This window comes from Stegostoma tigrinum, chromosome 29, assembly GCF_030684315.1.
Source record: "Stegostoma tigrinum isolate sSteTig4 chromosome 29, sSteTig4.hap1, whole genome shotgun sequence".
NCBI classification, from domain to species: domain Eukaryota; kingdom Metazoa; phylum Chordata; class Chondrichthyes; order Orectolobiformes; family Stegostomatidae; genus Stegostoma; species Stegostoma tigrinum.
The window spans coordinates 18399687-18543865 of NC_081382.1; the positions used below are offsets into that span (position 1 = coordinate 18399687).

The window sequence follows — 144179 nt, forward strand, 5'->3', positions numbered from 1 at the left end:
TCAACTCATACTTATTATGTGCACAACCATACTGGTGTCTTATCAGACTCTTCTGTTACAAGATGATCAACAGAAGACAATTAAATTATTTACAGGAACAAAAACAAAGTTGCTGGAAAAGCACAGCGGGTCTGGCAGCATCTGTAAAGGAGAAAATGGAGTTAATATTTTGGGTCCGGTGACCCTTCCTCAGTTTTGTTGGCAGTTCTTGTTTCTGAGTTCTTCTCTTGTGAAGGTATATTGCATACTGACTGTAACACAAGACTTGCTAATATAATTCTTATATGATAACAATGAGAGGTATACCCTCTCCTCCTCCGCAGTGAGATGTTGAATACAGCAAATTAGTGCTATGTCCATTGGCTTCACTGTGTTAATCCATCTTGCAGCACAGCACCCCCAACTGAGATCTTAGCGATCTTTATGATCCCACAGTGCACGAAGAACTGTGTTTGTAATTTATAATGCAACATTTATAAATAGATAGAAAAATATTATACTAAATATGCTTAACACTGTGCAACTAATATTTATTAGCTGTTGTCAAAAAATTACAAATGTTGTCAAGAAATTACAAATCAAACATTAAACTGGATTTTTATAGTCTGTTAATAGGCAGTTAAATGTCTCTTGTTGCTGTATTTGAAACCCCAAACTCTAAAGTTTTCCTTCATAAATGACTTGCAGCTTTTGATACTCATTTACCATTTACACGTTTCACTGACCAAAAATTCACCTTGGATTGTCATACAGCTGGATGAAATGAAGACAGACTACTGCCACCCCTTGGGCTAATCACAAGCACAGATACTGGCTGCATTATTGCAAAGCATTTCAACATAAAAGTCTTCCTTAACACGCTCAGTGTTATGCATCATTTTCAAAGCTCGATTACTTGCTTTGTTTTCAATCTTTCAATCCATTTTCCCATCATAAATGCTTTGATTGTCTCTGAACACAAAGACATCTTTATTGCGTAAAATAAGTCGTTATAATTAAGTGGTTTCCTGTTGACTGCTTATGGAGTTGCAAGGCCCACCTAGTTGGGTGTTGTTCAGCCATGGATCACAGACCAGAAAAATCTATGGCATATTTTATCAGTAATTTCAATATCTCTGCATTTCTCTCCATCGCATTTCTAATGAAGAGTACAAAAGGGAGGATAGGGTTGGTGGGAGGTGTGGGAGAATTGGGTTACTTATTTCAAATTTGACTACGAAAATAAGCTTTAGGTTAATCTGTTGAGCTGATTTGCATAAAATTAAACATTTAATTCCACATATTCAATCAGCCATAATGCTTTATCCTGAAATTCATTTCTGCTGGTACATTATGTTCTAGAAATATTGCACAATATTTGTCAAGGCTGAAGCAACATGGAAATGTTAAAAGCTTACATTCATATGAAAATCCTTGATTGAGCAATGTAGGGATATTGCTTTCAGCTACTTACACTACATTATTTCTATGAGGATATGTATTTCTGTATGTTACACAGACAGGGCTTGCAACATATATTTCAACAGTGTGGATAAAACTTGATAATTTCATGCCCAGTGTTATTTTTGTGTCTGCATTGTTACATTTTGGTTCAAGTTTGTCTAATTGGTTGTACTGCATTCAAAAGCTGCTCTCAAATGCACAACAACCACATTTAAAGTTACATACCCAATGAATGGTTATCTTTATGATGGACCTCATTATTGGCAATATTGAAATTCAGTGTAAGGCAAGAATGAAGGAATGACTTGTCATTTTCTTATCATTACCTTCTGGTGATAATGTAATTATGTAATCACAAATACAGGAAACTTACATTTAATCGTAGTGTATGACACTACTGGACTAGTTGCATTGAACTATTACCATCATCAAAATGTTAGTTTAACAATACAGAATTCTCAGATCATCTGTCATTGCAGGACTCTGAATTAAACCGATTAATATTGTGGACTATATTGTTTGAAAGTACAGTAATGACATTGATAAACTGCCCAAGTTACTAAAGAGGTTGAATTAACAAAACCATAAGCTACATCCATTTAGTCATATTTAAAGTGTGTTGTAACTGTTTGAATCATTTACTTTGTTAGTCCAGAGAATATAAATGAAAGTATTCCTTTAAAACTTCTCATTCTGACAGGGGCAGAGGCAATGAAGGAATTCATAATGGGTGCACTAAGTGAGAACTACAAAGCAAAAAGTTTATAAAGATCCAGAAGACTGTTATACAAAATGAAAGAGAATTTGGAATATGGTGCCGGCTGCAACATTATCTTGAATTTAGTTAACTATTCATCCTTGTTAGATCTTTTAATTTCAGTACCCTTAGACTGAACTATACATCCCTATTAATAATTCCCTATACTCAGTGGAAGACCTCTCATCTCTTGAGTTATAGGTTTGTCTATGACTCAAACTATGTTAGGAGTTGCTGAATTTCAAATAGGACAATAAGCTCAGAAACCTATCTGCATTGATTGGTGGATATAAAAGATCTCTGCATGTAATTTGAAGAAAAGTAAGTCTCATCACTTTATCAAACTGAATCTTTGTTTGAGTCACTTTTCCAGCCTCAGATGGAGTATTGAGCCCTGTTTAGAGAGTCACATTTAGAAAGGACACAAAGGCATTGGAGACATTGCAGGAGAGATTTATAAGGGTGACTCCAGGGACGAGAAACTTCGGTTATGGAGACAGATTAGAGAAGTTAGGACTCTTTTTCCCTCGGAGAATTGGCAATAGTAATACAAAAAAATGTAGTACAAAGAAGTTTCACTCGGCTAATCCTGGCTATGGAGACATTGTCTTCTGAGGAGAAGTTGGATCTGCACTCATTGGAATTTAAAAGAATGAGAGATGACCCTATGAAAACATATAAAATTCGCAGAGGCTTTTGATGCTTTTGGGTAGATGCAGAGAGGTTGTTTCCCCTTATGGTAGAGTGTAAGACCAGAGGCATAATCTCAGAATAAGGAGTTGCAAACTTAACAAGGAGAAATTTCTTTTCTCGGGGGTCATGTATAGAATACTTTACTGCAGAGGTTGCTGAGGCTGGGTCATTAAGTAGATTCAAGGCTGAGAAAGACATTTTTATTCAGTAAGGGAATCAAGGATCATGGGGATAGGGCTGGAAAGTGCAGTTGAGGATTATCAGAGCAGCCGTGATTTCATTGAATGCTGGAACAGACTTGATGGGCTGAATGGCCTACTTCTGTTCCTATGACTCATGGTCTTTAGAAAAGCATTTTTTCATGATGAGCAGTTCATGTCCAGTTTACATTACCTGACAGTGTGGTAGAGCTAGGTTCAGCGAAGGCATTCAAAGGGGAGTTAATCGAAAGCGAACAGTGTGCGGAATTATAGAGAGCAGGCAGGGGAATTACATTAAGCAGAATGCTCCATTAGAGAGCCAATGCAGACACAACGGGATTAATGGTGTCTTTCAGCACTGGAATGATTCTGTGATCCTAAGTCAGTCTGCTCCACAATGCTCCAAGGGATTGTATTCAAAACTTACATTTTTCTTTCCTTGAAAATAGTCTTTGTGACCTCTGAAAAAAATTATCCTTTTGCCAGTTGTGGTTTCTGCTTTCTTGTTATAAAGTCTTGACCTACCTGGAAGCAATGCTCTGGATTCACCTCATTTACGCTGTTCAAAACACTGTAATGAGATCAGATGAGTCGGATTCTGAATATTGAACAAAACACAGTTCCTTTCCAAGAAATGCAAACACTTCAGTGCATTCCCACAAGCTTTCTTTAAAGAGGGCCAGTTGTCTCTTTGCCAAGGTTGCCCATAAATAATTATACTATTCAAGTTGTTCAAAAATGGAACAAATTTGACTTAGATATTGTAACTCCTCTCAAATGACACAGCCTCCCTACAACAGTTCCTTTCAGATTTCCCTAATTTAATTCAACAAATATCCAACCGATTCATAATTTAAACAAACGCCTGTTGATTACGTTGCATGTTAAAATTATTTTGATAGGACAAACAAAAAATTTAAAATTAATTTGGAATCCATGGAACTGTTTACAAGTCAACAAGTCTTGTGATTTTTGTGAAGCTTTTGAACACTTTAACACAGAAGACCTTCCAGAAATATAATCTGTATCTATAAGCCACACAACACTTGCCAGGCAGTGTAGTTCCCTTGCAGTTGGAGAACACTTCAGCAGTCAAAGACATTCAGCCTCCTATCTTTGGGTAAGTGTCCTCCAAGGAGGCCTTCAAGATACACAACCACACAGAATCGCGGATGAAGACGGTCTCAACTATGATCTTGGGATTATGTCACACTACATGTGACTCTACCACATAGTTCTGCATTTGTAAAATCTTCCTCACTGTTCTGTTCTGATGCCACTGTCTTGATAACTTGTTCTGATCGCTCTAACGTAATCAGGTTGCACAGTTTTGGATTACTTGGTTACTTTGTTCAGACCCTCAGCATGCAACTCTTAAACCTAACATGTTCATCCAGCTTCACACTGTGTTATCTCAGATTCTCCAGCATCGGCAGTTCCTACTATCTCTGTGACAATCTTAACCCGCTGCGAAACCTCTTCTAAAGATGCCTTCCTTAAAGAAGCTACCCTCCGAAAAAACCTCAGTTCATCCCTCTCCCACAGTGTTCATCCAGCTTCGCACCATGTTATTCCAACCAATTGGTTTGTCTCCAGCACCACCCTATTTTTAATTTTTTTGTAATTATCTCTATGCCTCAATTAATTGGGTTATATATCATCTCTCTACGTGCTATTCAGCTGTTGACACTTTAGTCACACTGTCTGACACTTCTGATCACCTGCAGAGACTTATTATTCAACCTGTTGACACTCCACGCACACCATTTGTATGACCTTTTGGTCTCTCTGTTTCTCAATTCTGTGGCTATGTGTGATTTTTTTTCACCACCTAACAAAGGAACAGTGTTCCAAAAGCTTCTGTTTTCAAATAAACCTGTTGGGTTATAACCTGGCATTGTGTGACTTTTGACCCTGTCTATCCCAGTCCATCACTGGTAGCTCCACATCTTGAATAGGACCATAAAGTACAAGGGCAGGAAGGTGATATTAAACTTGCAGAAGGCACATCCTAGATGTCAACTGGAGTATCACCAGTTTTGGTGCCACATTACGGGAAGGATATGAATGTATTGGGAAGCGTGCAGAGATGGTTTGCATGAATGGTTCTAGGAATGAGAAACTTCAGTTATGAGGTTAGATTGAAGGGCATGGCTACTGTCAGACATCAGAAAGGAGTACAAGAATACAGTCATGGTTCCCAAAATGTTGTAGTGGCAGTAGCATCTATAATGCTATGTTGCAGCAGTGAGAGTATTTTAAGCCAGTAAAACCAAGTAATTTTCTGTGTCAAAACCATGTAACGCTCGAAAGTAAAGAATCTTGCCACCTTGGTTTTGCTCCAAGCTGTCAGTCAAAGGGTGTCAGTAAAATGGAAAGCAAGCAGAGAAATTATCTTCCAAGTCACTAAAAGCATATGACTGGTATACTGCTGGAACCTCTTCTGATTCAATACACTAGTCAGAGGCTTTGTGGTTATGAAAGTCAAAATAATTTGCTGGAAGTATGGTGCCTATATTAAACGTATTTGCAGTTAGACACAGTCTACAGGAAAATAACTGAGACTAGTTAGTTATGTATTAGGAATCTTGCTCAGAGAAGCCACAGAATGGCTGATTACTGGGATAAGGGAATAGAAGGTTTTATTATCAGTTTTCAAGTAACATAAAGTTACAGACCAAAATAATACGAAGGGTTAGAGTGAGTGAGTGGGCAATGATAAGTTGGAGTGTATGCATTTGACTTTGATCCTTCAAAGGCAAATTAGAATATTTTCTTAATAGTTAGAGACTAGACACTGTGTAGTAGCAAAGGGATTGAGCTATCAAAGTGGATGGATCACTGAAAGCTGATGCACAGCTACAAAAGACTACAATGAAAACGCTAATACAATGTTGGCCCAAGTGTTGTTAATAACAATAAGTAAGGAAGTTATGCTTCAGTTTCAAAAATTTGAAGACAGATCTCATCTGGAACATTGTGTTCAGCTTTTGTTACCACACTTCGATGAGATATGGTAGCCTTGGTGAACGTACTGTGCAGATTCACCGGATTGATGACAGTGCTTAAAGGGTTAGATCAAGAATAGGTTGCATTAGTTTGGTGTGTATCCACTTGAATATAGAAGAATAAAGTATATTAAACATGCTAAAGCCCTACAAATTAAAGGTTTTGAAAGGAAAGTTAAAGAAAATTTCTTTTTCATCTGGAGAGAATTCAGAATGCACAAATATAATGTAAAATTAGTGAGCAGCCATATTGGAATGAAACCAGAAATCATGTTCCACACATAATACAGATCTGGATTTCTCTCCATTTGACCTCTGTGACCACTGGTTCTGTTGAGATCAATAATTGCTTGCATTGCAAGAGTAGCAAGGGGCTATGGTACGAAGACTGATAAATTAAGTTGAAGTACAAATCAATCATGAAACAATTGTAAAGGAGAACAAGCTTCAAGGCTTATGTGAGAAATGGAAAAATGTCACATCGGTGTAATAACGTTGCTCTTCCCAGATCAATGCAGAGACATATTTTCATCCAATATAAGTATGGCATCACTTCATCCCGTGACGGTTAAATGTTTTATGTAAAATGTAACCATCGCTCATTCTCATCATTTATTTTATTGCGAGTTGGGATAAATTCTGACACATATCTGTGATATAAAACATGCAGTTGCACAAATTTTGACTAAGAATGATTGACAAACAAGGAGAAACATTTAAACCCCACCTCTTCCTCTGTTACATTGATGACTGTATGGGCACCGCCTCATGCTCCCAACAGGAGCTCGAACAGTTCATCCACTTCACCAACACCGTCCACCCCAACCTTAAGTTCACCTGGACCATCTCCAACACATCCCTCACCTTCCTGGACCTTTCCGTCTCCATCTCAGGCAACCACCTACAAACCGATGTCCATTTCAAGCCCACCGACTCCCACAACTACCTGGAATACACCTCCTCCCACCCACCTTCCTGCAAAAATTCCATCCCCTATTCCCAATTCCTTCGCCTCCGCCGCATCTGCTCCCAGGATGCGGCATTCCACACCTGCACATCCCAGATGTTCTCGCTCTTCAAGGACCACAACTTCCCCCCGACCCCGCAGTGGTCGAGAACGCCCTCAACCGTGTCTCCCGCATCTCATTCCTCACACCTCATCCCCACAATAACCGCCCAAAGAGAATCCCCCTAGTCCTCACATACCACCCCACCAACCTCCGGATACAACGCATCATCCTCCGACACTTCTGCCATCTATAATCCGACTCCACGACTAAGGACATTTCTCCAACCCCACCCTTGTCTGCCTTACGGAGAGACCACTCTCTCTGTGACTCCCTTGTCTGCTCCACACTCCCCTCCAGCCCCACCACACCCGGCACCTTCCCCTGCAACCGCAGGAAGTGCTATACCTGCCCCCACATCTCCTCCCTCACCTCCATCCCAGGCCTCAAGATGACTTTCCACATCAAGCAGATGTTCACCTGCACATCTGCCAATGTGGTATACTGCATCCGCCGTACACGGTGTGGCTTCCTCTACATTGGGGAAACCAAGCGGAGGCTTGGGGACCACTTTGCAGAACACATACGCTCGGTTCACAATAAACAACTGCACCTCCCAGCCACGAACCATTTCAACTCCCCCTCCCATTCCTTAGATGACATGTCCATCCTGGGCCTCCTGCAGTGCCACAACGATGCCACCCAAAGGTTGCAGGAACAGCAACTCATATTCCGCTTGGGAACCCTGCAGCCCAATGGTACCAATGTGGATTTCACCAGATTCCAAATATCCCCTCCCCCCACTGCATCCCAAAACCAGCCCAGCTCATCCCCACCTCCCTAACATGTTCTTCCTCTCACCTATCACCTCCTCCCACCTCAAGCCGCACCTCTATTTCCTAACTACTAACTTCATCCAGCCCCCTTCACCTCTCCGTCCTCCCTGGACTGACCTATCCCCTCCCTACCTCCCCACCCATACTCTCCTCTCCACCATCCTTCTCCTCTATCCATCTTCAGTCCGCCTCCCCCTCTCTCCTTATTTATTTCAGAATCCTCTCCCCATCCCCCTTTTCTGACGAAGGGTCTAGGCCCGAAACGTCAGCTTTTGTACTCCTAAGATGCTGCTTGGCCTGCTGTGTTCATCCAGCTCTACACTTTGTTATCAAAAGAGAAACATTTAGTTTGGCTTGAGCTCCAGAAAGCAAGCCCAAACCAATTCCTAATATTCATCCTAATGTCAAAGGATAGATGACACCAAGTCATAGTCCAACAGGTTTATTTTAAGGTCTTAAGACCTTAGCTTTAAGAGTCTCACTCCTTCTTCAGGTGTCATTGACAGATGTAGTATCACACAATTCTATAAGCAAAAGGTCAACGGGTATATAACTGATGCTGTATTGAACAAACCTAAGATGGCTGTTAAATTTTTAATCAGTTAGAAAGGATTAAAAGGTAATTCATAAATTTACTTCAAATCACTGCCCTGCGATAACTAAAACTTTTATCAATTCCCTCAATATACCAGGAGACATCCCAGGTCAGACAATGCATTTTGGCTGGGGGGCCTTGTTTAGAATCTGGCTGTGTAACGGCTTGGAATCAGACTGGTTTTATTTCCAAAGTAGGAATTTATAAAATGCGACATTGACTGTCTACAAAATGTGTGCTTTTTGAACAAAATAGAATGTATCTGCAATCACAAATCTGCAAATGCAAATTCGCTCCGTAGATTTATATGTATGCATGGGTGTGTGTGTGCATGCACTTGTGTGTGTGTGAGGGAGAAAGAGACTGCGTATGTGTGTGGGAGACAGAGTATGTGTGTGTGCGTATGTGTGTGTGCATACTTGAGTGGTCAAGGACATTTGGCCTTGTATCTTCAGGTAAACATCCTCCAGATACGCAATAAGGTAGAATCGCTGAGCAGAGGCTGATAGCCAAATTCAGTACCTATGTGGATGGCCTCAACTGGCATCTTGTGCTCATGTCGCACCAGAGGTGACCCCACCACAATACACACTCACAAACATGCACACACACACACATACACTCTCTCACTCAAACACACTCTCTCTCAAGCACACGCACACATACACACACTCTCACACAAATACACTGGCGCACACACACACATGTTCTGTCTTAACCCCCCTCTCTCTTTCAAACATAGACACACCATATAAACCTGTGGGGTGAATTTGCATTTGCAGATTTGTAATTGCAAACACATTCCTATTTTGTTCAAAAAGCACATAATTTGATAGAGAATGTGGCATTTTATAAATTCCTACTTTGGAAATAAAACCAGTCTGATTCCAAGTTGACGCACAGCCAGATTTTAAACAAGGCCTCATACCTGGAATACACTGTCTGACCTGAGATGTCACCTCCGGTATATTGAGGGACCTAAAACCTTTAGTTATCTCAGGGAAGTGACTTGAAAGAAATTTTGGAATTTGCATATTAATTCTTTTCTTGCTGATTAAAGACTTAACAGTCATCTTAGGTTTGTTCAACACAGCATCAGTTCTATGACCCTTTGATCATTTGCTTATAAATTCTGTGATGCTACTTCTCTCACAGACACCCAAAGAAAGAGTGTGATTCCAAAAGCTTGTGCCTTCAAATAAACCTGTCGGACTTTAATTTGGTGTCGCGTGATTTTTGACCTTCCACACCCTAGTCCAACACAGGCACCTCCAACTCCTCCCCAGGGTCAGCAGCATGCACTGCGAACCAATCTAGGCACATGCCCATTCAAATAGGTTTCCCAGCCTACCTTAAAAGCAAACAAAGCCCCTTTTACTTAGCTCTTCTTCAAGAAGTTTAGAGATTTTTAAAAAAGTTAAGCATTCATTTTCTCATTCTTCATTCATCTCAACAAGTTTTCATGTTAAATTTCACAGCTGTAACCTAAGGAACTATGTTTCGAGAGAGAAAAATCAGTTAAAAGACTGGAGAACCTCAATTTCAAACTGTAGTCGTATTAGATAAATTGTTTCCTATTTCATTGAGTTTACAGCATTTTTAATGTTCAAGTGTTGAAAATTTCCTGGGTCGACGTAATATTTTGGAGGCATTATTATTTTAAGGCAGAAATAAATGAATAGAGGCAGAAGCATACGAACTTGTCAGAGGGATGAAATTCTGATTTTAATCATATTGTGTCTTTGTGAAAAAAGCACAAGAGATTCTTTTAATTCAGCCAGCCAGTGTGATAGCGCCACTTGGAATCTTTGGTTGGTCAGTGTTTTAAATATCTTCCACTTTCTTCCTTGGTGTTCTTGCAAATCGATTCCTTTTAAAACACAATGGTTCTCATCTCTGAATGATTCAGAAAGCCCTCCCTCTTGTGTTTTAAAATGGACTTGCGTTGACCAGCGAGATCAATAGCAAGGAGCATAATATTCATCTTTATTGCATCAAGGAAATTCGCAGAAATTAAATAGAAAACCTGGCATTACTTGCAACAAAAACAAAGTTGCTGGAAAAGCCCAGCAGGTCTGGCAGCATCTGTGGAGGAGAAAAAAAGTTAGCGTTTCGGTTCCGGTGACCCTTCCTCAGAAAGGCCATTAGATGACATTAAATGAGCCAATTTTTAATATTTGGAAGCTTTGACGATAGTTATTTTGGGAAACCACTTTAAAATCAATTCAGCAAGACAATTTCTTGAACACACCTCAACTAAAATTCACGAAATTCTTCACAGCGTCATGCATTCATTACAAATTGCTGAACCTCTCCCTCCCCCATCACTTCAGACTGCTATGTGAATTGCGCGTTGTATTAACCACGCTGCATTCCTAGTTAACTGGCCAACTACATGATGTTGCAGAATTTGCATTGAGTGCCGGGAGCGAGAGATTGGCCAGTAACTGTTTGCTCAGGGTTTTCATATACATACCAATTAAAAGGACATTTTTTAAAACTATCAGTGCAATTTTTTGATAGCATACCTACTAAATCTCGTTCAGATCTTACTAGGGTGCTAAGCTGTTGCAATTGCTTCAATTTGTTATTTTATCTTACGCTTAAAGATAACGATCGTGCCACATCAGTTCAGACTCACCAATTATGATCATACCCTTCCAAAGTGTCACTGACCCTGGCTATGACGATGGGACGACTGTGTGAACAAATTCTTACAAGCCACATATATCCTCTTTACAAACCACCCTTTTCAACATTAGAGGGATTTTGCAAATTTGTTCCACTTGAGATTAGATATTTAATACGTGGGGTGTTGTGTGAACTGCTGTAGGTCGTCAGATTATGATTACGTGCATTTTGTCGCCACCTTGAAACTTCAGAATGGAAATGTGACTATAAATTCAGAGTCTTCAGGACTTAATCATTTTTTTGTCTTCTTTTCAGATATCTTAGACTTTAGTTGCACCAATCTACTGTCTAAGACGAGATAAGGAAAAAATAAACATGGCAGATAATGCACTGTCTGAGTTGGAATTTTGCTGATTCACATAATTACATAATATTGCTCAGTACTCTCAGATTGCACTGAAGGGTTTAAATGTCATATCACATGCTCCAGAGATCTCTCATGTGATTTCTGAGGTCAAACACCACAGCCAGAATGATATACTCTGAGTGTAGCCCTGTATGTTAGCTCATCTAGGGAATCAGTTGGCTCAGTTTGCTAGGCAGCGAGTCCTTAATGTGGAGTAAGACCTCATTGTGTGTTGAATTCGACCTGATCTCACCATGAAATTCCTGCCTTCTCAACCTTACCCTTCACCTGAGGCACAACAGCCTTCAGAAGAAACTCACCAGTAGTCATTTCTCTCTAATGAGTGAGCTGTCCTAGGGCTCTGTGGGACTATGACAACTTTCAGTTTCATGTTAGCTCATGTAACATACACCACAAAGATCAAGTTCTTGTTTGAAGTTTATTAACACCAAAAATTTACCTGCCATTCGATCACAGACTTCCACATAGTGGAATTAGACAGACGATAGCGAGAAGAGACAAAATGTTCGAAAGCCCATTTCCTACAAATATCTTCAAATGGAAACATTAATGCATGTGGACCATTGTCAGACACAATTTGGTGAAGCATGTGGAATTTGGTGGTCAATGTGTTAACAACGGTTGCATTTGGGAGTGTTTGATTTTTCACATAAAGGAGAACTTGGTGAAGCAGTCAGTTAGCAGAATGAAATTGTGTCATTGTGTACTTGGATGTGAGAAACACCAGTGACAGTTTTGTATCACAGGTCGGAATGAAAAGAGGGGTTCTCTTGATTGATGAGTCTAACGGAGTTGACATTTCACCTGACTTAATTAGTTGATGGATATCCTTAGTGATGCCAGACCAATAATGGATTAATGTGCCAATGTTTTGGATTTTTCTTCACCCATGTGATCTATAGTACATAGCCTTGCAAGAATTGATATAGATCTTGTTTAATTACAGCTTGTTTGCCTTTAATGATTCCATTCTGAAAGAGTTCTAATTTGTCTCTTAATGGCCAGAATTATTGTGTTTGCATAGGGACCTGTTGAGTGTATTTAGGTCGCCCAGTGAAGATGATTTTTTTAAAGCTTTTGCATCTGATCATTATCTAACATAAGTTGTGAATCTACTGTGCTCGTCTGGCTGCAACCAAAATGGGTGAGATCAATGTGGAGACTATCTTCGAAACCACAGTCAATAATATTTGCTCATAGGTTTAAAAGAATATCTTTGTTCTTAGGGTTTGGAAGTCAGCTGAGGGTGTCGGAAGTAGTCATGTGGAAAACGGATTTGTGCTGTGCTTTCATGTCGTTTGCCTTGGATTTTCTTAAGTAATTATTAAAGTCACGAAGGTGCAATTGTGAGAGATTTTTGACATTTCAGGAAATTGTCAATTCTAACAGTTTATGGGAATCAGTTTTTCAGAAATGAACAATGAAATTTTTGCTGAATAGGTAGATATTGAAACCATTGTACCCCAGAAATTATGGTAGGATTGTCTCTTACAGTGCCACAGTAGTTAGCCTGAGCTGTTGTAAGGACCTTAAAACCAAACGCAATAGGCATGCTGCTCTGTAATAGACTCATTCTGATGCTTTCTTGGGATGCATTTTCTTTCAATGTGGCAAGCTTTGAGGCCACAATGGCTGGATGATGAGGTATTTTTGAAAAACATGCAGGTGATCTTCCTACTTTATGTATGGTGCATTTTTGCAGAACCAATCTCAAAGATGAATACCCTTGTCAAAACATTCAGAATACATAGTGACCGCACATCGAAGAATGAGGCACTTTGTAAATCAGATTTGTCTTGTCTAGCAGGCATCATCTGTATGTCTTCTTTTTTGGTAGGATCAGGTTTAATTTAATGAGTAGATTGAACCAAAGAAATAGAAGAGTACAGCACAAGAGCTGGTCCTTCGGCCCACCGAGACTGCGCTGTCACATAATGCCTTTCTAAATTAAAAACCTTTTGTCTCGATGTAGTCCCTACCTCTGTATTCCCTGCCTATTCGCATTTCTGTCGAGATGCCTCTTAAATGTTGCTGTGTATCTGCTTCCAGCACATCCTCCAACAGCACAATCCAGGAACTTACTCCCCTCTGTGTGAAAAACCTGCCTCTTACATTTCCTTTAAACCTCTTTTACTTTAAACCCATGTCCCCTAGTTATTGACATTTCTACCCGGGGAAAAGACTCTGACTATGCATTCTATCCATGTTTCTCAGAGTTTTGTAAACTTCTACTAGATCGCTCCAACCCCCAACCCCACCCCATCCCTCCACATTCAAGTGAAAACGAGTTTGACCAGTTTCTCCTCATAGCTAATACTCTCCAAACTCGGCAACCTCCTGGTAAACTGTTTATGTACCCTGTAAAAAATCTCCAAAGCCTTCTGGCAATGTAGCAACCAGAATTGTACACAATATTCCAAATGTGGCGGAGCTAAAGTTCTATACAGCACAACATGACTTGCAATTTTTATACTCTGTCCCCCCACCAATGAAGACAAGCATGCCTTATGCTTTCTTCACCACCTTATCTGCTTGTCTTGCCACTTTCAGGGAGCTTTGAACCTGTACACCTAGGCCACTCTGTACGTAGAAATTGTACAATTAATAATAGGGCTCTGGGTAGTGTTGTAGAACAGAGAGACATAGGTTCGTGTACTGTTTCTTTGAAATTTGCATCACAGGTAGACAGGGTTGTTAGGAAGGCATTTAGCATGGGACATTGTGCTGAGCATGGACAGGACAATGGTGAGGCCTCTTCTGGAGTGCTGTGTGCCGTTCTGGTCACCCTATTATTGGAAGGACACTATTAAGTTGGAGAGCGGGTGGAGGGTTTGTGTTATGAAAATAAATTGGAAAACTGGGACTTTTTTCACTGCAGCATCGGAAGTTGAGGAGTCACCTTACTGAGATTTATAAAATCACAAGGGGGTTAGATAAGGTGAATAACAAGGGTCCTTTCTCTAGGATGGGGGAGTTCAAAAATAGGGGGCATATTTTTAAGGTGAGAGGAGAAAACTTTAAAAAGGACATGAGGGAACAACTGTTTTATACAGAGAGTGGTTTGTGTGGAATAAAGTTCACCATGGATCCCATGTGATTTTCCACATGAAATTGATTTGACTCATGATGAATTGACATTTTTTATTTGAGAAATAAGATCACATCTCCTTGCTGATGTCCTCAACTTGTGAAGACTTCAATCAGGCTGTTGTTTATTTTATTAAGGATTGTGGTGTCATCTGCGATATGGAGACAGCCTAGTATATTCTCAGTGATATAAGCCATAAATTGTTGGGATATGTTCTGATCAATGAAAAATCCAGGAGGTAATCTGACCAAACAGTGTCACTTGAAAGATGCTGTAAAAGTTGTCAGTTCCAAATATTTCATAGTACGATGTAGGGACCAATATTCATCTTACCACCAATCTTGCAAAAGGAATTTGCACCCGAGAATTTTGGAGTAAGCTATTGCAGGGTAGGAATCTTATGTGAGCGTATTTTTAGTGCATTGTTCAGTCACCATGGCTCTAATCATATACATATAGTGCCATCTTTCTTCAAAACACAAGACATGGAACTGCACCAATCAATCAGGTGCTCAGCTTTTGGGGTGATTTGGTTTTTACAAAGGAATCCAATTCCACTTTGAGGCTTTTCTTTACTGTGAGTACGACTCTTCTGGGGCGAGTTAATGCAGTATTAAATTTGTTGATAATACCAAACCTGTCTGGATCAAGGTTAGTTCAGTGATGGATGGACTGAAAGTAAACTTTGGTGTTGCAAATGATGGCTTTGTTCCCTTGGGGATCGCAACAATATATTGAGCCATGCATGCTTGGAGATCAATAATAGAAAGTCTCGTTGTATCAATGATGTAGTAGTTTCAGATGACCATCCAAAGAAACAGTAGTTGACAGCGAAGATGAATTATGTGAATTATTGAATATTGAGACCCATTGTAAGCTGTGGGCTCATTACGTGTGGCTGCAAGACATTGTGCCAGTTTCCTGAGTACATCTCTTTTAAAATGGTGTGATATTTGCTCCTACACCCATGTCAATCTTGACATTTAGCACTTTCCTTTTGTGGCTTTTCACTTTGATGGACATAATGACTCCAGCATTTATGAGAGTGTCTTTGTGGTATTGACCACATGTGCTGTCTGACTTGAATCTGCAAGATGAGATATTGCAGATACCTCTGAAACTTCATTAACAAGCTTGTGTGCCATGGATGCAACCTCTGGAAAAGTGCTTAATATCGTTCATTAGATGATTCTTCTTCATATACTGCTGCAGAACATTGTTTGGCACTAATAAATCCATCTATAATGGAAATTTAGATTAATGGAAATGTTCTGTCTAGGCTTTGCACATTGAATCACAGATGCAGTGGTGTGTAGATTTAAAGTGATCTGTGAAGTAAGCAAGGGTAATGTAAGAAAAAGACATTTGTTCATTTGTTAGGATATGGATTACACTGCCAGGAAACATGGTGGAGAGAGGTTCAGTTGAGGTATTCAAGAGGACATTGATGGTTTTTGGAATGTGGTGGTGTGAAGGGATTTGGAAATAAGGCAGGAGACCGGCACTAGATAATAGAGCTGAACTAGATAAATGAGCCTCTGCACTTACATTGGATTAAAGGGCCTCATTCTGCATCATAATAATTCTGTGAGTTTTTTGTTACTATTCTCTCAAAAGGTGTTGATGCAACTCGCTGTTTTACTGGAATGTTGCAATCTAGAGATATGGTTAGTGACAGTAGAAGCTCCAACGGCTGACGAGGAATCTTTCCCACTCTTCCCACTCCCATTGATGTATGTTGGAAAGAGTTGCAGCTTGATAGGCAATCTGTTTGGCTGCATTAGGAACATGTTTTCCATGCCCATCAAGTCTTAGGTTGGGTCTTGAGCATTTTAGTTCAGAGGCAGAGATACTATCCATTGCACTAAAAGATCCCAGACAGGTATCACAAATTGGTGAAGATAATTGATGGGTTAACAATAATTCAAAGGAAAATGGATAACTAATAGAACCAGTCAGAAAGAGAATGTGAGAATGCGCATTAATTAAACTTACTTGGATGATATCCAGCACAGCCCATTCCCACCAAAAGGATTTACAAAGCTGTTGGTGACAATTCTGTGTCCACATTTACACCTCATCTGACCCATTTTTGTTTCAAAATTAGCAGACCCTAGTGGCCCTTTATCAGAACTGGTAAGAGCTGGGAAATTATGGTATTTAGGTGGAAGATGGGAGTGTGGTTGTGGGTTGGGAGGAGGAGTGTGGGGTTGGGGTGTGCGTGGAGCTGGCATTAGTTAGATAGAAGGAGATGGTGCAGGAACTTAAAAGTAACCATGGTGAACAAGAAGAAAGATTGGAATGGAAATCCTGTCAGAGGGAGGAGCTGAACTTCTTCAAGTTTGGCATACCTGGAAGAGATGTGGCGGTGAATAAATGAGTGAAAAATGGCAGATGGAGTCCAATCTGGACAAATGTGAGATATTATATTTTGGTACAACAAACAAGAGTATGGCTTATCCAATTAATAGTAGGGTCTTGGGTAGTGTAATAGAACAGAAGGACATAGGAGTTCAGGTATATAATTCTTTGAAGTTTGTGTCACATATAGACAGGATGTTAAAAAGACATTTAGCATTCTTGCCTTAATTGTTCAGCATTTGAGTATAGGAGTTGGGAAGTCATGTTGGGGTTATACTGGATATTGGCGAGGCCTGTTCCATAATACGTGTGTCCAGTTCTGGTCCCCCCGTTATAGGAAAGACATTATTAAGCTGGACAGGGTTCAGAAAAGATTTACCAGGATGCTGCCGGGTATGGAAATTTTGAGTTATAAAGAAAGGCTGGACAGGCTGGGACTTCTTTCAATGGCTCTCTGACTCAATGAATGCTATTTGCCACTTGTCGGCCCAAGGCTGGACATTGCCCACATCTTGATGCATTTGAGCATGGACCGTTTTACTATCTGTTTATTTATTTAGAGGAGTTGCAAATGCTGCTGAACACTGTGCAATCATCAGCAAACATTCCCACGTCCACTTTATCAGGATTTTCTGAGATGGAGCCATATCAAAGGTTATGCAGAAAATAACAGCTCATGGTGTAGGGTGTAACATATTAGCTGCTGGCAGAAAAGTGAAATATGTGAGATGCGTGTGTGTTCATGTGTATCAAAATGTAGGTGCACATGCAAGTGTGTATTGTTTGCATGTGAATGTGTGTGTACATACAATTATTTGTGCATGTGAATGTGTGCCTGTGTGTGTATATCTGTCTGTTTGTGTGTCTGTCTGTGTCTGTGCATGTGAGTGTATCTGTGTGTGTCTTTGTATATGTATGTGTGTCTGTGTATGTGCGTGTGTCAGTGTATGTGCGTGTGTCAGTGTATATGTGTCTGTGCCTATATGTGTCATTGTATATGTATGTGTGTGCCTGCCTGTGTATATGTGTGTACGTCTGCATGTGTCTGTGTGCGTATATACATCTGTGTGCGCATGTATGTCTGTGTGTATATGTGAGTGTGTGTGTCTGTATATGTGAGTGTGTGTGTTTGTATATGGATATATGTGTGCATTTCAAAACTAATGGGCATATTTTTAAGATGAGGAGTAAGATTTTTAAAAAACACACAAGGAACAACTTTTTCTAGAACAGAGAGTGGCTTGTCTGTGGTCGATGCAGGCATAGTTACAATGTTTAAAAGACACTTAGATAAGTACATGAATAAATGTTTGGAGGGATACAGGAAAAACGCAAGCAAGTGGGATTAGTTTAGTTTACAATTATGGTGGGCAGGGACTAGTTGGACCAAAGGTCTGTTTTTGTGTTACCATAATTCTCCAACTCTATGACTAAAGGCCACTCAAGGAGACCAGCGACCTGTAAATCCTCAGTCCAAACATTTTCTGTAAGCTGCATCAAATAAATTGTTGGAAATGTCTTTATAAAGTATGTACATATTTTATTTAATATACAGTGGCATTATAATACCACCATCCAAGCAAACGTGAAATTGCATTCTTCAGTTTAAAAGTTGATCATGTATAGGAACTGACATTAATGGACAGTTGATATAGTTGCCAACCTCTGTGTGTCTGTGTCTGTGTCTGTGTCTGTGTGTGTGAAAGAGAGAGAGAGAGTGAGAGAGAGTGAGAGAGAGTGAGAGAGAGTGAGAGAGATGCCGTGAACTCAGGAAACCCAGAAAACAGAAAATCACCTTTAACAGCAAGAACCCTGTTAATCTTTCCTTATCACATAACATTACCAGTGCCATCCAAGGTGAGAAGGTCACAAGTTAACAATTGGCAATTGTTTTCTTCTCTTCTTAGTTCCCCTACCATGTACATTATTCCCTGAATGATAAATTGCCTCTAACTTCTGCGTGTCTTCTAGTCAGTTACTGCTCACAACAGAGAGAGCTGGAGGGTAGCACGAGGCATCTCAGAGCTTCGTTTGTTCTCTGTCAGAGAGTGTGTTTGGGGACTAGAAAGACAATAGGATAATTTTAACTTTTAATGCCATTGAATTGGCTGCCCAGTGTACAAAGAATTTTCCTTTTCACTGAAGCAAACAGAAAGGAATGCTGAGAGAGATGTGTCAACAAGCTAATCCCTGTTATGTGCTACCACCAAAATATCATCAACATCTTGTGCTGTTGAAAAGACTTGTGATGTTCAGGAACTGTGAACAAGGACATAAATTTTATCAGAGATAATGGGAACTGCCGATGCTGGAGAATTCCAAGATAATAAAATGTGAGGCTGGATGAACACAGCAGGCCAAGCAGCATCTCAGGAGCACAAAAGCTGACGTTTCGGGCCCTCTCTGATGAAGGGTCTAGGCCCGAAACGTCAGCTTTTGTGCTCCTGAGATGCTGCTTGGCCTGCTGTGTTCATCCAGCCTCACATTTTATTATCCATAAATTTTATCAGTTTACATTGACAAAGCAGCTTTACTTTGTGAGATTTCTCAAACAATACCAACTGAGTTCTATTCAAAGACAATTTTCCTTTTGTGGGTTTTGCTTTGTGATGTCAGCAGGCAGCAGGAGGATCACTTCCAAAAGATGTCAGGTAATGAATGAGACAGTTTGCTGATTTGCTGTCAATGCTGAAAATATTCACTTGAAAGACTAAAAAAAACCCTTTGCCTCATTGCTTCAGTTATGAGCTCAAGGATATAATGAAAAATGTCAGAGTTCACAAACCAAGGGAACACTCAGAGATATTCATAGCAAAATGTCAGAAATTCTTTACAACAGAAATAAATATTTTCCTGATTAAAAAATAAATATAAAAGACATTTCCCTGCTTAAACAGCTTAATCTGATCAGTAATCGAATGAAAGAAACTTTGAGTTTCTGTAATCTTCCTATCTCTGTAACCTCCTCCAGCAGATCTTTACATTTTGCAAATTCTGGGCTTTAAAGCATTTTTGGGTGAATTAGTGATTGTGCTTTCAGCTTCCAGTTCTCTTAGAGATGGAATTAAGTTTTGCCATGACCCTGTGTCTCTTTTCTGACTAAAGATGCTTTTTTTAAAAAATTCCCATCTTTGACTATGCGTTTTATGATTTAATATCTTTTCATGTGATGCTGTCAGACTTCGTTCAATAACTCTTGTGAGAGGTACCCAGGAATGCTTCACTGTGTTAAAAATCTAATACATATATTTTAGATAACAAGGTGTGGAGGTGGACGAAGACAGCAGGCCAAGCAGCATCTTAGGAGCAAGAAAGCTGACATTTTGGGCCTAGACCCTTCATCAGAAATTGGTGAGGGGAAGAGGGTTCTGAAATAAATGGGGAGAGAGGGGAAAGCAGATTGAAAATGGATAGAGGAGAAGATAGGTGGAGAGGAGACAGACAAGTTAGAGAGACAGGGATAGAGTCAGTAAAGGTGCGTGTAGGTGGGGCGATAGGGAGGAGATAGGTCAGTCTAGGGAGGATGGACAGGTCAAGGGGGCAGGATGAGGTTAGTAGATAGGAGATGGGTCAGTGAAAGAACAGGTCAGGGAGGCAGGGACGAGCTGGGCTGGTTTTGGGATGCGGTGGGCGGAGGGGAGATCTTGAAGTTTGTGAAATCCACATGGGAACCCTGCAGCCCAATGATGCCAAAGTGAAATATGAGTTGCTGTTCCTGCAACCTTCGAGTGGCATCGTTGTGGCACTGCAGGAGGCCCAGGATGGACATGTCGTCTGCAGAATAGGAGGGGGAGTTGAAATGGTTTGCAACTGGGAGGTGCAGCTGTTTATTGCAAATCAAGCGTAGGTGTTCTACAAAGCGGTCCCCAAGCCTTGGGTTCCCCAATGTAGAGGATGCCACACCGGGTACAGCATTCCACATTAGCAGATATGCAGGTGAACCTCTGCTTAATGTGGAAAGCCTTCTTGGGGCCTGGGATGGGGGTGAGGGAGGAAGTGTGGGGGCAGGTGTAGCACTTCCTGCAGTTGCAGGGAAAGGTGCCGGGTGTGACAAGGGAGTCACGGAGAGAGTGGTTCCTCCAGAAAGCAGACAAGGGTGGGAAGGGATAAGTGTCTTTGGTGGTGGGGTCAGATTGCAGATGGTGGAAGTGTCGGAGGATGATGCATTGGATCAGAGGTTGTTGGGGTGGTACATGAGGTCCAGGGGGATTCTCTTTTGGAGGTTATTGGGGGGACGGAGTCTGAGGGATGAGTTGTGGGAAATGCGAGAGACACAGTCGAGGACGTTCTCGACCACTGCGGGGGGAGAAGTTGCAGCCCTTGAAAAACGAGGACATCTGAGATGTATGGGAGTGGAATGCCTCATTCTGGGAGCAAATGCAGCAAAGGCAAAGGAATTGGGAATAGGGGATGGAATTTTTGCAGGAAGGTGAGTCAGATGAGGCGTATTCTAGGTAGCTGTGGGAGCCAGTGGGCTTGAAATAGATATCGGTTTCTAGGTGGTTGCCTGAGATGGAGACAGAGAGGTCCAGGAGGCGAGGAATGTGTCAGACACAGTCCAAGTGAACTTAAGTTTGGGGTGGAAGGTGTTGGTGAAATGGACGAACTGTTCAAGCTCTTCGTGGGAGCACCAGGTGGCACCAATACAGCTCATCTGGATTCAAGGACCCCTCTCCAAGACTGATTTGTTCTGAGGCTCTAATGTAATGAAATGTGAGTCTGGATGAACACAGCAGGCCCAGCAGCATCTCAGGAGCAAAAAAGCTGACGTTTTGGGCCTAGGCCCTTCATCAGAGAGGGGGATGGGGTGAGGGTTCTGGAATAAATAGGGAGAGGGGGAGAGGCGGAGGCAGACCGAAGACGGAGAGAAAAGAAGATAGGTGGAGAGGAGAGTATAGGTGTGGAGGTAGGGAGGGGATAGGTCAGTCCAGGGAAGATGGATAGGTCAAGGAGGTGGGATGAGGTTAGTAGGTAGGAGATGGAGGTGCGGCTTGGGGTGGGAGGAAGGGATGGGTGAGAGGAAGAACAGGTTAGGGAGGCAGAGTCAGGCTGGGCTGGTTTTGGGATGCAGTGGGTGGAGGCGAAGAGCTGGGCTGGTTGTGTGGTGCAGTGTGGGGAGGGGACGAACTGGGCTGGTTTTGGGATGCGGTGGGGGAAGGGGAGATTTTGAAGCTGGTGAAGTCCACATTGATACCATTGGGCTGCAGGGTTCCCAAGTGGAATATGAGTTGCTGTTCCTGCAACCTTCAGGTGGCATCATTGTGGCACTGCAGGAGGCCCATGATGGACATGTCATCTGAGGAATGGGAGGGAGAGTGGAAATGGTTTGCGACTGGGAGGTGCAGTTGTTTATTGCGAACCGAGTGGAGGTGTTCTGCAAAGCGGTCCCCAAGCCTCCGCTTGGTTTCTCCAATGTAGAGGAAGTCACACCGGGTGCAGTGGATGCAGTATACCACATTAAGCAGAGGTTCACCTGCACATCTGCCAATGTGGAAAGTCATCTTGGGGCCTGGGATAGGGGTGAGGGAGGTGGTGTGGGGGCAAGTGTAGCATTTCCTGCGGTTGCAGGGGAAGGTGCTGGGTGTGGTGGGGTTGGAGGGCAGTGTGGAGCGAACAAGGGAGTCACGGAGAGTGGTCTCTCCGGAAAGCAGACAGGGGTGGGGATGGAAAAATGTCTTGGGTGGTGGGGTCGGATTGTAGATGGCCACTCCACCTAACCTGCACATCTTTGGACTGTGGGCGGAAACCAGAGCACCTGGAGGAAACCCACACAGGCACGGGGAGGATGCGCAAACTCCACACGACAGCCACTCAAGGGAGGAACTGAACCCATGTGCTTGGCGCTATGAGGCAGCAGTGCGAATGACTGAGGCACTGTGCTGCCCATATTATTATAAAAGTATATAGCAAACCGTAGTCTAAAAGAATATCACATTATTGGTATCTTTGCTTTCACTTTAGTTCTGCAGGCAACTTGAAACAGGAAAAATTGTGGAAGATTTACAATTTAGGAGAACATTTAATTCAACTGCTGGCAAGAAAAAAAGTCCTCCATTAGGTGGTGCTGTTGCAGTAGATAAGCACAATTTTCACAAGCACCTCATCTCACTGTGACAAAATAATGTTAAAGCTAACTGCGTTCATTGTTATTAAACTGCAGATATTCCAGTAAAATTCAGACAAGGTTAGATGCTCGGCCTAACACAAATTAGGAAATAGCATTGAGGGATAGTTCATCTGTTCATTTTTGCAAAAACAAATCACTACATTGAGTGAATCATATCATAGAATTTCCAGAGTGTGGAAACAGGCCCTTCTGCCCAACAAGTCCACATTGCCCCTCAGAGGATCCCACCCAGACCCATCCCTCAATTTACCTAATTTACACATCCCTGAACACTATGGGCAATTCAGCATGGCCAGTCCACCTAGCCTGCACATCTTTTGGACTGTGGCAGGAAACGACACAGACACAGGGAGAACGTGCAGATTCCACACAGACAGTTGCCCGACGGTGGAATCAAACCTGGGTTCCTGGTGCCGTGGGGCAGAGGTGCTAACTGCTGAGCCATTTGAAGTTCCTGTAATTCCACTATCAATATTAATAAACTCCCCAGAGAGATTAATTTTAGATTAAACACTGTCAATCTGAGAATAAGTTATTGCCATTCAATGCCTCTGACACTGATAATTAGAGTTTCATTCCTTCAAGTTTAACTACCTGAATTTTTAAAAAAATGTTTTTAAAATTTTATTAAAATTCTCTCAAATCAATCCTCATTTCCCAACATTTATTTCTCATTCTGGATCGGATTTCAGCATTCTCACTTCAGATATTTCAAAACTGTTTCTGCTGATTGCTTCGAGGTAACCAATTATTTTCCTGATACTGGATTAGGTTCCATCTCCATTTCTTCCTTCTAGTGACCAGCTACACCAAACATCACAACAATTAAATGAGCAGAGACAAATCCGACCAACAGTAAACTTGGGCTATTGTCTCATGAAGGCTTGAGATGATCCACATCAGCCCCATTACACTTATGTATTACAAGTGAGTGATAGGCATGACCTCCATTTGGTCATGTGTGTTACTTAACAAGACCTGATTACACTTGGTCCTTTCAATATTCAGCAAAATGAGCCCTTGCCCAACAAAGGCAGAATGTATCATTTACAACTTAATTCTCCCAGCTGAGGTCTGAATCATAGCAGTTACTGATTTAACAATGGTATCAGGTTCAATTACGCAACCTTAGTTAAAATGTTTACCTTACCTATATGGACCTGCCTAGTAACAATGTCTGATTGCATAGGTAGGATGGGAGGTGCAGTGTGGGCTTTCAAATAGTACAATACAGACCAGATTTTCACACAAGGCTGTACTTCCACAGTGTATTGTGCTGCAAGTTGAGAGATTTAATATACATTAATAATCATTTAAGACATGTAGGTTTTGGTCTTTGTATCCAAAGGGATTTAATGATTAAAATGTCAGTACTTCAGGAGTCACCATTTTTTGAAACTGATGAGTTCCTGGTGTACTAATGGAAATTTATTTGCATTTGGAGGTTGTTTACTTAGGCCACTGATTTTTTTTAAAAAAGAGTATTAGCCTGCATTCAGACAGGAGGATCCAAAAATTATTTTTGCTCAGGGAAAACACACATAGTTGGAAACCTTTAGGTTTCCATTCACAGATGTCTTGGTTGAAGTTCGATGTAGGAGATGGTTTCTCTTGGAGAAATGAATTAGCTGAGAAAAGTTTGAAACTGGGTTCCCTCAATGTAAGCATTTGTGTTGTGCAAATTCCAGACCAGACGTGTTGAGTTAGAACGCAGAAGAGGTTATTCAAAACTGTGGAAGTCTCAGATAAAATTTGGAAATACTCAAGGAAGAGCCTATCAGACACTCAAACCTGGGAACTGAAAAAGTAGCAAAGTCAAACATAAAAGATGTGATAGAGAAGGGAATTCTTTCTAGGGTTCCTGTACTGTAAGAGATGCTATTTCAACAGGTGGAATATTTTAAATTTTAAATTTGAACTTCAAAATCTTTTGATTTGTATTGTTTGTGAATATTCTGGTTTATTATATTTATCTTTTCCTTTGGATCATAAACTTCTTTTTCATTCTAATCTAAAATAGATCTGCTGCTTTGACCTCTTGTATTTCAGTAAAAGATCACTTGGCTAAATTAAGAACAGAATAGGATCTAGCAAGCCAGATTTCAGTTTGGGATCTTACTTGTTCATTAACAACATTAGCTGGGATCAGAACCAGTATGGGTGTTTGGATCTTACAGATTGTGTGGTTCGAAGTTCACCAAGAGAGAAGATTAACTTTCAAACAGACAACCAGTCACCTTATGCGAGGAGCCAATCTGGTGCACCTTTGCTGCACATTGGCTCCAGGTGTGTGGATACTCTCACTTAAATCTGAGACCAAAGCTGAACAGACTTCTAGGTGTGAATAAATGCAACCTAATAGCTCTCAGCTATTTCACATCTTCTGAAATTTCAGGCTTTATTGATACAAACAAAAACTGAATTGTGCAATTCTCATTTTGTGTCTATCTGTGCTGCCACATGAACTTGCATTAATTCGGACTAGATGGAAATTTCACACCAGCGCTGGGAACCTGTTGGTCATTCACTAGCAAAATACGATACAAGTATTGGTTTAAGAGAGCATAATAATTTGATATGCCCTTCTGTAAGGTCATTTAAATGCGAAGTAAAGATACAAATAAATTCCTAATAGATCTACATCAGATTTGCATCAATGTTTTTCACAATTTATCCGTTGATAATCTCCAATGCCAAGGTACAGTGTAGACTCAACCAGATTGCCAAGCAACATTGTAACTTAATCTGAAGTACTAACCCGCTCCAGTCGACTTCATTTAATTGTGAAATTCCCTAATAACTGTCCATCTCTCTCAGCTTCCTTAAAATCCACCTCTTTGACAAAGATAAACTGCCTTTCTTAATCCCTCCATGTGGCTCTTCTGTCTGATAATTCTCCTGTGAAGCCTGATATTTGACTAAATCAAAGGTGTTAAACAAGTGCAAATTGTTATGCAGTTATTAATTCTGTCAGCTGTAGAAAATTGGCAGTGTTTCAAGCTGCAGGTGACTGAAATGTCAGAAAAGTGAAGTGCCTTCCAGGCACCTGCCAAACATGGAGGTGGTGGGCCAATCTGCAACAAAACACTCTCTTCCCCTAACCCCAATCCCAAAAGTAGCAGAGAAAGGAAAGAAATCCTTTACTGACAAGAAATAACAAAGGTGTAGTGCTGGACGAACACAGCAGGCAGAAATTTTCTGAAGGGTGCAGACCTGAAATGTCAGCTTTCCTGCTTGGCCTGCTGTGTTCATCCAGCGCTACACCTTGTTATCTCAGATTCTCCAGCATTGGCGGTTCCTACTATCTCCTTTACTTACAATCTGTGTGCTGGAACACCAACAAATGCATTGCCACAAATCCAATTGACCTAAACAATCTGTGGCTTATTATTCAAGCAGCTGTATCTGTATTTCTGATTGAATTCAATCTTAAATTTTTTTTACTGCAACACGTTTTTCACATCCTTTAGTGTATTTTGAGCACAAGATACCATTTACCTCTGAGACGATCTCATTGTTCCGCCCCATACCTTCGCTGCAGGAAAAATTTGCACTTATGCCAATAATCAATGATTAAACATTCAGTCATGCCTATATGTGAAACTGAAGCAAGTTCTTGGGTTAACCCTGCTGGTATGAACAAGCTGATTAGGGCAAAACAGTAACAGGAAATTGGTTAAACTTGCGTCATTTCAATTTGACACTTTTTAACCCCTTTTTGCACTTTTGATTCACAATATTGCTTTGAACTAGTTAATAACTTCTCACTTTAGGATTTAGCCTGCATTTTATTTTTGATTTGGTTGTCAATTTAACACCCTTTAACCCATTTTTTGCACTTTTCTGGAGTGGGGCTTGAACTTTAGATTCTCTGTTGCTATTGATATCACTTAGTGCAGCACTTAGTTGCTGCCTCAGGAACAGAAATTATATCATTGAATGCAAAGATCTCCACAAAGTTTACCTGATGGGATCTGCATTTAGATTAAGAGCCCAATGGTGTTACCACTATACTAATGTCACCTCTGAATATTTCAGATCAATATCAACAAGGCAATTTTATTTTCTAAAGTATCTTAAACCACATAATTTGGTCCAATGTATGTTTTGGTTGAGTCGATTTGTTAAGCTAGCAGTAAAATGTGTGTCATCAGTGGTCACTGGTTCTGTTTGAACATTGGTTACAGAATAAATCAGATTACTTCCAAGAGAAAGCAGACAGGAATCATGTGTGAAAACTACTCGCAGCGGTCAAAGCAGAACTTCATGAGTGCTATGCTCAAGCAATTACTTTAAGAATTGTTATGGTGTCTCTACCAGTGCTGGGATCACATTCGGGGGTGAGAGAACCCCCAAATCTAATTAGATGAGCAAAATTGAAAGGACAGTCAAGAAGAGTGAAGGAACTAATTGAAACATTACTAAAAGAAACCAGAAACAAAGATTGCAATCTGAACAGCAATGAACGTTAGAAGATGTTGGGAAAATAATTATGGGCATGTACAGTGACAGGAAGATAACTTTTAACTAAGTTCACACAAGTTCATGAAGAGAATATATGTTGGGAATTTTTGGATATCTACAGATTAGTTATGTCATCTCTGGCACATTTGCAAAATGTTCTTGCAGATTGTTTAGTAGTTTTAGAAGTACTTATGCAACGTTAGAATGTCATGCGCAGTTACCGTAATCTGATTTTCACCAACTGTACACAACTTCTGTTATCTCTCATTTATTTTCTTGCAGAGATGTCATGGTCAGGTCCAGGGAGAGGGGCAGAGAGAGCGAGCGAGCGAGAGAGCGAGTGAGAGTTGGGGGTAGAGAAAGGAGGAAGGTGGTGTGGGAGGGATGGGCGGGGCAGCAGAGGGGGAGGACTGAAAGCACACAAGTGGTGCCAAGTCATATGCTGAGGTCACGAAGGTTGAAGAGTTGCTCAGTGTGGGGTCTGATGGAGATACACAAGCAGTGAATATTTAAAGAAATGAGATGGGCAGGAAAGGGAAAAAGACTTTAGAAGAGTGATGGGCAAGAGTGCAGTGTGTCTCGATGAAGATAACCATAACAAAATAACCTGGTGAGAAAGCTGGCAAAATGTAGCATTAGTGTACTATAATCATTACAGTCAGTCCACTCAGTGCCTCAATGTTAAGATCAATGTTGCAATATCGAATTAAAGTCGTTAGCTCAGAGAATCAAATATTCATCCACCAGAAGACCAATGATGTCCACGTACCAGGAAGTACTTTAAACACCAGCAGGCATTGTTTGATATCCAGTTTGTAATGGATCTTCTCAGTATAACATTATTCCCCCAACAAGCAAAGCATAGTTTTAGTTTTGAATAAAATTTGCCAATGACAATACATTGAAAATCAGAAAGCTACACATTTTACCTTAGTAAATTAATGCACAGAAAGAGCTGACTTTAAGGTCATTTGTTTCCATCTTGTAACTAATTTGCTCAATGAAGTACAACTCTGACATCTCTTGCACATTCAAAATACCCCCAACATCACAACTACTCTGCCAGGTGCAGTGGAGCAAGAGGGAGAAGGATTGTGATAAATCTAATTTAATTCAAGTTCAGGATGTGTTTGACAAAAAACACAGGAGGACTGTTAATAAGATGGAAGAGTAGCAGCTATTGTACGAGCAAAGGGATCTGAAACCTCTTGTACATTAGCAACCAGAAGGCAGTCACAACTTAATACCATTTGAATTAGGAAGTCATTAACGTAGTAGGGGTGGGGGAGTGGTCACAGGTTCCATTCTTCGATCTCTGCCATAATCTACAGACTGTCAAAATAGTATCAAGAGGATAGGGTGAATAGCCAAGTTCTTTTTCTCAGGGTAGAGGAGTTCAAAACTAGAGGGCATAGGTTGAGATGAAAGAGGAGAAAGTTTAAAAAAGGGACCTTAGGGGCAACATCTTCAAGCAGAGGGTGGTGTGTACAAGGAGTGAGCTACCAGACGAAGTGGTAGAGGCTGGTACAATTACAACATTTAAAAAAGCATTCGGATGGGTATGTAAATAGAAAGGATTTAGAGGGATATGGGCGAACTGGCAGATGGGACTAGATTAATTTAGGATAGCTGGTCGGCAAGGACAAGTTGGACTGAAGGGTCTGTTTCTGTGCTGTACAATTCTAACACCAAGTAACTCAGATGTAAAGTCTTGTAATTAAAAACAAAGTGCTTGAGAAACTCAGCAGGTTTGGCAGCAACTATGAAGAGAGAAACGGAGATAACGTCTTGAATTCCAATATGACTCTTCCTCTGAACTGAAGGGGCTGGAAGAAAGTTAGTTTTGGTACTATCGGAGCAAGTGGAAGAAATAGAAATTTGTGTCCAGACCAAAAGGCAAAGCGATGATAATGGCAGTACAGGAACAATATACGTGAAAACTTGGAGTTATTAAAAGAAAATAGGCCAGCTTTGCTGAGGGCAAACCCATACAAGATGCAAAGATTGCAAAAATAATAGAGGGCAGCTCATGATCTGAAATTATTGAATATAAAACATTGAATCCTGCAGACTGTAAGTACACAAGTGGATACTGAGGTGCTTGCTCCTCTAGCCTACACTGGGCTTTGCTGGAACAGGCCAGTACTGATATATTAAGAACAAGTCAGGTGCTTTGAAATGACAAGCAGGATCACTTGCAGGCAAAGCAGAGGTGTTTCTGAAAGCAGTTTTCTGGCTTGGAGGAGGGAAAATGGCAAGTAGTACATCTCCTCCGATTGTACAGAAATGTGATATTTGGGTGGGAAAGGCTGCAGGAGATGTCAGCAGTGACAGACAAGTGGACCAGGGTGATGAGGAGGGAACAGTCCCTGTGGAAAGCTAATAAGGGAGGGAAGATGAGATTGGTAGTGGCATCTTGTGTTTGAAAGCAATAGTGAAAAAAAAACTAGTTAGATATACTCTTTGGAAGAACCGCTGATCAGTGGTAATGATTAGGTAGGGTGTGTAATGGAGATGTGTTGAGTCATGTGTATTAGTGCAAAATTCATGAACACTGTTTACAAGATGGTTGCACATTAAACAGAGCAAGTGGGGAATCTGAAACAGGTCACAACTCTGAACAAGAATGTAGCTAAGATTAAAAATGTGCAAAAATGTCATACAATTGTAGCAAAGGCTAAAATGATGTACACAGTTTTGACCATGAAATCTCCAACAGGAGGATGGAGAGATTTATTTTATATCTGCTGACTGCAACAGTCTATCCATGGTCCCGTATGCTTTTAGAATTTTATGCAGCAAGCATTTAAAAACAGGTTCTGCTCAATTATCTTTTATTTAAGGTAACAAGATTGTTCTAAATAGCTATACAAATCCCAAGCTAGAAAACAAAATAAATATTTGAAATGTAATTAAAAGGAGATTTGTAATTCAACACTGGATTTTTCCTCAAAAACAGAGGCTATCCTACAAGAACACCCCAATATTCCAATTCCAAACAATTCAAACCTCTACAGCCGCACCCTGTACACCCATTTATCCTGCCCACCTCTGACTTCCATAATTATAGAATACTTAATATTCTTGTTGTCTCTTATCACAAAATCTCCAGAGTCCGGAAACAGGCCACTTGGCCCATCAAATCTGTACTCACCCTCTTAAGAACACCCCACCCAGATCCAGTCCCCTGCACTATACCCATAACCCTGTATTTACCATGGCTAATCCACTTTGCAGACATCCCTGGATACTACAGCACAATTTAGCATGGTTAATTCACCTAAATTATACATATTTGGACTGTGAAAAGAAACCAGAATACCCAGCAGAAACCCACAGACATGTGAATATGCAAACTCCACACAGACACCCAAAGCTGGAACTGAACCCAGGTCCCTGGTAACACGAGCCAGCAGTACTAACCAGAGCCACCATGCACTGTGTAAATCATTCCAAAGGCCGGCCTTAACTTTATTACAATCGGCTCTTACTGCACTTAAATCTGGGGAATATCCATCTTGCAATTTACCATTGATAAAAAGCTACAAGACCAAGAACTGACAACCTTGGAATTCACAACCCCTGGATGTCTCCAAAACGCTGTGAACAACTCATGAAGAAAAAAAACATAGGAACACTAAAAGTGCTTTTTTCACGTTCTTTTGATATTCATTTGTTAATTTGAAAAATATTCAAGGTGAAGAAAAGGGACAGTAAAAAAAAAATTGATCTGAGCCATTAAGAGCTTTGCTATTGGTTTGGGAAAGATGTGTACACAAATATGCTAGGTATCCAATGGTAGGGATGAGAGAAAGGATAACTAGCACGCTTAATAAAATATCCAGTCAGGGTTGGCAACCCTAAAGATACACTTTACCTGGTCAGAGAGAGAAAGGAACAGGGGAATGAATGGGGAGAACCGCTTGAATGAAATAATGGCCAAGCAATTGTGATACTTTGTATTTGTGATCAAAAAGCCCATGACAGGAGCAGTGTGAAAAGTAAAAACTAAATAAAATATGAAACCACTTCAGTGAGAACACAGACGGGTGCTAGAGTTCTCATTTGTGTTAACCAGTGTGTAAAAACCTAGTAGCAGAAAAGTAAACAAGGACAGCTTGTAATTTGTTGGGAACTTCATCTTGAATAAACATATGCAATGAACCAAGACCAAGCCCTCAAACATAATACACGGTTGGCTTATCAAATTTAAAGAAAAACGGCTATGAAATGAACCGAACTCAATCAGTGCCACCAAATTTGTGTGTATATATAATATTGCAATTTAGCAGTCTCTGGATAGGAAACTAAAACAGTTTCTGACTTCAATTAGTCTCGCTCACAGAACAGAGCAGCAAGACTTCGATACTGACCCCAGTCTAAGTTCTTTTGCTTCAGCCAAGGTAGTTAACCTCCATTCTTGGGGGTCCACCTTCATCTTGCACTCGGCATTACTGACTCTCTTGTGGGGTAAGTGCCCACATGGAAGAGGATTTATCTTGTTAGCAGTAATTTTCCATTAGAATGTTCGACACTATCCCTTTATCAGTCCTCTGCAGTATATCTTTGCTGGTGATGCTTTCTGTCCATGCGATGACCAGGATCTTGCATAGAAAAGCATCCAACTTACAGAATTCCTGCATAATTCTGGCCCTTGACTTGCTGGCGCAAAGATTGTTGCTAGCAAGATTGAGAAATTTAACCAACTTCAAGACATCAACAGGAACATGGCTTTAAAAATGTGAGGAGCTAAGTAATTGAAAGAATTCTTATTGGAGGAAAGTGGAACCATGAAAGAAAATAACAAAGCAATGTAGTGATGCAACTTCAAAACACATTTTCATTTCACCAGATGAAAAGGAAACATATTTATACAAACTATTTTATTAAGACCCTTCCTCTTTGCGATACACAACCTTGAACCAATTTGCAGTGCAACTAGTTGATCTATCCATTGCCCGACTAAGATAGTTTTTATTTTACCTCAATTCCATTTCTTTCACCTCATTTTGATCTTTGAAGTGATTTTACATTGAATTGAATATTCTGACTTACATTTCTGTGTTTAAGTTTTGCACATCTCCAGTCAGGATTTTTCAGAATGTGTTTCAATGTGACAAACTTGCTGTTGCTAACCTATTTACACAGGTTCCAGATTACTTTTGAACAGCATTGTGTCGAAATGACAGGGGTGGTGATGGTTTAGTGGTATTATTACTGGACTGTTAACTCAGGGACCTAGATAATGTTCTGGGGAGCTGGGTGTGAATCCCATCACAGCAGACAGATATTTGAATTCAACAAATATCCAGAATTAAGAGTCTAATGATGACCATGCATCTATTGTCGATTGTTGGAAAAACCCCTCTAGTTCTGTAAGTTTCCTTCCCTAAAGGATTTATCATCCTTACCTGGTCTGGCCTACATGTGACTCCAGCCAGATCCACAAAAATGTGGTTGTCTCTTAACTGCAGTCTGGGCAATTAGGGATGGGCAATAAGTGCTGCCTGGCCAGTAATGCCCACATCCTGTGAATGAATGAAGAAAAAAAACATACTGCATCCTGTTCCTCCAATGGTCCACAGAACACCTGTGGCCAGGTACAAGCGTAATAAAAATATTCAATACTATTTGTTTATCACCAATGACAAAATTAGTACTGGGTGCTTTGCAACAACCCCCTTGGTTCTTGCTTCTCCAATTTGCTTTGGCATCACAAATTGAGGTCCACTGGTCAAATCACAAATATTATCCCATGTGACAAATTCATTCAGTCCTCATGTTGTCTCTACTTTCAGTATGATTGACTGTTCCTGGCTCTTCTGAGGTCGCCCTTCTGCAATTTTCTCTCCTGGTTCCTTGTACGACAGATATTACATAATTTCACCTCTGCCCCCAGACCTACATGGTCACCTCTGACATTGTTCAGGAATTCAACCCTGACCTTTTCTTTCCAAATCTGAGATTCAATTTGGAATCCAGTCCAGTTTCCACTCAAGTTAACTCTACTTTTGCCTTCAATTTACAGAAAGAAAACTACAATTGAAAATTGATTGAACTCAACTTTGCTAAAACTTGGTGTTAAAAATCAGTTAGCCTTGATATTATCAAACTGTGACTGCCAATGCAATTGGAAGATGCTGAATCTTCAGTTTTCTCTCCTACATTGGCTCGTTTACCACGACTGCTTTCTTCCACTCTGAAGTTTCTCATCACATCTTGGGTACAACTTCTTCATTCTTTTAGCTAGTCTGCTTATTGAACTGTTCACAAATCACTACTTTGACTCTGCAGCTTTTCAATATCTTTACACTCAAAGTTCTATTGACATAGCATGCTCACCCTCCTGAACTCGATTTTTCACGGTCACGTGCCAACCTACTGTAGTAATTGCCTTCAAACTTGTGGACCCTGTGTACATTCTCTACTCCCCTTTAAGGAGACTTGTTTGCCTCCTGATTTCTCTCCCCATCTACTATGCTCTTGGAAACACAGTCAAGTTTCCTCTGTTTTCACATCTCCCTTCATATTTTGAAAATTCCCTTCTTCAAATCATGAGGTTGTACAGTGTCTCAATTTCCTCGGTGCATTGCTTTCCTGAACATAAATCAATTGAAAATGTTTCCCTGGAAAACAAAGAACATTTTATAGAAATTTAAGCAATATTAGAAATAATCAGACATTATATTAAGATTGACAAGTCGCCAGGCCCGGATCAGATTTGTCCTCGGCTGCTTTGGGAAGCGAGAAATGCAATTGCTTCGCCACTTGCGAAGATCTTTGCATCCTCGCTCTCCACTGGAGTCGTACCTGAGGACTGGAGAGAGGCAAATGTAATTCCTCTCTTCAAGAAAGGAAATAGGGAAATCCCCGGCAATTATAGACCGGTAAGTCTCACGTCTGTCGTCTGCAAGGTGTTAGAAAGGATTCTGAGGGATAAGATTTATGACCATCTGGAAGAGCATGGCTTGATCAAATACAGTCAACACGGCTTTGTGAGGGGTAGGTCATGCCTTACAAACCTTATCGAGTTTTTTGAGGATGTGACTAGTAAGGTTGATGAGGGTCAAGCTGTGGATGTGGTGTATATGGACTTCAGTAAGGCATTTGATAAGGTTCCCCATGGAAGGCTCATTCAGAAGGTCAGGAGGAATGGGATACAGGGGAACTTAGCTGCTTGGATACAGAATTGGCTGGCCAACAGAAGACAGCGAGTGGTAGTAGAAGGAAAATATTCTGCCTGGAAGTCAGTGGTGAGTGGAGTTCCACAGGGCTCTGTCCTTGGGCCTCTACTGTTTGTAATTTTTATTAATGACTTGGACGAGGGAATTGAAGGATGGGTCAGCAAGTTTGCAGACGACACAAAGGTCGGAGGTGTCGTTGACAGTGTAGAGGGCTGTTGTAGGCTGCAGCGGGACATTGACAGGATGCAGAGATGGGCTGAGAGGTGGCAGATGGAGTTCAACCTGGATAAATGCGAGGTGATGCATTTTGGAAGGTCGAATTTGAAAGCTGAGTACAGGATTAAGGATAGGATTCTTGGCAGAGTGGAGGAACAGAGGGATCTTGGTGTGCAGATACATAGATCCCTTAAAATGGCCACCCAAGTGGACAGGGTTGTTAAGAAAGCATATGGTGTTTTGGCTTTCATTAACAGGGGGATTGAGTTTAAGAGTCGTGAGATCTTGTTGCAGCTCTATAAAACTTTGGTTAGACCGCACTTGGAATACTGCGTCCAGTTCTGGGCGCCCTATTATAGGAAAGATGTGGATGCTTTGGAGAGGGTTCAGAGGAGGTTTACCAGGATGCTGCCTGGACTGGAGGGCTTATCTTATGAAGAGAGGTTGACTGAGCTCGGTCTCTTTTCATTGGAGAAAAGGAGGAGGAGAGGGGACCTAATTGAGGTATACAAGATAATGAGAGGCATAGATAGAGTCGATAGCCAGAGACTATTTCCCAGGGCAGAAATGGCTAGCACGAGGGGTCATAGTTTTAAGCTGGTTGGTGGAAAGTATAGAGGGGATGTCAGAGGCAGGTTCTTTACGCAGAGAGTTGTGAGAGCATGGAATGCGTTGCCAGCAGCAGTTGTGGAAGCAAGGTCATTGGGGTCATTTAAGAGACTGCTGGACATGCATATGGTCACAGAAATTTGAGGGTGCATCCATGAGGATCAATGGTCGGCACAACATTGTGGGCTGAAGGGCCTGTTCTGTGCTGTACTGTTCTATGTTCTATGTTCTATGTTCTATATTTACAAATGCATACACCCAAAACTAGCAGGGCAAGGATGTGACTAAACAAAAGACAGTTTGAATCAACAACCAAGCAAATAATGGAACAATGTTCAAATTTTCCCCACATAGGTTCTTGGTTTTTATCTTGGTAATAACAAAGAATGAAAGCCTGCCAGGTGCTTTCGAAGTATACAAAGCAATTTGCTTTCAAGACAGAAAACAATATTTTCTGATAGTTCCATCTACTTCAGGCTGTGGATGTCAAAGCACCATACAGAGCATTAACATTCTAAGTCTTTTCGCTTCAAGTTGCTTTAGTATAATGCACAAACAAGGAACAAAATTGAAAATTTTAGCCAAATTTACAAATAGATCTTGGAGAACACAAGATAAATTGCACACTGAAACAAGGATAATGCTCCAAGGAGAAACTAAACTATACACTAATTCAAGAATTTAGGATTGCTATATTAGATTTGTCAAATAATAGAAATTTTAAAAATTAGTTGAAATGAGAATAGGAGTTACTCGCTAAAAGCTATCAATGGATTTGACACACAAAATAGAATTTAGTGATGTTTCTGTGCGAAAGAACTCAAAAGGAAACATTTCCCAGCATTAATCAAATGTCAAAAATATTGAAGTGAGAAAACTAACATGCATGTCTTCATGTACAATCGGTCATTTATAAAAATATAAAACATACATATAAAAACTCTAAGTACCAAATTCCTAAATTCTCTGCCGTTGGAATTAAAACTTAGGCCAAGAGAATGGTGAAGCCTCTTTACTCCTGAGTTTAGATAGAGTGGGAAACTCTAACCTAATTCCAAGAAAATACAGCAAACGACATGACCCACTATCACTCGTATCCTTACATACAGACAAGGAAGGACACCACTTTGATTGGGACAACACATCCATCCTAGGACAAGCCAGCCAAACAAAGACATGCACGAGAATTCCTAGAAGCATGGCATTTCAACCGCAACTCCAATCAACAAACACATTGGCTCCAAATCAATCTACCATCCCCTGAGAAAAAGAACAGGAAATGACATCACCAACACAGGAGGTGACATCACCAACCCAAGGAAACCTAACCAGATAAATAGAAAGCAGGGCATAACACCAGCGCTTCGTCAGAGGCTCACTGATGATGTTACCTAGAATGGTGATGAAACATCTGAAAACAAACCTTCCAGCTCAGCGAGCAAACTCACATCCAGAACCTCAACCTGAGCTACAAATCTTCAAAACTCGCTAGAATACAGCAAAACCCATGCTTACTTCAAAAGCTTTGAGGTAAATTGAAAATAGTGCATTGCATCTACCTGGGTTATTGTTACTGCAATCAAAGACTGTGTACTTGTCGAGGGACATTACAACTGTACTACTGCATTATAAAGCTGTAAGACAAGCTCAAGCTCCAAATGATTTATTCGCATGTATAGCAAACTTTTTTATTAATCGTCATCAATGGGACCAGGAGAGGGCCAGATGATCAAATACTCCAGGTAATCAAGAGGTTCACATAATCAACATAAGAATGTAATGTAGAGATACACACACCATTATATCTTATTTACAAGATAAAGAAGAAATAATAATGAAACTTTGCCTTAAATAAAAATTACCAGCAGAAGGCTCTCTCACGCGAACTCAATTGACCAAGTGGTCATTGCGGAAATGATAGTTGAAGAGAAATTGATGCAAAATTTAATTAGCTGTTGATATTTTGTGTGGCCATTCAATTTAAACAAGTGCATTTATATTGAAGTAAATTGAAAAATGATAGAATAACAAAGCGTGTTTCTTGATATAATTATGTCAGTTCACTAAAATTCCCAATACATCAAAGTTTGCTGTCCTGGGACATCTGAACTCAGATTGTGTTACAGGTCTGTTTAATTTCATTATGCTGCAAAGCCTACTATCATTCTATTTGGGATTGAATACTCATACAGATAATTACCTGGTAAAAGTTTGTCAGCAACAAGTTAAATATTTGAGCAAATAAAATTAAATGAAACTTTTGAGAAGTAATTCTGTTCAGTTTACTTCTAGTGTTAAATTTTGGTGCGGTAAACTTTAACGAACAGATTATAAAACAAGGTTTTACAACAGCATTATCATTCTTTAGAATGCTGAAACATATACCTTCTTTCTATATGAAAGAAACTCAAATATAGGGGAAATAACCAGAGCCAGCATTAAGAACCAAAATGTTAGTTTTGACTTCTGAACATTCCAGTGCTTTTAATCTAAGTACCAACACTTCTTCCTCTACACAAAATTGCACAAACACCACAATATTTCTTTGGAAGAAAATTTTATTAATATGGTGCTTGACTATTCCATTTACATTTTCAAATAATTACATTAAAATCTGAAACAATAAGGTGCAATAAATCAAAGTTTATAACAAAAATATTCGAGAAAATAACGAATACATTCTATGAAATATTCAGAAGGAAAAGCAACTTCTACATGAAAAATGTGAAAGTAGTCATAAAGCTACAAACCAATAACTTACATTTGTATTGTTTAAAACCAGTTTCTGTCTAAATGCAGCACGACAGTTATACATGTTTAATGCAACTGAACATTTGAAATCCACACAGTTGGAAAGGTTAATTCTCAATATTTGTTTTCAAAACAAATAGTATTAAGTATGTAAGAGTACTGAGGGAATTATTATATTTTCCAAACAAAATCAAGTCCCTCCAGTTGCCGGTCCACCTCTTAATACAGTGATTCATGAATTCTAAAAAAAATAAAATTCTTGGTTATCATAGGGTACAGAAAGGAAGTGGAGAAAAATCTAAAAATTTATTGGGGTATCTGATGTAAAAACGCTTTAGCAGCAAACTTTAAAATGCAAGTAACAATTCAGTTCAGATCTCTACACTTTGCATGCGCAAAGTATACACAGACAATACTTTCACTTTAAAAGACAAATATTGAAAAAGCACTTGCATATCAAGACTAAATGAAGTAATCAAGATGCCTTTTGATAAGAAATTTGCGATTAAAAATCCGAAATCCTCAACGTAAGTACCTTAAAAAGAACTAATCACAAAGCACAGAAAAACATAGGCAATGTAATTCTATACAAACCAGAGCACGTTAAACAGTTTCAAAAATATAATTTTTGGTACTTTACTGATTCACACCAATACTGAGAAGCAATTTTCTGTTGTAGATGATTGTTTATCAGGATAATTGCCAATCAAAATACTGGCATTGTTGATGGAGGCACGAACATTTTTGGCATAACATTTGCTTTCTATTTTCAAGAAAATGCACTTTTCCAAGAGCAACTATTTCAAAACCTAGATTCAGTACTAACCCTAACTTCAGAAAAGGCAAATGCTTGTTTATTTTAGCCAGGAACATATCACAGGCTTAGTTAATCACCACATTTGCTTTAAATGGAATAGTGAAGTAAAACAATTGCATGATTTAAGAAATTTTTAAGTAGAATCAGACTACATTATATTGATAAGGCAAGAAAACTTCCTCCAGTGCATAAGACAATAATTAATAAGACCTAATTAAACAAGTTTAAAATTAGTGATTGAGGGCTCTCAAAGTTAATATCATAATAGGAGTGAACATACTGGGCAAAGCATAAATTTGCTAGTTTTAACAATGTCAAAAATACAGAATGAGATGAGGACATTTTGATAAGTTGTACATTAGAATCCTTATTAATTTGTAGTCCTTAATGAGGCAGCATAAGCATGAGGGGAATGCTCCAGTTAAAGTGAAATATTAACTTCTAGCATCCCAAATTCTACAAAAAGGCACACAATATCAGTAACAGGTTACAACTTTAAACAATTCTCAGATACTGGACTGCAGTAAAACAGTTTGGAGTTACAGAATTCAACTTTCTCCTTTTTAAATGGCTGGTGCCAATTTCAACAATTCTTTAGCACCACGATGCTCTATGTGCAAACAACGAGTCTCAGACTTTTAACTGTGAAATTCATCATCTGCACAGTTACTTCATTCCCATCCTTCAAGTAGGATATTATTTCCAATTTAAGATATCAAGGGAGCTGGCAAGCTGAAGACAATGGAATGAATGCACACATCACCCTGTAGTTGAAGATCAATCCAAAAAGGGAAAACAGCATTTATACAATTAAAAACAGATTTTCCACTTCAGAACCAGAGCACAATAGCTATCCAGGACGGAACGCCCAATTGCAAGTGGGCACACAGAATTGTTTTATTTCAATGGATGGAAAAGAATGATAAGCTGCGAGAAAGCCCCTGCCTTGCTAAGATCTTATTCTGACCCTGAAAAGAATCTATTCTTTCATACTACAGAATCATCTCAACTTCATTTGCTGCAATGTATTCTGGACAATATTTTTAAATCCAGTTGAGCATACTTCATTATTTTGAAGATATTTCAGAAAACATGGTACTGCAGATTAGTTGAAATTTTCAAGGTTCAATAATGGCTAGATTGAATGTTACATAAGGAAAGGTCTAAGCACTAACATATTTAAACAATTTTGGTCTTTAGAGATAAATGTATTTCAATTTAAAATGACAAAGTCTTCACTCCAAGTTAGCTATATTTAGTAATGTGACTCATTTATCCTTCCTCGAGCCTTTTCAAACTTACGCCTAGACATCTTATTCATTATAGCAAGCAAAAAACCATTTTGTTCCTACAGCTAGTCAAGAACAGGGCAAGTGGAATTCTGCATATTTCATTTTTCTATAGTTTACACTAAGATATTCAAGCCCTGAGTTTTTCTAACAAAATATGCATTAAAAACACTAACCCTACTGTTTTGCAATTCTATTAGATCAGCTGAGCATAAAAGTTACCACCAGGCAACTATTGCTCTATCACAAATATAAAAAGAAAACACAACAACTGCATCCATTAAGTGGCCAATGACATTAGTTCATTAGATTCATAACAACAGAGGAGAAACAATCCTCACTTTACTTCTTCACAAGTCTCTCACCATGTGCACCTCCCTGGTCAGGTTCAGCCACGCTGACATTCATTCAAGCATCAGCCAGTGCTGCTGGATATCTCGATGGTAGAAAGTACATAAGACTTTATTGCATAATCCACAGCCAATATTTTTCCTTTTTTATGGGACACAGGCTAGCGAGCTTTTGCTCTAAACCACTTGAGAACTCAAATGCAGAACACAAACATATATCCAGTTACTTCATGATGCAGTGCACTAGAACACTACATATTTGTTCGAATAATGCCCAAAGTTATGTCTGCTGTTCTAAATCAGACTGTGATGCTCACATTAGTGCAATACACAAAATGTGCTTAATAATTCACAAATTAGCAGTGAGCAGGCATTTTGTGAAATACCGTCCAAATCTTGAAGTAATGTTTAAAAAACTGATTTTTAGAACTTGAAAGAACTTCACTAAAATGTTGAAACCATTGTTAATATACTGAAGGCTTTCACTGTATATACACACAATAGGTATCACTCCGGGGATGCAGAATCAGTGGGTGAAAATTGTTCTACAGATTTCAGTAATTTCCACAGAATTCAAAATGCTGTGCAAATTTTTAAGCAACCCCTGAAACAAATGTCTTTAGTCAGCTTGTGCACTGTGTAAGACTATTTTTCTTTACAAATTGTAACTTATACATACATACAATGGGACCAAATATTTGAAATAACATGGTCAAGGGGGTTGGAAATCATGGGCGGCACAGCAAATAAGAAAAAAACTCTCATGATTCCCTTTATTCCTATACTGTCCATATAAAATATAAGCAAATTAATTTAAGTTGAAGTTTTGTTCCAGCCTCACTATCTTTTGAAATGAAAATATACTTCAATGAATAAACTTGTTCCCATAATAAAATTAAAATTCCACATGAATAGCAGCAGTACATCAGCTAGCTTGACCTCTAGCATCAAGTGTCATTTGGACATCAATAAAAAGCAGTGTTGATGAATTTTGCCTTTTTAGAGAAAGAACCCAGTGATGCTGTTTAACTTGAATTAAGCTAAAAGGGCAACATGGTGGTGGACAAATAAATTTTTCAGATTCAGTTCATCACGCTAATTCAATCCACTGTTGCTGCAAAACAAGGGTGCGTTGGAAACTTCTAAAAGGCTTAACAGTCAAGTTTCCTCCTGTGCCTATTCCACATTCAATCCCTCATAAACCAAAATGCTTTTGTAAACAAGTTATCCCGAGTACAGGTGGAAGTTCCTGCTCATAGCAAGAGAAGCAGCCTGCTGCCAGTACTTCTGGCAGCATTGCAGCATTAGGCTCATCAAGAATTTTGATAGGAACTGCATCCATTTTGAGTTTATGCAAAACCAGACTTCATAAATTAATTTGAAGCATTTGTTGCTGGGATTCTCAGCCTTGTGTACTTTTTTTCAATATTTAATACTTTCGACCACTGTAGTTCCAGAGAAACCATCAACTTTCACTGTAAAATCCAAACTGTATCATTCAAATATCATCCCATACTAAACCTGTGCTTATGGAGGTTAAACAAAGTCATTCAGCACCTCTTTAAACGCTGCACATAAAGCTCTAATCCTGAATGTTATCAAATACAGTAGTAGAAAACTGCATTATGTTAAGTCATCATTTTAGTGAGTGGTTGGCTTTGACTTGATTTTAATAAGGCTCAAGTTGTAATTGTGAAATAATCATACAGGATTTTGAACTAGTCATTTTCATGTGCTAGCTTAAAGAGTATGCCACAGTTTTCCAAAACATACTAACATTATAAATACTGTATATACAGACAACTCTCTCATGAAACAAATAAGAAAGGTGTGCAACTCAACACTTCAAAGTAAAAGGATTGCTAAACTGATCTGGTTAGTAGCAGTTCTTTAAAAAGGGTCAGCATACTCAAATTTGGCCGTCAAGCCTGTAATCTACGTAACCAATACACAAATAAGTACAAAATGTACTGAAGTAGGCTCAAGCTAGATTACAAATGAGTCTGATATTCTACTATAGAAAGACTACTTGTAATGGAACTTCTTTTTCTACTTGAACAACCATTGAGTATCCTTGCACCTTGGTTCTTAAGGCTCAGAAGTACCTTAAAGCTTCCAGCTTGCTCCACAGAAACTAGACTTATTTCAGAAAGTCTTTCACAATTCACAGTTATAAGATGGAGCTGTTTAACAAGAGTAAATATGTATTTATTATTTATATACACAGCTGGAAGCATTTAACATTGATATCTATATCCTTCGATACTCAGTGTCCCAAAAGCAAGGATCAATAAGAAAAGAGAAGACAGATTAAGACAGTCCAGTTTGGGCTTAGTAAATAGGCAGTTTGTGTAGAGCATTCCAAGCTGTAGAAGTATCTGTGGTCCTTGATAATGCATTTTGATAATGAATTTTCAGTTTCTTCAATATCAGAACACATTTGCAGGCTGGGTGTAAAGTTTTTGTTTTCCAGTAAAACATAATTAAAAGGCATTTCAGTACACGAACAGTACTAACTCTTGATAGTCTGCAGCATGTTACTGTCCTGTGCTCATGCTAGAGTTAGCACTGCTGCAACTCTCTTCATATGTTGGGGGAGGATCTATTAAAAGACAAAAAGACAAATCACATTGTGCAAACAGCAGGTATGTTTTTGTTTAGCAAGACTCTTTCTTGCAAATCATTAGAAACCTTGAAAATAAAATAACAATGTTGAAATAGGACATCTATAACCAGGAGTTGCATTTACTTCTAAGATATTGCTACTAGTTTAAATATAAAGGAAAATAGAAATAATCTTGAACAAGCTCTACACTTCAGAACTATCAATAAAAACAGAAAACCTACCATATGGATAGCCCCATGAACTATATTCAGGAGGTAAAATCAGAGGATTTTCACTAAGATCTGCAACAACAGGTCCATCTGCATAGTAAGGGACTGTAGCACCAGTTGAAATGCAAAGCATGGGACCAGGAAGCTGCTCACAAGTATTGCTTTCAAAGCCAGATGCTTGGCTACAGGTATGAGGTGATAATGTCTGCTGCTGAGAGTGGCTTTTGGTTGGAAGAATTATACTGTCCATGGGCTGATAGCCAGTAGCCCCAATATCTTCAGCTGGAGGAGCTGTGGGGATCACGGTGGGTTCAGCAAGTTGAGATTGCCTGGATGGTGTCAGTGGTGGACTGTTCACAGCAATATTCCCAATATAGATCGGTAAGCTGACCAAAACCTCTGGCGATCGGATAGAAACCTGTTAAAACACAAAAAAGTGTTCTTACTTTACTTCAGATTTTCACAAATCGTTGAAAGTGTGAAAATCTTTTTGTATAATATTGTAATTCTAAAAGTAGGTATGCATCTAAATTCTAAAAGAGCCTCAGGAAGCAACATACCACTTCCTGGTGTAAAACTAAGTTAGAGGTAATAAAACACTACAGTTATTTTCAGAGACAACACAGTGGAGATGGAGGAACACAGCACGCCAGGCAGCAGAGGAGCTGGAAAGTTGACCTTCGGGTCAGGACTCTTCTTCAGAAATGGGGAGGGGGAGGAAGGGAGCTCAAAAATAAATAGAGAGAGAGGGGAGGGTAGGGGCTGGGGAACATTGGAGAGAGAGAGATAGGTGAGTACAAGTAGGCAGTTGGGGGTGGGGGGGGGGGGGGGGGGAGAGATTGGTCAGTGGGATGGGTGGGGTAGATGGCTGGGAGAGAAGATGGACAGGTTGTGCCAGGTCAAGGAGATAGGAACAAGACCGAGGGGTGGACATGGAATGAGGCAGGAGTGGGCAGATTTTTAAAACAGGTGAATTCTATATTAAGACCATCGAGCTGTAGGCTCCCAAGGCAGAATGAGGTGTTGCTCCTCCAGTTTGTGCGTGGTGTTGTTGTGGCACTGGAGGCGGCTCAGGCTGGACACATTACCCAAGGAGTGGAGTTAAAATGGCAACTGGAAGGTGCTGTCATTTATCATGACCAGCATGCAAATGTTCTACGAAACGGTCCGAGTCGACGGTTGGTCTCACCAATGTACAGGAGACCACACCGGGAGCAATGGATGCAGTAGACCAAGTTGGAGGATGTACAGACGAACACCCCTGTCGTCAAGTAGGAAAGGTTTGCTTTAGGCTTTGGATGGAGGGGAGGGTGGAGGTGTACAGGTAGGCATAGTACTACCTGTGGTTGCAAGGAAAGGTGCCAGGTGTGGTGCGGTTAGTGGGGAGTGGGGAACGTGCAACCGACAAGGGAGTTGAGGATTGAACAGTCCCTATGAAAGGCAGATAGGGGTGGGGAGGGAAATATCTCTTTGGTCATGGGGTTGGATTGTAGATGGAGGAAGTGCTGGAGAATGATACGCTGGAGGCTGATATAAACTACTGAACAAGGCATACTAAGCAATGTTGTCTCGCTCAAGTCAATCATGTGAGACAAGTCAGGATTTCCCATATGTAATTACTCACTTCATCATACATAAGCAGTCGTTAGTTTTCATACAACTATTTATTGAATGTTTTATGGCACCAGTGACGCAAAGTTGGAGGATAAGCTGTTTAGGGGTGGGGAATCAAGTTTACATCAGTCTAGGAGACTGAATGGTACTAGATCAGAAGGATAGGCAAGTGATTAATTTCGATACAAGAGGACTTAGAAGGGATAGTTAATATCTTCTGACAGGACAAGTGTCAGCACTTAGGAAACAGCTGGTCAATGCGCAGGATGAGTAACATTGTTAATCAGGAAGAAAGTAATATTAAGAAAAACAACGTACGTTGGTTTTAAAATTCTTCTCCATGATCCCTATTAAAGCCTACAAGATGCTGTATTCCCCTAACTTTGGTTTCTTTTGCTGTCCTCCTCTCTCTCACTTTAGACAAGATAGCCTTGTCTTCAGCTATCTAGACTAGAAGCGCAAATTTCCTCCCCAAAACTGTGCTTCTTTCCTTCTCTTCCGCAAGACACAGTTTAAACACTTACTTTGTCTGTCCACTTGCATGATGTCAATTTTGTCTGCTTAATTCTCATGAATTGCAATGAGATGTTTTACTACATTAAAAGGTGTCATGTAAATACCAATTTTTCTAGAGGGCCAAGGCTCAAACCTACCATAAGTTATAATATTGTGTTTCAGTAACTATTGCCAAAGCCAACAAATAAGTGTTTAAACAGTGTTTTGTTTGGAGGCACAGAGGAAAAAAGGTAGCCAAATTCCTGTTTTTTTTAAAAAAAATTCATTCATTCATTGTGTGGGCTGTGGGCATCACTTCTGTTGCATTTATTGCCCAACCCTAGTTGCCCTTGAGAAGGTAGTGATGAGATGCCTTTATGAACTGCTACAGTCCACCTGACATGGGTTGACCCACAGTGCCATTTAGGGAGGGAGTTCCAGGATTTTGACTCAGCAACAATGAAGGAACGTCAATATATTTCCAAGTCAGGACGGCGAGTGGCTTGGTGGGGAACTCGTAGGTGATGGTATTCTTTTTCTAATTTACAGATACTTAATTTTCATTCTCACCTGAATAAAATAATCTATTTGTATTAAGTTGCAACCATGTAGAGATGACTGAGGCAAGGCTGGTACGATGATCTGCTCCTTCCATTCAGCATGTTTCCACGATTTTACCCCAGACCCTTCAACTTCTGCAATTGTCCGTAAGTCGTAGATTAACCGCTTAGATTTATAGGTAACTTTCTGTAACAAAATGTCAAAAGTGTTCTGAAAACTTGAACTTCCAGTTGATAGCTAAAAGGGTGACAAATTTTCACATTTTCAGCCTTTAAATGTAACCACAGGCCAAAGCAGTACTGTGTTATTACAGAGGTAACTTGTACTCCCAACCAAAGATCAGAAATTTTTCTTCGACTTTTAACAAACCAGAAACTCACATCTACAGTGTCCTTTAAGTAGTGTCTCAAAATTTTCCTGGATCCACTCTAAGGTGATTCTCAACTCCAGAAGGTTTACCTCTGTCCCTTTTGTTTCACAGCCTGTTAACTTGTAATTGCAAAATCGTCCTTAAAGAGGGCTTTCCTGGCTATTCTCCCTTCAACACAAGTTAAATGCATCTTCCAGTCTCAACTGAAGTCCTCACAAACATTGCCCTTTGAATCCAAACTGCCACACACTCTTGCTCCATCACCTGTAGAATTTTTATTTCTAGCTGCTCTCTAAATATGGCCTGACAATGTCAGCAGTGTCAGGGGTATGTTGGAAAGACATCCCCAAGATCATGCTCCAAGACATCATAAATCACATTAGCCTGGTGTCCAGATTGAAATTATTCAGCTATTCTTTAGACCATATTTCTGTTGTGGAATGAAATGGACAACGTAGCTGCTTAGAACCTGACATTCTGAATACTTTCTTTAAACAGAAAACAATGGTCATTGTCTCTGGGTAAGAACTGCCTCTTACCCAGAAATGGACCAACAGAAATAAAGCAAAACTCAATTATAGTTGGGGCAGATGAGCAGGAAAGAATAAATATTTTGATTAAGAGAACAGAATTACACCTTCACGTGAACAAATGAAACACAAAATAATCAGAGGGTTAGACAGGGTGGATAGGGAGAGTCTTTTTCCTAGGATGGTGACAGCGAGCACGAGGGGGCATAGCTTTAAATTGAGGGGTGAAAGATATAGGACAGATGTCAGATGTCAGAGGTAGTTTCTTTACTCAGAGAGTAGTAAGGGAATGGAACGCTTTGCCTGCAATGTTAGTAGATTTGCCAACTTTAGGTACATTTAAGTCGTCATTGGATAAGCATATGGACGTACATGGAATAGTGTAGGTTAGATGGACTTCAGATCTGTATGACAGGTCGGCACAATATCAAGGGCCGAAGGGCCTGTACTGTGTTGTAATGTTCTATGTTCTGTGTTTTGTGGGGTAGTGCTCACTTCATTTGTGACAATACACATTTTTCTTAAAATAATTATATGGATTACCACTCACGGTTGGATAGAAGAGAAAAGGCCTGCAGTAAGGCGGCTACAACCCAATTCCCTACAAATGCATTAGAACAGCATTCTAAGATAATGAAAATAAGGAGAACCTGAGGAAAACCAAGTTTTCTCAGAAATAGCATTAACAAATAGAATATCTACAAGGCCTTATGATGGGCAGGCAGTGTTTCCAAATGTAAAGCTCTCACAAATGAAAACCTGCCATCACTAAAGTAGGCAACGAGGAAGAATAAGACTTATCCCTAATGCATTTTTAACTAGAGTTTCCTGAATCCAGCCTTAATTAAGCCAGGGAGGTTTACCTATGGGCCTGGCATTCTGCTCCACTCAAAAGTCTAAGCCTGTCATGTAACAGAAAATTCTCTTCTGGATGATCCCCAACTAATGTTATCACTGGACAAATCAAACTCAAGACTGAAATCTGGTTTGATAGATATTATCTGGTTTTACCATGTTTGTACTTCCGTGAAAGACAAACTAATGCTGCAGATGTAGGTTTAACAATGAAACACAAGGAAAATATAAAAGAGTGAACTATTTACTTAGCAACAAAATTTTAAAATTTCGAAACATCCTGCGTAGCACAATTCCCTTAATCCCAAAAACACTATTTAACAGTCCTCACAGAGGGAATTTCTTTCTCTTTCACATCCACAGGACTTAACTACGGCTTCAAATCACCATCTTAGGAATCCGGTAGCGTCTTCCTGGAGGCTTCTTATATCTGAGCTTAGAAGTTTGCTGCTTCAAGTAAACCCATTCGGGATTTAACCAACCATTTCTGATTTAGGACTTTTATCCAAAATTTCTTATACGTAACAGTACAAAAATTGTTTTCTTTTCACAGGAGGTAATGTTTTACACATCCGACCTTCAGCCAAGGTTCTAAAAAACTGCCAAACTGAAACGAAAAAAACTACGGGTATTTCCGTAATCAAAGAAAAATGAATCCCTGACTGTCTGAACTGAAAGTTTAATGCACAACTGTTTATTTAGTTTGCTCATAAAAATCTCCCCATGTAAAGAAATTACCATTCTCTTACACAGACATTTTTTTCCCCAAAAAGTAATTACCATAGCTACAGCTTAGTAGAAATTAATCATTAAGTCCATATGCTACTGGTTCAAAATTTTATAAATCCAAAATAAATGACATTAAAATACAATAGGTTCTGTGATAACGCATATTCCGGCAACACAAATCGGCTATAACTCGACCGAGAATAGGGGAATGCTACTTCTAAAACAGCAATTTGTGTTGGCTAATAAGATTCTCCTCATTCTGGATAATGTGCCAAGCCATTCTCCCACCATTGGTGATCTTTCCAAAAACATCAAAGTGCGATTTCTATCCCATCCTGCCATTAACTTATTTTTACCCCCAAACACAACCTCTCCTCCAACCCATGGATGCAATAGCAAGTTTTTAAAGCTTATTATTTAACTTGCATATCTGTTTGCAGCCACTGAGGGGGATAAGAACAGTGCTGTTCAATTTTGGAAGAGTTTTAACATCAAGAATGCAATTGACATGATCATGGAGGGCTGGGGTGAGGTCAAACAGGACAGCTTGCATGCAGTTTTGCAGACGCTTCTCCCAGGCTTTTCTTAAGATTTTAAAGGCTTTGACCCATCAGAGGAGCTCCCAAGAATCAAAGAGCATTGTTCTGATCTTGCAAAGCAAGTGAAGTGTGAGGATGTTGAACAGTTGCTTGAGTCCTACTGTGAAGGCCTCTCTACAGTTTATTTCAACAACTTGTCGCTGAGGGGGAAATGGGAGCTAAAGATGAAGATGAAGATGAAGTAGTCCAGGATGCAGCACCATGACAGCTTTCCACTTCTGTTTCATCTTCTATCTGGAGGGAAACCGAGAGGCAGTTGTAGCTCTTACAGCACTGATTACGATGCAGAATGAAGCATAGTAGTACTTCATGGAATAAGATCTTGTTTGGCACCCTATGAATAAGAAAAAGGGCAAAGCAGAAAAACCTGTTTGTTTCTTGGGAGTTACCTTAAAGACAGTCAGAAGACAACGACGACGGCTATCCACTTCTGGATTAACTATTTTTCACCCTAACACTGCAATCGCAACTGTACCCGAAGGTGATGGTAGTGGTGATGATGACGACGACCCTCAGCTCCTGAATTAACAAGAGCAATCTTAAAACTTCCTCCCCAGCAAGTCAGTTTGATATTTTTTTCAAGGTAAGGTGCTAAATTTACTTTTATTTCATTATTAGGTAAGAATTAAACATATATTCAAAATGTGTTACCCTTTGTTTTAGGCTTTTGAGCAATTTTTTGTGTTTCTTTTTGGAAATCTGCCCCTAGCCCCACTTTTCCCATTGGCCCTGTTATTTCTAAGGCGCGATTTTCCATAATGCGATGTTGTGCAGGAATGTAACTACTGCGTTATAGTAGAACCGACTCAATATAGAAATCATTCATTGCATATCATGCTACAGATCACTTAGAATTTATTCTATTAAGTGGACCATTCCTTAACTTACTGCCTAAGTGCTATGTACATGTGTTTGACCGTCTTATTGTTAAATTGTTTTTAGCAAAGTTAACAGTGATAAAAATATATGTGATCAGAGATAATGAGAACTGCAGATGCTAGAGAATGTAAGATAACAAAGTGTGAAGCTGGATGAACACAGCAGGCAAAGCAGCATCTCAGGAGCATAAAAGCTGATGTTTTGGGCCTAGACCCTTCAGAGAGGGGGATAGGGAGTGGGTTCTGAGATAAATAGGGAGAGAGGGGGGAGGTGGACCGAAGACGGATAGAGAAGATAGGTGGAGAGGAGGGTAGAGCTGGGGAGGGGATAGGTCAGTCCGGGGGAGACAGACAGGTCAAGGAGGCGGGATGAGGTTAGGTGGGAAATGGAGGTGCGACCTGAGGTGGGAGCACTCTCACCATGACTCCCTTGTCCGCTCCACACTCCCCTCCAACCCCACCACACCGGGCACCTTCCCCTGCAACCACAGGAAGTGCTACACTTGCCCCCACACCTCCTCCCTCACCCCCATCCCAGGCCCTAAGATGACTTTCCATATCAAGCAGATATTCACCTGCACATCTGCCAATGTGGTATACTGTATCCAGTATGCCCGTTGTGGCTTCCGCTACATTGCGGAAACAAAGCAGAGGCTTGGGGACCGCTTTGCAGAACATCTCCGCTCGGTTCGCAATAAACAACTGCACCTCCCAGTCGTGAATCATTTTAACTCCCCGTCCCATTCCTTAGACGACATGTCCATCCTGGGCCTCCTGCAGTGCCACAAAGATGCCACCCAAAGCTTCCAGGAACAGCAACTCATAATCCGCTTGGGAACCCTGCAGCCCAATGGTATCAATGTGGACTTCACAAGCTTCAAAATCTCCCCTTCCCGCACTGCATCCCAAAACCAGCCCAGCTCGTCCCTGCCTCCCTAACCTGTTCTTCCTTCACCTATACCCTCCTCCCACCTCCATCTGCACCTCCATTTCCCACCTACTAACCTCATCCCACCTCCTTGACCTGTCCGTCCTCCCCGGACTGATCTATCCCCTCCCTACCTCCCCACCTACACTCTCCTCTCCACCTACCTTCTCCTCTATCCATCTTTGGTCTGCCTCCCCCCCTCTCCCTATTTATTTCAGAACCCTCTCCCCATCCCCCTCTGATGAAGGGTCGAGTCCCGAAACGTCAGCTTTTGTGCTCCTGAGATGCTGCTTGGCCTGCTGTGTTCGTCCAGCTCCACACTTTGTTTTCAGTGATAAAAATATACTCAAGCATTATAGGTTCAAATGCATTTTGAAAAATTGGAAAATTTGCAAAATTTGAGCAACAATAAAGGTTGAACAATAACAAAAGCAGAGACAGAATTTAGCCAGTTTTGAGGGGCATTTTCCATTGAATAGTCCTTACCACTTGATTATACTATTAAAATTGGTAATACTTATTCACTTATGCATTTCAATAGTAATTATTATAATTCCATTTTTTTCATCATAATATACAATGATCCCTTTAGAAAGCTGTTAGACACAAAAGACAAATCCTAGCCACAGGCCAATAGTGACAAAGACTCTTGGGTTAATTGGCCACTCTCTGCTTACAGAAATGTAGACCTATGATTCCAAGGCTAGGAACCAGCTACTAATCATTTGATTTTCTTACTTGAAGAAACAAAGGCAGCCCAAAAAATTTACATGTCCTGAGAACATACATAAGTATGATACTCGATCAGGGAAAAAGCTATTAAAGCAGGAATACAGACAGTACACTCCATCATGTTCACAAATTGCAATACAAATGCTTAACAGCAAATACTAAAAAAGTTTAGCAAATTATTTTTAAACCTAAAGCTTTCTGTAAATCAAAGTAAGTGAAATTTGAACTAGACAATTAATCAGCCAAATTCTTATTTTTTTGGCCAAGTAAAATTGATTTTTATTGCTGGCGGCGTCTGTTCACTTTTCAGAATGTAAGTGATAAACAGGACCTGTTGTCCAAAATAAAATTATACTCACGAATAATATACAATATAGTCTGAGACATTAAATTCCAGACTATGTTTTTGCATACAGCCATTTTCATTAACGGAATGCAATCACAAATGCATGGAGTAGTTGTATTACTTTTAGCAGTGTTGCTTCAGCTTATCATGACTGAAAATTCAAATTTGTAGAACCTTGCGCTGCATGTTTAGATCTATACATTACCTGAATGAGACTGGCGACAACAGTACCCATATCCTTCCCAGACTTGTTTTGGATGGCTGTAGTAAGCTGTATGATCTGCCCTGAAATGTATCCTTTAAGAGTAGTGCTCACAGTTAAAGCCACGACTCCACTTTTGACAATCAGGTAGCTAAACTTCTTGGTCACAGATATCACATTTGGTTGCTGCAAACAAAATAAAGCCCAAAATATATTTTGAGAAAAAGTCCTCGAAAGAAATTGCAAAGCATTTCATTGCCAAAGGTGGTCACTTGAAATCTCTTTTAACGTGCTCATACGCCATCTAGTAAATCAAGCACAGGTATAAAATTTCTTGGCTATTAGATTAGGTGAGAACTATGTGGTACAGTGAGTCACTTCAGCATCTTATGAGGTTGAATTTTAACATTCCTTAAGTGTCTGCTGTCCAAGCACCTCCAGGTAAAGACGCCCTGGCGGTGCCAGTGTAGCTAGCTTCAACTTAAAAAAAACATATTATTAACTAGAGTCAGCATAGCATTGGGAATTAAAAATAGAAACACTGCTGGAAATACTTCCAGGTCTGGCAGAAGAGTCAATGCATGATGAACTTTTGTAGGACATGAGCTCTAGCATTGTAAGTAGCTAGACTTTAGCATACTTAGCATTAAAAAGCAACAATTTCAATTTACTCCAACAGTTCATTCAAAAATAAGTTACATTTCATAACCCTACGTACAAGCTTTTTTCATATTAAAGATCAGGACTGTGCAAAAATTACAAAAGCAAGTCTGCTTTAAACTGTTCACAAGAACATCATTCTACAGGTCAGTATAGGATGTGGCCACTTGTCCTGTTATGCCCATACTAACTTTGCTAAAATACTCAGCAAGTCATCAGAAAACCACGACTGAACCTGCCTTTAACACATACAGGGTAACGACTTCCAGATGTGAACCAGTCATTGCATGCAAACATTTTTCTTCATGCCAGCGTTTATATAAAATCATGCACAATAAATGGAATTGATAATGTTGCAATTTATGGCAAAGCAAACAATTTACCTCAATATCACTGATATCATTCAGGTTCAGCAGATTAAGAATGTAAAACACCTTTTCGGTTTTATAATCTTTTGAGAATCGTGCAGTTTCTATTGTAGCTTTGACACGATAACTTATCTTCCCAAAAAGGCCTTCAAATGAGGTGGGAGCAGTTGCTTTGAAAGAAAAATGTTACACAAATTAAATAATTATATATATGTTGTCTTCATTTTCAAAGTAACTGCAATATCAAAATAAACAAGTGTTTTTAAACACTTGAGACAAAAAAAACTGCAGATGCTGAAATCCAAGGTAGACAAACAGAAGGCTGGAAGAACACAGTAAGCCAGGCAGCACTTGGAGGAAAGGAGAAGTCAATTTCTCAGATATTGCCCTGGAGGTCCTTCCAACCTCCTATTTGTTTTTAAATACTGGTGTGCTCACTGACAAAACTGGAACAACAGCATTCATATCCTTCCCAGAATTTCCCAGACGGCTACCTTCAATTCTTAACTGTGTGTTGCTGAAAAATTTGTTTACCCAAGAAAGAAGCAGGGAGCAAATTAGTTAAAATTCTGGAGGAAATCTGCTACGAGCTAAGGAATGAATGAAACAGCTGAACTCTTGGCCATGGAACAGAACATGACAACAGCAACAGGAGAAGTCGATTTAGCTTCTTCAGTTTAACCCAACGTGATTACAGCCGACCATGACCTAACATCATGTACGCACCTTCGATCTCCGGACTTTTAAGGCCTTCTTATTTGGGTGTTATCTCAACCTCAACTGGAATTTCAAATTCCAGTGTTATAAATGTTCCTAAAATAATAGCACCGATTTCTTGTGAGCAGCTAGTACCACTTCGAAAAATGTGAATAGAGTAGGATGTCAACAAGCCGAGATGTTTGTTGTCAGGAAGTGTCCTAAAGCAGGAATTATCAAAGTAAGCCTTTAATTTCAGCAGGAGATTTGTGCAAGTTACAAAGTGTAGAGAAATTAAAGACATTTTTTAAAGTTTATTGATGATCTCAAGACTGCTGGTATAGTATTAGGACAGATTCACATCAGCCTACTTTTGCTTTGTGCTACGTATCTGGGTAATTTTCCACATAGTCATGTAGATGCCGGTGTTGCAGCTATAGTGGAATAACTTGATGTGGCGAGTTCTGGAGAATAAGTCTTCTGTACTATTGCCAGAATGTGGTCAGGGTCTAAAACTTTTGCAGTATCTAGTGCCTTCAACAGCTTATTGTGGAGTGAAATGAATTGACCAAAAACTGGCTTCTGTGATGTTGGGAAGCTGGAGAAGGCCGAGATGGATCACACATTCATCACTCCTGGCTGAAGACTGACGTGAATTTTTTTTCAATAAGAGAAGTCTCTTGATGATGACTGGCTTTACAGCACCATGTTGAGAGGCTTTCCACAGCTATTGAGGGCTCACAGTTCTAATAACTACAATGCCTTACACATAAATACACATTTATGGATTGTCATTGGTAAACTTCAGTACTTGTATTGCTGAAATTTTGTTGAAACTTTTCATCTTGCATTCAACAGGACAAGTCACAAGAATATCAAAGTAAAAAGAAAAACAATTACACTGTATGAGGGGGAGTTGGCAAATAGACTAATTGGTAGAGGCATTGCCATAGAGAATGCACCACTTAGTAATGACTGTCAGTTGACTAAAGAGTTTTGTTTAAATTTCATACAAGCCAGGTTGACTCAACTTAGTCAAAGCATTGCTCTGGAGAAATGAACGCAAAAATGAAAGTCACCTATTTAGCTGCATTGAAACAGGTGCAATGTGCACACATTCTGACTGCAAAGAACAAGCCTGTGTAGTCATATATGCAGCCCATGAAGAAAACGGGTCAAGCTAGCTGTTTCATACTGCTGTTATACATGAGCAACACAAGTGGTGTTTGCAACCAATAGGCGTAGCAATGCAATAATTCCTGTTGAAACATCCACCCCAGTTTCTTCTGAATTAACTAACTTATGAACTATGACAATCTGTCCCGGTGCAGTTGAGAGGAGAAATGAAATGAAATGAAAATTATAAATATATGCAGTTCCAACCATTAAAAAAGCTTTCCAAAAAGGAGTATTCAAGAATTGCGATTCTAAGGTCTATTGAGTTTACCATGTATACATGCAATGTCAATTCAATTTGAAGGATTAAAGGGTACAAGAGGGAGCAATTATAATTAGGGTCACAATTGACAATCTTGTTCAGTGAGGCCAACGTGCACAACGTATATTGCTCAGCCCATCACTGGTACGGCTGGCACATCACATGATTAAATTAAAGGAAAAAAAAACACAGGATTAGCCTTTAATTAGGGAATACATGCTGTTGGGTGACCAAGACAGGATTGTGAGGCTTGTATGACGTGGTATGACATGTCTCAATCCGGGACAAATTTTATAAAATCTCTGGAATTTAGTAAGCAAACATTTTGCAGGATAGAGTCCTATTTCAAAGCAGAATTCGCAGAATGTAAATAAATTTGCACAGCCATAGGAAGAAATAGTAAAAGTACAACTTGGTTTCTTAAATATTTTCCTGTTTATTAAACAAAATCATAACCATGAAAAGGAATTGATGAACATAAATATTAGAGACAGCATGCAAAAGATACATGAATGGAATTTGGGTAGGCAGTTCCAAAGCAGCAGCAACATGTACCTAGATATGGAGGAGCTAAACGTCCTTCACAACTAGAACCTCAAGACAAGGTTTTCACCATTTACTAATTTAATTGCAAAAGCAAGATATAAACAGTTCAGAATACATAGTTTTATGCTTACCAGGAAGAAGAAATTGAAAGGGATATGTATACTCTCCAGCTGCAAGGGATCCTGTAGAAACATAGGCAAGAGTTTTAAAATGTTAACTGAAGGCATAAAGCTATCTTGTTTGCAGCAATAATTTTGACCATAACACCAACAACAGTAGTGTGAGACAAGGCTGTGTGAATTCAGAAAAATTAAAAGATTAAATATCATGTGCTCCATAACATAATGCCTTCAAAATCCAAAACGTTCCAAAGTGTTTCACAGGTGTATCAGAAAACATTTAACACCAAATTTCTAGGATATTCAGAGAGTTGACCAAAACTCCAGTCAGAACTATGTTTTAACAAGGGGTTTTAAAAGGAAGGAAGGAAGGATAGAAACTGATGTTTAAAGGAGAAAATGCCAATGTTTAGGGTCTAGGTACTGAATGCGTTATTGCCAAGGTTGGGACAATGAAAATCAGGAATATCCTTCGATGATTTGAGGCTTGTTTATCTTGAGGGCATTACAGACGGAGGGAGAGGACAGAGAGTGGAGGAGAGGAACACAAGCATGAGAAATTAAAGAAAAAAGGCATTGTCAAATTGAGTAGCAAGGCTCATAAGTAAATACTTAGTTCTCAACTGACTTCCAGTCCCAACATCTTGAATAAACTCAAGTTCACAGTCGGCGAGTGTAAAAGGCTGACCAGGCAAGCATCTCCAGTTGAGATTGAAGGTAACAGAAGGATGATTGAGAATTTCACCAGCAGATTGACTGAGGCAGGATAACACCCAGTGATATTATAGACATTATCAGAAATGACATGCATTGAAATTTCAATTCAGAGTGCTGAGGTTGCATGCTGTCTGGTTGTGCCTTTAACAATGGCATAGGAGAAACATTGAGTTAATCATTTGGGAAGGTAACTCATGACAGAGACCAAAACCAATGACTTATTTCACTGGAAGATGCTATTGTATATGCCATTAATGGGAAATTGGAGGTCTTGGTAGATGTCAGGAGGGCTAAAAGCATGGCAAAGATGGATGTTGTCAGCACACAGAAATGGAGTGTTCTTGTGGCACTCAGTATCCCTAGCTTTGCTTTAACAGATTGATTAAAGTATGCTATGTACAGAAGGTATGGAATCAGAATATATTTTGAACTATGCCAGGTTAGCAATATGTAGGCAAGAAACAGGTGACGTTGCAGGAGGAAACAGAATATTAAATACGGCAATTGCAGGCCGTTCTCTAGTAATGGCTACATAGATAACAACCCAATCAGGAAAGGCATTTCCACCCAGCTACATAGTGAAGGTAGTGTGCTTAACCACAGTAGGAAGTGCTAAAAGGTTGAAAAGAATGATCAGGGATAGTGCATCGCTATTCAGTGATCACTGACAATTCAACAACTCATTAAAGAGCTTCATTGTGTGAAACTCCGTGAGGTTTAAATCTTTTGTGGTGCATTTGTGATGACTGGGATGGTTACTTTAATATTTGGGTATAATGTGCCCAACTAAGTTGCACTAAAGTATGTGACACAGCCTCCACGAGCTAATAAAGATGGAAGCGTATCTTTGGTAAAATGTGACTTCTGTAATGCTTCCTCAGAAGTCTCCTGCTCATTATGGGGACAATTTTTCTCCTCAACACTTGAAGATTATAAAGACTTTAATATTACAGCAATCTTTCCCACTTTCATGAGCTGATGTGTTTATTTTCTGGCAGCATATACAGGAATTATCATTTAACATTACTACAGGATGTTCGATTGTACATTCTACTTCTGACCACACCTGTGTCGGTTCTTCTAAGACTCCATTTTCTCCAATTGAGTATTAAGAATAAAGCTACCACTTGCAGCTCCTCATTCACATACTCCCATGCTCATAGCCTGACAGCGGACCAAACGCATACAAATTCAGTTTTGGATCTGAGCTTCTGAACCCAATTGTTCTCAACTATCAAGAATGCCAAGAATTTTGTGATCACAATATCACCTATCTCATTTGATGAAATACAGCATCAGGAGCTCTAGCAAACCTAGAATAGATAGGAAATGGTGGGCCAGACTTTCAATTGGTTGCAGCTATACCCAACGCAAAAGGAAGAGGATTGCAGAACCCAAACAAATTTCTGGAAGAACCCAGCAGGTCTAGCAGCATCTTTGGAGATAAATCAGAGTTGATGTTTAAGATCCAGCGGACTTGGGTGAGACATGGTCCTAATCCTCATTTAAGTTGCACAAATGCGCAATGGGTTGGGCAATGCAGGGAATTAAAGTATTAAACTACACTATCCTTGGTTTTGGAATTCTGTTAATAAATTACAAGAGTCAAAACCACCACCTTTTTGTCTGAGCAAAAAAAAGTAAACTAAAAAGGAAATGTTGTTTCATAAGTGCACACACATGGAGGTGTTACTCAATTAGTAGCTTGTGAACATATTCAACAGTATGCTGTTGCATATTAATTTTATTAACCATATGCACATACTTCTCCAAACAAGGCAACTGGCTGCAGCGTTCGTAACATTCTCTATAAAATTTAATCTTCAAACATGGGAACATGCTAACACTAATAATACTTATGCAGGAATATGGGGAATATTACTTGGACTTACAGAATATACAGCATAGCAGCATATGAATGCTGTTAAGAGGTAGAATGCTAGGCCAAAACTCAGTTACTTCTTTCATACTGTCCATTCATAGAAAAATGAAAACAAAGTCAGTATTGTAACATATATAAAGGACTTATGTTGAACAGACTCCTCCAGCATTAGTAGAGGACTGCAAGTCAGAGCCAGAGGACAACGCCCATGCAATACCCAAATTACTTAACAGTTTTGTTGCAAACTTGTTATTGTTAGCATTATAACAATCTTCAGTAGGAGATTCTTTTAATCCTGTAATGTCAAATTATCATGGTTGAGAAAGTTAGTGACGTGCTGACAGCATTTATGCAATACTATCAGAAGAGTCTTCTACCATAAGATATTAAGCCATGGTGTACCCAAAAGATCCCATATCACTATCAGAATGAAGAGCAGGAGCATTCACCCCACTGTCTTTGTAAATATTTATCAAACAAACTTTTGCACTGAAACACATCTCATCATGACCCCAGTACTGTGTGTAGAAACTCGCTGAGCATGAATTGGTGACTACATTCCTAAAACAGTAAGTAAACTTCAAAAAGTCCTAATGTGAATACAATTACATAAACAGGAGTTTTATTTCCCACCTCGCCATCATGTCAGTTTGCCAGTCTAAGCCTAAATATAGTCTAATTTCAGATCAAAACCAATTTTAAAAGACTTCAAAAAGGCTAAGTTATATTAAGTTAGAATAAACTTCCACAGATTTAATCTCAAATACAGCAGTACTGTAGGTCTACAAAGATTAAAATGGTAGGATAATGTAATATTTATAATATTATAACAGATGACATGATATAATGTGTTTTTGTTCATTTTTTAATAGGATTGGGCTTTACTTTTTATTTTGTCTGAACAACAAAGATCTATTTGAAATCACAATCAAATTTCCCATCCTCCAAGTACACAGTTACTGAATCATTGAAAATGTGCTGTAAATTACTATGCTTTTTTAAAAAAAAATTTCATCTATCAAATCTGGCTTCATTCGAAGCTAAAATTAAGATAACTTGCCTGACTTGAGACATGTGTACTTTGACAGAATAGATTTTAGAACCTACCCTTAAAATGATAAGTGAGCCTTGTTTGTACTTTCTCAAGCAAAGGGTACCTTCAAATTATTCAAAAAGGAATTCTCTCTTTTGGACAAGCACGTACGAGGACTTCACTTGGAACCTGAGTGCAACACGATCCCCAACTATGCTTTAGGTGTGCAGCAAGTTATGTTCTGCTGGAGATGTCGACACCAATGGGGCAGCTTACCTGTTCATTTTATTCACAAAGTAGCATTTTTGCTCTGGTTCTGTGAAGCTTCACACTGAAATAATCTCTCTTCTGTATTCACGAACATGAAACAGAATGGTTGGAACAATATTGTTATCTGCAAAAGCAGAGTGTGTTCAACTGCCCCAACCCCCATCCCAGTTATAGGCACGGTTACTCTCTGGGGATATTTCACATTCAGATGCACGAAACTAATTACCAGAATCTATGTAAACAAAGTTCCTCACTGCCTCAAGGAGCTCTGCATAATCAGCCTAATTGTAATTTGTGGCAAATTTTGCAACACTATTTTGGCAACAGAATTGATGACAGCTGTATGCCCAAGAGTAAATGTCACCCATCAGGTCCACAATCAAATCAGTAGTGCTCCACAGTTATCTGCAGCACCTCCAACTGTTGTTTGTTAAGGTTGACAACAGGATTGTGCAATCAGGTGCAGAGTCGACCCTACTACTAAAATTCAGTGTAATCAGAAAATACTGATGGGTCACATCGATAAACACCAAAGTTCCTAACTTGAACAAGAACAGGTGAAACAATCACATCCTAAGAAATTGGTGCCTATAGAATACCACAGTAGAATAGCACCTAAAGTTGTAATTTCTATTTGCTACAGTGATGGCGATAGACTCGGAGATGAGAATTTGTAGGTCCAAGCAAAGAAAATACTTTAAACGATTTGTACAGCACATGGAAATCTTCAGCACAGAACAGTAGGTAGTGAGAACCTAAGTGCTCCAAAATTAACTTTCCACTGAGGCTGTTTCAGGAATCTAACTGGAATGACAGTCATTTCCACACCTAAAAACTCTACCTTGCTCCCAAGACTCTGCTCTGAATTTTAGTCTCAAAATTCCTTGTTGCAACAGTTATACAAAATCGCTCAATCTCACTTTCTTCTGCTGTTACCCAGTGTTATTAACACATTTTCCCCACAACCTTCCTAAGATGGTCAGATACATTTTGAATTCCCTTCTCCCCTAGCCCACATCTGCCTTTGTCTAGTTTCTTCCACAACACCCTTTTCCCAGTTACAGAGTATACTAAATACTTAAACCAAAATCACTGTTTCCTCCTGTATGACAAAACATTTCCAAACTGTTGTATTCTTTCCAGTGCTCAAAACAGGATTCAACCTGATCAACTGAAAAGCCACATCATTGTGTAGTGCATGTCTGCTTTCATCTGACTTGACCATGGGACAGCAGTACCTAAGCTTTCCGATTTATCCTTCCCTACAGCCAGCCAAAGTGCGGCTTACCTGAAATCTGAGGCAAGCACCAAAATAAATATTTGCACCCAAGCAATATAAATGGAACACAAACAGTTCCTCCTCAGTTCAAACTGTGCAATGTTTGCTTAATATTTCTAAATCAGTTAGAAATTCCAGTCTGATTTCTGCTAATTGATAATACAGACTGAAAATTTTCAATTTACCTTCAAATAACACACGAAAGACCATTGAAACTAACTTTATATAGCAGTTACAGGCAGCTAAAATGTGATTCTCATACTCAGTTCAGAGCAGGAAATTTCCCCAACTGCAGGTCAGAGAAATGCGGGCAAAGCTGACCCAAAAATGCTGGGTAGTATCCCCTCAACCCATCCCGACCCCCACCTATTCTGCCCAGAGATTCTGTCTGTGTTTTAATTAAACATAGATTTCCTCTTCTGCTGCTAGTGAAGGGTAGTGCTGGCTGAAGCCCAGGACTACATCCAAACTCTGAAGAAGGGTGACCAGATTCAAAATATTAACTGTGATAATGGGAACTGCAGATGCTGTAGAATCCAAGATAATAAAGTGTGGAGCTGGATGAACACAGCAGGCCAAGCAGCATCTCAGGAGCACAAAAGCTGACGCTTCGGGTCTAGACCCTTCATCTGATGAAGGGTCTAGGCCCGAAAGGTCAGCTTTTGTGCTCCCGAGATGCTCTTTGGCTTGCTGTGTTCATCCAGCTCCACACTTTACCAAAATAATAACTGCTTTCTCTCCACAGGTGTTGCCCACCCAAGTTTCTCCAGCAATATTTTTAGAACAACCCCTATTGTGGTACTCCCAATATGAAATTCCTAGAAGATCTCGGAAGTGTGCTCCTTTGCTGAACTTACTCTTTGAATGGATTGATGGGTACATTTCTCAGCAGGAGCAAAGCTATAAGTTCCTCCCTAATAGGGTGGGGAAGAAACATCACTGTCAAAATTGGTGGGATAGCAGAATTGTTTGATGTGGCAAAAGAGGCGGCTTACAAACAGTCACATTTCCACAATAACAGAGGATATTACAAACATTTAATACAGGATTCATAATTTTAGCAAGGATACACGATTTTGATCCAGCACATTAAGCCACTGAAAAACTAGCTACGAAAGGTAGCATTAACATGTATCAAAACTATTCTGAACTTTTCTAAAATCTTCATACAAACATGGACCTTGCAAATTTCAGCACAAGAAATATTACATCCCCTTTTCTATAGGAAAAAATAATTGCTCAGGAAAATTAAAAGGTGCTGTCTAGAAAGAATAAAGGACTGATGTTGAATCAAGAGAGCTTATGGAATAAATTGAGATCACTGAATTATAAAACAGTCCCTTTAGTCATCTTCCATTATACAGGGTGTTGCTTGACCCAAAAAACATACATAACTAATTTCAAGGTGACATTTTACAATCACAGTAGATGTCATTTAACTATCTATGCTAGAGCTTATCACAAGAAAATATAACTCCATTGTTGAAATTTTGAATGGGAATAACTGCAAACAGCTTTGGGAACAATATGCTAACTCGCACAGCTGACTACATCAAAACAATGCAACACTTTGACCACATTTCATCACCTCTCACCTACCACACACACACACACACGATAATAAGTCCTACTTTTATTTCTTTTTCAACAGGACAGAGGACTAGCAGTACTCTCTGTTACAGAGATAAAGGTTTATTAAGACATTTGACTCTCACTTTCTGCTGACAGGCAGCTATTTATGGATTAATTGACTTTCTCAATGCAGTGCTTTGTTTCGTGGCAATCGTTGCACAAGTAGTACACACTTAACCTGACACAATGCAAATACAAGATAATAAAGTGTGAGGCTGGATGAGCACAGCAGGCCAGGCAGCATCTCAGGAGCACAAAAGCTGATGTTTTGGGCCTAGACCCTTCAGAGAGGGGCATGGGGTGAGGGTTCTGGAAAAATTAGGGAGCGAGGGGAAGGCGGGCCGAAGATGGAGAGAAAAGAAGATAGGTGGAGAGGAGAGTATAGGTGGGGAGGTAGGAAGGGGATAGGTCAGTCCAGGGAAGACGGACAGGTCAAGGAGGTGGGATGAGGTTAGTAGGTAGGAAATGGAGGTGCGGGGTGGGGGGGGGGGGGGGGGGGAGAGGAGGAGGAAAGGTATACATGGTATAAAGAAATAGCAGAGAAAATAAATTTTGCTCATCTTAACTGGACAGATAGGAATATGGAATACGAACAGTCAGCCATGTTACGGAATAGCACAGCAGGCTTGAAACACTGAGTAGGCTACTTCTGCTCCTAATTTATGTGTTTATATGTTCTTATCTGAAAAACTATGACAGGAAATCATTAATTTATTCTTGTTGGCAATCACTTGAGCCATACTTCCGATCCCACATTTGGCAAGTGTTTCTGGGAGGTGGAATTGGTCCTTGGCCTTGAGATTGTTAGCATTCCTTTCCCATACTTCTGCTGGGCATTCTCAAAGAATTGCGTCCCTTCACACAGAAATTTCCTCCAAGTCAGTTTCTTCTGAAGGGAGATCTCCATACGTTGGCATCTATGTTGCATTTGTTCTGCAAGCCTTCAGGAAATCTTTGAAATGCTTCCTTTATCTTCTGCTTATTCAAGTATCTTCCTTGTGCTGGGCAGAGAATAAAGCTGATTTGTAGTCAGAACTCAAGCATCCTAAGCATGTGGTCAGCCCAGCAGAGTTGGTTAAATCATTAACTAAGCCACCATGAACAACAGAACACTAAAGATGACATACAACTAATTCCATCAATCTCAGCCTGCTAAATCACCCAGCCAAACATTTAACTATATCTCGAACTACCTGACATTTTTAATATTTTTACTGCTAATACAGTATCTTGATTATTCACAATATTTCTTACCATGAGAAAGGAAGCTCTTCTAGAATTTACTTCAGTAATTTAAACATAACTCCTGAAGCAAATAAAGCTTCAAAACATATATATACAATTTTACATCAGAATTATTCACCTTGTTAATTTCAGAGAGAATGACCCTACAATTTAGAATATGACCAATGACTGAAAGAAAGGAAGAAAAGTTTCAATCTCTGGAGTTCAGCAATGCTTCACTTCTGATTGTGTTTGCAAAGCGAAATCTGTTGAAATACATCTATTTATGCAAAAGTCATCATTTGGGAGGGGACTCGGGAGTTGCTCATCAAACGTGTCCACTAGTCCGACTAAACACTGCTTTAGTGATGCATTGTGATTGCAGCTTCAGAACAGGTTTAAAAATTCTCTAATTAAAATGTTGTTGATCCAAAATTCAAAGTGAACTTATTTGTATCTACCACCAAATTTGAATCATTTTTGCCACATGTTAAACAGTTACGAGCCACATTATAGTAACAGTTGTCAATTTTAAACAAGGTCATAAATTACTCAATATTACAAAAAATAAAGTGTTTAAATGAGCTGTAAGGATTTATCATCTTCAAAAAAACCATGATTTTGGTTAATCAAGATTACATGGAGGTAATGAAATGTGAGGCTGGATGAACACAGCAGGCCAAGCAGCATCTCAGGAGCACAAAAGCTGACGTTTCGGGCCTAGACCCTTCAGAGGTATGGAGGTATGCAACTTAACCAGATCCAAAATGGAAGGTTCTCTCATTTACAATCTTGATATTTTAGGATCACATGGTATAAAGGGCTGGTTACCAGATGGATTCAAACATTACTTTATTTGCATGACATTGTAACAGCTACCATTCTGTGGGGTCCCAGTGAGTATTCCTACCTGGCCATCTGATCTCAAAGAACAATTCTAGTGTACTTGGAAAATGATTTCCAAGGTTTTTGCCCTGCCTACTGAACTCAAATATAAATACAGTCTAATTTTTTTTTAAAATCTGCACTGACGTCAAAATTCTGTGGCATATTTTCATAAATATAATGTGTGATACGAAGTACAAAACTTGAGATTATCCAAACCATTAAGTATCAATTTGTGTAAGGACAAAGAATTGCGATGTGCAATTTTATTATAGCAGTAACACAAAAATTATGTACAATAGATTACCATACTGCATTTTCATTGTTTATAGATACAGCTGCTCTGCTGAGGAAAAGCAGAGCAGAAAGACTGAAACAATGAACTGACTTTTTGAGAACTGTGCAGTTCCAACTGGGTGACAATCTCATATTTGTAAGCTTTCTACAGGCCAGGTGCAATGGGCAAATGATCAAATTGCTTGCTATTATCCTTCAGGGGCACGACAAATGTTACAAGACCTAGATATAATTGTAAAGGATTGTTCTGTGATTACAGTACGCTCAACTTACAGTTGCAAACCTAAAGAAAAAGACTTGCATTTAAAAACACATTTTTCAACCATGGTCAACTACTTAATACAATAAATGACTTTGAAGTGCAAAGAAAATTATCTGAGTCAGGGAATCACAAAGATCAACAATGAACACGTGTCTGGCAGGCCTTTTTTTTAAAAAAGGCACTGGTTGATGAAAGAATAAAGGGAGAGAATTCTTCATCTTTAAACAGATCATGTCCACACCAGTCATCAAATAATTTGTTTTGCAGAAAAATCTTATCAGCAAAATTTTTGAATGCAAGCAAGTGAATGAAGTAAAAGCCTACTTTTTCACTGCCACTTATTTAGCTTACGTTTTCACTTAAAGGCACTTGTGACTGAGTTCTCTGCATTTACACCATTAGAAACAGCTATTTCGAATCACATCAAAACTATAGACTCGGTTTTGCTGTCTCTCAGCTCACCAGCAGGATGAAGTAGTTAGATTTATTCTTGTGACAAATCAGGGAGTAATTCAGAATGCAAAAAACCCACAATTCTAAAATTTGTTTGATACATACCCTGTGCATGTGTCAGGATTATTTTTGAGCAAGTATAACCCAAGGCATCTTATAATTACGAATTTTGCTTCAAGGAGTACAGAAAGTGGTTCTTTCTGGTTGTCAAAAATTGGAGTTCTCTCAACAAAGGGAACTCCACCGGTTAACATTCTCATGCTTCCTGGTCTACAATGAAATAACTCATATCTCAAACAGTGCACAATCCAGTAACTTAAACTGATGAGTCAATAACTTGAGTTCTCTTACCCAGATGCTGTCATTTCCTATTTCCAACTCTAAGCACATGTTCCTTCATTTGCAAAATCACTCGATGTAGGCCAGTTATGATGCGCATCTTACCAATATGGAGTTCTTAAAGACTCAGATAAACATTGTGACGTAAGCAAGTGCAAGTTATCAGAAAGATATTCAAAACAAAGTAGGTAGAAGATGTGAACAGAAAATGCTGGAAGCATTCAGCAGGTAAAGCAGCAGTAAAGAGAAATCGAGTTAAGTGTTTCAAACCACTAATCCTCCATCAAAACATTAAACTCAAGTATCGACATTTTTCTTTCTCTACTATATTGCTTGACTTGCTGAGTATTTGTTCCATGCTGTCTAATTCCGTAATTTTTCAATTTCACAAACTAAACAGAAATTGTGCAGTCCTACAAGCATATTTCTTAATGTGATCCAAATTACATCTTCAGGTGGCAACGGACCAGTGGTAGTGGTGCTGGGCTAGAACCTCGAAACCGGAGTTCAAATCCCATGGAATGTAAATTCAATTCCAAAAGTTTAGAATTTAAAAAGTCTAATGACGACTGAATCAACTGTCATTAAAATCATATCCTTTGTTAGGATACCTCCAAAATTGGGACAGCTGCAGCACAGTCTAGATCTTCGGTATCACCAGTTCAAAATCATAGAACCCTCCATGAAACCATTGTCATAGTCAGACTTTTACACAAGCCATCCATCCTATCATGTCTGCACCAGTCATCAAGCGCCTAGCTACTTGGCTCACTGCTTTTGAGGGTGGACCTACACCAAAAGTACTGCAACAGGTCAAGTAAGCAGCTCATTCCTATTTTCTAAAAGGTAACCATGGATGGGCAATAAGCATCAGCCCAGCAAGCACCATCCACATCCCATGAATGAATATCATTTTTTCATATGTTGCAACGAAAGATTAAGAATTGAAAGATGCATAAGAATGCACTTGTGACTTCTAGAGGTGATCATGCAGTATTCTAAATTCGGCACATACACACTTAAACTTGAAAACTGATTTATAAAATTTTTGCAATCACCTGTCCCAATTTTTTTTAATGCTGGCATTTAAGTTTGCTCCTCGTTACATCTAAATTTTTCTCCACCCTAATTCTTAAAGATGATGAACATTAGAGTAGATACACACATAACATTCTGAAGTGAGTGCAAAATATATTAATTGAACTACGGTAATATGCACCTCATATTTAACCCTGTTAAAATAATTTGAAACAGTAAAAAGCTAAGATGATTGATTTATACCAAAATTTCAATGCCCCATTACATTTTCAGCAATGGATAACAGTGGCATCAGGTTATGCAGACATCCCATAATATCAGAATAATATGAACTATTACCGTGTCAGAAATTCAACTGTACAATAGCATAAACATATGTATGCCACTGTAAATACTGAACATACAGCCTCAACTGCTTTACTTCCAACTAAGCAGGTAAATCTTACCTTTCTCTGCAACGACAAGTGTGCTGCTGAAATACTGCTCCTCGACCTGCCATGCTGTATCATTTGCTTTGTTGGTAACACCACATGATCCAATGCAATTCACTTTTAAAGCTAGTAAGGAGAAAAATGGAAATTGGTAAATGACAGAATATGAAGCAAATTAAACAGGAGAAAGTAACTTTACAAAAAAAAAATACAAAATCATACTGCCTGTGTTAGGAGATTTGCTTCTGTTAGTTACTGGTCCAAAAGTGTTAAAGCCTGTTTACTTCAGAATTCAACCTCCAGAAGCATTCAACTTATACATCAAAAAAGAAACATAAATAACCCTTGTTGTACGCTGCCAGTTTCTCTTGGACAACAAATAAAGAGTTCTTGAATCCTTTATCCTCCAATTCTCATACAACAAACTTGGACTCAAACTTGTTTCCTGGGCAACAAAGACATGAAACTTGCCTTTATGTTACAGTTTTAACTTGACATCAGCAAGAAGGGTGGCTGTTTTACTCAACGATAACCAGATGGGAGGGAGCATTTGGACCATGACATCCATGCCAGTTCTCTTAAGAGCAAGCAAGTCACTCCTATTCTCTTGCTCTACCAGGGCCCTGCAGGTTTATTTCCTCATGTCCACCCATTTTCTCTTGAAATCAGTGATCAACTCTGTTGCTCCCAATCTTGTAGACAAATCCTTAGTACCATTCCCTTGCCTTCTCCAGAAATGGATGCGGTACTCAAACGGAGTCCAAACTAAAATGAATGAGGTAGCTGAAATTTAATTGGCAGCTTATGCTATTAATATTGATTTTTTCTAAAATTTAACATGCTGAGATTCTGCAGGAAATACTTAGCAACAAATTCACTGTCCGATTATCACATTACCAGTCCAGAAGACAGGGACGGCCTACGACAGTAATTCTCTGCTTAGTAATACTGCAATACTGAGTAATATCAGTAATACTGATCCTATTTAAAAGAGCATAAACATCAATTTGTCCACAATACTTCCAGATATGCAATCATTAACCATTAATTTGTTCCATACAATTACCATAGCTTTTGCAGTGCACAGTGAACACAGGTATAGTGAAGAAATGCATCTAAACTGAGATAGGTCATAGGAATGATACAAATTGTGGAAAGTATACACCGCAAGATTTTTATTTTAAATATTTGAACACCAAATCAATCCTCTCCAAAGTAAGTGTTAAACCATACTTTCTGATTAATGTTCCTTGCAATCCTTTCTCTTGATTCAATAAAATGTTGAAGTAATTGTATTATTAGCAATTAAAAAGATGGTCTAAATAATACTTGCAAATTCTGGAAATTTTGATTGTTGCAATTTGTTGTTGCAACAAAGCCATCTACTGGGGAGATGGTAATCCTTCCTATGAACAGGGTGACCTACTGTTGGTCTCTTCTGCTCCCCACATTCCACAATTCTCAGCTACCTCCTGCTCTCAACTCCATCTCCCTGGATTTGCAAAGGCTGTGATTTCCCTGTTTATTTGGATGCCCTGTAGGAGATGTTAGCCAGTTTCCATCATCATCCTAAGCAACCTGTCGAGAAAAGAAATCATGGATGTCTGCATTTAAATTAATGCTTTTTTGAAGGGTAGAGAAATTCACCAGAATTTAAGAATTGCAACAAATGTTTAAATTGTCCCTCAGAAAGAACTTGTTTGCTCAGAATACACCTTTGTTTTGAATGCACATTTATTTTCCCAATTACTGGCTGCAGCTTTAGTCAATAAACAAATAAGTCTTAACAAGAACTGCCTTGAAACACAGCTTTCAATTTGTTTTTCAGAAAACTCCTCCCAAATTTTCAAAATTATATCCTGTTTTGTCAAAGTATTGTTCTAGTTATCAGTTATTTCGGGTAATCTGTGATGTAAACCAAACCATTGAAAATGAACTGTGGCATCCTTGTTGTTTGGTTTTTATCTGAATATAGTAACAGAAATATATATTTAGTCCTTGCAAGCTAGTATTTTGTTTACAATGCAGCTCTTCTTTTGAAGAGAGCCCTCTATTTTGGCAAAGAACTTCCAAAATCTGCCACCTTCTCCTATACAAGGAAAATTATTCTTTAGAGCATGCAAAACAACATCTTCACACCGTATCTCAGTACATGTGACAATACATCAAGTCAAAAACTCAAACACAGGTAGAACAGCAGCATGTTCACATTAGCTGGCTCAACAAGGTAGTTTGTCTCTTAATCGTTTCTTATTTACTTTTTCAATTCACTTTTGCCTCAAGTCTTTCCATACACTCGAACCATTTTACGGTCAAGTGGGTGAAGAGTTAATTCTAAAGTATCTTTTAACACTCCTAAGAGAAGGTAAAGGGTCACTGCTTCCAGTGCAGTTGCACGTACAGTTTCTGAGTAAGAAAAAAGCAACATATCTACGCTTCTGTTGAATTTCCATGGTGATACAACCAAGATCAGAAGCTCACAATATAAACTGTAACTTGGTACAAAGACAATCAGATTAAAAAAATTAAGCTGCCAAAGACTATGGTGCTGGTTAGAGCAAGCAAGGGAAATTGTGATGTTATGTTAGCAAGTTTATTGTCAAAATTGACCTGGTTACAACCATGATTAACTGGAGACTGAACAGTATTAAGTAAGCAACCAGGGACAAGAACCAAGCCAATCATACCACACCACAGACAAATTGTGCTCATGTCAGCGTTAAGAATTCTAACAACAGGTGTAGACATAAGACGTGTTTGTACCATTGATGAAATTCTGCTCCTTCGAGATTTCAGGCTGTTAAACATCTCTCACGATAAAGCAGCCTTGGTTCACCTCAAATACATTAAAATCCCCTCTTTCCAGAGCACCAGGAGAAACTACAAGCACATATTTGATACCAGAGTTGTCAATTTCCACCACGATTGTAAGCGTTATTATGAACAGGATAACAACCTCTTTAATCAAACGTGTGGGAGAAATGAAAGAGAACTCAGATTTCACAATCTTCCAAAGCTGTGGTTTACAACTGCACTGCAGAATTATGTAAGAAGTCATTAGTCACAGCCATCCTTTCAACTCACAAGCTTGAGTTCAAAAAAACTTCAGACAATGTGACAGGAAACAATTTCTTTTCCCCTCAGTGCTGCCAGAGAAGTGTGTTTGGACAGCTCTGACTCCATTTTTTGTGGGTTTTGTACATAATTTGAACAAATGTGTAGCAACTATTTGAAAGAACACCAACTAGAGTGAGAAACAGAAATGTCACAAGCTCAATGAATGGTTACTGAATAGGCATGCTAAAAATGGCACATGGACAGTACATTGTTTATTAAAGATGTAGCACTATGCTTAATTTAATTTTTTTGAAGTACAGTGGTTCATACACCCCTATAAGTACAAGACTAAATTCAGCATAAGTACAAGACTAAAAAGCATAGATTACTAAGCATGCTGTAAAAATATTGTCTTGAGATTTCGAATCCTCTTACTACCAAAACACACACTGAATTTTGGAACGATCAGCAATGTGGGTTCTTGAACTGAATGGTATAGCGCAAAAACAAAAACGGTATATTGGATCTCTAAAATCTGTACAGAAGATCCAAAGTCCAATAACAGCTAAACAGACAAAATTAAAAACTCAAAATAGAAATATGATACAAAATATTTACAAGGACTATTTAAATTCATAATTATGTTGCTAATTTTTTTGTTGGAGGAAAAATCACTCCTGACCTGCTTTGTTAATATAGCTCTAAAGAAATTTAAACCTTCAGTTTTTTTTTAAGAAAGAGATTAGATTAGATTAGATTCCCTACAGTGTGGAAACAGGCCCTTTGGCCCAACAAGTCCACACCGCCACTTCAAGCATCCCACCCAGACCCATCCTCACCATAACCCACACACCACTGAACACTACGGACAATTTAGCATGGTCAATCCACCTAGCCTGCACATCTTTGGACAGTGGGAGGAAACCGGAGCACTCGGAGGATTTGTCATGTCTGCTGTTAATTGTTTCATTTTAAATAGAGATTCAGTAAACTGTCCAAAAGGTTTGTAAATTGTGAATTTGGAATACAACATGCAACATTTGATAAAATCTACAGGTCAAGTCTAATTGGGGTAAATAACAGACACCAATGACATGAAGAGAAAGTACCAACTCATGACTTAGAAATCTATTTTCATTCACGTTCCAGCACCTATACTAGGTCTACAAAATGATTTATTGTATTGGTACAACAAAAATGGGGCATGGTTGTTAACGATTCTCGTTTGGCAGAAGAAACAGAGAATGGTTTGACATTAATGCAAATTCAACTTTCCCTGACAGCTTGCATTTTCAGTGAACATCTCAGCTGTAGGTAGCTGTGGTGCCACTGCTTTTGCTTTAAATGTCTGTTACAGCAATGACCAGCAATAACTAAACCAGAAAAAAGTTCACTGCATAGCAAAGATAATAAATGTGCAGGTAACGAAAGGAAGATTTTTCACCAATCCCTTAAACAAGTTATCACAGAGATGATTCAATTCGTAAGTTTAGCAACCTGAAGGGACGAGAAAATGTAGACTATGTCAAGATATTTCACATGGTCCACAATAGTGTAGCCAGAATATACAGTCTCCACTTAAAATGGCAGGGAGTTTAAGGTGAACCGAAAACCAATCTGCTGCACATTCAGGAGATAACAAGATGTAGAGCTGAATGAACATAGCAGGCCAAGCAGCAGAGGAGCAGGAAGGCTGGCCTTTTGGGCCCACACCCTTCTTCAGAAGAAGGGTCTCGGCCCAAAATGACAGCCTTCCTGCTTCTCGGATGCAGCTTGGCCTGCTGTGTTCAAACAACTTCACACCTTGTTATCTCAGATTCTCCAGCACCTGCAGTTCCTACTATCTCTGCTGCACATTTAATGTGTGGATAGGTTAATCTCAGGAGGTGAGACAGTGGAACAAGCATTGAATTGGCTACATGCAAATGAAATGTATTGTTGGCAAAAAAACTCTCCACACGTTATTTTAGCACTCAATGAATGAGTAACTGAAGATGTGACACATGTATACATGTCTCATGCTTGAGGCAGGTAACTTTGACTCAAGTTCCCAAAGCACTCTGCCTGTCACTAAGGTTTTATCTTGCATCAAATCAGAGCCTGTCATAGACTAATTGCTTTCGGTGATTAGTCAACTTAGTACAACCAGCAGTAAGTTAGAAAGCAAACTCCAGGGACAGTGGTGTTTTATGGTCTACCAAATCTTTCACATCTAGAAAAATCTGCTGAAAGAATCATGCAACAACAACTTTGCTGGAGTTTGTCAAGCCACAAGAGAAAGAAAGTGTGTATCCTTGGTCATTGGCCATTAAAATCCATTTGATTTGAATCAGATGGCACAACAAGGACCCAACTCAGGAGCAGTTGAAATGTGACTTACTTCAAGTCCTTTCCCGGCATCAAATTAATTTCTACTTTACACTTGGTACATTTTTGTATTTTGTGGAACAGAAGAATGGAGTGCTTAATTTTTACAGCAGTTCCTTGACAACTGGAAGGAGAAGCGAATAGTGAAATACCAGACGCACATGACTAACAGTTAGGCAGAAGTTGTTCCCGTGAGACTCTGCCCGGTGTTAGCTAAAGACAAAAGCAGATCATTTACATACGAGATAACAAGGTGTAGAACTGCATGAACACAGCAGGCCAAACAGCAGGGGAGGAAGAAAGCTGACGTTTCAGGTCTGGACCCTTTCGTATAAGATTTTCATAAATTTCTTCACCCAGGGTGGCATGTTGGCTCAGTGGTTAGCACCACTGCCTCTCAGCGCCTGGGCCCTGGGTTCGATTATACACTTGGGCAACTATGCAAACTCCACAAAGATACACTCTCGTGTCTGTGGGGGTTTCCTCCAGGTACTCTAGTTTCCTCCCACAGTCCAAAGACGTGCAGGCTAAGCGAATCGGCCATGCTAAACTGGCTCATAGTGTTCAGGGATGTGTACGTTAGGCGGATTAGCCAAAGAAAATGCAGGGTCTGGATGGGATACTCTTTGGAGGGTCAGATTGGATTCAATGGGCCAAGAGGCCTGCTTCCACACTGTAGAGATTCTATGATTCTATGAAGAGGCTGCGAACCTTTGGAATGTTTGATCCCAGACAGTTATGTCAGTGTCACCTTTGAATATGTTTAAGGCTGCAACAGACATGCAGGGATCCAGGTTTATGGATTATAGATCACAGACAGGCAAGTGACACTGTGGTCAAAGATCAGTCATTGTCACCTTGAATAGCAGAGGAGGTTCAAAGGGCAGTACAGTCTACATTTGTTCCTATCTTTTTATACAAGCAAATTCAGATGCAAATGAGTTCTGTTCTTGAGTTTGTTCACAAATTGGTGCGCATTGTACGATAATGTAAAATAGCCATAAGTACTAGAAATTGTTCATAAGTCAATTCTTTAAAATGAATATTAACACACCTCTGTATGGGATAATATTCATAAATGTGAACATTCAAAAGTCACATGCTCGTAAACACTGCAGTTATCAATTGTGCGCTTGAGATCAAGAATAACTTGGGGATCTCTATGCCCACTGGTCATGGAAAGCTTTTAATGAACTAGTGTGTCCACTATGGGTTGCATCGGCTGTTCCCTCACTGTGTTAAGGGATGGAAAATTGGGAAATGTAGTTGCAGTTTTGTATATGAATAGTCAGATACTGAACTAAAATTTAAATGCACCAGATGCTCATTTCACCATTTATTTACAGTATGTTTTGTCGGGTCTGATATATCCAAAGCACCAGACTTATTAATGAATCCTGCCACCTGAATGCAGCCCTGGTTTAAGAGAGCCAAACCTAACAATCAAGTCTTGGTTTGAGCCCAGTCCAATCCCAGTCGTTGAACGTGGGAAAGCACCCTTGTATCCATGTGGAACTTGTCAAAATATTTAAGTTGAAAAACTTGTATTTTTGCAACATTGAAAATGCACACAGAGGGAGAGGGTGCTGTGGCAGGGGGAAGAAGGGAGTTAGAGAGAGAGAGGTGGGGGGCAAGACAGCACGCACGAGAGAGAGGTGTTGGGAGGCTGGGGGAGAGAGAGAAGGATAACGCCAGAGGCATGTAATTCAATGCAAGGTTAGAAACAGTTGAATAGGTAGATTGGGGTCAAAATTCAACATGCAAATTGTTTAAGGTAGGGAATTTAGTTTTTGGTGGAAGATTTTGACCTGGGGTCTCTTTTCAATATCCCTTTTGTTCAGTTGTGAACAACGTAACTTATGGTATCTGCTTAAACTGTAAACAGCCATGTGTTGCATATCACAAGTAAAGCAATATAATATGTGTAACACTCTTAACACGACATAAATCACATTCACCAGTTAAGTATGTCCATAACTGACAAAGGTCACAACTTGGCAAACGATCAAGTATTCAATGAGTACTTCAGGATTTTCAGTTTAAGCAGACTTGTCATTGTTAGGTTTGGCTCTCCAACCAGCGCTGCTTTTAGGTGGCATGATCTATTAATAAAAGTCTGGTGCTTTGGATATATCAGACCAGACAAAACATATTGTAAATAAATGGCTAAACGAGCATCTGGTGTATTTAAATTTTAGTTTCGTATCTGACTATTCATACAAAAAACAACTACTTGCCCAATTTTCAATCCCTTAACACACTAGTGCATTAAAAGCTTTCCATGACCAAGAGGCACAGAGATCCCCAAGTTATTCTTGATCTCAAGCTCATAATTGCTAATTGCAGAGTTTACGAGCATCTGACTTTCGAACATTTGTATTTATGAGTGCTATCGCATACAAAGGTATACTAATATTCATTTTAAAGATCTTACATATGAACATTTTCTTGTACTTATGGTTATTTGACGTTGTTGTACAATGCACACCAATTTGAGAACTCCTTTGCATCTCAGAGCTGGCTTGTATAATAAGATAGTAACAAATGTAGACTGTACTGCCCTTTGAACCTCTTCTCCTATTCAGGGCGACCATGATTGATGTCATAATTTGTTGGCTACTCTAAGTGTCAATGCAAAAGTGGAGCAATTGAAAACCAAACAACTACCAATAAGAGACTTAACCTAACTATCCTGACTTGCTCTGATAACGTACTTAGTACTTCTCTTAAACCTAAAAGGAAAGAAGTTTGTTTGGTATGCCAAAACAGAGTGGGGTGATAATTTGAGATAACAAGGTGTAGAGCTGGACGAACACAGCAGGCCAAGCAGCAGAGGAGCAGGGTCAAGGCCCAAAACATCAGCCTTCCTGCTCCTCTGATGCTGCTTGGCCTGCTGTGTTCATCTAGCTCTACACCTAGTTTTTTTTTTAAAAGATTAGATTATTTACAGTGTGGAAACAGGCCCTTCGGCCCAACAAGTCCACACTGCCCCTTGAAGCATCCCTCCCAGACCCATCCCCCTATAACCCACACACCCCTGAACACTACAGGTAATTTAGCATGGCCAATCCACCTAGCCTCCACATCTTTGGACTGCGGGAGGAGACCAGAGCACCTGGACGATTCTCAGATTCTCCAGCATTTGCAGTTCCTACTATCTCTGGGCTGATAATTTGTTCCATTATGTTTGAATGAAAAAGTAAGAGCAGTCAGAAGGAAGTGCTCCATTAATGAGTATTAATATTTTTTCTTCCTATTGATGAAAATACCATGCACTTGGATATTATCGAAAGAGTAAACTGAGTATTTTGGAAATTATTAACAGTATCATTTAATTTAAATTACCTTATTCAGGCTCAGTCAGACAACTGCACCTCCTACAAAGTTGCTACCATTAATTCCCATCAGAATAAAAACATTTTTAGAACTAACTGCATTAAACTATTCACAATGCTTAAGGTGAAACAATTCATTTGGAAGTGATGCATTTGAATTGAAAATATAAATCAGGGGCAGAATTAGGCCATTGGGCTCCTATAGCCTGCTCAATTATTTAAATAAATCATGGCTGATCTGATTGTGACCTCCAGTCTACATTCCCAAATTACTCTCAACCCTTGATTCCTTTGCTAATCAAAAACACTCAACTCTACCATAAAAATATTCAATAACCTTGTCTCCATTGTTCCCGGAAGAGCAGTGTCAAACGCTCAGAAAAAAATGTACTCATCTCCATCTTAAATGAAAATCTCCTTATTTTTAAAACTCTGCTCCCTACTTTTAGACTGTCCAACAAGGGGAAACATTCTTTTAGTGCCCCCCCTCCAAATCGCCTCAGAAGTACCCCACCATCAAAAAAAGCCCTCTTATCCTTCTAAATTTCAATGGATAAAGGCCAAGCCTGTGCAACCTTTCCTTAAAACAAAGCCCCACCCCAGTTATCAGTCAAGTGAAACTTTTCTGATCTGTTTTATATATTTAATCCTGTTTTAAATATGGAGGCTAAAACAGTACTCCACATGAAGTCTCACCAACCTTCTGTACAACTGTGGCAATTCATTGTTTTTAATTCCCCTTGAAACTAACATCATTCTGGTTGCCTTTTTATTTTGCCTTTCATTTGTTGTACCTGTACACTTAAATTGTGATTCATGCAACCACTCTCACAATCACCCTGTACCTCAGAATTCTCTATTTCAATAATTTGCACTTTATTTCTTCCTGCCTAAGGTGACAAGTTCCTATTTTCATCACATTATACAGCATCTGCCAAATCTTTGCCCATTTTTAAACTATGAATCTTTGCAGGATTATGTCCTCTTCAATTTTTTTTTCCTTTATCTTTGTACTATCAGCAAGTTTAGCCACTACAAAAAGATTGTAAATAAGTGAACCACCAACATTGATTGTTGTCGCAAATGACTTGTCAGTTACTGCCAGCAAAATATAATTCATTCACACATCCTTTCATATTAGTCAATCCTTTATCGGTGCTACTGCATTATCTTCCCACACTCTGACATGATATTTTGTCGACAGCTTCTGAAAATCTAAGTACACTGTATTTGGTGGTTCCTCTTGGATGTACAATGTCTATTTCTTTAAATAGCTAACATCTTTGTCAAAAGAGGTTTCTCTTTCACAAAACAATGTTAACTTTGCCTGAGTGCACTAGGATTTTCCAATGCCCTGCTGTAACCTCTTACGAGCCTATTTGATATTCTTACTGGATAGGTCATAGACTGGGCTTTGATAGCTCATGTTTGACTTTGTTTAGGTTATAACAAAGTAGTTTCTCACAAACATAACCACGCAACAGAACTTGTTTTAACATTAAAATAGTTCATTAGAGAGAGGACAAAATAAAGGAAATTATCCAAATAACATAAGTTCGTTGTTTAAGCACACAGGAAAAAGTACAAGCTCATTAATCCCAAAACATTCCCTCATAAATTGAAAAGAAACAGTTTTTATACTGTACCCTACAACATACCTGATACAATACTCACACAAGAGTCCCTGACCTTAAGACCTCAGTAGATCTAAGTCACTTGTGACTTTAATGAGTAGTTTGGAACTGCAGATAGCTTCTTTCTGGAGATATTATGGACAGTTTTAAGTAACCTCTGCAGGGTTTTAGCACAACGTGTCCGAGCTAGGAATAACATTAATGCTTTACTATAAGGTAACAGTTCAATTCTTCCCTTCTCAGGTACACTATGCTATAATAGTCACCTGTAGAGAGATATTTCACTGCACAGCTCAAAACCTGAAATAAAACTTCTAAAAATCCCCTTGAAGATTTGGTTATTTCCCTCAAGCTTAAAAATAACAAGTTCCAGAAATCTATAAAAAAACATTGAGGCCTCTTTATTACCCAATCCAAGATAAACAAAAATCTGTTAGCGATGCACAAAAGCCCATTCATTCCAAAATTTGGACTTAAAAATGTTTTAAAAGATAGCACCATGGCTGCAGAAATACTCAATTTAATTAGCAACTTAGACACACAGAAAACCCACATTAATTCAGAAACCAAAAATCCAAACTTATAATAAACTGCATTAAAATACCATAGATAAGCATTAAGCTAATTGACTTATAGCCTCCTATTTTGAGTTCCTTCAATAGAGGAAACATATTTGCTATTTTTCAACCTGATAGCACTTTTCCAGAATCAAGGCAATTTTGAGAGAGTCAACCAATGTTTCTACAACAAGCAGCCAATTCTTTTAACACCCCAGGAGGTCGTCCAACAGATCCACTGGACTTCAGTTCTGAATTTTCATAATACTCTTTCTAAAACTGTTTCCAGTTCCTCACTCCCTTTCATATTATGATTCACAATTATTTTTAGGATGCCATTTGGGTCCTTGAAGTATCTTTTCAATTCAGCTATTTCCCAATTTCCATTATAGGTAGTCCCCAGGTTGTGAACAGGTTCGGTTTCCAATTCTGCTTGCAAATCGATTTATAACCAAGTCAGAACACAATACAGGAAAATATGAAGTAGCAAATTCGTAAGTATAGGAACATTTGTATGTCAGATCTTAAAAATTACACCCTTATATTCCTAAGTCAGATGTTGGTAAATTGGGGATCCCCTGTAATTCCCCTGACATGCTCCCCAGAACATTGTGCTTTTTAAAATGCCTATAAAAACTCATTTGTTTCCTCATGCTCTGATTTTCCATTCCTTATTAATCAGTCTTTTTGGCTTTACTTCATATGCTGTCATTTTCTGACATGATATCTTTGCAGAATAGTATGCTTTTCTATGGATTGGCTATAGCTGTTAACTTCCGTAGCCACAGATGATATATCATTAATTCAAAATATGTATTTCACACTTGCATACACACTGAGTATTCAGAAATAACAAGTGTCTGCCAGAATATCGTGAATGGCCTACACCTTACTCTAGTGTCCCAATTCACTTTAGCTTCCTTTGTTTTCATGCCGTAATTGTTCTTGTTTAAGTCTAAAATGCTAGTCTTAGACTACTCTTCTCTACTTCACGCTAAATGCAAAATGGTATTACAATCATTATTACCTGGGGTTCCTTTACTTTGAGCTCAAAAATTAATTCTGTCTCACTACACAAACAGCATGCCTAGTATAGCCAGTTTCTGGTTGACTTTAGTACACACTCCGAGGAAACTGCCCCAAAAACACTGATCTCACCCACCTGGATGTTCTAGATAACCTTACTCATCCAATTTATATGCAGATCGATAATCATTGGTGATCACACTGTATCTTTCTTAGGTCCCGTTTATTTTTGCACATATAAAGGAGGCATGTCAGGTTTGTCACAGAAACCCTACAGTGTGGAAGTAAGTCCATACCGACCCTTGGAGCATAACTCTATCCCTATAACCTTGCATTTACCATGGCCAATCCACCCCTAACCTGCTCGTTTTTGGACTGTAGGAGGAAGGCCACGCAGACACATGAAGAACGTGCAAATTCCTCACAGACAGTCGCCTGACAGTAGAACTGAATCCAGTTCCCTGGTGCTGTGAGGCAGCAGTGCTAACCACTGAGCCACTGTGCCACCCAAAAATCGCATGTTGAGGAAACACAGTCGGCAGCACATGAACCTGCATAGGCAAACCCCAACTGACAACTAAATCAACACCTTAGCCACGCGGCCATGACAACTACAGACAGCTGGGATCGAGAGATTCAATACAGGAGTACAAGGGCAACAGAAGGATACTTGAGAGAAATCAGGAAGGCAAAAAGGTGACATGAGCTAGCTTTGGCAAATAGAGTTAAGAAGAATACAAAGAGATTCTACAAGTATGTTAAGTGCTAAAGGCGGCCCCGAAAGATCAACATGGCTGTCAATGTACGGAACCACACAGGAGATGGTTTAGATAGTAATTGAATATTTCGCGTCAGTATTTACTGTGGAGAACAACATGGAAGATCAGGAACTTGGGGAAATAAATAGCAATGTCTTGAAATCAGCTCATATTACAGAAGAGGTGGTGCCAGAGGTCTTACAACACACAAGGATAAATAAATTCCGGAACCTGATCAGGTGCTTCCCAGACTTGAGGGAAGCTAGCAAAAAGATTGCAGGGCCGGAAGATGGATAATGTGGTGCCGTTATTCAAGAAAGGCTGTAAGGAAAAGCCAGGGAACTAGAGGCCAGAGAACGTTAGATGAGTGGTGGATAAGTTGTTGGAGGGGCTTCTGAGGGACAGGATTAACATGCATTTGGAAAAGGACTGATTAGGGATAGTCAACATACTGTGGGTGTGTGGGAAACCATAACTTGATTAATCTCCTTAGTCACCTCTTCAAAAAAGCCAATGAAGGCACACTGGTAGACGCTGTCTAATGGACTTCAGCAAAGAGACAAGGTTTCGCAAGTTTGACCAGTTAGTAAGGTGAGATCATATGAGATCAGGGGAGCTAGCCAACTGGATGCAAAATTAGCTTGACAGTAAGAGACAGAGGGTACTGGTAGAGCATTGCTTTTCAGACTGGAGGCCTGTGACCAGCAGTGTGTCCCAAGGATTGGTGCTGGGTCGACTGCTTTTTGTCATGTATATAAAATTTTCTGGATGTGAATATATGTGAGATATGGTTAGTAAGTTTGCAGATTACACTTAAACAGGTGGTGTAGTGGGCAGTGAAAAATTAGCTCAGAACAACAGAACCTGGATCAGATAGGTCAACTGCCAAGGAGTCACAGAACGAGGTTAATTTAGATAAATGTGAGGTGTTGCATTTCGGTAAGGTAACTCAGGACAGGACTTAACCAGTTAATGGTAGGGCCCTGGTAATACTGCTGAAGAAAGATCGAACAGTTCCTTGAAAGTGGAGTGACAGGTACACAAGGCTGGTGATTCGCACATTTGTCTTCATTGGTCAGACACTGAGTATAGGAGTTGGGACATTATGTTGCATCTGTACAGAAAATTGGTGAGGCTACTTTTAGAATACTGCGTATAATTCTGGTCACCCTTCTATAGGAAGGATATTATTAAACTTGAGGCTGCAGAAAAGATTTACAAGGATGTTGCCAGGTTGGAGGATTTTTGTTATAGGGAGAGGCTGAATAGGCTGGGGCTATTTAACCTGGAGCATTGGAGCCTGACAAGTGACCGTATAGAGGTTCATATAAATCATAAGGGGCATGGTGTGAGTGACAGGGTGAACAGCCTAGGGTAGGGGAGTCCAAAGCTAGAGGCCATAGCTTTAAGTTGAGTGAGGAAAGACTTAAGAGGACCTGAAGAGCAATTTTTTCAAGCAGAGGGTGGAGCACATACAGAACCAGTTGCCAGAAGAGGTGGTGAAGGCAGGTACAATTACAAATTTGAAAGGCATCTGGAAGGGTATATGAATGGGAAGTGTTTCGGGGGATATGAGCCAAATGCTGGCAATCTGGTCTGGCCTACGTGACTCCAGACCCACAGCAATGTGGCTGATTCTGAACTTCTCTCTAGGGAATTAGGGATTGTTCCAACTATACAGATACGATTTCCTCAATGCTGGAATCAATGCTCCAGAAATTGAAACCTATCCCGCTCGCACGAATCTTTTGATGCTCGTATTCATGTCACTCATTTTATTTAACTTAAGCTAACTTGCTTGCGCCTCAGATAACAGAGAACTAAACCCCCGCAGTGCTGTTTTAATTTAACCCCGGTTGCTCTCATTCTCTTAGCAGAACCTTTTTCTTAGCTACACCTATGTCACTGGTACAGGCGTGAATTGTAACCACTCATTGCTTCCCTCCCACTACCGAGCACAAGACAGGCACAGTCTGCTGTCCCTCACTCAATGCAAAGAACCATATCTAACCCTCAACTATGCTGTGTCCTATTACCACTAGATTCCCATTATTCCTATGAACTTCACCTCGCTCTCCCAGCTCCACCTATCTGAATGTTTTCCTGTACCATTGTGCCCTGTCCATATTTTCATAAATGCAGCATACAGGGGAGATGTTAGTCTGCGCTATTCTTGTCTTTTATCTTAATTATGAAACCAGGTTTATTTTCTTGATTTTATTATTGCTTATGACAGTTATTGCCTTACAGAGATTATCTTACTAACCATCTTCTCTATTTGATTCTATAAATGGTTCTCATCCCTTAGATGACTTCACACCCACTCCCTTTTGAGGTCATTATTTACTCAAAAAAAGTACTGGCCTCTTCAGATCTTTAAACCACAGTTTAATTCTTTATCCCTTATAAAATCAGGAATGTGTTTTTACATCCCAAGTCAGGTTTCTCAAAACCTCATGCTCATGTTTCATTAATCAGGTTTCCACGTACAGCAAAATAGCTTTCAACACATCATAAACGACATCCTCTGAACCACGGTGCATTGACGATCTTTCTGCAGCCTTTAAAATGGTTGATCAACTACAATTCTGTCCTCAAACATCAACTATTCATTTTATAGCTCAGTAGAATGACATTTACTTGGTTCCATTCTTTGTGGTCCAATCATAGTCAAAATCGACCATGGTTTCTGTTCTTGCAAAACACCTTTATGCTTAGGTCAATCTATTTTGCTAACACTTTGCTGTTGGTCAAGATCAGAAATCTGGTCAAATGTCATATGTGTTGGCTGCTCCTAGCTCTAATATTTCTCCTAACTCCGCCATTATCTTTGCATTGGGAGATTTCACATCTGACATCCCACTATATCAATTTCTCCCATTTAAACATACAAAGACCAAGCCAATATCTCCTGTTCTTATCATAATCTTGCTGTTGTCAAATCTATGACTCATCTGGCCACAGTACCTAGGTAGAATCAGACTGTTTACAGCTAAATGTCAAACTGTGTTCCAACCCAATTCCTCTCACTACAGACTGCTGACTCTTAGCACTAACATTGGCTATGGCAGGGATGGAGATAGACAAGGTGCTACTCAAGCATTCAAACATATCTTTTTGAATTTAAGGCTTAACTGCTACCAAGTCTTCAGGTTGGGGTCTATGATCTTCAGCTCACCTGAAACACTTATCCATCCTGTCCACACCAAATTACAATCATTTTTCTGCCTCTACAAATATACTTAATGCCACCAGTTTAAAGCATGTTCTGAACTCGTTTACTAGTTTATCTTCCCTGAGAGAATTCCACATTGCCTTCACTAAATCAGAACCCTACAAAGTCTATATTTCTGACTCTGGCATCTGTCCTCTATGTGCATGGCCCTTGGAGTGGTGCTTTGAATCACAAGGACCCTCACTCACCCGTCTTCTCCCTTTACCATCTCCTCCCTACTTGAAACTCTCATCCACAAGCCTTGGTCACGTTTCCTATAATTTCCTTTGGTAGTTCAGCAATGATCTTTTGCACACACTTTTAGTTTGTGAAACACCATGGAACTTTGCTTTACATTAGGGATGTGATACAGAAGCAAGTTGTGGTTGTGCACCATTGTCCTCAGGCTGAATAGCACAGATAATTCTCTGACCAGTGACCCTGTTAAGTAAGTGGATATAACTGCACCATATCGAGTTTGATGTCAAAAGGACCTGAAAAAAAAAGAGAAATCAAAGTATTTTCGAAATGGAAAGAAGGTAGAAGCTGTGAATGAGTGGAGAAATTAAGGAAGTCATAGTACAGCTATCAATAAAAGCTTGTGGACAACTTCAAATAATAATTTAAAGATGAATGAAATGCTGGCCCTCATTCCAAAGGGTCTGGAATTTATATCAAGACATGTGGAACTTTGGTTAAATCTGTTTGGAGTTCCACATTCAAGACAGTTCAAAAGGACACAGATACACAGATTAAATTAGAATACAAGTTTATAGAATATATCTATGCTTGCCAAAATTAAGAATAATAATGGGACAATCTGAATGAGGACTTTCAGATGATTTAGAGATGCAATAGGGTCAGGGAACATAGGGATAAAACAATCAGGGTGATCCTATACTGCACTTCTTCACGCAAAGGAAGTCTTCTCTTTCCAACCCCAAAAAATCTGACAGTACCTTAACTGAAACTTTTAAAACCAAAGCTGATAGACTTTGTTAGGGAAAGATAGTGATCTCAGAATGAAGATGTAGTTAAGCCACAGATTTACTAAGAACTAACTGAGCCTGTTGTCATTCACACAGTGAATGTTGACTTAGGAACTAGGCATAAGGCAGAAATAAGGTTATTTGCTCTCAGTATATGGGCTGTAAAGAGCGAATACAAAGCTCACTAATTAAGTAAATGGGCACCAAATGAGTGTTTAAGCAATCTTTGCAAAAACTTGGTTATTCCTTAGCTTTACTAATAGTTTTTCACAGCAACAATGCAGGGAAAGAGAGTCTGGTCTCTAATCAGGTTACTTATAATAATGCTTCACTAAGTCAATTCCTTCCAGCCCTCAGCCTTCAACCAAAATGTTCCAAACTTCTCAACAGGGCTTTCAGGATCCCATCAGCTTCACCTCAGCATGGCAGAATAAGAACCTCTCTCATTTTAAACTCCCTTCCTAAATCTGCAAATATCTCAAGAAGCACTGCACTGATTAACTTAACTCACACTGCCTATCCTTTTGCTTTATAGCCAGTGACTATTTACCTTTCACCAATATTGCCACGGTTGGAAAGTTTAAACTATAGGGAGAGGCTGAATAGGCTTTTCCCAGGAGCATCAAAGGCTGAGGGGCAACCTTATAGAACTTTATAAAATCATGAGGGGCATGGATATGGTAAAATAGAAAAAGACTTTTCCCTGGGATGGAGGAGTCAAAATCTAGAGGGCACAGGTTTAAGGTGAGAGGAGGGAAAAGATTTAAAAGGGACCCAAGGGGTAACATCTTCATGCAGAGGGTGGTGCAAGTATGGAATGAGCTGCCAAAGGAGGGTTGTGAAGGGGGGTACAATTACAACATTTAGAAGGCATCTGAATGGGAAAAAAAGAGGAATGGTTTAGTAGGATATGGGCCAAATGGGACTAGTTTTATCAAGGAAATCTGGTTAGCTTGGACAATTTGGAACAAAAGGGTCTGTTTCCATGCCGTACATCTATGATCACTTCTCCAGATGCTTCTTACATACGAGTTACTAAACAAAAAAAAAGTTTTCAATGCACAGTGCATGTATGACTTCTCCAAACTATCTGGTGCACATAAAACAGCTGGAACATTAAGTTGTGTCCAAATTACCATGTTTAACCAATCTCAACATGAATAAATACAAAAACGAATAATCCATGTAGTTTTTTTAAAATTAAAAAGCCTGAAATTCTACATCACGTCCCATGAACACTCACTCAAAACTAGATACAGGTTTCAATTACATCAATAAATTTTGACATCTGTTAGCAATTACATCATGGACTCAAGTGTCAAACCTATCAGACTTTTCTCACTTTATCTGATCAAAGCCCTGCGCTGGATTACTGATAACCCATTTTCAACCGTTTGTTAAACTCCACCCTACATCATTTGTTATGTCCAGTAAGCTAGCTATTGGTTTCCAGTAACTAATTGCCATTAGACAAGCCCATGACATTCATATTTTGGATAGCAATACAATTCTGCGTCAAAAAACAAAATAAAAATGTACATTAGGTTTTAGGTATATTAAATATACAGCTTCAATTTTCCATTAGAGTTCAGAACATTTATAAAACATTCAAACATTACCCAGTTTATGACAGAAATGACTGCGGTGATTAGTTATTTGAAATGATGCAAAAGCTTGCTCTCTGAAGTACATTATAACACTATTAATTCCTCTTAATCCTTCCAAAAGCTTTAAACCACCACAAATATGGGTGACAAAAAGGAATCCTAACGGCTTCTCTTCAATCTTGTCTGACCGCTACAAATAAAACAAAACCCTCAGGGCACTTCTCCAGATTCGGGACTCTAAAATTCCTCATCGGACACGAACGCTTCAAAGCTTGGTGTCTTTTTAGCTCGCCGGCAGACTGAGTGCCTTTGCCGTTCTTGCTCGCTCCCTCCCAACTTGTCTCACTTGCCACCTGTAAAGGTCTCACTTCCACAGAGGACTCCTGTCCCTCCAACTTCCCTGAGCCTGCCAGACCCGGAAGCAGCTCAGCGCGCCGACCCAACCGTCGCCTCCAGGGGCTGAACTTCAGTAGCCCCCTCAACCAGCCCTCCTCACTCCTCGACCCGCTAACGGGAGAAGGGTGTGGGGGGGAGGGGGGGGGGAACATACAGACAGACCGGCCGACCGACCTTTGAAGTTGAGATGCGCAGCCAGCTTGACTCTCACTTCGCCGGTGATGAACTCGCCGGGGCTGTAGACCACTTTGTTGTCCTTCAAGACGACGCTCAACTCCTGAACTTTCCCCATACTCCAAGCCGCGAGCCACCGCCGGACTGAACCGGAAAGGTAGAACGCGACGCCCTCACGTCTCCGCACCCGCCCCGATCCGCGACGTCAACAAAACGCCCGTCCCGCTGCATTCCAGGGACACGCATCGACCGCACTGTGCACACGCTAAGGAGCCCCGCCCACATGCCTGACGTGTAGCAAATAATGTGTCAAGTCATGCCAAACGTGTGAATAACAGATAACACTCGACAATCTACTGTATTCTGCTCTTCTGGCGAAGCGTCACTGCACTCGAAACTTTAACTCTGTTTTCTCTCTCCACAGATGCTGCCAAAGCTGCTGAGATTGCCCAGCAGCGTCTGTTTCTGAACACTGTTTTCTCTCTCGCCAGACCCGCTGAGATTGTCCAGCAGTTTCTGTTTTTGCTTTAGATTTCCAACATCCTCTGTTCTTTAGTAAGAGGAACACAAATTTACCCCACGGGTGAGCACGGTATTTTCATACAGACTAGCACAACTGTGAGTGGGACTGTAGTTAACCAGTAAAGACAGCAAGTTTTAATTAGTTTCTGAGAATGAATATCAGTCCATGTCACAGATGAGCATCAGGGGATTATTTGGATCTGTTGTACAAGTGGAAGTTTGTTCATTGTATAAATAATTGTGAATTTATTAAACACATTCACCTCTTTCCTGACAATAGAGCAAGGGACATCACAGTACTGTCCCAGACAACAAAATGTGAGGCTGGGTGAACACAGCAGGCCAAGCAGCATCTCAGGAGCACAAAAGCTGACATTTCGGGCCTAGACCCTTCATCAGAGAGGGGGATGTGGTGAGGGTTCTGGAATAAATAGGGAGAGAGGGGGAGGCGGACCGAAGATGGAGAGAAAAGAAGATAGGTGGAGAGAGTATAGGTGGGGAGGTAGGGAGGGGATAGGTCAGTCCAGGGAAGACGGACAGGTCAAGGAGATGGGATGAGGTTAGTAGGTAGATGGGGGTGCGGCTTGGGGTGGGAGGAAGGGATGGGTGAGAGGAAGAACAGGTTAGGGAGGCGGAGACAGGTTGGACTGGTTTTGGGATGCAGTGGTTGGAGTGGAGGAACTGGGCTGGTTGTGTGGTGCAGTGGGGAGAGGGGACGAACTGGACGGGTTTAGGGATGCAGTTGGGGAAGGGGAGATTTTGAAACTGGTGAAGTCCATATTGATACCATTAGGCTGCAGGGTTCCCAGGCGGAATATGAGTTGCTGTTCCTGCAACCTTTGGGTGGCATCATTGTGGCACTGCAGGAGGCCCATGATGGACATGTCATCTAAAGAATGGGAGGGGGAGTGGAAATGGTTTGCGACTGGGAGGTGCAGTAGTTTGTTGCGACCTGAGCGGAGGTGTTCTGCAAAGCGGTCTCCAAGCCTCCGCTTGGTTTCCCCAATGTAGAGGAAGCCACACTGTGTACAGTGGATGCAGTATACCACATTGGCAGATGTGCAGGTGATCCTCTGCTTAATGTGGAATGTCATCTTGGGGCCTGGGATAGGGGTGAGGGGGGAGGTGTGGGGGCAAGTTTAGCATATCCTGTGGTTGCAGGGGAAGGTGCCGGGTGTGGTGGGGTTGGAGGGCAGTGTGGAGCGAACAAGGGAGTCACGGAGAGAGTGGTCTCTCCGGAAAGCAGACAGGGGTGGGGATGGAAAAATGTCTTGGGTGGTGGGGTCGGATTGTAGATGGCGGAAGTGTCGGAGGATGATGCGTTGTATCCGGAGGTTGGTGGGGTGGTGTGTGAGAACGAGGGGGATCCTCTTTGTGCGGTTGTGGCAGGGGCGGGGTGTGAGAAACGTGTTGCGGGAAATACGGGAGACGCGGTCAAGGGCGTTCTCGATCACTGTGGGGGGCAAGTTGCGGTCCTTGAAGAATTTGGACATCTGGGATGTGCGGGAGTGGAATGTCTCGTCGTGGGAGCAGATGCGGCGGAGGCGGAGGAATTGGGAATAGGGGATGGAATTTTTGCAGGAGGGTGGGTGGGAGGAGGTGTATTCTAGGTAGCTGTGGGAGTCGGTGGGCTTGAAATGGACATCAGCTACAAGCTGGTTGACAGTACTGTCCCACTTTCCCATTGATATTTTGTCAGTAAAAGCAGGGAATTATCTGATTGACACAAATGGCATGGATTTGTGAGGGGTAGATCAGGCCTCACAAGCCTTATTAAATTCTTTGAAGAGGTGACCAAACACATGGAGAAAGGTAGAGCAGTGGATGTGGTATACATGGATTTAAGTAAGGCATTTGATAATTTTCCCCATGGTAGACTCACGCAGAAAGTAAGGAGACATGGGATAGGTGGAAATGTGGCAGATTGGATTCAGAATTGGTGGACGGAAAATAATCAACATGGTGCACAGTTATGAGTGGTGTACTAGAAGGATTTGTCCTGGGTCCTCTTTCTATTTGTGATTTTTGTAAATGATTTGGATGTAGGAGTGGAAAGGTGGATTAGTAAGTTCGTGGACGATACAAAATTGGGTCGTGTTGTGGATAGTCCGGAGGGCTGTTCTAGGTTACAAAGGGTCATTGATAGGATGCAGAGCTGGGCTGAAAAGTGGCAGATGGAGCTTAACCCTGAAAAGTGTGACATGATTCATTTTGCAAGGACAAACTTGAAAGCCGAATACAGGGTTAATGAAAAGATTCTTGGCAGTGTGGAGGAGCGGAGGGATCTTGGAGTTCATGTCCAAAGTTCCCTGAAAGCTGCCACTCAGGTGGATAGAGTTGTAAAGAAGGTGTATGGTGTGTTAGCTTTCAATAATAGAGGGATTGAGTTCAAGAGCCATGAAGTTATGCTCCAACTATACAAAACCCTGGTTCGGACACATCTGGAATATTGTGTCCAGTTCTGGGGTTCCGTCATTACAGGAAAGATATGGAAGTGTTGGAAAAGGTGCAGAGGAGTTTTACCAGGATGTTGCCTGGAATGGAGGGAAGGCCATATGAGGAAAGGTTGAGAGAGCTAGGGCTTTTCTCTTCAGAATGATGAAGGATGAGAGGTACTTGATACAGGTGGACAAAATGATCAGAAGTATAGATAGAATGGACAGCCAGAGACTGTCTACGGTGGAGGTAGCTACTATGAGCAGACATAGTTTTAAAGTTAGTGGAGGTAGATAGAGGGGAGACAACAGAGGTAGGGTCTTTACTCATAGAGTGGTAGGGGCATGGAATGCATTTCTAGAGAGGGTAGTGGAGTCGGCCTCATTAGGGGCATTTAAGCGGCTATTAGGTAGGCATATGGATGATAGTATAAGGTAGGGGTTGAGGTTGGATAGACCTTAGGTCTAGGGCAAAAGTTCAGCACCATATTGTGGGCTGAAGGGCCTGTGCTGTGCTGTACAGTTCAATGTTCTATGTACTATACTCATTGGAGTGCAGAAGAATGAGAGGTGTGCCTAGTGAAACGTGTAGAATTCTGAAAAGATGTAACAGGGTAACTGCTGAGAGGATGTTTTTCCCTATGTGAGAGGACATAGTCTCAGAATAAAAGGGGCATCAATTTAAGACTAAGATGAGGAGGAATTTCATCTCTCAGAAGATTGAGCGTCTTTGGGCTCCATGCCACGCAGAGTTGTGGGGCCCAGAATCTATCTGTATATTTTAAGGCTTAGATAGGATTCTTGATCAGTAGCGAATCACAGGGTAAGGGAAAAGGACAGGAAAGTGAGGATTTTCAGATCAGTCACTATCCAATTGAATGGCAGAGCAGGCTGAATGGGCCAAATGACCTGCTCCTGTTCCTATTCTCTTATGGTCTCACCTTCTGGATACAACATTGTGTTCAACAACTTTAGAGCCTCAAAAGGGTAAAGAGGAGATTCACCAGGATGTTGTCTAAGCTGAGGTGATTTAGAGATGAAAAGAATCTAGACAGCCTGGTTGTTTTTAAGGTGTAGGAGTAGATTTGTAGCTCAGATTGGGGATGTTTTGACTGGTTGGCTGGCTGAGCTGGTTTGTTGTTCCGCAGAAGCTTCATTACCCTGCTAGGTAACAACACCAGTGCAGCCTCCGATGAAGTGCTATTGTGTTTTCCTGCCTGTTATTTAACCTCTGGAGTCCATTGAGCTGGATTACCTCACTTCCGGTTTTCCTTCACAGTGGAGTGTATATGGGGTTGAGCTCTATGTGTTTGTTGATGGCTTTCCTGGTGGAATACCAGGCTTCTAGGAATTCCTGTGCTTGTCTCTGCTTTGCTTGTCCCAGTCGAATTGGGGTGTTCTTTATCTATATGGATAGAGATGACCGAGTATTGGTCGTGTCTTTTTGTAGCCAACTGATGTTCGTGTACCCTTGTTAATTTCCTTCCTGTTTGTCCAATGTAGTGTTTGTCACAGTCTCTGCAGGGAATTTTGTATATGACATTGGTCCTCCCCAGAGTGGGTAGTCGGTCTTTGGTTCTGGTGAGCAGTTGTCATAGGGTTGATGTGGGTTTGTGTGCTACTCTTATGCCCAATGGTCGTAGGAGTCTTGTGGTCAGTTCAGATGTGTTCCTGATGTAAGGTAGCGCGATGAGTGTGTTGGGGTGTGTAGTATCTTCGTAGGGTTGTTTTCTTTAAGCAGAGAAGACTAACACAGAGTATCTGATCGAGGTGCACACAGTTAAGTTGTCCATAGACAGGGTATTTTGGAATAAATGTTTCTTCTTAGTTCAAATAGCTCAATAACTGTGGGCACAGTGTTAATGTAAAGAGCAGGTGATTTAGAGGAGATTGAGGAAAAGATTTTTTCAGCCAGCAGGTTTCTGGAACTCACTACCTAACTGGGTGGTATAAGAGGGAGCACACAAAACCTTAAAAACTATTTCAATGAACACTTGAAATGCAAATAAAGCAACAAATTAAGTGCTAGAAAATTGAATTAGAATAATTGGATGTTGATGATACAGTGGGCTGAAATGCCTCTTTCCATACTGTAAAAAGTCTATTACTCTATGAGCATGAACACTATACTCCATGTTAAAGACATCAGCACCCCCAGTGTCTTGTTTACAGAGGCATGCCCTCAACAAAACCTACCTACTATTTTCAACCAGAGACAGCATGAACTGCCAATGCTGGAGTCTGAAATAACACAGCATAGAGCTGGAGGAGCGCGGCAGGCCAGGCAGCATCAGAGGAGCAGGAAAGCTGACATTTCGGGTTGGGACCCTTCTTCAAGGGTCCTGATCCAAAACTTCAGCTTTCTGGCTCCTCTGATGCTGCCTGGCCTGCTGTGTTCCTCCAGCTCCATACTATTTTCAGCCACTCATAATGATCACTAACCTCTATTTTCCATCTTGAATATCGTCAGCACTATGTCAAATAAAAGCAAAATACTGTGAAAGCTAGCCATCTGAAATAAAAACAAAGTGCTGGAGAAGCTCAGCTGGTCTGGAAGCACCTGTGGAGAAGCTAATGAGTCGAGTTTGAGTTGAGAAATTGAAAAACATCTGGACGGGTTTATGTGTAGGAAGGGTTTAGAGGGATATGTTTCAAATACTGGCAAATGGAACTAAATTAATTTAGGATAAGTAGTCAGCATGAATGATTTGGACTGAAGGGTCTGTTTCCATGAGGTACAGCTGTATGATTCGCTGACCCTAAGTCAAGTATAACTCTTATACGAACTCCTGTTTTGTTCTGGGCACCATCACCATTTAATCCATTCACCAATGACGACATCCCAGAACTTCCCTTTATGAACAGCATAATAGCCTCCATTTTCCAGACCATTCAGTTAAGAACAGAGAGTAATTTCGGAACTGAAGCATTAACTTCGTTTCTTTACTTCACAGACACTGCTGGACAAGCAGAATTTCTTCTGCACACTCTTTTCATTTCTGAGAAGGAACAAAATAATTTTGAATTCTCTCAATGAGTACATTTCGTGCAAATGCTTTAGATTCTCTATACAGACTGATGTGGTTGGGCTGTTGGGTTGTTTTTCACAGCCTTTATTTCCTTAATCATTTGCAACACTGCATGAGGCTATTTGCGTCAGACCTACACCAGTTTTCAGTGGTTAACTCCACAACTAGTCATTGGGGCAATATTGTAACAACTAAATGTAGCCCAGTCCCTATCAATTAAATGTCACACACTGTAGTTATAATTTACTAGTCAGTACTTTGCCTGTGTCCAATGCAAAATTTGGATCTGAAACAAACAAATTCCCACTCCCTATGAACTGAAACATGACCTCGAGCAGTGAGTAATTTGAGATAACACACCCCGCTTGAACAATGGAAATGATTTATTGTTTCTGGATTTGTTTGTATAATTCCTGCCAGCCACCCATGTTACGTATGAGAAAGATTAAAACCGCCAGACATTTTTGTAACAGCTTTATTGATGGATAACTTTTAAATTGCCTGTTGTTAGATATAATTCAACTTTCAGCTAAGAATAGTTCAGCAAACAAACCAGTCAGCTCAGTCCTTGTATATGCCGATTTGTAAATGATAACCTGATGATTACTGGATGCAGCATTGTCCTAACTTGCTGATTCTGCCAAAGGGAAGGACCCCGCAAACTGGTCTTTTGAACAAAATAATTCTAGGACAACCAAACAAATGTATAATCACATTTCTAGAAAACCAAACCAGGACACTTGGGATTCTACTGGGATCGAGTGAACACCAAATGTGAGTGACTAAGACTGGGTACTGAGTGAATTCATCATCGACTTAAATTCACACTAAAAGAACTGCAGATGTTGGAAATCAGAAAGGTAAACATAAATTACTGGAAAGGCTCAGCAGGTCTGTGGAGAGAAATCAGAGTTAACGTTTTGGGTTCAGTGACCCTTCTTCAGAACTGAGGAACTGAACTTCTGTTTTTGTTGCCAACTTAAATTCATTTATTCGAGTCATTTATGGTATTCTGCAATTCAGTAGAAGGACCACAAACTTTTCAGTCTACTGGGGCTGCCAGACCTGCTGAGTTTCTCCTGCAATTTCTGTTTTTATTTCAGAACTTACACTTAACCTGACAGTGGACTTAGCTTCTCCTCATTGGAATACCGATGTCCAAGTTGCCTTTATACCTTTTGCCTTTCCCTTTCCACGCACATGTAGGACTTGAAATGTAGAACTTGTTAACCCTTTCTAAGCCACAACCGATGGCATGATCAGGGAGGTCTCTGAACCTCAATCTGCCTCAGTATTACATGATTAGATTTTTAGTTATCTAGGTGATGCATGCACAGTGCATGGTCAATCTTGGATGAGCCAGGTGATATATAGGTGATTTCTTAATGGCTTCTTTGAAAGTAACAATTGCCTACTGCAATACTTTCCATTATCCATTGATTGCTTGTTTAGATTTCATCCACCAGAGAGAATCTCCCTATTTATTTCAGAGTACAGAAAGGCTTGGAGATGTTGTGCAATGAGAACAACTTCTCTCTCAATGTCTGCAAACTGATCATAAGCTTCAGAAAGAAGGGAGTAGAACACCCCCCACGCGCCCCCCCCCCCACCCCCCGGCTACATCAACAGTGCTGACGTTGAGAGGGTGGAGAGCATCAAGTTCCTAGGAGTAACAATAACTGACAATCTGTCCTGGACTTCCCATGTAGATGAGAAGGTTAAGAAGGTACAACAATGCCTCTGCATCTTCGGGTGGTTCAGGAAATTTGGCATGTCCACAATGTCCTTCACCAACTTTTATGGATGCACCATTGAAAGCATATTGCCCAGGTACATAATGGTCTTGTACAGCAACAGCTCTATCCAGGACCCTATGGAGTCAGAGAAGGTTGTGTGCACAACTCAAACCATCACAGAAGCCAACCTTCCATCCATGGACTCCATTTACACAGCCCATTGCCATGAAAATGCTGCCAACATCATCAAAGATTCATATCACCCTGGTAATGCTCTCCTACAACCTTTCCTGTCAGGCAGAAGATACAGAAGCTTGAACACGTGCACTAGCAGGTTCAAGAATGGCTTCTTCCCTGCCATTATTAGACTGATGAATGGACTCTCTAACTTCAAATAATGCCAAACTTACTAACATTGTTCTTGCCTAGCATACACCTTGTGCAATGTAACTTGTATGCTTTGGTCTAGTATTTTTTTTCTCACCCTATGATCTGTATGTCCTTGCATACTATGATCTGTCTGTACTGCTTGTAAACAAAACTTTTTCACTGTTCTTAGGTACATGTAACGATAAGTCAATCAAATCAAATTAAAGCTTAACCTATCATTTCGTTTCATTTAAAAACTTACCACTGAGATAACAAAGACATTTTACGATATCTTCTTTGCCCATTTGTTTCAAAACAGGGAATGTCATTTCTTGTCATGCTGTCATTTCCCCAAGAATGATACTTATGAGGCAAGATTGATTAGGTTAGGATTGTTTTTGCTGGAGTTCTGAATGAAGAGAGTATCTCACAAAGACTAATAAAATTCTAACAGGACTGGACAGGGTAGATGCAGGGAGGATGTTCCCAATGGTGGTTGTGTCCAGAACCAGTGGTCACAGTCTGAGGATTCAGGGTAGACCATTTAGAACAGAGATGAGGAGACATTTTTTTCATCCAGAGAGTGATAAGCCTGTGGAATTTATTACCACAGGAAGTAGTTGATGCCAAAACATTGAATGTATTCAAGAGGCAGGTAGATATGGCACTTGTGGTGAATGGAATCAGAGGTTATGAGGAGAAAGCAGAATTAGGCTGTTGAGTTGGATGATCAGCCATGATAATGTTGACTGGTGGAGCAGGCTCGAAGGTATGAATGGCCTCCTTCTGCCCCTATCTTCTATGTTTCTAGGTCATCAACTCAGATTTTGCTTAATCGATACAAAAGCCTCATGAAATCAAACACCTAAAACACCAAAATATGTTAGCAAGTTTTGAGAAGATTTGTAGCTCAGGTTGAGGTTCTGGATGTAAGTTTGCTCGCTGAGCTGGAAGGTTAGTTTTCAGACGTTTCGCCACCATTCTAGGTAACATCATCAGTGACATGTCGGAGGCTCACTGATGATGTTACCTCGAATGGTGACAAAACGTCTGAAAATTAACCTTCCAGCTCAGCGAGCAAACTTACATCCAGAACCAAAATATGTGTTTGTTTTCGACATCCTCCTTTGATGTGTTTTTTTTGTCTGACTGCCTGTAAGTATTTGGAATGAGGCCACTTTAACATAAAGACAGAGTTGTAAGTTTGCTCATTACTATATCACAACTACAGAAATATTTTTACTATAAATTACTCATTATGCACTTATGTCCTTTAGAGAAGGAAATTGCCAACTGGTCTGACCTACACATGACTCCAGATCTACAGCAATGTGGGCGACTGCCCTCTGGGCAATTAGGGATGGGCAATAAATGCGGGCCTAGCCATGAATGAACAAAATAAAACTTACTGGTTGCAAACACATAAAATCACAAAGTAGGTAATACTTAAAATATATACAAAGTGTATACAAATTAAAAGGGCCAAATAAATAAAGGAGAGGTCTCTTTGTACACTAGAACAATATATAATTTTAGTGACAAAGTTCAAGTTGAATTACAGTGCTCACAAAACTAACCACACACTGTTACAAAATTTAACAAGAAATACATTGAAAATGTGATTATGTTTCTAAATAAAACATCAAAATTCTTTTATAAAAAAGAAAACCGACGTTATTTTTCTTTTCCATCAACTGATGACGTTGTGTTCTTCATCATGACTTAACAATGTGAAAGAATGTAGCCTGTCCATTCAACCTGAACAGAGTTTGCCACTTTAGTCTATTTAAAATGTTGTGGTGCATTCCTCTGCCATGTGACAATTAGCAGTCACATTCTGATGTCCTGCATTAGTTACAGTTTCAACAGATTAGCATAATATGTTAATTAATTAATTAATGTAATCTGTATTACACTAAACCGATCATGCAACATTAATTTCCCTACAATACTATTGTTAGTTCCCCTAGGAAGAAATGAAGTAGTCCATTCATGTGTTGTTCTTTTGTGAAGCCTCTTCCATTGCAGTATTACCTTAAAGGTTCTGTTCAAAGGCAATGATGTGTATGCTGGATTGAGTGTAATTTAACTTGATGCCTGGTATGTTCTTCAGACTGTAGCACATCTTTAAGAGATTATGTTTTAAGCTATGGTGAATACATTGTTGGCAGAAGGCTGCACAGTTTTGTCTTTGCTGATGCACACTTTTGGAATAACAAGATACTGTAAAATTAGACTGCATGGATTTTGTGCTGATATTGTTACATGTGGTATATTGTTCAAACGAGAGGTCTGACTCTTCTGGACAGTTATTTTATTGGTGTTTTAATTAGTCAACATGCTCTGAAGAACATTCTGAATCTAGGAATCATAGTGTCATAGAGATGTACAGCATGGAAACAGACCCTTTGGTCCAGCTTGTCAATGCTGACCAGGTATCCTAACTAAATCTAGTCCCATTTGCCAGCATTTGGCCCATATCCCTTTAAATGCTTCCTATTCATATACCCATCCAGATGCCTTTTAAATGCTGTAATTGTACCAGCCTCCACCACTTCCTTTGGCAGTTCGCTCCATACATGCACCACCCACTGCATGAAAACGTTATCTCTTAGGTCCCTTTAAATCTTTCTTCTCTCACCTTAAACCCATGTCCTCTAGTCTTGGACTCCCTACCCTGGGGAAAAGACCTTGTCTATTTACTATGCCCCTCATGATTTTATAAACCTCTATAGGGCTACCCCTCAGCCTCCGACACTCCAGGGAAAACAGCCCCAGCCTTTCACCATAGCTCAAACCCTCGAACCCTGGAAACAGCATTGTGAATCTTTTCTGAATTCAAAGATTCACAACATCCTTCCTGCAGGAGGAAGGCCAGAACTTAATGCAGTATACTAATAGTGGCCTACCCAATGTCCTTTACAGTCACAACATGACCTCCCAACTCCAATATTCAATGCATTGACCAATAAAGGCAAGCATAACAAATGCCTTCATCACTATCCTCTGTACCTGTGATTCCACTTTCAAGGAACTATGAACTTGCACTCCAAGGTGTCCTTGTTCAGCAACACTACTCAGGACCTTACCGTTAAATGTGTAAGTCCTGCCCTGATTTGCCTTTTCAAAATGCAATATGTCACATTTGTCTGAATTAAACCTCATCTGCCACTCCTCAGCCCATTGGCCCATTTGATCAAAATCCCATTGAGGGAACCTGCTTCCCTACCCATTACACCTCCAATTTTGGTTTCATCTGCAAACTTACCAACCATAGCTCCTGTGTTCACATCCAAATCATTTATATAAATGACAAAAGCAGCAGACCCAGCACTGATTCTTGTGGCACACCACAGATCACAGTTGTCTGAAAAGCAACTGCCCATTATCGCCATCTGCCTTCTACCTTCCAGCCAACTCTGTGTCCAAATTGCTAGTCCTCCCTGTATTCCTCTTGATCTAACCATGCTAACGACTTAACGAAGCCCGTGTTGATCACTTCCACCATTCTCCCTCCCTCTTCATTACTTCTTCAAAAAACTCAATTAAGCTAGTGAGACACAATTTCCCATGCAAAAACCCATGGTGAATCTCCTTAATTTGTCTTGCCTTTCCAAGTACATGTAAGTTCTGTCGCTCAGGATTCCCTCCAACAACTTACCTACAACCATGTGAGGCTGGATGAACACAGCAGGCCCAGCAGCATCTCAGGAGCACAATTGCTCCTGAGATGCTGCTGGGCCTGCTGTGTTCATCCAGCCTCACATTTTATTATCTTGGATTCTCCAGCATCTGCAGTTCCCATTATCACTTACCTACAACCGTGTCAGGTTCACTGGTCTATAGTTCCCTGACTTTTCATGACCACTTTTCTTAAATAGTTGCACCATATTAGTGATTAAATTGAACTTCTGCCGTTTAATATTTCTTGAACAGATTTCTAGACTCTATATCCACTGCAATTTGGAATGCTGATTCTAAAGTTAGCTCCTCTTTTTATAGTATTTATGATTACTTGGAAAAGCACAGTTTGATTAGAAATAGTCAGCATGGCTTTGACAGGGGCAGGTCATGACTCACAAGCATTATTGAATTCTTTGAGGATGTGACAAAATACATTGATGAACGTAGAGCAGTGCATGTGGTGTATATGGACTTTAGCAAGGCATTTGATAAGGTTCCACATTGTAGGCTCATTAAGAAAGTAAGGATGCATGGGATTCAGGGAAATTTGGCTGTCTGGATACAAAGCTGGCTGTCTAAAAGAAGACAGAGGTGGTAGAAGATAGAAAGTATTCAGCCTGAAGCTGGGTGACCAATGGTATTCCACAGGGATCTGTTTTGGAACTTCTGCTCTTTGTGAACTCTATAAATGACATTGATGAGGAAGTGGAAGGGTTGGGGTTCATAGTTTGCTGATGGCACAAAGGTTGGTGGAGTCGTGGACAGCCTGGAGGGCTGTTGTAGGTGGCAACAGGATATTGATAGGATGCAGAGCTGGGCAAAGAAGTAGCAGATGGAATTCAACCCAGAAAAGTGTGAAGTGATTTATTTTTGAACGTTGGATACGAATGCAGAATACATGGTTAGTGGTAGGATTCTTGGCAGTGTGGAGGAACAGAGGGATCTTGGGTTCCGTGCCCATAGACCCTTCAAAATTGCTACCCAAGTTGATTCAGTTGTAAAGAAGTTGTATGGTGTGTTGGCTTTCATTGGCAGGGGAATTGACTTTAAGAGCCATGAGGTTATGCTGCAGCTCTATAAAACTCTGGTTAGACCACACTTAGAATTTTGTTTCAGTGATAGTAGGAACTGCAGATGCTGGAGAATCTGAGATAACAAGGTGTAGAGCTGGATGAACACAGCAGGCCAAGCAGCATCAGAAAAGCAGGAAGGCTGATTTTCAGGCCTTGACCCTTATTCAGAAAAGGGGAGGGGAAGGAGGCTCTGAAATAAATAGGGAGAGAGTGGGAGGCGGATAGAGGAGAAGACAGATGGAGAGGAGACAGACAGGGCAAAAAGGCCGGGATGGAGCCAGTAAAAGTGAGTGTACATGGGGAGTTAGGGAGGAGGTAGGTCAGTCCGGGGAACTCAGACAGGTCAGGGGGGCGGGATGAGTTTAGTAGGTAGGAAATGAACTGCAACTCATATTCTGCTTGGGAATCCTGCAGCCCAACGGTATCAATGTAGACTTCACAAGCTTTAAAACCTCCCCTCCCCCTACCACATCCCAAAACCAGCCCAGCTCATCCCCGCCTCCCTAACCTGTCCTTCCTCCCACCAATTCCCTCCTCCCACCTGAAGCCCCACCACCATTTCCTACCTACTAACCTCATCCTGTCCCCTTGACCTGTCCGTCCTCCCTTGACTGACTTATCACCTCCCTACCTCCCCACCTACACTCACCTTTACAGGCTCCATCCCCATCTCTTTGAACTGTCTGTCTCCTCTCCACCTATCTTCTCCTCCATCCACCTTCTATCCGCCTCCCCCTCTCTCCCTATTTATTTCGGAACCTCCTTCCCCTCCTCCATTTTTGAAGAAGGGTCTAGGCCCAAAACGTCAGCCTTCCTGCTCCTCTGATGCTGCTTGGCCTGCTGTATTCATCCACCTTTACACCATGTTATCCCTTAACTTGAAATATTGTGTTCAGTTTTGGTCACCTCATTATAGGAAAGATGTGGAAGCTTCAGAGATGGTGAAGAGGAGATTTATCAGGATGCTGCATGGACTGGAGGGCAGATCTTATGAGGAATGGTTGAGGGAGCTAGTGCTTTTTTCATTGGAGCAAAGAAGGATGAGAGGTGATTTGATAGAGGTTTACAAGGTGATGCGACGCATAGTTGGAGTGGATTGTCAGAGACTTTCCCAGGGCGGAAATGACTATTACGAGGGGCATCATTTTCAGGTGATTGGAAGGTACAGGGGAGATGCCAAAGGTAGGTTCTTCACACAGAGAGTGGTGGGCATGTGGAATGCGCTGCCAGCAATGGTAGTGGAGTCAGGTACTTCAGAGACTTTTAAGCGATTCTTGGATAGGCACATGGAGGCTAGTAAAATGATCTTAGTAGGATATTAGGTCAGCACAACATCGTGGGCTGAAGGGCTTGTACTGTGCTGTGTTGTTTTATGTTCTATGTTTAAGAAGTTCAATGAATTATCTAAGAGGTCAATGACAGTTCTGTCACAAATGTACTGTTTCTATATCTCCCGAGCTTGGATAGTACATACAGGTTGCTTATGATGTTATCTAAAGTCTTTCCTGGCAACTGATATCCGCTGTTGAAGGATGCTTTTGTCTGTGTCTTATTTGTTTTTGAAGTAAAATATTGACCCAAACCCCTTAGGAGGTTGTCAAATATAATTTACTTTGCATTTACCTGTTGTCAGTGTCACACATGATTTGATATTTTCCCATGCAATAGAGAAGTGTGCTAATTCATTCTGCATTTGATTTAGTGTCTAATGCAGAAGCTATTTCAAATGTTAGGAATTGCGCTTTCCATGTCTGCCAATTTGCTTACCTGTCAAATGAATTTGAGAGCTGCAATTGCTCACATGGAAATACTGATGTAAGTAAATTATGTTGCATTGTTTGATCTGCAAGTTGTCCATTATCTCCTAAATCTGCACAATGATTATTAGGATTTAGATTTCTTTGTACTGTACTTACTATGCAATATTTTTCATTTATTAAAGTTGGTGTCAAATCTTTGTTGTAAAGATTGTTGTTGTAGTACTAAACACAAAGCTGTGAAAGTTTCTGCTGTTGAAATACTGTTTTAAATTTAAAGTAGATATTCATTTACCATGTGACTCCTTCACACAGATGAATTGAAGATATTCCTTTTCCAAGGTGACTGAAGGATTTCCGACAATCTGGAGTTAGAAACTTTCTCAAAATGGTTTCACTTCAAAGACTGCATCAAAGATGTCTGCCCTGACATCACTGGTACCAATTATTTTCTGTGTCTGAGGTAACTTTGCGTTGAATTTGACACAACGCGATCAGATTTTGTACAATTCTCCCTGATATAATTTTTACTGCTTTGATTAATAAAATCATGAAAAAGTTTTATTTGTCCAATAAAGCTTGCTTTATTATTGTACAACTTACCAAAACAATAACTTTTTCACTAACTTTACGATTAGGAATTTGGCACTTCGAAATGTAATAATGATTTTATTCCCAATTTTTTGTCCAATTCATTTTCTTTAAGCTTGCTCCTGAAGAGTTGTCTTAACATAGTTGTTATCTTCAACATTAACTAAATAATTTAGACATTTGTTAACTCACTGTTAGAAATCTTATCTGCACTCCTCTGTCTAGTGTTTATAGCATTTTCCTTAAGGGATTGAATTGAATTTGTGTATCTGGTAATTGGCCTCTTTACTCACCCCAGGTACTTGATTTGGATTTTTTTTTTCTTTCACTGCTCATGAACTTTTAATACTCTCATTGATTTTATTTTAATAACTTGCTTGCTTTATAATTGGATTTTAAATTCTTTTTGAGACTTACAATGTTTTGGTGGTTTCTGTCAAGATGTTTCCATTCAAAGGTGTTTCCCCTACAGCTCAATGGCTTTCTGGTTGTCAGTGGTTTTGAACTTGTAATGAAAACATTTTGAAGACTATTTTTTAACTCTTCTCTTCTCCAAATGATCTCAGCTCTGTTTCTTGATCGTCCCGCATGCCACAATTATCTAAGCAGAGAATTCCATAGCTGTCACCATCTTTTATTTTGAGGTTTTCATGCCACATTATGAGATTGAGGAGAAGGTAAAGTCAATTATTTTCTTCAGGCTTAAATTTCAAAGTGACAATATTTATTACACTTTGTACTAAATTCATCTGCATACAATCATTATAGATATTCCGGGCTCTGATTTTTAGATACATTAGTGAAGTATTAATCTATCTACTTTGTATGTTCAAGTCTACGTGCCACTGTAAATTTGCTTCCAGGCTCTAGAGTGCTATTGTAGTCAGATGTAGTTTCTTCTAATGTGTTCCACCTCCGCCTACACTGTGACATTTATATTCAGTGATGTGCAACTCCACAACATCATCACAAGGTCCTAATGCCCTTAAAAGCACTTAGCACAATATATCTCAGTCTCAGAAGTGAAACTAAGTTCCCTGTATTTGGATGCATTTTACCATTTTCAGTATCTGATATACTACCTGTTTGATGGCTCATTGCTACAGTGCAGAGCAGTACTCATTCTGCCATCTTTCAAAGTTAATGAAAATTGTTCAATGGCATGTCTTGTACCCAGTTGGTGAAATATAGTAGCAGTGCCATATTGATTGACATTGCAGGAAGTACTTTCTGATCCCTTAGGAATTGAATGTGCAATTTTGAACTGAAGAATGTATTAATCATGTCTTATTAGTCATCAACTGTTTAGCTGGATTCTTACTGATATCAGCCAAGCAGCACCTGAAGATCATAAATCAATTTTAGCATCCATTTTCCAAAGCTACTTCTGAAGTAACCCCTACTTAAGATAATGAAATGTGAGGCTGGATGAACACAGCAGGCCCAGCAGCATCTCAGGAGCACAAAAGCTGACGTTTCGGGCCTAGACCCTTCATCAGGATGATGATGAAGGGTCTAGGCCCGAAACGTCAGCTTTTGTGGTCCTGAGATGCTGCTGGGCCTGCTGTGTTCATCCAGCCTCACATTTCATTATCTTGGATTCTCCAGCATCTGCAGTTCCCATTATCACTAACCCCTACTTAACATCACTTAACGCAATACGAGCAAAGCTCTATAAACAATAGACACAAATATTTAATATTTGTCATGTATTCAGAAAGGATTTTCCAGTTTACTCAATTTATTAAAAATACTCTAATCATTTACTTGTAACAAATGAATGCTGTTGAACGTGTAGCAATTAATCAATCAGATTTTCAGTTTGACTCAATTCAAAGGGAAGGGAATAAGCGTGGTTGTTTGAGAGATGGAACCTGAAGTAAATGCTGCAAGATGTGATAGCCAGTTGGTTAAAATAGGACTCAGTGATTGCTTTCGAAAATGTGATTTAGTTTTATGTATGTAGGTTATTTGTATGTTGGTTTCTGCTGTTCTATGGATGTTGTATTTGCTTAGTTTCAGTAAACTAACATAGTTAATTTGGAATGTGAACCCAAATTACCTTTGATGCAGTGTACTACTAAATTCTGGAACAGTTCAGAAGAAATAAGATGTAATGAGTCCTGCAGAGGTTTTCAGGAGTCCAAAGATTACAAGGTCTCCTCTTGAGTGAAAATTTGCAAGGTTACAGCTTCTGACATGTGCAGGGTGACAGATCTGCTTGTTTCAGCAATTGGGAAATTACTGCAGGAGAGCTGTTTTCTGAAATATCCTAAAATCAGAATAATTTACACTCCATTATAGAAAAACAGGCCTGAAATGAATACATTGTGAAAAATATTTAACACATCAACTTGAAAATGCTTCCTCTGAAATTTTATCAGAGATCCGAGCCTGTTTAAAATTACTTGATCAATATTTGTATTAAAGTAGCAAAGCAAGGAATTTCAAATCAACATTAATTATATATTTCTGCTGGTATTATTTCGGTGACTGAAGTGGGCAACTTAAATATCAATGATGTATTGTGTAGTGTTTGAGATGTTTCAAAATGAAAAGGCACTGTATAAATGTAAGTTCGATTCAATAGAACAAACCTCCCATGCTGCAGGTAAATTGGAAAATCCTACGATAAATTGGATAAAACACTTCTTTATAAATCATCAGGCATATACGCCACTGCAGGCCTGCACAATGAGCTTGACTATTAATTGCCCTCTTGGCAAAATTAGGGATGTACAATAAATGCCAACCTAGCCAATGGCACCTACATCCAGTGAATGAATAAAGAAAATTCCAGATGCAGTCAAGAATTACCTAAATATTGACAGCTCAGCTGTTGATGGATTTTGTCCTGGAATCTTAAAAAGTGGCTAACAAGATAGTTGATGCATAGGTTTTATTTTCCAAACCTCCATTGATTTGTGGATGACACTATTAGATTGGAAGCTAACAAATGTAACTGCTTTATTCAAAAAGGGAGAGAGGAAACTATAGGCTCGTTAGCTTAAAATCTATCGTAGGGAAAACGTTTGTAGCTGTGCAGGTGCAGCAGGGCATTACCACAAGTTCAAAATAATGAGGCAGAGTCAACATGGTATTGTGAAAAGGAAGTCAAGTTTGACCAATCTATTCCAAAGATGTGCAGGTTAGGTGGATTGGCCATGCTAAATTGCCTACAGGGACGTACAGGCTAGGTGGATTAGCTATGGGAAATGCAGGGTTACAGGGATACGGTAGGGTGTGGGTCTTGGGTGGGATGCTCTTTGGAGGGTCGGTGTGGACTTGATGGGCCAAGTGGCCTGTTTCCACACTGTAGGGTTCTATGATTCTATGATCAACACAGGAGAATTGCACATTATGAAATAGAGCTTTTCAACTGAACATCTATAGTAATATTAATAGAGGAAAGCAATTTGAACTGTTACATTTTTTCATTCCGCTTAAATCATTCTGCATGTTGACCATGGTTTTTACTGTCTTCCACATAATTAGCTCACTCACCCCTTCTCAACATGATCCCTACCTCTTTGTTTCCAAATATTCTCTCATTTTGTTCAAATCTCCTTCCCCTTTACTTTCCCTTTTATTTTAAGTTTACATTAAGCATTTATTCCAGAAGCTCAGTTGTACTACTGTTACAGTAATTTTATGTATATCTGCAGCATTATTGCCGAAACAAATACCATGACTTATCTTCTGTCCATTATTATCAGCTCATGTTTTATCTGAATAACATACACCATCTACATGTGAACAATACTGAGAAAAATGAATTGCTGTTAAATAGTTCAAAATCTAAAATGTTTCTGATGTGGAGCAAGCTGGTACTTATTAATTTCAACAACATTTTTTTTGTTCATCATTTACATTATTCTCATATTTTGGATTGACTTGGAATAATTTAGTCTTCAAACCAACGGAGTAAAATGCATATTATTGAATTTGCCACCCCATTGTTTGGAAGGGAAAAACCCATTCAGTTAAATGTGAAACAACCTGAGACTCTGCCAAGTACGCTGTTTCCTCTTGAGCTTTGTAGACCACTGGATATAATTTGAGACTTTATACTTTGGATACTTGATTCTATTACTTCAGGAAGCTTGGGTGCAGGTGAACAAAGAAGACATACTATGAAATGCATGTTTTCCACTTCTGAGCTTTTTCAGGATTTCTACAGATTATTTGGCAAAGACATACATTGTATCATCATTATCATTTCTCTTGTTTCACTTGCGAGTGATATCGCACATCAAGTGCAGCCTGTGACCAAGTGCAATGCTAGAAGTTTGTTGATTTATGGAATGAATTTTAAGATTTAATCTGTTTTAAAAGAAAAATCTAGTTTTGCGTCCTGCAATTTGCATTAAATTGAAATTTACTGTTAAGCTTCTTCCGGATTTGGGTAGGGCTAAGCAAACTCTCTGCTACATAACAGGTGAAACTAGTTAAGGAAGTAACCAGTCCAATCTGGTTTTTGTAACTTCCTGAAAGCTCATCCAAGCCTCTTTAAGTATAAATAGAAGAAGTAGGAGTGCTTCTTATCACAAATGCAGTTTGTGACAGAATATAAAGATAGGAGTTTAGTAGGTGAGGGAGTGCAGTTCCTCATGGAGAGGAAAGTTAGGAATCTGGTGAATAAGGGAGTTTGTTGAGGAGTGGAAGGTGGTGTTCCTTTATCTAACTGTGACTGCCTCCAAGGGCCCAGAGAAAGCTCTGAGAGAACAGAGAGTCAATGAGAGCTTGGCACTATGAAGTGCCTGACTGCATTTTATTATTATTATTTGTTCATGGGATGTAGGCTTTGCTGGCTAAGCCAGTATTTATTCCTGATTGCTAGTTGCCCTTGGGAATATGATAATGAGTTGTTGTCTTGAACTGCTATTGTCCGCTTGATGTCGGTGCATCCATGATGCTGTTTGCAAGTGAGTTTCAGAATTATGACCTAGTGATGTCGAAGGAATGATGATGTATTTCCAAGTCTGCATGGTCAGTGGGCTTCTGGATAGTACTGGTCAAAGATTTGGAAGATGTTATCTAAGGGGACTTAGTGAATTTCTACAATGCATCTTGTAAATAGAGATACACTTTTTGCAGCCAAGAGTGAAAATCCAGATAATTATGTTGCCCACCTTGTGCCATGGCTTGGGACATCTACTTCCGACTGTAGAGGAACGTGCAGTTAGATGGAAGGCTCCAGCAGATATGGTCCATGTATGAACAAGCAACTAAAATAGAATCAGGAAAGAGACCATGACCATCAAACCCGCAGACAAGGGAGACGCAGTGGTAGTATGGCACACCGAAGTCCACATCGCCGAAGCCAAACGCCAACTATCCAACGCCACCTCCTACCGCCCCATTGATCATGACCCCACCCCCGAGCACCAAACCATCATCTCCAACACCATTCATGACCTCATCACCTCAGGAGACCTCCCACCCACAGCCTCCAACCTCATTGTTCCCCAACCCCGCACGGCCCGTTTCTATCTCCTTCCCAAAATCCACAAACCTGCCTGCCCTGGTTGACCCATTGTCTCAGCCTGTTCCTGCCCCACCGAACTCATCTCCACCTATCCGGACTCCATTTTCTCCCCTTTGGTCCAGGAACACCCTACCTACGTCCTTGACACCACCCACGCCCTCCAGAACTTCCAATTCCCTGGCCCCCAACACCTCATTTTCACCATGGACATCCAGTACCTATACACCTGTATTCCGCATGCAGATGGCCTCAACGCCCTCCGATTCTTCCTGTCCCACAGGCCTGACCAGTCCCCCTCCACCGACACCCTCAGACACCTAGCCGAACTCGTCCTCACCCTCAACAACTTCTCTTTCGATTCCTCCCACTTCCTACAGACAAAGTGGGTGGCCATGGGCACCCGCATGGGCCCCAGCTATGCCTGCCTCTTTGTAGATTATGTGGAACAGTCCCACTTCTGCACCTACACAGGCCCCAAACCCCACCTCTTCCTCCGTTACATTGATGACTGTATCAGCGCCGCCTCTTGCTCCCCAGAGGAGCTCGAACAGTTCATCCACTTCACCAACACCTTCCACCCCAACCTCAAGTTCACCTGGGCCATCTCCAACACATCCCTCACCTTCCTGGACCTCTCAGTCTCCATCTCAGGGAGCCAGCTTGTAACTGATGTCCATTTCAAGCCCACCAACTCCCACAGCTACCTAGAATACACCTCCTCCCACTCACCCTCCTGCAAAAATTCCATCCCCTATTCCCAATTCCTCCGCCTCCGCTGCATCTGCTCCCACGATGAGGCATTCCACTCCCGCACATCCCAGATGTCCAAGTTCTTCAAGGACCGCAACTTTCCCCCCACAGTGGTCGAAAATGCCCTTGACCGCGTCTCCTGCATTTCACGCAACACATCCCTCACACCCTGTCCCCGCCACAACCGCCCAAAGAGGATCCACCTCGTTCTCACACACCACACCACCAATCTCCGGATACAACACATCATCGTCCGACACTTCTGCCGTCGACAATCCGACCCCACCACCCAAGACATTTTTCCATCCCCACCCTTGTCTGCTTTCCGGAGAGACCACTCTCTCCGTGACTCCCTTGTTCACTCCACACTGCCCTCCAACCCCACCCACACCTGGCACCTTCCCCTGCAACCGCAGGAAGTGCTACACTTGCCCCCACACCTCCTACCTCACCCCTATCTCAGGCCCCAAGATGACATTCCATATTAAGCAGATGTTCACCTGCACATCTACCAATGTGGTATACTGTATCCATTGTACCCGGTGTGGCTTCCTCTACATTGGGGAAACCAAGCGGAGGCTTGGGGACTGCTTTGCAGAATGCCTCTGCTGGGTTCGCAATAAACAACTGCACCTCCCAGTCGCAAACCATTTCCACTCCCCCTCCCATTCTTTAAATGACATGTCCATCATGGGCCTCCTGCAGTGCCACAATGATGCCGCCTGAAGGTTGCAGGAACAGCAACTCATATTCCGCTTGAGAACCCTGCAGCCCAATGGTATCAATGTGGACTTCACCAGCTTCAAAATCTCCCCTTCCCCCAATGCATCCCAAAACCAGCCCAGTTTGTCCCTTCCCCCCACTGTATCATACAACCAGCCCAGCTCCTCCCCTCCCCTCATTGCATCCCAAAACCAGCCCAGCCTGTCTCTGCCTCCCTAACCTGTTCTTCCTCTCACCCATCCCTTCCTCCCACCCCAAGCCACACCTCCATTTCCTACCTACTATCCCACCTCCTTGACCTGTCCGTCTTCCCTGGACTGACCTATCCCCTCCCTACCTCCCCACCTATACTCTCCTCTCCACCTATCTTCTTTTCTCTCCATCTTCGGTCCGCCTCCCCTTCTCTCCCTATTTATTCCAGAACCCTCACCCCATCCCCCTCTCTGATGAAGGGTCTAGGCCCGAAATGTCAGCTTTTGTGCTCCTGAGATGCTGCTTGGCCTGCTGTGTTCATCCATCTTCACACTTTATTATCTTGGATTCTCCAGCATCTGCAGTTCCCATTATCTCTAAGAGACCATGAGCGGCTAGTTAATAAACTGAAGCACAGATTGCAAGGATAGTAATCTGAGTTATTACCCATCCATGAGCAAATAGCCATTGGATAATACGATAAGAGATGACTTTATGGTTCTAAGAGCAGCGTAGAGGCCACACTTGAAATGTGTTGAGATCTGTATTCTGGAGAATTGTGTAACTAGGTTGATAGAGAGATCTTTCACTTAATCATCAATGGGAAGGGATCAGTGAGAGGAGATATTGTAAAGGGAAGCAGAATAGGGCAGAGCAGCAATTTGCGTAATGATTATCAGTGGGACAGGAAGGAACAAGACAAAGAAACATTAGAGTGGTGTAGTAGCTTGCAAAAAACTAGAGGTAAAATAATTTGGAGAAGTACATTCCAGAGGCAACCAAGGACCAGGCTTCCCCAGACCTAGTAAATGCGATGAAACTGGATTGATCACTAACCTCATGGCAAAAGAGCTTCTAGGTAGTGATCAAAACATAATGGAATCTCATCTTCAGTTTGAAAGAGAGGTTTGGGGTCCATAATTTTTTTTAAAAATTCATTTTATGGAATGTGGGCATTGCTGGCTAGCTGGCATTTATTTCCTGTCACTAGTTGCCCTTCAGATGATTGTGGTGAGCTGCCTTATTGAACTGCTGCAGTCCACCTGCTGTGGATTGATCCACAATGCTATTAGGGAAGGAATTTCAAGATCTGGACCCAGCTCCAGTGTAGGAATAGCCACATAGTTCCAAGTCAGGATGGTGAGTGGCTTGGAAGGAAACTTGAATGTGGTGGTTTTTCTCAAATATCTGCTGCCCTTGTCCTTCTCTGTGGAAGTGGTCATGGGTTTGGAAGGTGCTGTCTGAGTATCTTCAGTGAATTTATGCAGCACATCTTGTAGATAGTACACACTGTGCTACTGAGCTTTGGTGGTGGAGGGAGTGGATGCTTGTGGGGGCTGCTTTGGCCTGGGTAGTCTTAACATTCATGAGTATTGTTGGGGTTGCACTCATTCAGGCAAGTGGGGAGTATTCCATAACACCCCTGACTTGTGCCTTGTACATAGTGGACAGGATTTCAGGAGTCAGGAGGGGAGTTACTCACTGCAGTACTTCTCGCCTCTGACCTGTTCTTGTAGCCACTATTTATGTGGTGAGTCCAGTTAAGTTCCTGATCAACAATAACTCTCAGGGATGTCAATAATGGAAGATTCAGTGAAGGTAACACTAATATAGGTCAACGGGCAATGGTTAAATTGTCTCTATTGGTAATGGTCATCGCCTGGCATTTATGTGGCAAGAATGTTACTTGACACATGCCAGCCCAAGCCTGGATATTGTCCAGATCTTGTTACATTTGAGCATGGACTGATTCAGTATCTGAGGAATTGCGAGTAGTGCTGAATATTGTGCCATCATCGGCAAACATCTCCACTTCTAACCTTATGATGGAGGGAAGGTCATTGATGAAGCAGCTGAAGATGATTAGGCCTTGGACACTACATTGAAGAACTCCTGCAGAGATGTCCAGGAGCTGAGATGATTGACCTTCAACAACAACAACCATCTCTCAATGTGTCAGGTATGACTCTAGCCAGTGTGGAGTTTGCCCCCCGATACCCATTGATTCCAGTTTTGCTAGGGATCCTTGATGCCACACTCAGTTGAGGCAGCCTTTATGTCGAGAGCTGTCACTCTCACCTCACCTCAGGAATTCAGCTGTGTTGTCCATGTTTGAACCAAGGCTGTAATGAGATCAGGAGCTGAGTGGTCCCGGCAGAACCCAAACTGGGCGTCATTGAGCAGGTTATTGCTGAGCAGGTGCTGCTTGATAGCACTGTTGATGTCATCTTCCTTCACTTTACTTATGATGAACAGTAAACTGATGGGGCAGTAATTGGCTGGGTTGGCTTTGCCCTGCTTTTTATGTCCAGGACATACTTGGGCAATTTTCCACTTTGTCAGGCATTGATGCCAATGTGGTAACTGTACTGGAACAGCTTGGCTAGGGGAGTGGCAAGTTCTGGAGCACAAGTCTCCAGTACTATTGCTGGAATGTTGTCAGAGCCCAGAACCTTCAGTGACCAGTATTTCCAACATTTTCTTGATATCACATGGACTGAATCAAATTATCCAAAGACTAGTATCTGTAATGCTGGAGACCACTGGAGGAGCCAAGGTGGATCAGCTGCTCGGCACTTCTGGCTGAAAATTGCTGTGAAAGTGTCAGCCTTATCTTTTGTACTGATGTACTGGGTGCTTCCTTTCAATGACAAATGGGATATTTGTGGAGCTGCCTCCTCCAATGAATTGTTTAATTGTCCACCACCATTCACGACTGGATGAGGCACGGCTACAGAACTTAGATCTGATCCATTGGTTGTGGGATCGCTTAGCTCTGTCTATTACTTCCTGATTTCGCTGTTTGACATGGAAGTAGCCCTGTTTAGTGGCTTCACCACGTTGATACCTCATCTTCAGGTATACCTGGTGTTGCTCCTGGCATGCCCACCTGCAATCTCTATTGAACCGGGGTTGATCCCCTGGCTTGATGGTATTGGTTGAGTGGGGGATATGCCTGGCCATGAGGTTATAGATTGTGCTGGAGGACAGTTCAGCTGGTGTTGATGGCCCACAGCACCTCATGGATGCCCAGTTTTGAGCTGCTAGATCTGAGTGAAGTCTGTCCCATTTAGCATGGTGATAGTGCCACACCGCATGTTGGAGGTTATTTTCAATGTGAAAGCAGGACTTCATCTCCACAAGGGACTGTGCAGTGGTCACTCTTACTGATACTGTCATGGACAGATGCATCTGCGGTTGGCAGATTGGTAAGGATGAGGTCAAGTTTGTTTTTCCCTCTTGTTGGTTCCCTCCCCGTCTGCTGTTGATCCAGCCTAGCAGTTATGTCCTTTAGGACCTGACTAGCTCGATCAGTAGTACTGCTGTAGTACCAGTGAGAAAGGTATCTTTGAGAAGGATGCATCATCCATGAATAAGTTAGGAACAAATCTGCAGAGGTAGTGATAGGTAGAAGATTTGGCAGAATTTAAGAATGGGCAATGAATGACTAAAATGACAGTCAACAGGCATACAGCAGAGTATGAGAGGAAACAAGGTAGTGATAGAGTCAGGTCAAGATTTCTCGCCCCCGCTGTTGCTTAGGCATTTGTGGTAGCAACAATGACTGGAGTAATGGATTGCTCATCCATGCATGTGTCTGCCAGATATTGAACTTGGAACTTCATGGTATCCGGTAACCTGTCCATGGAAATATTTAGCCCACATCTGTCAGACCCAATTTGGTACAGATGGTACAGCGTCTTCCTCCAGCCTTCAATCCAGTTTCAAGCATGTCTTGACAAGCCAGCTTGCTGCTCCAGTGTCATTTGTGCATGTTAATGAGGTTATTAATGGCCAATACCATCTCTGGCTGTCTTGTGTCAGAATCCTGGGGTATTTCTTCTTCCTTCAGCTGTGGAGAAGGGCAGTGATGTGCTGAACAGAAAATGCTGCTGAGTCAGAACTAATGTGCACACTGGTGTCAGCCATTGGCCTGGTGGAAGGAGTAGAAGACAAGCTTGTTGGTACATTCTCTGAAGAACCTGAGATGGTGGCCAGAGGGACTAGGAAGATGTTCCTTCAAAGCTGCACATGCTTACAGAAGTATCCAACATAAAGTCACAGTCCTCTCCTGCCAGCTCAGGATCCTTTCCTTATTGGGGTATCAGAGATGGATGTCAGTTACGCTACCATACATTGTGCTCTGTCAGCCCGATTTGGGCTATTTTCCCCTGCAAAGGAGACAAAGGGAGGAACTGAGTGGCATGAAAGTGGCTGGGCATGGTGTTGGTGCAGGTGAAGATGAAGGAAGATGATGTGTCCTGAATGAATCGGAAGCACAGAACAGGGAGGATCAGTAAACTGATTGGCTCATTTAGGTGGATGGCTTGTTTGCCATGCAGACTAATAATGCCAACAGTATGGGTTCAATTTCTGCATTGGCTGAGGTTATGATGAAGGACTGTCTTGCTCAACCTCTCCCCTTGCCTGAGGTATGGTGACCCTTCGGTTTGAGCCAAACCCTGCCCCCATTATTCACTGTTTTCTAATGAGCAAACAGCCCTCTGATCCAGTGGGACTATGGTGACTTTACTTTGAGGGAAAGAGGTGGATTAGACTCATTAAGTGAAGATGCTGCATGCATTTGTGAACGTGGTAAACCCAGGGTCTTTCTGGGAAGTGTGTGCAGTGGCAGTGTCAGAGGTAGTGTGAGGTTAGAGAAAGAAGATGGTGACACTTATCCATGTAGAAAGTCATTAACCTTTTGTGGCTGGCAAGCCTGGTGATAGCACAGGTTTCTCTGCCAGACCTGAGGAAACAGGATGGCCAGCATTCAGTCCAGCAGGACCTCTAAGATCCCGTCAGCAAAATGGGGTGCCAACATGCCTCAATCAGCAACTAGGGCAATTTGTCTCACTGGAACTGAAGTGCAATACCTGGTTTGTGATAGTTGCCTTGGTGCATAGTTGGGATTTGATTATGGTGTCAGTGGTGAAAATCCTGAAAGCCATCATTACTTCTGTCACTGCTGAGTGTTCGATAGTGAGTGTGATGCTGTTGGAGTGTGGTGCATACATAATGATGTGAGAAGCACAAGACTAAGCAAAATAAATTACTAGGGCTCACAGAAAAGTCTCTGAAATTCCCCAAAATTTCACACTTAGCCAGTTTTGGTCAAATTCAACCCAATGTGTTATTTCCTAAAGCTTTGTCTTCTAAAATTACCCATTTTATGCTTGTCCTGGGGGCTGCAGGGCAACAAGCAGGTAGACGATAGAAACTCTGAAGTGACATGTTACCTGTCAAACCCGCTGCTCAGTAGAACTAATCCTACCCATATTGAATGAATTCTCTTTTTTTGTGTGTGTGGCAATGGTTTACCTGTCAGGTTGGGGAGGAATTGCAAGAGGATTTAGAGTTGAATGAGCATTTGCATTAGTTGTTATTTATTTACTTCCAATTGTCATAATTTGGAGTGAACACTTTTCTGGTACAGCATCTAAGCTGCAGAGTAAACAGAACTGAGCAGAGCAACATAGCTGAATGGAAAATGAATACTAAGGAGGAGGATTTTATACAGATGGTGATCAGCAATTCAGATTGTTTACAGGGATGAAGAGTTACTATAAAGGGTGCTGTGTCATTGCTCAGATTTTAGAAAGGCACTCAGAATACTTTAAGATGGCTGGATAATATTCATGACATGTGACAATCTGGTATAAGTGGTCCACATCTGACTGTCTATAAATCCAGTCTGCTAGCTGGTCAGTTGGACAATCAGCAAGCTAATCAGTCAGTTAGTACTTGTTAGTTTGAGGAAGGATCACTTGGCCTGAAATGCTACCTCTTTCTCTCCACAAATGCTGCCAGATCTGAGCTTTTCCAGTATTTTCTGTTTTTTTTTGTTTGATTTACAGCATCCACGGTTCTTTTGTTTTTTAAATTTTCTCTTGTACAGTTCTGGTTGCCCTGCAATAGGAAGGGTATTACTAAATTGGAGAGAGTCAAATCTTTTCTGAACAGAATGTTGCTGGGACTGGAGCGTTTGAGTTTTAAGGAGAGGTTAGATATTGTGGGACTTTTTTTTTACTGGAGTGTAGGAGGTTGTGGTGTTTACAAAATCTTAAGTGATATAGATAAAGTGAATAGCAAATCTTTTCCCCAGGGTGCGGGAGTTCAAAACTAGGGGGTTCAAAACTTACTCTTCAGCCCTGTAAACAATCTAAATAGCTGATCACCATCTGTATAAAATACTCCTTCTTAGTATTCATTTTACATTCAGCTACATTGCTGTGTTCAGTTCTGTTTACTCTGCAGCTTAGATACATTTTTAACATGAGATGAGGGACCTGAGGGGAGACCTTTTTCACACAGATGGTGGTTTGTTTGTGGAATGAACTGCCAGAGAAAGTGGTAGATGCAGGTATAGTCAGAAGAATTAAAAGATATTTGGAGAGGTACATGAATAAGAAAGGTTTCCAGGGATATGGGCCAAATGCAGGCAAGTGGGACTGGTTTAGTTTGGGAAAATTAGTTGGCATGGATGCGTCAGTCCGAAGGGTCTGTTTCTGTGCTGTATGATTCTGATTCTATGAATCATGGTTTAACGTAGCTGTCTATACAATGGGATGAGGAGGATTCCAACAAGGAGAAACATGGAATACCTGAACATGGATGTTTGACATAAAAATCTCTCAATCTAACGAACGCAGCAGAAGTCTCATACAATACAATAGAAGGGAAAATACAATAGAAGATTGTATGAATGATTGTTGAAACCTTGACCGCCCACACATCACCCAAAGCTAGCATTGCATGTAAGTGTATGTTAGCAAATGTTTATAATTCAAGATGAGAGGAAATCCGTTCCGTGCCCTGTGTAGTCTATAGGGGGCATCCACATACTCACAAAGTTAGTTAGCATGGAGTGCGAGCGAGGGTTCCTGAGCTATTTGAATGTGTGAGGTGGGTGTCTGTCCCTGTGCACAAAGTATTTGGGCAATGGCATTCCAAAGAAGGATGCCAGTCCACTCAAAAGTGCAGCATGGAAATGCAGAACCATATTCAAAGGGAATTGGAGATGTGTCACAAGGGTACATTGGCATCAGACAGATATCAGCTTCAAAGACTGAAGACTATAGAGGGCAGGCTGATACTGCCTGTGGTGCCCTGAGATTTTAGTGGCTGCTGTGCTAGAAGAGCAAGTAACCATCAGGAATAATACTGACCTTTTCAATGTCAGGAATTATTATCTAGTTTTTATCCAGTACTGGGAGAATGGGAAACTATTTTAATACCCAAATCTGACCTTTTATTAATAATCACATGCTGACGCATGCAGGTAGGTGCAAAAAACATCCTTGCTCCTCTCTCGTGATTCTTGTCTTACTATTCAGCATTTTTGGAAAATCAGACTTCTTGTCTTGCCATCAGGAATCTATCTCCTGCTCAATTAAATTTCCCCAATTTTCTTACCACTGCCCATGTCATTCAGGGGCTGGGACCATTCTACCTGTAATGTTTATATTTCAGATCATGATAAACTGCTCTCTCGGAGCAGTCTGTAAACATGAAAAATTGTTCAACTCACTTAATTTCAATTCAACCAACTCATTTTAAACATTATTTTAGGCCCCCATTTCATTTATTCCTAAACCCAGGCCATTGTCTCAGGTTGAACAAGATGGTTCATGGTCTTGGGATTGTGCATGGCCTAGAGCTAGACAATGGTACTAAATAAAGTCTGCCTTCTTATACCTTCACAGTATCATTGGTCTCTGGTGTCTGTCCCTGCTTGAGTTGATCCGCTACTATAACCCTCATCCATGCTTTTGTTATTTCCAATCCCGACTATTCCAATGCTGTCCCAGTAAACCTCTTACAATCTGGTGCCCTTTTCCGAATGCTAATCAAAACACACTCAACCTTTATCTCTGCACGCAATACGTCAGGTCCATTGAAGATTCAATCTTAATGTTCTCACCCTCATCTTCATATCCCTCCATGCCTCATTCATTCCTATCTTTGTAACATCAATCAACATTATAACCCTCCAAGAATAGAACAATCCTCAAGATCACACTGGTTGTTAACTCCTTGCTATTTTTTTGCACCACAGTTGGAAACCATGTCTTCAACTGCCTAGATTTAAGCTGTGGCATTTCCTCCCCAATCTATCTGTCTGCCACTTCTCATTCCTCCTTTAAGATGGACTTAAACCTATCTCATTGGCCAAACACTGGGTTACCCGTCTTAATTGTCATCTTCTTTGATGTGATGTCAAATCTTGTGTGATTACATTCCTGTAGAATGCCTTGGGATGATTTTCTACTTTATGGTGCTAAATAAATGTGTTTGCTGCTACTACCTGCTCATTCAGGTCGTGTATGACCATATAGAAGTCAGTCTATCAATGAACACTGCAGATTGATCAATGGTACATTTAATTCACTGAATTTACAGACAAAATGCAACTCAGCAGGATCAACTCAGCAGAACACACTGACACAAAAAGCAAAAAATTTAATAGGTACTATAACATCAAAAACTCCCCTTCAATAAGGAACTGATGAGTAATATCATCAGTATATAGTTCCCCATTGTTAAACACACGCAGGTTCAAATTTTAGAACTAAAGTTATATAGTAACTTCCAGTGTGGCAAATAGTAACACTAACAGTAAATGAAAAGGAATTAATCAGAAGAATAATCTTTTCAAAAAAGTTTTTAAAAATTTACTTTGTAAATTGGACGATTAACTATACCACGACAATGGCATAAAATTCAGTATCTTCCTGTATGATTAAATTCTAAAATTTAGGTGCCCACAATGCAAGACAGCATTAGTGTATAGATTATTACAATAGTCAAAAGCTACTTATTTGAGTTCAAATAAAGTCACCTTTAAAAAATACTTTGAGCTGATAAACCTGTTTGGTTCATTATGTCAAACTCTACAATTGTTTGTGCTGGAGGCAATTATGCCACAAACAAAATCTCACAGATATAGATAAGTATAAGAAGGGATACAAATGTCTTCCATTTGAAACATATTTGTCACATTGCAAATATCACACTTAATTTCAGATACATTGAAACCATCAAAACCGATCATAAGTGAGGCCAATTAGTGATCTGCAACCTGAGGCAGACAGATCTTCTGCTATCTTTGATTACTCCTATGCTGCATTTGCTCACCAGCAAATAAACTTTCCTTGTAATCTGAGAGGGAGAATGTCTACATTAGTGGACATTGCATTATTAAGAATTTTTGAAAAAGACCTTATAAAACATTTCCTAGTATATTTAAGAGAGGTCTATTGGTGCAGTTCCATTAGTACAGTCTAATCGATTTATCACAAAACAAGCATTTTCATCAAAATTATTAAAGTACTAATCCAGTACTTCTACATCCAATAATGTCCCCCATTCCTAGCAATGAGATTCGTGGAAAGCATCTCAAAAGGCAAGTTCCCTGAAAGCTGCCACCCAGATGGATTGAGTTGTTAAGAAGGCATGTGGTTTGTTAGCTTGCATTAATAGAGGGATTGAGTTCCAAGAGCTGTGAAGTTCTGTTCCAGTTTTACAAAACCCTGGTTCGTCCACATCTGGAGTATTGTGTCCAATTCTGGTCACCTCATTATAGGAAAGATGTGGAAGCGTTGGAAAAGGTGCACAGGAGATTTATCGGGATGTTGCCTGGAATGGTGGGAACGTCTTACGAGGAAAGGTTGAGAGCTAGGGCTTTTCTCTTTAGAATGATGAAGGATAAGAGATGACTTGATAGAGATGTACAAAATGATCTGAGGTATAGATGGAGTGGATAGCTAGAGCCTTTTTCTGCGGGTGGAGGTTGCTATTTCAAGGGGGCATAGTTTTAAAGTGAGTGGAGGTAGATATAGGGGAGATATCAGAGGTAGGTTCTTTACTCAGAGAGTGGTAGGGACGTGGAATGCATTGCCAGAGAGGGTAATGGAGTTGGCCTCATTCGGGGCATTTAAGCGGCTATCAGATAGGCATATGGATGATAGTGTAAGGTAGGGGTGGAGGTTAGATAGACCTTAGGTTCAGGGTAAAAGTTCAGCACAATATTGTGGGCCGAAGGGCCTGTACTGATCTATGTTCTATGTTCTATAATGGGAATCAATTGGATAGGTTCCAACCATTCAAAAGCTTGAAGAATACAGTGGGCAGTAGGAGATAAAAGAAAATAAAAACAATGCTTTAATAAATATGGTGATTTCCTCTGGAAACATTGCTTTATAAAATAAAAAATAAAATTTGTCACACTTACCCTTGTAAGGCTCACTACTGCACTGCAAGAACATGTTAACCATTATGAGAATGAACATCCATGTACAAACACTTTGGCGAGTACCATGGTAAACGGTGCACATGTAGTGTGCACCTTCTTGTCTAGGACACAGAGCACAGTATATTATGAACACCTTCTACCTTTTAATTTTTAAAACTTTTTTAGGTGCATTTTCTTCATTTTTCTTTTAACATTTTCTCTTCTTACTGTCTGAAAAATGTATATAAGTGAGCATAGACTTGCAATGGGTAAATGTTATACATAATGTTTTGTGCAAAAAGTGAATTCATGAAGATATAGAACATTACAGCACAGTACAGGCCCTTCGGCCCTCGATGTTGTGCTGACCTGTCATACCGATCTCAAGCCCATCTAACCTACACTATTCCATGTACGTCCATATGTTTATCCAATGACGACTTAAATGTACCTAAAGTTGGCGAATCTACTACCATTGCAGGCAAAGCGTTCCACTCCCTTACTACTCTCTGAGTAAAGAAACTACCTCTGACATCTGTCCTATATCTTTCCCCCCTCAATTTAAAGCTATGCTCCCTTGTGCTCGCTGTCACCATCCTGGGAAAAAGGCTCTCCCTATCCACCCTATCTAACCCTCTGATTATTTTATATGTTTCAGTTAAGTCACCACTCAACCTTCTTCTCTCTGATGAAAACAGCCTCAAGTCCCTCAGCCTTTCCTCATAAGACCTTCCCTCCATACCAGGCAACGTCCTAGTAAATCTCCTCTGCACCCTTTCCAAAATTTCCACATCCTTCTTATAATGCGGTGACCAGAACTGTACACAATACTCCAAGTGCGGCCGCACCAGAGTTTTGTACAGCTTCACCATAACCTCTTGGTTCTGGAACTCGATCCCTCTGTTAATAAAAGCTAAAACACTGTATGCCTTCTTAACAGCCCTGTCAACCTGGGTGGCACCTTTCAAGGATCTGTGTACATGGACACCGAGATCTCTCTGCTCATCTACACTACTAAGAATCTTACCATTAGCCCTGTACTTTGCCTTCTGGTTACTCCTACCAAAGTGCATCACCTCACACTTTGAAAGATGTGAAGACTTTACTGTGAAATAACAGGACAAATTGCATCTATAAAAATTGCATCTTGCTTTATTACAAGAGTTGCAATGCCAACCACTACCGGGTTATGCTTGGTGTTGTTTCCTGGTATTATTCCCTTTTCTTGACTAGTTCTAGGGGCCTCATTGCTTTAATGGTGACAGAAAGCTATTATTGATTCATAATGAAAAAAGTTTCTTGTCTTAAATAAGATCCTGCTTACTGCATTATAGTTATCAGATACAAGTTCCATTAATTAGTTAGCCAGCATTACTAAGACTTTGGCAGAACTGTGAAAAAGATTTTCATTTTACAAGATCCTAAGATGACCCGCCTTCACCCACCCAAACCCTTATGACATCACCAGATTGGGTGAAGTTTAACAGACTCCAACATTAATCTTTTCAGAACCATTACCCTACACATAATTTTTTCACAGCTACTTGATGTTTTAAAGCATATTCCAGGTAATGCAGTTCATTTTGAAGTGCAGTCACTGGTGCAATGTAAGAAATGTGAAAGGCAACTTTTCACAGCAAGCTGTTACAAACATGAAGAATAATGACAGGATAATCAAGAAGTCAAAAATTCAATGGAAATCAAATTAATCTCATGAATCTTTGATGATAAATCTTCATTCCCAAACACAATGATGTTGGCAACCTTAAGCCGGAGAGTGTGCAAATTTATGGCACAGGGTGTGCATTAGCCAAATACACCACCTTTTGTGGAAAAGGATTTTAGACCTGTAGCAGGTCACTGGTCCACCATCAGAAAAATGATCTACAAGCCACTCTCCCAGCAGCAAAACAACTAAGCATGCTAAGATGCAGCTATATCTTGAGACTGGGAGCAGAAATCTTTCCCCAACCTGTTCCAACTTTAAATTTACCTGAGAGATGATCTCCTGATAATTCCACTACAAAAAAACTTGTAGCTGATTCAGAATCCTTTGCACTCATAAGACCTACACTGTGACTTTCTTCCTACGGTGCTGTACACTCACACAGACATTGGAGACTGCTTTAACCTGGATGGCAACTGTGAAGCAGGCTGGCAGAGTCTGGTGTTGTGTCCTCCATTGCTGTCCCTGGGGTGGGATAAAGTTCCACCTTAGCACCAAGACGTCCAGCAGGACCTCCAGGTTCCTGCCAGCAAAGTGCAGAACCAATTTCCAGATTCTCAGAGTTTGTCTGGGTGCACAATGCGCTTTGAAAGATGGTGCAGATACACAGGATAATGGTGAGCTATCCAGTTAATAGCAAGTTATACTGAGAGCACTGTGTGTTAAGATGAGATGGAAACTGGATGTGAGAGACACCAGGGGCAGGGTAGGTAATCAATGATGTGAGTTTGATGAGATACCATGAGAGAACTTGCTCAGCCTTGTGGCGACAAACCTGCTAAAACCTCAATGCAACTTGAACTTATCCAAATGAACCTGTAATTTAGTCCATTTTTTTAAGTAAGTGCTTTACTGGCTGTAAAATGTTTTGGGCAATCTTAACATCATGGGTGGTATTATGCGAAATAGTTGTTTTTCTCCATGCCCTCACTCTAGATTTCTGGAAAATATCCCCAGTAGCTGTCATTCTGGCACAGAACAGGAGAGAATGTCATTCTGGCCAGTTTCCTGGCAGGAAATGAAATAAAAAATGATAATGAGATCATGCCAGTAATATTGGCTGAACATCCATGTCTCCAGGCTATCTGGAAATCCCCCTCATCTCTACTTCACTCTCTTTCTACAAATATGAATGATCTCTTAGTACTGTCCTTTGGGAAGAGATAAACAAATGCTCTATAGCTTAGATGTTCTTTTAAAATGAGTTGTTTCTGCTTGACCAAATAACTTGTTAACTTGTTAACGCTTACAGTGAGTTCCCTGGTTATCTTCCATAACTGCTGTTTCACCTTCACCTCTGGCCTTTGAGAGAGCATATGATTTCCATGTCAATATTTTCATTCACAGCATTTTGGTGGAAGAGAATTTGGTATTAAAAGCCACTCATCGCAACTTTTCTGAAAGCGGGCAATGGAATCTCACACGGGGACAGACAAGTGATAGGGCCCTTACAGTATTTGAAAATAATTTTTGGTTCTATAACCTTTGCTGCCATCTCCCTTCAGCTTCATGCAAGTGCATGACCTCCACTTAGCTTTAATTACCTTGGGAGTATTGAAATCAAGCTGATACAATTTCACTTCATTCTGGCTGTGCATGCATGTTTTAGTTTGCGAAAGGCCAAATTTAGAACTTGTTTTGGAGGAAGTCACATTTTCCTTGACATTCCTGAACCTACACCATTTTTCTGTGCTGATTCCACCAGTCAGGAGTACTTCTTGTTTGAAACATACAATTGTCTCTGCTGGTATTGGGTCCCCTGTGCAGGAGTAAATCACATTTCCTAAAGCCCACAATTTAGCAAACCAAATAACCGTTGGTCTCCTTTGTTGAGTTGTCAAGAAGTTCATTAGGGTGGTAAGAGCTTGTGAGTGAAGTGCAGCAACTTCCCTTAATGTTGTTTTGTAGCTTTTCCACATTTCACCTTTGTGCAAGTGCATGAACTTCCCACACCCCCGTACTCTGCAAGCAAGTTGTGTGACTGGCAGGTCATACCTGAATACCAGTGGCCATACCTTTTGAGGTGAACTTCTGAGTATTAAGAAAAGAACATCTAAAATCCGAAAACCAGAATGGGAGCAGCCTCATCCCATTGGTGGTACAGAGAAACTCAGGTGGAGTTACAGCTGTCTGAAAAGCTTAGTTCACCATGTACAGCACTCCAATGCCTCTGAGAAGAACACACAGAATACTGATGTACTACCTACCGGCGAGGCTGGAACAGGACAATATCCATTTATGTGACTGGGAGGCAATATCAGCAGAAAATCCACCTGGCTGGATAAGTGGTGGTTGAGCTTTGCAGCATTTTTGAGACGAACTCAGGTGAAGTCAAAACCAGGAGCATTGTACTCCTAATGGCCTTGAAGGCAGCCACAGGTCTCAATTTCTTTGCAACCAGCTCCCTCACAGGTTCTGCATCTCCTATGGAATCTTACTGTCCACAGAGCACAGCTGCATCCAGTAGCTTTTTGTCAGAGTGGGGCACTTTATCTCCTTCATCACAGAGACTGCAGCACAGACACAGAGGGTGACTGGAGTCGCACTAGTCTTACAATCCCTTTGGGTACAGTTTTTAGCTGACTGCTGTAGATACTAAGCTAAAATTTATTGAGTTAATTGAAATAAAATGAGGAGGAAAAGAAAGACATGTGAAGCCTGCTGATGACCCAATGATTAGGAAAGTCACAGGTATCAATGGGTCTCTGTGTTTTGCTGAAAGAACACATGTGTTTAAATCAAGCGCTGTAAACTCAGCAGTGATAACCAATATATCACAAAGTATCTGGCTGAGTCAGATATGATAACGCAGATGTTTATCAGCTGACTTTGCAGTTGCCATAGAATTGTGCTATGTAAGTGTCATAGGGTTGACTAAATGTCACTGAAGCTCCAAGGAAATAGCTTAAATGAGCAGCCTGAATAAGCTGGCCTAAAGTTTGATAAAATCAAGACAGAAGCCTCTTTCCATAAGCAAGTCTTTAAAAAGCAATTAATCAAACTGGCCAGGGTTGAGGGCATGTTTATCATGTTTGCCAGTGGTCAAAGTAACAATTTGCTGCAGACTAGATAATGTCAAGGTTTGCACAGAGCCTTCCACGTATGGAAATAGTATAAAGAAAGCTTGCCTCAGAGAATAGATAGCTGGCTCAAGGTGGGTCTTCTGATCAGCAGCTGGAGGTTGGGACAGAGCAGACAGATCACTTGTTCTGTTCTCATCTTCAGACAAGTACATATAAATGAGTTCACTTGTGATCGTAAACCTTGCACGGGTGAGATGTTTGCATTTTATTGTAATGGACTTTAAGAAAAACATTAAATAAATCCCATTGTCAGAACTGCCTTGGGCTACTGATATCTAGACAGATTCAGGAAAGTGGGAATAAAGGCCTGCAATGCACACACGTAGCACAATGGGAGACCATGTGCTATCACTCCCTGAACATGGAATTTCTCCTCCCACTGCAAAAGGTTTGAACATGCCTGCATCTCTTACCCTGACACATATAATGATTATTCTCAGGCTGTCTAGCTGGCGCTAATGTTTAAAGTTGCCTGCCTAGTGCACAGCTGAATACTCTGGGATAGGGCCACTCCTGCCTAAGACTTCCCCTCCAGCGCACTGGTACTGTGCATCCAATCTATCATGGTTATAAAACTCACTGGAGTGCATGGAAAGGTTGGAGAATGCTACCTTGCAACTGGGATGTCACCTCCTGTGTGATGTTTGATATCTTTTGAGGGTAGCATTACAATAGATGGGCACATGAGGGAAATACAAGATGGTACTGTATACCACCTCCCAACATATTTATCTGCTTCTCTTGCCACCCGTGACATGGCACTACTATTAAGTGACACTACCTAACTTATGATAAAGCATTATTCTTGCTGCCCATTCTGCTGTTTGCTAAGTACCATGCAACTCTCACCCCTCTGCAGTAAACACATTCAGCAGCACTGTTGTATGATAGACAGCTATGTGCACTGTTGAGGGTGCATGCATCGTCACCCACCATTGCCCTCTCTAACATATTCAAGACCTTTACGTTTGGAGGCCTCATCCTCTTCATCTTCTTCAGGTTGTGGGTGTTGTTTTACTACAAAAGATGGGGTGGAGTATAGGCTGAGTAAGGCACTGTGCATGAGCTGCTTCTGCAGGTCTCCCTATCAATTTCCTCATTTCATGGTGGCATAGTGATGATTACTTGCTGCCACATTAAAAAGTGTTATGCAGCATCTCGCTAATCTTACAGTTATGACAGATTGACTATTGACTACCACTGATTGGCTAAAGCTGGGATGCTGTCTGTGCAAGAGATGAAGGGGAATTTAAGTAGAGGCCAATCAATACAAAAGCATGTCATCAAGAATTCTAACAGGGATTTCAGCAGTAATCGCTTAGAAAATAAAAACAAGAATATGGAACTTCCCAACACATGCAGTGGATGAAACATGCAGACCAGGTGTGTTCTGTTCAGGGATGTTATGACATCTCTGGAGCAGGTGGGGGCACTTGAACCTAGACTTCCTGGAGAAGAGTATTAACAATTGCAACCTATTTGTCCTAAGTGATTGCTGCGTCCAGTTCTGGGCGCCCTCTTGTAGGAAGGATGTGGATGCTTTGGGGGGGGGTTTGCCGGGGTGCTGCCTGGACTGGAGGGCTTATCTTAGGAAGAGAGGTTGACTGAGCTCGGTCTCTTTTCATTGGAGAAAGGGAGGAGGAGAGGGGACCTGGTTGAGGTATACGGGATAGTGAGAGGCGTGGATAGAGTTGATAGCCAGAGACTATTTCCCAGGGCAGAAATGGCTAGCACGAGGGGTCATAGTTTTAAGCTTGTTGGTGGAAAGTATCGAGGGGATGTCAGAGGCGGGTTCTTTGCGCAGAGAGTTGTGGGAGCATGGAATGCGTTGCCAGCAGCAGTTGTGGAAGCAAGGTCATTGGGGTCATTTAAGAGACTGCTGGACATGTATATGGTCACAGAAATTTGAGGGTGCATATATGAGGATCAATGGTCGGCACAACATTGTGGGCTGAAGGGCCTGTTCTGTGCTGTACTGTTCTATGTTCTATGTTCTAAAACTACTAGGATAAATGTTTAGCATTCTAAGGTAATTGGACTTTTAAATATTGTGGTAAGTCTTAATAGAAGCAAAATTAGTCGACTTAAAAGTTTCTTTACAGAGTGCTATGTTGAAAGATTGAAAGTTTTCAGATATTTGGAAAAACATTTACTTTCCCTCAATCTCATTCTCTCTGAAATTATAGATTAGAATATTAATTCAGTCTCAAATTGTACATTATAATATTTCTTAATGTTGATGCTGCACTTTTTAAACGAAATCTAATTGATTAAGGAGAGTGCACATGTTGCTCCTCCTGTTTATACGGGTGTCAGTGCTCCTGCAGAGGGCATTGCGCTCATCTGATGAAGGGTCTAGGCCCAAAACGTTAGCTTTTGTGCTCCTAAGATGCTGCTTGGCCTGCTGTGTTCATCCAGCTTCACACTTTGTTATCTTGGATTCTCCAGCATCTGCAGTTCCCATCATCTCAGATATCAGAGAATATGAGTTCCCTGATTGGGAGTGTTAATCTGATCCGATCACAAAGAGCTGGCTGACAGACACAAACAGGAGCATCAGAGATCCTATTCACTGTAGGAGCCAGCTCTGAGATAGCTGGGTCAGTGTCACATGCACATACACAAATACATGTGGGACTTGTGATGTGACCATGTAAAAGCATCTACTAATTGAAGCCCAACTGGTCTTCAAACAGTATAACAAAGTCTGGAGCTGGATGAACACAGCAGGCCAAGCAGCATCTCAGGAGCACAAAAGCTGACGTTTCGGGCCTAGACCCTTCAGCAGAGAGGGGGATGGGGTGAGGGTTCTGGAATAAATAGGGAGAGAGGGGGAGGCGGACCGAAGATGGAGAGAAAAGAAGATAGGTAGAGAGGAGAGTATAGGTGGGGAGGTAGGGAGGGGATAGGTCAGTCCAGGGAAGATGGACAGGTCAAGGAGGCAGGATGAGGTGGTAGGTAGGAAATGGAGGTGCGGCTTAAGGTGGGAGGAAGGGATGGGTGAGAGGAAGAACAGGTTAGGGAAGCAGAGACAGGCTGGGCTGGTTTTGTGATGCAGTGTGACCTATACTCTCCTCTCTACCTATCTTGTTTTCTCTCCATCTTCGGTCTGCCTCCCCCTCTCTCCCTATTTATTTCAGTTCCCTCTCCCCATCCCCCTCTCTGATGAAGGGTCTAGGCCTGAAACATCAGCTTTTGTGCTCCTGAGATGCTGCTTGGCCTGCTGTGTTCATCCAGCTCCACACTTCGTTATCTTGGATTCTCCAGCATCTGCAGTTCCCATTATCACCGTCTTCAAACAGGCATGGCTTTATGATTGGAAAATATGGCAAATGAAGCTTCTAAGTTACAGGACTGACTGAGCTTGGGGATCACCACTTGAGTGAAGGCAATTGCATAGCTTCATTCTGGACATACCCTGAACAGAGGGAATTTAGGTCAGCCCACAGCAAACCCCCAAAGCAAAGCCAAGCCTTGGCCAAACAGTTAAAATTTTCATGAAGGTCCACACTGGCAGGCCATTGTAGGTGTGCAAATTCAAGTCCCACTAGACCTAAAGTGAGAAAGCAAACTGATAGACGTGTATCGAGAAGAGTGGCACATGGTGGAAAGTCCACCTACAGCTGGTTTAAAATTGCTCAGCAACATCCAAGTCAGAACCAATCAAAATAAACATTTCGTTAAACGATCACCCAGTTCTAATGGAGATTGATACCGATGCTGCTGTATCAGTGATTGCAGAATCAGTTTTTATCAAAATTTACTCTCTACTCCAACATTAAAATTTGCAATAAGACCGCGGCCAGGCTGTGAATCTATACCTGTGAACCCCTTCAGATTAAAGCTACATCGTCAGTTCTGGTCTCATTGGAGAAACAGTTACTACCAATTGTTGTAAAAGGCTCAAGCACCCTTCTACTTGGTTTATAAAGTCAACAAGACCAGGTTACACCCATTGGAAGATAAAGTGAGGGTGATCAAAGATACCCTAGCTCCCACATCTGTACCAGAGATTAGGTCTTTCCTTGGGTTGGTGATTTATTGCAGAAAATTCATATGTAACTCAGCCTCCATACTGGCACCCTTACGTCTGCTGTTACAAAAGGGGTGAGCCTCAGAAATGGTCTCGTCGCCAAGATATAGCATTTCTGGAGGTGAAGAAGCAGCTATTGTCAGCTATGATGTTGACACACTATGATCCCAAGCTAGATGTGGTGCTGACATGTGATGCCTTCCCGTACAGTATCAGGGTAGTGTTTGACTCACCAGGGGCCCGGCAGAGAGAATGCCCAACAATATAGTCTTTATTGACTTTGGCTGATGCTGAATGAAAAATACACCCAGAAAGAAAAGGAACATTTGGCATTCATGTCTGGTGTGAGAAAGTTCCACCAATTCTATTACAAATTCACATCTATAAGATGTAACAGACTACAAACCTGACAGGGCTACTTGAAGAGGACAGGACCATGCCGTCCATAGCTTCAGGTTGAATTCATTGCCGGGCTCTAATGCTAAGTGCATACAATTACAAGTTGGGCCACCATGCAGGAGGCCAAGTGGCACATGTGGATGCATTAAGCAGCCTCCCACTGACAGATACACCACCAGTGGTGCCACCGGTGGAAGAGGTCATTCCAGTTTTAAATTTCCTGGACACACTTCCAGTCACCAGTAATAATATAAGACTATGGACACAAACTATCCCATCCTGGTAAAACTAAACCAGCTGGTGGTGATGAGGAAAACAAAAGGGCCATCACAACCAGAATTGAAACCTTTCTGAACCCGGTGAGACCAGATCACCAGAGGATGGCATTTTATTATGGTGAGCAAGAGTGATTGTCCCGAGCAAAAGTCACCACCTGATACTGGCTGAACTCCAGAAGGGTCATTCAGGGGAATCCATAATGAAGACGGTGGTGAGAAGATGTGTCTGGCAGCTAGGATTGGATGGTGACATAGCCACGTTGGTGGGACATGCCCAGAGTGCACACAAGGCAAACTAGCCACCAGCAGCTCTCTCACATTCAAGGGAATGGCCAGGTAGATCATGGGCTCAGTCACATATCGACTCTGCTGGTTTTTTCATGAGATCTATGTTCTTAGTCATTGTGGACACCCATTCAAAGTGACTGGATGTGCACAGAGTTCATTCATCAAACGCAAACTGTTCCAGTTCCTTTTTGATTATAAGGCCAACCAGCACCAGCTGAGTTACTTAAGTGGAGAAGACTCCGCACCCAGGTTAAATGTGATCTTGGGGACATGCTGGATGGTGGAAGGCTGGGCTGGATATTACTGCAGAAATTGGCAAACAAGGTGACAGTAGATGGCCAGCTTGCACCCTCTGCCATCCAATGGCGGTGCTTGGCCCGATGTTGTGCACTTGTTGGAGCACGGTCAGGCGAGCGTGGGAGTCCCATCTACATGTACCCCTGATGCAACAGAATTCAACAAACCTCCTTTGGGAACCTGTACGGCACAGCCTAGGCTGCTTCGGAATATGTGTTGTACATCTTCCAGGGAGGATAACGGCAGGCTCTGCACAGACTGCTGTTAGACACCATCCATCTCCACTCCTTCATCCGAGATAATGGGAACTGCAGATGCTGGAGAATCCAAGATAACAAAGTGTGGAGCTGGATGAACACAGCAGGCCAAGCATCATCTTAGGGGTACAAAAGCTGATGTTTTGGGCTTAGACCCTTCCCGAAATGTCAGCTTTTGTGCCCCTAAGATGTTACTTGGACTGCTGTGTTCATCTAGCACACTTTGTTATCCACTCCTTCATCCAATGCCTTGGCATGCTTGTTTCGTGCTAGGTAGCAGGGATCCCCAATGGATGGCTCTCTATGTGGAAGTCTCCCTGTTTTCCTCTCAGGGGCCTGGGATGGAAAGTGTTGCAGGCAGCAACCCCTTACAACTGCAAAATGCGGTGGTTCACAGACTGCAAGCGCAAATGCTTATTTTGCAGCGTTGTGGAGTCTACGGACAATGTGTATACTGGGTTTGGGCGCTTGCACTCCCTTTTTAAAATTACTTTACATTTTTGGTTGCACTTCAGCCCCATGCTTCTGGTCTTTAGGGCATCCAGTGCAGGTAGGTCGGAGATCCTCCTTGTGGTTCTGGTTCTGGTCCTGGGCTTGGCCAAGCTGGCAACAAGCAGGTCCAGGCAACAGTCTATGGAAGGGGGTCCTCACTGCTGACTGAATGCCTGTCTTCCTTCTGCAATTATATATGGACCTGGGTGCCCTGCATTTAGGGAAGAGGTAGGCATCATAGGGAAGAGTGTTTTTATTTTCCCTTTAACTCCAATTTGATTTAGTCCTATCCTTCCCTCCCTAAGCACCACCTTCCCTTAACTTTTCGATGTCACACAGATGCTGGTGTTGGAAAGCACATAACATAGTCTTGGCACAGTAGTATCTTCGTGCACACAAACAGCCGGGGTGATTAGAGGCAATATAAGCAGTAGGACTGGGTGCACGGGTAGTGTGAAGGAATGAGGGGAGGAGAAAAATATTGGAATGGTAGGGGTTCTACTTATTCTAGGCCAAGCTCTGGGCTAGTTGGGTTAGTATCTGGCCTTCGTAGAGTGGCCTCGGAAGTGTATGCTGACGCAGAGGCCCCTGTCCTGCTCCAAAAATGGAGTGGAAAAAAAAACTAAAGTTATCTTCCAGGAAGTAGCATCAGGAGACCTGATTTTAGACACAAGACTTCTCTCACATAAAGGCAGTTTACTTTAGGGGAACCAAATTAAAAATATAGGTATGGCCTTGTGCGGGTAAGAGGCACAGTCTACACTGGGGAGGTCTACATTGGGGAGGTCCCATGACATGCAAAGCTCAGGTAGTAAGAATTCTTGAACAAACACAGGGACACAATAGGAGCTGCAACTTCAAAAACAGAGCAGGAGCAAAACCTATCTAGCCCCTCGCAACATCTGAGGAGGCTGTCAGAACCCTTTTGGGTTCTTTACCCCCTCCATTTGGTATTGAAAAAGCCCAAGAACTAGACGGATGTGGCCAATAGGACAGCCTTACTGCTGTTACTATCAGATGAGTATGGATATTTTTCGACATGCTACAAATGCAAGCAGCAGATTTATAGTCCAGAGGAGGGTGGGGGGAAGAAATGCCCTGGAGAAGGTGCAGGGAAAGAACAGGCCACGTTCCTAGACTTGGTAAGGGAAGGATGCACCGCTAAAAATATGCTCAGCCCCATGAGCCCTGCAGAATGAGTTCCCTAGTTGGACCAAATTAAACAGACCCAGACCCCAGCTATAAACAGGAGTGTCAGGGATTCTACTCACTGTTGGAGCCAACTCTCAGCTAGCTGGGTCAGTGTCATTTAATATTCACATGTAATAAAAGGGTGACTTGATGATGGTACAGGGGCCTTTGGGGAATTATTTCACACACTGACTAGACAGGCAGGTATATCAGAACAAAATAAGTTATTCCACAAACTACAACGTCACTGCCAGTTCATAGGTTCAATACAAGTTAAAACAATATCCCCACCTTAATTCATAGGGAAGCTCCTTGACACTTCAGATTTTGTCCTAATTAAAAGAAAACGTAAGGCCAATTAAGGCATATGCTTCCAGCTCACCAAAATTGTTCCTACGTTGGAATATGCAGGTTTTCAAATTATTTTCATTGAATTTATGAAGAATATTTAACAGGCTATATGTACAGATAAGTACAAATTTTGTTTTGAAACAGTCCCATCACCATTCCAGTGTTAAAAGAAGCATTTCAGATTAGATAAAAATACCATAACTATGGAGATTCTGGTGCTCTTTAGTACCAAGTTTCAATATAGCATTTCAGTTAATTTTCAGTTTCATTTAGGACACAGGTCCTGATCAGGGCTTCAGTGACAGCATAAGGGTCACAGTTTGCAGCTGGTCTTCTGTCCTCAAAATATCCACAATGATCTTGCCCAACTTGGCGAGGAATTCGAATGCTAGCTCCGCGGTTTGCAACTCCAGCAGAGAAGTCATGGATGTTGGAGGTTTCGTGTTGTCCAGTCAACCTTCTGGAGTTATCCAACCCTCCTTTTGGATCATACACACGGATGTGGTATGCATGTCTCTTACTCAGCTTTTCAATGGCTTCTTCAATATACCTACAGCAAATTTGGTGCACAAAATAAAGAGTCTGTTTAGTCATGCTCAGCTTGGACTATTTCAACATAGATTCACTTTAACAAAGAAGTGGGCACATTCCTTAAGTGAGTAGGTGTAGGACATTCAGCCCATTAAGTTATGGCTACAAATTTGTCATCTTCACTCCAGTTCTACTTGTTCCTCCATAACTCTCAACATGCTCAACTACATGACTTGGCCTACGTGGAATTCCTTCAGTGCATTGGACTAATTTACTCTGTGCAATGTATTCCTCCTAATCTCAAAATATGGGACTGCCTAATCAAAGCAAATGTGTCACCTCTCTCTCGAGAGTTCCCTTTGAGGAGGGAACAATCTCAGAATCTAGCAAGCCTCCTCAGAATTTTTGCATGGTTCACTAAGATCATCTCTCATTCTAAGTGAGAATAGATATGGGACCAAGCAACAAAGCCTTCCTTACATGAAAGGCTTGTTAGGAATCAGCCTAGTGACCTGGTCTACACAGGCCTCACTAAAAGAGGAAAATGCAGTATTACAAGTGTGCTCTCACCCACGCCCTACAGTTGTATAAAATAACCAAAAATGGCCAAATTAAATGACATGACGAGAGTAGATGGAGCATGAACCTAAACCTTTCTGACCCAGTGTTAGGGACTTTACGACAATGCCACAAGGGCGCAATGCAACTGTAGCAAGATTTCTAATTTTGTAGCCCAGCATAATAAAAAAGGCTAACAGCCAATCTGCATTTTTAAAAACTTGCATATTAGTATCCAGGTATAACAAGAACGCCCAGATGTCATGTGCATTACAATGTTTTCCAGTTAGACAATACTCTACTTGCAACGCCTCTTGCCAAAAAGAGAAGCGAATATTTTCTCCACATTATACTCTTACCCGAATTTTGTCTACTTGCTTAATCCATCCTTCATTTTCAGAAAGGAAAACTGCTCACAACTTGCTTTCTTACTCATCTTTGCACGACCAACAACTTTGGATACAACACATTCATTACGATCTATATTAATATTTGAATTAAAAGTACAGGCCAGCACTGATCCCCATAAGACTCCACTAGTTTAGTTCACCAAAACAAGAAAATTGCCCAAACTTCCAGATGGTTTCCTGACATTTGTTTAGTTCTCAAAAACCATGATAATTCTCTGCCCACAACTAACCCCCACCCCTACAAAGGGCTTCATCTGCAGTAAAGTACATCAAAGACATTACAGAAATACATTTACTGGTTCTTCTTATCTACCCTGCATGCTATATCCAATAATTTGATTACATTTATTAAGCACTGCTTTCTTTTCATATAAGTATATTGGCCGTCAGATTTACTACAATTTTTAACAAAAGTCTTGGTATTACTTCCTTGGAATTCCTAACATCCCTCATTGAGAGGCCGCTAGATCCCCTGGCCATGCCTCCATTGCCCTTCTTGAAGAGGAGCATTAGACTTGCAGTTTTCCAATCAGCTGGCATCTCTACACGAAAAGCAAGGATTTTGGAAGCTTATAGCTGAGGCACCCATCTCCTTGAAGATCCTTGATGCAAACCTTCAATCCCAAAGAACTGGTCACTCTTTAATGCCAATTTTTAGTACATTTTCTCTGACAATGAAATTCAACTCCTTCACTTTTTTGGTCCTTCCCATTTTTCTACTATTCTGGGGTTGTCTGGGTGGGAATGGTCTTCTACTGGAAAGACAATTTGATCCAAGTCTCTATTACCTTACTTCCCCAATATTTAATTATCCTAATCTCAGCCTCTGGAATGCACACTATCACCATTTTCCTTTTCATATAGACTTCTGAGACATTCTCTCCCCCCACCCAATGTGTATGTTTTTTGCATTTCTCTAGCTTTTTCACAATTACAGTTAGTTTCTCTTTGTTGCTTTATCTTTTACTATTTAATGAAGTTTCCACAATCTCTTGGGCCTACCACTAGCCTATGTGCTAAAGCTAAGGAGAGATGAGCAATCAGATACCATCAGTTGGTGCATTCTTCTCAAAAAAAAGGTGCAACTGGTTGGATGAGTTATTAATTATCACATCTACTGCTGCTTCTCCTACTTTCTTTTAAAGAGAAGACAATTTCCAGACCATTAATCCACGACTGTCTGCATGACTTTGTAATAACCTTTAAAGTTTTATGGTTCAGACTCAAATCTCCCACAGATTAAAATAAAGTGAAATTGAATCACATTGTTAGTAAAAAGATGTCCCCAAGGGTGTGAAGAGTAGATGGAAAAGGGTTAAGCAGATGAGTAGGTACTGGAAATAACATTGAGGTTCATCTGGTTTCCAGGTTGGGTCTGGGGTAGTGATAGTTTCAGTAGATGATAGTGAAGCCCAATACCACCAACTGTGGTCCAGTCAAACCTTTTAAAGACAGTTGAACCAATTACAGTCATGTTTTTAAATGTCACATTTGAGAGGAGAAAAGAAGCTTACCAAGGCAACAACTCCGAGTTGGGAACAAATATTTTGTTCTGTAGTTGGGAATTAAAATTTAGTTATAATATCACTGAAGATCATTTCAAGGGAATGAAGGAGGACATGGAGATGAAAATCGCGTGCTTTTCACAGTACTAAAATCACTTCAACAAAGAAGTGTACCACCTTACATGATCCTGACAGTATATTTTAATGCCATGCATTTTTAATATAATTAAGCCTATGATACTAGTTTCTCAATTTTCAGCTCACAGTCACATAATTTAAGTAGTCTTACTGAAGGCCCCCTTTCTTTCTCATGGCCTCTGTGCTGAAGTTAGCATGGCATCCAGCTCCATTCCAGTTTCCAGTTATTGGCTTTGGGTCAAATGTAGCCACAACTCCAAAGTCTTCACAAATGCGATGAAGGATGTATCTGGCAATCCACAAATGATCTCCCATTTCAATCCCTTCACATGGCCCCACTTGATATTCCCACTGGAAGAGGAGATAGACAAGTTTATGGTTTATTACAATTTCCAGTGAAGACAGAGTTAGGCATGTGTGCAACCTCTCCCAAACTTGATACCTGTGATGGCATGACTTCAGCATTGGTGCCTGATATCTTCACTCCAGCATAGAGGCATGCTTTATAGTGAGCTTCCACGATATCTCTACCATAGACTTTATCTGCTCCAACTCCACAATAGTAGGGTCCTATTATATATAAATTGATTAGCATGTAGCAGCTTAAGTATGCAGAATCTACAACACAATTCTAATAGATTTCATATCTCTTTCAACTTTAATTCTTAGCTTCTCTTTATCAGAAGTAATTTTGCAAGTTAGGAATATTTTCTATTTTGCCTCCAAACCCCTTCTACCCCAAGAAGTAGTCAAGGAAAGTATCAAAAAAGGTCTGGAAATTTAGTAGACAAAGGAGATAAAGATATTACTACTGTTGCATTTGTCAAACTGCTGCGATATAGACGAGACTTTATAAATGAGAACGAGATAAGTGGGTGCAATGTGTCAACCTTGATGGGTGGAGGTAGTGGTGGAGTCATCTGCAAGGGCAGGACATTCAAAAAAGTGGTAACCAGATGTTAGCAGCTATATACAAGCAAAAGGAATGGAAATAGATTCAAGGAATTGTGGTACCACAACCAACTGAAGCCATGAGACCAGAGATCACATTGTTGTTAGAACTTGTATAATGTACATGCATGCTGCCTCGTTTCATAGTTGAGCACACTTAGATCCCTCTTGTACAGAAATATTCTGGACTTTAGGGAATATTTTGCTCATCTGTTCTATAGAGTGGAAATCATTTCCACCCACTAGATTCCACCTGCTAAATCTTAGCGAGAGATGATCTCCCTAAAAATGTCAACTTTAACTTATTATCTTACCTTTCAATTCATTTTACTAGTCCACTTTCGCCAACACTGCCATGGTTATCTTTGCAATTACTTTTATTTAGAAGACTAATTTCAGACCAAAGTTTCTCAACTTGGAATGAAATGTTAAATCCTGCAATGTTATGATCAATCTTTTCTGAATGATCCTTTTCTTGTAAGATTTACTAACCATGTTTCTCACAAAATCTTAAGATAGCTGGGTGCCCCACCTGTTTCCAACTGAATAATTCCAAGAAAATGTCACCAACATGTTCCACAAACCTTGCTCAATACTACTTTTGTATGTATTAGACAAATCAAATTGGCAAAGAGTTAAATGTTTCCAAACATTGTGACAGTACATTTTGTACAATTCAATATTCTTTGAAACTATATTCTGACAGATTACTTACTGTTGGGAGGCATTTAAAACTACTTTGTGACAACTTGCGCTCCTCCCTCTAAACCAGTTCTAAGTTTTTGGATCTCCAAGTCAATTTCTTCCTAACATTGCAGTTACCTTTTAAATTAAGAAAGGAGAGCTAGTCAAACTAATTTTCTTAGTGCCAATTTTTTTTGCTTTTTTTAGAAAAATGTGTTCTATACCCCATTTCAGTTTGGTCACTTTACAATCATGGCTTTATACAATAAGATCAATTGAGTCCCTATTACAATTGCTGCATTCAAACAGCATTCAATTTTTTAAAATGAATTTCCTTTTTGACCAGTTGACTGCATACTAGTGTTTGTGGATTTAGTCCCCTCCTGTCAAATTCTGGTCATTCTTACCTGTACTGGAGAATGGTAATATCAAAATGACCTTTCTTCCCCTTCAGTTAATGTAATCCTAGCTACAACTCTAGTTGTCCTATTCACTAGGATATCAATCCCAACTCACTTTAAGTGAAGCTGGCCTAACAATATCCGCTTCTTATGAACTTTGTACTCAACTGATCATATTTAACAAATGCAGAAAACAGGTACTACCTCAAAACTTAAGATATCAGCCAGAAAATCAACAATCCATAAATACAAAGAACAGTAGCACAGAACGGCCGCAGAAAGATAAGGGTTCTGATCAGTGATGCCCATAACCACCTCCACACATGAGCATGAAATTGCACACCAAAAAATCTTCATACTCCAATGCAACCAGCCAAGAATGGACAACCACACTAGAACAAGCCATCACCATACAACAAGGGTCCAAAACAAAAAAAGCATAGCCCTACAAGAAAAGCTACCCAAAACCACCCACAACATGGATCAGGAACATCTCACACCAACCACTTCGAGAAGACTGTCTTAGTATATGGGCAGAACAATAACTACAGAGATGCCCAAAGGAGAAAAGAAAATAACTTCCTGGGTGCAATGGAATCAACACTAAAGAAAAGAAATGGACTCAGGAGACAAACAGACCAATCAGATGACAGTCCCAATACTGAGCAGATAAGGGAAGCAGAACATGTTTACAAGAGAAAAAAGCCCTGGAAAGACTCAAGACAGAAACATCGTAATCTTACCAGTGGACAAAGGAAACATATTAGTAACCCTTAATACAGCCAATACGTAGAAGAAAAGTAATGCACTAATCGCAGATACCAACAGGTGGTGACAGACTCAACAGTTAGGAAACCAGATCAAAACAACCCTGAAGAAACCACTAAAAAAAACTTAAACATCAGCTGGACAGACTACAAAAGAAAAACGAAGCCAAAGAGATCCAACACATCCCACTTCTATAGACTCCAAGGTACACAAATCAGGGATCCCCCTCGGACCCATTGTCTCACTACCGCACACCATCATATAGACTAGCCAAAAGATCTACAAGCAGAAACTGAAATATTTAGTTGACAACACTACCCACTCCATGCACTCCTAAGAATTCCTCATCAATCAAGGACTCCATAATAGAAGAGGATGAGATAATAATATCCTTTGATGCAACAGCACTACTTACATCCACAGACAGTGACCGGGGCAAAGAGACAATTGCCACACTGCTGGACAAAAATCAGGAAGGCAGGCATCCTGAAGAGTGCTGCATCTATGCCTCAACCTACTTCACTTTCAACGACTATATATTCAAAATGAAATCAGTGGAGCACCAACTGGATCCCCAAATTTAGGAGTGATTTGAGAAGCTGTAATGCAAAGGTTAGAACAAATAGTGCTCCCCACTATAAAACACAAACTCTCGGTCTGCTATGCAGATGACACCTTCACGATTATCAAACCCAGAAGACTAGCAGAAACCCACTGACATACAACATTCTCACCAGAATACCTTCCCAGACAATATGTTAGAACACAAGAACAATGGGGAACTCCACACTAGTGTATACAGAAAGACCACACATACGGACCAGATACTTAATTATCCAGCAACCACCCAAACATCTGTAAAGTGGAGTTGCATCAGGACATTATTCAAACAAGCCACAAAACACTGCCGCAACCCAGAATTGCAAAAGCAGAATAGGAGCATGTGGAGTTTTTAAAAGAAAGGAACAGATACCCCCAAAAAATCACACGATCTGCTGTTAGCTCCACAACAGACTACATGGCTAGACACTAGTCAACTTACTGTGCATCATGGACATACAGATAACAAAGCTACTAAAGATCTCTAGGTATCAGGGTAGTACACAAACCAACAACCACCCTGTGATAGCTACTGACAGACTTAAGGGATTCATACCCCCCATCAATAAAACTAATGTAATATACAAAATACCATGCAAAGGATCATGTTTCTCATAGGCCAAAACTGGAAGAAAGCTGAATTATAAAAAAATACATGAATACCAACTAGCCACATCCAATTCTCACTGGTCTCAATACACACAGACAAAGAAGGGCACTAATTCAACTGGGACAACACATCCATAATAGCACAAGCCAGAGACATGCCAGGGCATTCCTGGAGGTCTGGTATTCCAACCAGAAATCAGCAAACACATTGTATATCTGGTCCAATTCAAACCACTGAAAAACAGAAAAAAAAAGTGATGCCAACCACCCCAAACTCAGGCATACAAACAACAAGCAGGACAGAACACTAGAGGGGGTTGCTGGACTTAAAACCTTAACTGATTTCTCTGCACAGCAGCTTGCAGACCTGCAAAGCTTTTCCAACAATTCCTGTTTTTTATTAGTCCAATCCTATATTGACAGTGCACATTTTTTGCAATAGTATCTGTAACAAATTTCATCTCATCTGTTGTGAGCACTTTTGGAGGCAGTCAACGACAGAGAAAGCACTTTGGAAATGGTCTTTTAATACAAGCTCTCTTTACCTTGTGGTCCTGGAAATCCATTTTGAGGCCAGCCATAAGGATGCCTGTCAATTCCCAACAGAGTGTACTCTTGCTCCAAACCAAACCAGGGATGAGCGTCCTTCGCTTTATCCATTGCTTCATTACATGTGTGCCTCAAGTTACTCTCTGCAACATATACATTGGACAATCAGCTTCCCAAACCAAAAGACAAACCAGAGCCTGAACTTCAGAGAGCACTGCGTATGCATTCATCTGGAGAAACTATCAGCAATCAATCATTAAAAAAGACACACCTTCAAAAGTAACCCCGATTTGTTTGCAGGATATTAAAAAAAAGGGAAAATTTCAAACAGGATTTAATCAACCTTCATAGGAACCTGTACACTCACAACGAAAATAGTGTTTCATAAAGAACCTGAGCAGGTCTGGCAACATCTGTGAATAGGTGAATAGTATGTGTCTTTGTAAATTTCCAGATTTCCGGCATCCGCAGTAGTTTGCTTTTTAATCCGAACACAGTTTCACAACACACCTGCTGGTTTCCGATTGTATTTCAGAACCTCACAAAGGATCAGTTTGTTCGGATCCAGAAGGAAGGGATCCCGGAACATGCGGACCGGAATCAGAAACATGTCGCTATTGGAACCTTCCGCCTGGAAGGTACTGGACCCATCAAAATTCCACTCGGGAATATCTGCAATGTTTGGGTGGGGGGGGGGAGAACGGGAGAAAAGTCAGCCGATCTGAACAGTTATTTAAAAATACAGAGTTTGTATGCGCGGTAATTTAAGTAAACTGAAACTAAACCTTTAATGGTCCGTGGTTCTGAATCCAGGGTTTTGGTTTTACAGCGAAGTCCCTCTCCAGTGCCATCGATCCACACGTAGGTCACCTGTACCTTTCCATCCTGAGGCAGCTTCAGGTATTGCTCCCTCACGGTTTTGTTCAACTTGGAACTTACAGCCACAGACATCTCTACTTCTGAGGAACATAAACAACAGAGTTATGTTCATTAACAGCCACACGCGCTCTCTCAAAAGTCAAAAGTACTCATCACTTTCCGACCTCGTCTCGGAAAGCAAAGACGATACTTGTCATTCGAGAACAGCCTCTCCAACTAACTCACCCGGGCAGGGCGGAACCTATTTTTAGGTTTAATTTTCGTCCCGCCCACTTCTCGACTGAGAATCATTCGGTGCTGCGTGGCGGAGGTGGGATTTTATTCGAATTAGATCGACAAATAATTGATGATCATTTGCTGGGAATGAGCACACGGTGTACAAGGTGTAGCTGTAGCTCTCTTTTAAAACAATGCGGGCAAACGTAGTCGAGACATAGGTTAAAGTTTTAGATTTTCATTTTTTAAAAAAGGACCTGTTCAGTGAAGTCATTGCACACCTCTGGAGCAGGTGGGACTCAAACCTAGCTTCCTGGCTCTGTGCTGGCGACACTACCTCTGTACCACAAAAGGCACTTCTAGGGCTCTGAGTCTTGTATCAGAGATAATGGGAACTGCAGAAGCTGGAGAATCCGAGATAACAAAGCGTGGAGCTGGATGAACACAGCAGGCCAAGCAGCATCTCAGGAGCACAAAAGCTGACGTTTCGGGCCTGGACCCTTCATCAGAAAAGGTCCAGGCCCGAAACGTCAGCTTTTGCGCTCCCAAGATGCTGCTTGGCCTGCTGTGTTCATCCAGCTTCACACTTTGTTATCTAGGGCTCTTAGTCTTGTGTGTTAACCTATTATCCTGTGGCAAAGTGAATAAAGTTTGATGAGTAAGTATAATGTTCAGTTTGACTAGGATGTGGGCACAGGTGAGGCTGTGTATTACTGCAGGGAACACGAGGCTATTGTCATGGCAGGTGGCAAGTACAGTGGGATTTACAGAGGAGAAAGGGGAGGGAAAGAAGATTCACGGAGTTGTGGGTAACAACACATTCCACATTAACTACCTAAAAGCAACATATGTAATGAGTTGAAAGGGGTCTAGTAAAACAAAACAGATGATGAGAAAAGGCATGTCCTGCCATTCATTCTCTTCCTTTCACTCAACAACTTTTGGTACAGAGATGTGGGGATGGGCATTTTGCCTGCACTGCCAATTTCAAGGATTTTGTTTGTAGGTCTGACTCTAGTGAAAAACATAGCTCATTCATGGGTCCATGATCAATACGAAACTTCCCAACAGGAAGATCCTCATATCAGCAAATCCTGCTGAGTGAATGCTGATGGGATGGTTTGTCCTTCCACTGATACTGAAAAACAGCAGGAAGCATAAGGTCCCTCGAACCTACTACGTCATTCACTGAATTCATGTTAATTCCAGAACTGTAATTCCACCTTCATTCAAAACCCTTTAATAACTTTGGCTAACAAAGCAAACTTTCATTCTCAGATTTAAAATTAGTAATTGAACCATAATCAATTGCCATTTATGAAAGTAGTAGGTTCTAAATTTTTACTCTTTATGAGTAGCAATTTATTTAACTCTTGAAAGCGTTGTATCTAATTCTTTTTGGAACTAATTTAACTTCACCTACACTATCACATCTCCATAGCACCTAGTGATCTTCAATCAAGTCACTTCTTATCCTTCTTAATTCCGACGAGTAAAATATTAGTTTGTGTAATCTCCCTCAGTAACTTAAACGTTGTCTTCATCTGTCATGTTGGTACATTTACATGATACTCTCTCCAAGGTCAGTATATACTTGCTAAGGTGTGGCATCTTGAGTTATTCTTCGTATTTCATCTGTAACTTAATGAGGGCTTTGTTATTGTCACATAATTGATATTCTTCACATTGTAATCTCCTAGATTATGGTGGAAACTCATACTTGGACCCTATAGGTCTCCCATGCTTCTCGGTAAATCTGAAAGGTGCAAAGATTGAACATTTTCCTGTGTAGTGAACAGGTCCTTGTATATGAATGTTATGTCATGCTAGCAAGTGTACAATATCTATGTTACTAGCTCAACAGGTTATTTTAAATTAGCTGTTAGTTTAGTTATCAGCTCATTCATGATTGTTCAGCAACAGCTATCCAATTACATCTGACAATAGAGATTCCCTCTTTCCTATTTCTTTCACTAGGACAATATCTTAGCCAATCAGAGACAAATTGCTGACCAACCAGCATCTGTTTTCTCCTGTAGTGTATATTGTTGTCGTCATTTGAAATTTGACATTCTAACATTTATACTGAAAGTCCGAAGACAAGAAGATTCATCACTTTGTCCTTGTTTTCAATAACATTCAAGGTCTGTATAACTAAGCCACCCTGTTAAGTGTCACTGTGATTTTATGTCTTTCTCAAATCCTTCACTGGATTATCAGTCTGCTTATCCAATAATATTGGAATAGCAGAAGTTTCCAACAATGAAGTATTGGGAAGACAGAAGCTCTTGTTTTTCACTGCCACAACATGAGCCTGTGAAGATGTATCTGCACCATTACCGAGCTTCCACCTCCATAATATTGCTTGATTTCACTCTTGCTGAACCCTCATTCATACCTTTGGTACCTCCATGCTTGACTATTCCAACATGCTCCTGGCTGATCCCCCACATGCTACCTCACAAAAACTTTGGACCATCCAAAATTATGTTTTGCTCACATTAAGGTGCTATACAAGTATATTTTTTTGTTGTGTGCTTTATTAAGATTGCTTACAAGTATACCTGTCTTTGTAATATTAATCATCATTAAATACAATGAATTGTTAAGACCCCATGGCAGATTCTTCCAGAACACCACTTGTCACAATCTGCCAGTTTAAGTTCCTGCCCTTTAACTATATTCTCTGTCTCCTTCCAGTGGGGCATTTTCCTAGCTGGGGCAATAACGTCTTCAGTTCCATGAACTTCGATATTACCTAACAGTCCGTGATGAGGTCTGTTAAATGTTTACTAGAAGTCCAGCTATATAACACCTGAAGATATTCACCTGTTCACTGCCTCAGTCGTCTAGTTTGTTGGGCTTGAGCTAACCTATGGAAAGCTCAGCTAACTCACTCTCAACACCAGAAAAATGTTCATAGTTAATTACTTTTTGCACCTGCATCTTTAGTTTCTCTTCCTCCAACATGGAATTTATGTAAAGTGAGGACCTCACTGCAAAGCCCATTCTGGAGTTTCAGATGCTTGCTGTCTGATTTCCTTTAAATGTAAGACTGTCCACAGCTTATGTGAATGTCGTAAATGGCCATGACTGCAAACATTTGCATGTGCCTTTAGTTAACCTCATGAAATTCTCAAAAGTCTGCAAAAGCAACCTTACTTCCCATAGCAACTTCTAACTTGATAATCT

At 40.7% G+C, this 144179-nt stretch overlaps 2 protein-coding genes across 4 annotated transcripts; both read right to left on the bottom strand.

Moving 5' to 3' along the window:
- Nucleotides 1-38233: 38233 nt before the first annotated feature.
- Nucleotides 38234-87401, bottom strand: arrdc1b (arrestin domain containing 1b). Its single transcript, XM_048559023.2, has 8 exons — nt 87211-87401; nt 68112-68222; nt 56367-56417; nt 53571-53725; nt 52531-52713; nt 46368-46544; nt 43701-44106; nt 38234-43455 (listed from the first exon to the last, which is right to left on the bottom strand). The coding sequence occupies exons 1-8, from the start codon at nt 87326-87328 to the stop codon at nt 43391-43393; spliced, it is 1266 nt and encodes a 421-aa protein (XP_048414980.1). The 5' UTR covers nt 87329-87401; the 3' UTR covers nt 38234-43390.
- A 44641-nt stretch (nt 87402-132042) lies between these two features.
- LOC125465561 (glutamine synthetase-like) lies at nt 132043-141014 on the bottom strand. Of its 3 annotated transcripts, none has more exons than XM_048559227.2 (7): nt 140997-141014; nt 140678-140851; nt 140403-140564; nt 139889-140035; nt 135773-135900; nt 135482-135681; nt 132043-132738 (listed from the first exon to the last, which is right to left on the bottom strand). In XM_048559227.2, exons 2-7 carry the CDS (start codon nt 140841-140843, stop codon nt 132441-132443), a joined length of 1101 nt encoding a protein of 366 aa, XP_048415184.2. In that variant the 5' UTR covers nt 140844-140851; nt 140997-141014; the 3' UTR covers nt 132043-132440. The 3 variants fall into 3 exon arrangements, with proteins under 3 accessions (XP_048415184.2, XP_048415183.2, XP_048415182.2); XM_048559226.2 differs by having other exon boundaries at nt 140936-141005; XM_048559225.2 differs by lacking the exon at nt 140997-141014 and having other exon boundaries at nt 140678-140989.
- Between the last annotated feature and the right edge of the window lie 3165 nt (nt 141015-144179).

What these genes read in the sequence shown, in the direction of transcription:
- LOC125465561 (XM_048559227.2), bottom strand. Translation starts at nt 140,843, where the DNA reads ATGTCTGTGGCTGTAAGTTCCAAGTTGAACAAAACCGTGAGGGAGCAA. An exon ending in CTGAAGTCATGCCATCACAG is followed by an intron (nt 135,682 to 135,772) that starts GTATCAAGTTTG and finishes CTCCTCTTCCAG; the next exon opens with TGGGAATATCAAGTGGGGCC. An exon ending in AGAAAGAAAGGGGGCCTTCA is followed by an intron (nt 132,739 to 135,481) that starts GTAAGACTACTT and finishes AATTTGCTGTAG; the next exon opens with GTATATTGAAGAAGCCATTG.
- arrdc1b (XM_048559023.2), bottom strand. Translation starts at nt 87,328, where the DNA reads ATGGGGAAAGTTCAGGAGTTGAGCGTCGTCTTGAAGGACAACAAAGTG. An exon ending in TGCGCATCTCAACTTCAAAG is followed by an intron (nt 68,223 to 87,210) that starts GTCGGTCGGCCG and finishes TCTCCTTACTAG; the next exon opens with CTTTAAAAGTGAATTGCATT. An exon ending in CTTTCAATTTCTTCTTCCTG is followed by an intron (nt 53,726 to 56,366) that starts GTAAGCATAAAA and finishes TTTCTTTCAAAG; the next exon opens with CAACTGCTCCCACCTCATTT.